Genomic DNA, 144,179 nt, shown 5'->3' with positions numbered 1-144,179 from the left:
AAGAAAAAGTTTAAAACCAAAACAAAAATAAAGGCCAAAGAATTTCTGTATGGATCACAAACACATTTATTAGTTTTTATTTCACTATTGGTTGTTGTATGAGTAACATTACTCAATTTTTACATTAAAGAACCACTTTGTTGGGAAACTAAGAATCAAATACAAGGTTTTGTAAGATGTCGTTTCAGCTTCAAACCGACATTTCTATATTCACATTCTACCCTGTGTTGAACCAAAAGGAGTTTTCAGTGAGAAAGAAAAAGAAGCTGTCCACGGGCACCAAAGAGCTTTTGAGGTGAAAAGGAATTTGACTCATCACCATGAGTGAGGAGGAACAAAATTTCACTTCCCATTTATACAATTCCTTAGCTTTCATACTCTGGACTTGAATCTCCCAAGGAAGATGGTGCTGCTTCCAGCCTCGTTAAAACTTCAGGCATCCCAGCTGTGTTCCTTATTATCTGCATCAAAACCACCATAGACATTTAGATATAACCGCAAATTTGATTTAATTATAGCTAAAAATGGCATTACATACTTTACATTATCCTGCCAGGTAAAGTCAGCTGCATAGATTATATGATGCCAATGGACTCACTCAAAACCAAACATCCAAAGAAATTATTTATCATGAAATCCGATTAAACTAAAAATAACAAAGAAAGGAAATACTGATTTACATCCGTTCCTATTGCTATAATTTAGAAACATCCATCCAAATATAAAATTAAGAAGCATCAACATGAATTATCTATGTTCACAAGTTTAGTAAGTGACAGTACATATATGAAGCAGCAAAAACTAATGCAAATAATATATCATTTGATAATGATATAGGTCCAGTTTAAGAAGATTACTTGAGAACTCATTATAAGATAAGAAAATCATAATAAAAGATAAATATCATTTTTCTCGTAAGTTAGAAACAATTTATCTCCTCAAATTATCAAAAAATTAAATGAGAAAGTTTCTATATATAAAAAAAAAAAAGCATAAGTTGATTTTAACTTATGAAAGAAATTTGATTCATTTTATTGCTTAATTTTTTACTCCTAAAAGTACTTGTTGAGAAGTTTATCCAAATTAGACCATAATCACATATTATTCAGGCAATCAGGCCTTCCCTTCAAGGCTGAACACCCGCTGAGCTGCATTTGAATCTCAGCTTTAATCATCCAAAAAGTTTTAAGTGAGGAAAAGTAACCCTACCAGATTGTGAAGATGATACAATAGATGTCAGAAGCTCCTCAAGTGGCATCGAACAATTTAGTAAGACTATGAGTAAGAACGAATTACTTTCTCCTTTTTTCTGGTGATTTAGGATTATTACTTTTCATGCAAAAGGATACGGCACACTGGAAACCATTGTCATAACCCAGTATGACCATAGGTTTAAAAATATTTCTTATTCTTTACCACATTATAAGAATATATGTCACTACATTCCAATTGGAAAATACAAGTGATACTAAATAGAATAATTAGTTAGAGAGTAAGTTAGCTGGATGTCATCTACAAGTGTACACATGTATCAAACTTATCTAAAATCAACTCATGTGAGTATATTCAAAACTTACAAGTATTTCCTCATCAAGATAAGAAATCATGAAGAGTCTTTGAAAGCTGCCACCTACATTACACAACATAAAGGTTAATGTGGTTTTCACAATGGAATTTACATAAGAGCAGATTGAATATACATTTTTCCACACACATTAATAACTTAATTGCATAATTTCTGGTATATCCTATCTTTCTTGCATATATATTTTGTGACAGTGAACAGATAAGACATTTATCATTACTGCTAAATGTCAAGCAATAGCTGCAGAAAAACGGATTAAGTGGCATAACTCGATGTTTAATATCTGTAATTATAGAAACATACATAAACTTCAGGTATTTCCCAACCTATTGCTTCTACAGATTCCAGGTTCAGTGTATACCACTAGCAGTGCACAGTGAAATGAAACCAAGCTTCAACAGATTGTGTATATCTAGCAGAACACCTATGTCAGAGGACTTGTTCAGTCAGAGGAGTGTATAAAAATTGGGGTTGCTTACTTAGAGGAACTTTCAGCCCACTGGCAACAGGATCACGTATAGGGGCAGGAAGTTGTTGTAAAGCATTATTCGCCTGCCCAAGTGCACCTTTAAGCTGTTCTGGTACTCTCTCTTCAATAATTGTTGGCGACACAAGAACCCCTTCAACATACTCCTCTTTCATTCTAAGTGGCCCCTCCACGGATAACTTGGTTGAGAGAATAACTTTGCTTTCTATCTACATTTGATCACAAAGAAAACAGTCAATTAAACTAATGGAAGGAATTAAGCATGACCATTTCTCCAATTTCCTCATTGTTCTCACTCTTTACTAGTTTCCCACTTCCAATAAACAAACAAATTTATCATCTAAATTTTTATGGACAGACCTTTACTCCATGCCCCCACTCTCTTAAGTATAAAAACTGCAATAAAATGCATCAAATCCAATCATATTTTTTTTTCCAAATCAATTGCTGCTCGGCTCGCATCAGTTATGGATCTCTTGGCAATATGTCATTAGAGAAATGATAGAAAACATCACAAAGAAGCTGTGGTTGAGAGATACATATGCAAATGACCTCTAAACCAGTGATTTTCACTTAAGTGATTGTTTCAGGAATTTTCGAGAGACATCACTGTGGTTTTCAGGGAGGTGTAATGTTTCCTTCACCATCTTACATAAGGTACCATTATTATGTCCCTTTTGCTGCTGAAACATAGTATTTCCTAGCCATATCTATTATAGTCAATGTGGGGCTTTAACATAACCCCCTCACGCATTTAAGCACTGAAAAATTTTGTGGGGCCAGATTTTTTATTTTTTTTTTAGTTTAGGCTTTAAACTTAACTCAACCTCAAAAGTTAGGTTATACGGTGAAAATTGTTTTAGCCTTTATAAGTTTTTATTTAGCTATATCTATAGTCAATGTGAAACTTCAACAATTACCATGCCACTATCACACAGGGGCAGACCTACATTAGCTCCAAATGTGAACCCCCAATTTTTAGATTTTCTTTATTTGACATGCAACCTTTTTATATGTAAGACAAAAAGCTTTATCAAAAGATTCAAAACTTAATTTTACAATCTCATTTGACACATCTTCCACTACATGTAGGCTATTCCTTTTATAGGAAAAAAGCTTACAATACAATAATAAAATAAAGAAACTTATGTCAAGAGAAAAACTTAAGCAAGCATTATAGTACTCAAATTTTTACTTCAAATAGTAATTTTTTAGTTCAAATCACATGAGAATATAATTTTTTTACATATACATGTACTGTAGTATGGTTTGAAGGCTTTTTTTAGTTGCCAAGACTGTAGTGGTCAAATCATGTAGGATAATGCAGCTATTTCCACACCTAACCGCCCCCCCCCTCAAAAAAATCCCTGGCCAAACTCACCCCATTTTTGCCCGACCCACTCTCTTTCTGGCCAAGCTCACCTCCTAATCTGTTTTTCAGTTCAAAAAACAGAGTGGAGACAACAGGATCTTTCTTAATTGCTGCAACTCAGCTACAAAAGATACGAGATAACTTTGTTTTCCTGTGGTCTAGTGTGTTTTTCACACTTCTTAGTTCCTCACGCTCCATTAATTTTTCTATCACACGCCTTTGTTTTTTCCTGTAAATTCCATCATCTTTCTATTTTTCCTTTTACGTAATTCCTATGTTCTCATTTCTCAGATTGTTAATTTATTAGCTTAAATTAGTGATCATACAAGTTAGAATATGAATTTTGATGATTAAATATGATATCTCTGTATGTTTTGATAATTTTTTATTCTTAAGCATTTAGATGTGTAGAGTATAAATTATAAATTATATATCTTGTATCTATAATTTTCTGTAATTTGCCACTATAACAGTTTTGATGATAGCCGCACTGTGCCTCTAAATGATATTAATAGCAGTGGTACATATTAACCGGCTACTGTTTATCCACAAGCATCAGTAGATGAAATGCATGATTGTTATCACCAGGTTGCATAATTAGACAACCACGCTAAGTTATAGAAAAATTTGATTTCACTGCCCAAAATAAAGAAGTAATCTAAATTGGCAAATCTCATGCAAAAAAATATACTTAAACCCATTTAAATGGAATGACAGAAGTAATCCCCATGAAAATCAGCATTAGAGATGTAATAAAATCATCCATGCATCTTCACCAACAATTTAAACCTTTAGGACAGTTGCTTCATAACATAGTATAAGAGCCCCTCTCACCAAGTGGTCTAGAGTTCAATCCTTGCTCTACATTTTTCTAATAAAAGTTAAATTTCAGCATAGGTATATGGGCCTATGTATCGTCCACACTTCATGCCCAATGGTATCTTATGTGAGGGAGCATGTTAGGAATGTAATATAAAACCACTCATGTGTCTACACTCTTCACCTAGCAGCTTAGATAGTTGGTTCTAACAATTCAAAAGGACGAAAGGCTTAAATTAAATACACAAATTACAAAAGAAACTTGCAATGCTTCATGAAAGCTAAATTCAGATTTGTATATGCTTCAGAAAATTGCAGACTCAGAAATATACCGAGTTTAATAATCTCATGTTTGCAGTAATCTTTGCATTCCCATCCTTAATAAAGGCATCCATTTTTGACAAATTAGCCAAACTTGAAGGAAAGATTCTGCATATATATAAAGCACACAAGAATATTGTTACTCACCAATGAGATCAATCCAAATTTAATTGCAGATGTACAAAGACTTTAAGTTCCTAAATTCAAAGTAAAAAATCTGAAGTCCTAAGAGAAAACTCAAGGAATGACGAGATAGAAGCATATCTTCAAAGAGTGAGAACTCACTCAAATATAAACCTAGCAGCAAATAAACCAGGACTTCCAGAACCAAACCACTCAAAGTTCCATCGCCCTTCCAGGAAGGGTGACCTGTAGCATTAAAAGGCATTAACAATTTAACATCACATACAGAAGCATAAAACATGGATGTTCTCAGTCACTTACGTTGTGGGGCGAGGTGATGGATTCAGCCTCTCAAGACCAGTTATCCTTTCATTCACATCAATCTTTTGCCATTCAGTAGTCTTCCCAGAGACCAAGGCCTCAAAACCACCTGCATCTTTAAACTGAAAGGATTTCACCAGAGTAAGAACATTTGAGTCCAAACTAGATAATCTTCAAAAACAATATTAGAAAACCACTCCTTTTGGTATTTAAGGAAATCCTATGATCATTTCATTGCCTGATTTCTTTTTCTTTCAAGGAGGGAAGGGAACAGGTTCATCACTCATCAGCAGATACAGCCCACTGAACCTATTTTTGCTACCTCTTTGGACACGAACATCAAGTATCAAACAGCAAAATAAGAAGGAAAAACAAAAATCCACTAGTCCACATTAGAAAAGCACCAAAACACTCCCCTTTTCTCGCACAAGTAATTGCCAAACAAATATAAACTACAAAAGCAATTTTTTGGGAATCAAAATGAGATGAATGAATATAGTCATCAAACCTAAGCCCAAATCCCAACAAACATTTTAAATTTAGACTTGAGCCTACCTCAACCCAAAAAGCTAGTTCCTAAGGTCAGAATTACATTAACCTTTATAAGCTATACTTTTGCCATATCTATAATCGATTGGAATCTCAACAGACATGAATCACGATGCATTATATATATCTACCCAGTATCCACATACTGGTAATCTTAGCACATGTCTAGTTTAAAGTTGCATACAAGTGATTTCGAACTGTTAGAATGTATTTGAGATATACACCAAAATTAATCTGAACCTATTTTCACTAAAACATTTATTTTTCATTAAAAAGTATGAGAATTTATTTTATAAGAAGGTCTTAAACCCTCACCCATCCCTTCTAGTGACTGAAGGTTTTTATACAGAGGAAGCATACCCATTAGCTAAAATCACAGCAAGTTTGCTTCTTTATGAACAAAAGGAGAAAAGGAAAAGGGTAAGAAGCATACGGCGAGAAGAAGCGATTCTTTGGCAGAAAGGCGTTCCATTTCCTTGGCGTACGCAGCAGGAGCACCCTGAACGGTTTGTTGAACCATGGCTTTGCACACGCGGAGACATCTTGATTTTCGGGTGAGTGGTGAATATGAAGATGAAAGAGAAGAGGGTTTGGAAGAAGAAGAAGGGATGCAAGTGGCAATTGCAGAGATAGAGGCATGAGAAGCAGAAGCAGAAGCAGCCATTGCCATTGCCATTGTATGAATGAGTGAATGAATGGAAGGAAGTGGTTCAATTTTGTCATGACTCGTTGAAAAATTAAGAAACCAGAGCAGTGAGCTGGGGAGATTGTTATTTTTTATTTTTATTTTTACTTTTCACTTTTAATTTCACCTTCTTTTGTCCTAATCCTCACCTGACTTAGAAGCCAGTGTCGTTTTTATGTTCTCATAAGTTCAGTCATATGGATTAATATGTTTAGTTGAACTTAATTATATTTTTAATTTCCTTGAATTCTTAATCCATTTACTTTAAAGTATGTGTAGTTTTAATTTTTATATTTTTAAAATAAAAATTATTTTATTTAAAAATAAAATAAATTTAGAGTGTGTTTGATAACGCAAAATTTACAACTTATTATAAATTTATACAATTTTTTTTTATCAATAAGTTAGCAAATAAGTATTTAAAAAACAAAAAAAAATTATAACTTGTAAAAGTTAGTTTATTAAAACATATTCTAAATAATATTTAATTTATTAGAAACTAGCTTCTAAAAAGTTGCTTTTATCTCTAACTCTTTAAACAATTTATGCTTATACAAAATAGCATCAACATTACTTTTCAAAAAACAATAATAACATTAACATTTATTTTTAGTTATTTAACTTGTTTCATCTAGTTATACAGCTAATTATACTCAATGATTTTAATTTAATCAATAAGTTTTAAGTTAGTCTTACCAAATATAATATTTATATTTTTATTATTTTTTTACTTAAACCCTTGATTTAATATTTTTTATCTAAATATTTAGAAAATTATAATGAAATTAAATATAAAGAAATAAAAATTAGTAAATTTTGAATATTTCATAAAATGTGAAATTGAGATTTCAAGAAAAAGTTAATTATTTAATTTCAGGAAAAATATATGTAGGGTAAACTAATTAATAATTATAAAATGGTATATAAGAATATATTTAATTATTAGACTACAACTTTATATTTCGTAATTGTACATTCTTAAATTATTATAAATATATTTTAATTATATTTTTCCCCTAATATAATTTGTGTGATTTTAAATTTTTTTATTTTAAATTATGTAATTTTAGGCCTATATTTTTATAAATGTAACAATTTATTCCACCTGTTACATCTTCATCTAAAATTTAATAGAATATAAAATATCAATAACAGTGTATGCATTATTTAAGTTTAATTGCATTATAATTGTGTAGAGAGGTTGCATGTGTTACACGATATTCTATCTCCTTTTGTTTACTTCGATTGGAGTTTCAATTAGGTGCTCAATTACTTGTTGGCTCGTATTAAGCCCATTTGACAAAGTGTTAAATTATGGATCACAATATAAAGAATAAAACAGTTACATTTAAAATTAAAAATAGGGAACACACTTACACAATAACACAATTGAAAGTAAGGGGACTAAAACAGTGCAAATCACATATTTTAAAGACTTAAAATTCTTTTAAGGCATATAATTTTTCAGATTTTATTTTATTTAAAATTATTGATTTTCTTAAAAATTAGGATAATATTTTAAATTTTTTATTCTATATAAAAATTGTTATGAAACAAAATAAGATTATATAAATGAGTTTATATGATTATTTGAACAGTTTTATATTATAAAAAAAGGAAATTGGATAAATTCTTAAAATAATTTTTTAAGAATGAACTATTATTTTTCGAAGCAAAGGATGTTACAATATTCATTTATTGTTATTTATGAATTATCTTAAAAAATATGTTAAAATGTAATTAAGACTTATAATATTTTTAAATAATATTTCTATAAAAAATAAATTATTTTTTTATATTTAAAATATTTTAGATCTATAAAGAAAGGATTGCGGAAAAAATATTAGAAAAAAAATCCCATTATTTAGAAGCTAAAAAATATAAACACGCACTACTTAAAATGGATCAGGATCTTCTCAATTGTAAAGAAAAAAAAAATTAAGAGAGAGTACAATTTGGCCATTGATTATTTTAATCGAATAGCATTTAAAATGGATAATTTAGTAATTTCAGTTGTTAAAAAGGTTGATTTAATGTAAGGCTGAGGCAATGGGTGGGATTGGGTTTCAAAATTCCAAAATCAAAGAAATTGGAGATGCGGGGTATCGAACCCCGTACCTCTCGCATGCAAAGCGAGCGCTCTACCGTTTGAGCTACATCCCCTTGACATAAAGGGCTTCCTTAACACCCTATATCTTGTTTTAAAATATTTGATTTTTAAATGATAAATGATTATCAGTAATAAATTATAATTAAGAATCAGGGATAAAAAAAGACCATGGGCTTCTACGGCTTCTTAATTAGCATGCTGCAATATTTACTAAAAAACAAGTCAATTTTTACTTCTTTATTACAATTATGTGTTAAGTTTTTAGTAAATGATTTAGGATTATAAGTTCACTCCTTTTGAGTTGTGTGACTTACATTGTTTGATACTTTCATAATTTTAATGTTAGTCATTGCACGTTAAATTAAAGTCATTATTAATTTTTTATATAATATTTAATATTTTTACTTTTTTTTAATACAATTGGCTGTTTTTCAATTTTTTTAGATTTTAAGAGAAATTTTATTTTCAGAGTCATCTTTTCAATGAATTATTTTATTTTATTTTTTGAAAAAATTATAATATAAGATAATATTTATAGTATATAATTAGTAATTTATTTAATAAAAAGTTTAATGATATTTTAAGTTTGTATGAAAAAACTTCTTTTGACAAATTTTTTGGCGAGTGAGTGTATACTTTGCAAAAACAATTCTGTTGTATTTAAATAGATTGAAGACAATTGATATTTGAAATTGATATATACAAAGAGTGTTATCAAAGAGTTTTGTCCAATTTAAAGTATGTTATCTCTCAAATTTTAGCTTTCTTGTCTCACAATCACCACTGTTAAAATAGGTTTCTAAGACATTTTTGCTTTTTTTTTTTTTATTGTCTCAATCTCTGAAAACTTCTTTGCCACCAAGAGAAAAGCCTAAAAATTTAAAGGCATGTCTTTTTTATTTGATTTATGGAAAGTTTTGATGTTGTGAAAATGATACACAATGGCTCCAACCAACATGCAAGAATGAGAGAACAAAATACTATATAAATTACATGTTTAGCTTACATTTTTTTTTTACCTTCTTTATTGGTGGTTGGGTTTGCCTATTTAATGTGTGATATATTTATCTTTTATTTGAAGTATAAGATGCAAGTGTGTTGTTAATAATTGTAGTTACAGTGACAATACATTTGACTGAATTTAAGAGGTTCTACCAATCTCAAATTTTAGATAAAATGAAGATTGAGACGAAAAAATAATTAGTTGTGTGAAAAAAAATTATTAAAAAAACTTAAGAGATTGAAATTTATTTTGATGGAAGAAGGAGGGAAAGATAGATAAAAATACAACAGTGACTAATCATTTTCATTTTGAGATGTATCTTTTTTTTTTTTTTCTTGCCTTGATGATTTTTATTCATTGCATTCACAGTAGTAGTACTACTACTGTGACAGTACAAACAATAAAACAATTTAAAATATATGCTACAATGTGGGAGGAAGCTAAAAAGATTTTATTTTTATTCATTTTATTTATATTTAAAAAATGTTAAACTTAATTAATAATAAACAACTAATAAAAGTAATATTTTAGTAAAAAAAATAAGTATTTGCTGTACTTTAATACAATAAATATATATTTTTTTATAATTTTTGTTATTATTAATGTTTAAACTTATTCATTACTCATTAAGAGTGGAATTAACAAAATCATTTATATTTATACAATATTGTGATTTGTTTATTTATAGAACTTTTTAACCTGTTCATCTCTCTTAATGTGATATATTATATACGTCATTAAAAATTGCATGTTTAAGCGTAAGAGAATCAACATTGAAGCATGAGAAAGTGAGTTAAAGGCAAGATAAAAACAAAAATAAGAAAAAATTTAAGGTAGTTATTCTCTTACTTAGCTATATTAATTGGAAACAAAGTTTGCATTTCTAAATCCTAAAATACATTTGTGAAATTACGTTTGTTTAATGGATCACATGTTGTTCATAAAATTATTCTTGAGTTGAATGAGAAGATATATTATATACCTATTAATGTTTTTCTTGTGGGTTTTACTAATTTCAAAACATTGCTTCCGGAAATGTTGAAGAACTAACCAGGTATGTCCTTTGCTTTCTTACTCTAGCTTTGTTGTATAGCAACATTCTCTCCTTCCTTCAATGCATACTAAAGGGTCCAAGAAGACAATTAATTTGTATTTTGATATAAAATCAAATATAATTATTATTATTCCCATATTTTTCATGTGTTTAAAGGATATTTTTCTATTATTTTTAAATAATAATAATAATATGTACTTTTTTACATGTAGTTAATTTTCAGTTTTTATTTTTATCATGGTAAAAGAAAGTTTAGACTATCTTTTATGAAATTGAATTATAATCTCAATCAAAGAGACAAATACTTAAACTTGATATCAGTAAAAAATACATTTTTTATAAAACTATATTAGTATATAAATTATAAAGATAAATAATTATATTATGGAATTAAATTTTGGGACGTTTGTAAAATGTAATAAACTATAACATAATTTAATTGGTATGATTTGATTTGCTTTAGTTCAATTTTAATAGGAAGAATAAAAAATTAAGAAATTAATGAATATTAATATTTAAGTTACATAAATAAAAATTATGTATGACAAGTACATAATTTTAATATTAACGTAATTTTTATTTAAAATTTTTTTAGTTCAACTATTATGTCTTTTTTAATATTTCTAATTAAAAAATTTATCTTCAATTTACTAACTGATATTTTAAGTACTTGTCATACTTTTTATTTAAAATTTTAATTTATTCATAATAACTTTTTGCAGTGTATTGATCACAAATTTTTAAAAACTTATTATTTTAGTCAAAGATCTCTAAAAATTTAGTTTAGCATTTACAAATTTGTAAATTACTATATTATTTTTTTAAGGCTAATTTAGTTCTTAAAAAAGGCTTTTAAAAAATTTATATTATAATATCATAATTATATATGTCATTTTAACTAATTAGTAACTTATGAAATTAATTTTATTAAGTTAAGTATGAGTTTTTTAATAGAGAGACTAATTTGTCTCAGAAAATAAAATTAAAAACTATTTGAATTTTTGAAGACTTTTATTATTTTCAAAGACTGATTTAATTCTAATAAAATTTTTTAAAGACTAAATTTAGTTTAGAATTTTACTCTTTTATTATGGCAACATGCATTTTTATGATCAATTTGTTTGAGATTCAAATGCTACACAGTGCACCTTTACTATTTTAAAAATTATCATAAGTGAGTTTTTATTTTTTTAATATTTTTAAAAAAATTGTTATTTGCAATTTTTTAAACTTTACTATTTTTTATTTTAGAATTTTTGTACCTATATCAAAAATCATCATTGACAATTTTAAAACTCAATATTCTTGTAATTTTTCAAAAAATAGCATATTTTAATATATATTATTTCTAAATACCATATATAAAAAAATAAACCTTCACATAACTCATATTAATAATAAAAAATATATAAAAAAGAATACATGTATATTGATAACATTTTTCTTTTGTCTTAGATTATAGGCTATGGACAGAATTGTTTTGCTCTTCTTGGGATCAATTTATTTTCTAGAATTGTTACAATTGAAAAATCATTCGGTTTATGGGAAACCAGCTATTTGAATATTTTATACAAAAAATATTTAAGTGGGACATGTAAACAAAACAAATGGTTGAAATGTCTAAATCCGAAGAAGATTGAGGTGTAGTGAGAAGGGCCTAACGAAACGTGGCACTTGTTTTAATGAATAAAAGAAGAAAAGTGCAAATCTCTGAAATCAATAAACCAATACCTTTGCATAATTTTGTTGATGTCCCTCTCACGTCTCAGCAACTTTGCATAACTCGTCTTTTTCATTGCTTCTTGCAGACATGGCGCAGAACTGTAGAAGGAGCTTTCATCGAGAGGCATTATCATCGTCATAAGCGTTTCATCAATCATATTGTTTACAATCTTTCAAAGGTTAACAAAACCTCTCTAAGAATATGCCAATTTCTCTATCAGATGCCCCAAAATGCCTCGCCCCAATTTATATTGATTGCCCTATCAAAGTCACATCAATTCGTGCTGTTATTTCTTCTTCAATCCACAATTTTTAATTCATTTAAATATAAATACTATATTTCAAAATATAAATATTTAAAAGATTAAATATTTTAAATTAATGTATGTTTGCCCGTGTTTGTGCATCACTTTAATTAAAATATAAATATTAAATTATAAAATTATTTAACAGTTGAAATACTATCAACATATTTTTAATTATTAATTAAAATTTATAAGAGTATAAAAAATATTAATTTAAATGTGAAAAAAACAGAATCACATAATTTTTGTAGTTTTTAATAACTTTTAATAAATAATTAAAAATGTATTAAAAATATTATTAGGTATATAGATGTGTCAGCGCATGCTTAAAAATTCAAATATTAAAGTCAGTCGATAAATTAATAAAAAAATTATTTAAAATTTATATAAAAATACATGAATTTATTAATAAAAATAATTAAATCAAACACATTTTTATATTTTTTATTTTTTAAAAAAAGAAATTTTTTAAAGGATGTGATTAAAGTCTTTGGAAATTTAACTATATTAAAAAATTGAAGTAAAAATTTTATTGCTCAATAATTCTACCTAGTGTAAGTTGAATTAGTCAGATGTTTAATATATTTGAATATAAATAATTAAGCCTAAAAATTAATATATTAAATAGAAATATTTCACATGATAGTGTCACACAACCCTAAAATAAATATAAAAGTAAAAAATTGTTAATTTTTTAAGTTGTTATTAAATTTTTTTTTGAAAAAAATGATATATTGGTTTCTAAAAATAAAATTGAGTTTGAGAGTTAATTATATATAAAGAAGGGTGAAGACTGATTGCGTATGTTATAATAATTTGAATATGTAGTCTATTGAAAAAATATTTACAACTTCTCACAAGTGAAAAAGAATATTTTGTTAAGGTTTTCATTTTTTAGAGGTTTTGTTAGATTTTTACCTTAAAAACACCTTCTAACATTTAGCCTTCTTTTGTACTCCATGGATCTTGACAACTGAAGTTTTAACAGAGAAAGAAGATACAGTGGCAGGGAGTAAAAAACAATTTAAAAGAGACAAAGCTTGTGAAAAACACAAAAATGAATTGAGACTTTGTGTGCTTGTCCAATATGCAAACTTACGAAGGAGATTAATCAGTAATAAAAACACAAGTGCATAATTATTGTAAAGTAATATAAAAAAGTTTAAATATGTTTTAACTACCTCTAAATAGGGCTTATTTCAAATTATTATCTATTAATTTTTTTCATCTTAATACTTAACTATTTTTTTTTAATTTTGTACCTGACATTAACCTCTGTTAGTTAAATGGTGATATAGCTCACAGTTTGCGACATCACTCTCAATCTCTCTCTTCTACCTCATCTTAAATTTCTACGTCAAGAATCCATATCAAAAAATGAAACATAACTTATATGTTGTGTTTTGGGGAATGAGGGAAAAAGAGCCAAATCAAGAACCTTATTCCAAGAAAAAGAACGCTAAGGAGAAAAACACGCTGAAAATGAACACGAAGGGAGGAAGAAGAATCATAAAAGGAAGAATGTTAGGGTTCTTTTTTCGTTAGTTGTCGTTGTCTATCTCAGTCTCTATTTTTGTTCTTCGTCGTCACGAAACGAGTAGTGTGGATGGTTCCTTATGCTCATCTTCTGCATGAGCTGTTGTAACTTGTAAATGTAAGAAGCCCGCTATAATGTTCACCTCACAGAGCAAAGAAAATCCTAGTAGAATGTTTTGGAGATACTCTGGTTGGAATGTAAGTTTAACTAGTTGTATTTGAAAATAAATTTGTATTTTTGTGTTTACAAATTTGTTTCTATTTGGTTTGTAGGAACCTAATTCTTATAATTATTTTTGTTGGGTTAAAGAGCCTGTAGATGGCAATAATAAGTTTGTTATCTCGAGACAAATCCGCACAATTCAAGAGTTGGAGGCAAAGATCAGTGATTTAATGGAGGTTGAAAAGCAACTGAGAAAAAAATGACAAAAAATAAAGAAGATATGGTGAGACTTTAACTTCAAGAAGAATGTCATGTTCTTCATCAACAACTTGCATTATTGAAGCTTAAAATATCCCGCCAGAAGAAGAAGAAGATTTTTGTTGAGAGGAATAGGGTAAAGATTTAGAATGTTTAGTGATTGTGCTTTGATTTTTCATTACCATTGTGAGCATTGTAGTAGTAATGAATGTTGTTGGTAGGAAAGTTTTAAAGGCTAATAGTTTGTAATTCAATGTAATGAATGTTGTTTTAAATATGGTTGAATGAATTCCATGACATAAGAACTGATGGTCATGATTATGTTCACTCTGTCATGATCTCCATCAATAACTTGCATTATTCACTTTGTTGAATTTAGTTGTATTCACTGTAAAAGCTAATTCTGATTTGACATAACAATTGATAATTGAATGTACATGTTTGATTAGTTATTAACTACCTCCATAATTTTAGTATTTCAGAATAGAACCTGTATTTTTAAATCATTTAAGGTTTACGACATCCATAAATAAACGTTTTCATATTACTACCTTCAATATATAACTAAACGTAAATTAATGCTTAATATTTTATATTCTTTTAGTATCTCTAAAATAAATATTTTATATTTTACTACCTGCATTATATAAATTTACTAATTCACTGCCCATTTTTGTTATGTGTAATAGATTAGAAATATGTGAAAATAAGACTCAAACATACAAAATAGTGGTCCCAAAAGGTGCACATGCATGGTGCATATTGTTTATATTTAATTGTCATCAAAAGGTACACCTTGTGATCCATAAAAGATTCTCATTCACATGCTTCACAATTAAAATAAAGACATTGTTGCTACACATTGTTTAAAATATTAAGCAACGACATTACTCCCAATATAAAATAATTCTAAACATTATTCTCCTTCAGATATAGTTCCTAAAAAATATTGTCCTCCTTCAATTCACATCATTTGTCCCTCTCCCTTGTCTGCCCCTGCTGCTGCACTTGCCTCCAAACTTGGTTGAGTTGATAAAGGTGATGGAGTTGGCCCTTCATTAGTTGCTCCTTCTGCTATAGAAATGTCTTCATTCAAATCTGTAACAGTTGAACTTCCTTCTAGTTGAGCACTTGGTTGACTTGTTTGCTTCCGTCTTGTGGTTGGTCCCTTCGATGGTCTTCTTGGCACCATTTTTGCTTGTAAAGGTAAATCATTAGCAATTTTACTAAAGTCATGAAAGGATGAGGTTAATATATATACCTTTTTTTAGACTGGTAAAGAATGTTGTACATCTACTGCTCTAAGTGGACCAGATACTAAGCTTTCAAAATTTGCCTCAAGCTGACCTTCAACTGTTTTAGTAGTTGTTGGTTGTGGTGGTGCTAGTTGTGGACAGGTTCTTGTGTTATGACCCTGTACACTATATCTTTTATACTTATACTTACCAATATCTCTTGTCAATCTTGTCAGATTTGAGTTTATCTCATTAGGTTCCCTTCTTCTCAATTTTTTAGGTCTCCTATAACTCTTTATTTTTTTAGGGGTAGGATCTCATCAAATTCAGTTTTAAGCCACATGTCACACCTATTTTTGGTTGAAATCTTGTGTGTATAACATATCACATATGTATCTCGAGAATAATAATTATTAACATAGTTCATGAAGTCCAATTTTTTGAAGCATGCTTGCATGGAATGCCCACTAAATCCTAGAAATTACAACTACAGTAGTTCCTATAGATGTCTAATATAAATTTCTCACCAAAATGTAAATGACTCACTTCCAAGTCTTCATTCCTTCCCCAACTTGCTACTCAATTCCTTGACTTTTCAACCTCCCAATCTAGTTGTTTTAAAGGCTTAGGCATAATATGTCCTCTGTAGCCTTTAACTTTGTCCCTAAGGTTAGAAAACCTATTCATCAAATACATTCTTATCCACTCAAACATTGTGATAATTAATTTATCCCTAACAATCCGAATTGTGCTATTAAATGCTTCATTAAAATTATTCATTAATAAATCACATTTGGGTAACACGAAAATTTATGCTTTCACTATGCTTTCTTGTTTAGATTAAATAGCCACCAGTATGCAGCCTCATTCAAATCTATAATCTGCTGCACATAAGCCCTCCAAAGCTGTTTATATGTTGCTTTGGTAGCACCCATCATGAGGTCTCTTAGTTGGACTCTTCCTCTAAACTTCGTCTTAAAATTGTTGTACAAGTGCTTCAAACAGAATCTATATTCAACATGTACACAAAATTCTTCAAAAACTTGTATCAAGCCCTCTCGAAAATTTGAATTAAGTCAGCACAAAATTCTAAGGTAGTAATTTGAAAATGAGTTAAATTAGAGGTAGTAAAAACAAACACATTTACCTTTTGTTGGTCACTCATAAAGACCCACTTGTTGGCCTTAATAGAACCAATATCTTCTAAGGACAAATTCAAAAACCATCTCTAAGTCTCTTTTGACTCAATCTCCACAACAGCAAAAGCCAATAGAAGATATTGATCATTTAAGTCTCTTAACAACAATCAATAATTGACTTCCAAATTTGTTTTTTTAAGTGACATACATCCACCCTTATCAATGGGTGACAAGACTTCTTAAAAGCTAATTTTGGACATTCAAGGCACATGTAGAAATTCCCAAACCTTGGCAAAATCTCCAAAGATGGCCTAAATATCCTAATCACATAAGTATTGGTTGCACTTCTTTATTTAAGTTCAGCTGCATATCTCCAAAGTAGTCCATATTGTTTATCAAAGTCACAATCAATCACACTTTTAGCAATCTGTTTAGCACTAAATGCTCTTAACAGTATTATCCTAGTGGAATAGTTAGATTGAATTTCTCCAACAATATCCTTTAATGCAATGTCAATATTTATGGCTTTCATCTTGTTAATAAAGACAACCCAATATGACTTTGCACTCTTATTGTGGAACACCCTTCCACATGTGTGTTTATCAATTAGAGTGTTCAACTTGTAAGTCTTTGAATTGCTGACCTTACTAACACACACAGTATTCAATACAATACTTATATCTTGCCGTTGCCCTCCTTTTGTTATTCAAATCAAATCTGATTTCTTTTCCATTTAGCACATTATACTTTTGAATTGCGTCCTTAAACTCTTTAATGGAACCAAACTCCAAACCCAACTTCTCTTTGAAATCCTTTTTCAAATAATCACCATTAAATATTGAATATTTCCTTCTCAGACCATCTTTCTCAAAGTCACCACTGATCAACTCTTCACTTGCATACCCATAATCAATATCATTTGCTTCTACTCTTTGTGCCTTGTAAAAATGATCTACATTGGCAAAACCTTTACTAGTCTGACAAAAAACACCAACATTTACTCTTTTTGTTTGTCTTTTCCTAACACCTTTATTTTTCTTTCTTTTTTTCCCACTTGCAAGTTTCTCAACAGCAGGAACAACATTCCCACTCCCAACTTCAGCCATACCAGCAACATTAGCACCAACAACAATCCTTCTTCTAGCCTGAGCATCACTATGAAGTGCCCTTGGTAAGTCATCTTCAGGGGTGGACATTTCAACAAATTCTTCTTCCCCAAAAATCCAAACAACCTCTACACGAATAGGTACTTTCTCAGGCTCATGAACATTGTGAGCAACATGTTCCTCCTCAGCCTCAACATCTTCATTCACTTTCTTTGCAATTGACTTTTTTCTACTACATTTTACTCGCCCACATTCTGGAACGTGTCTAATCAAATCTATCATCCATGTCACCAACCCTATCCTCCTCACTATCATCTAAATGTACTTCCTTTAGAGATTCCTCATGACTACTGGCAAAATTGTTCCCAACAACACCCTCGTTGCCTACTTTACAAACAACATACATTTCAACCTCCACACTGTTAGACATGACAAAGTTAGCTATGTCTAGGGCTACACTATCACAGTTGATTTTCTTGAAGTCACAAGGACCAAATTTTCACCATATCCTCACAAGGTTTTACAATCTCAAGTGTTTCAAAGTACAACCACCTGTCTATATCAATATTCTTCACAAGAACTACCTCTTTGCCCCCAATATAGTGAATCATGGGGTCCACTCAAAATGACCCCCGCGATTAATAATAGCATTGAAAGTCATCTACATACAAAAAGGAACAAATATTCGTAAACCTTAACCCTCAATAATCAAATCGAATAACACTTAACTTCAAGAATATTCAGAACGGTGCTTCGTAATACTATTTGCTCAATACTGGGTGCTTTCTAAAACAGAAAAGGGTCTCGCCTATTTATTGCAACAAAATGTCACCTCTAGTAACACTTCTCCTTCATGAACAACCAATCACCAACAACAATGCCTGGGAAACAAGCAACAAACAACAATGCGAATGTTTATTTTCAAAACAAAAAACAATGAAGATGAAGATGAAGATGAGAAAAAAAATTGAATTTCAGATAAGAGATTCAACGATTTTTGCTTTGTATTCTGAAAATTTTTTCTTAAAAATGAAGATTGAAAAAACGTCCATTTACAACTTTAGTGTTCCTTCCTTCAACACTACGATCTTAAATTTTTTATGTTTTTTATTTTTTTTTAAAAAGTAAAATACTAATATGGATTCGTAACGTGAAAATTTAAGTGTGAGGTAGAGGAAAGAGATTGAGGGTGACGTGACAAATTGTGAGTTACATGACCATTTAACTGACAAAGGTTAACGTCAGGTACAAAATTGAAAAAAAAATAATTAAGTATTAAAATAAAAAAATTTAATAGGTAGTGATTTGAAATAACCCTATTTAGAGGTAGTTAAAATATATTTAAGCTATATAAAAATTATCATATTAAGTACTAAATAATTATGATTTATATATTTAATAGTAACCAATCAACTAATGAATTAAAGAAAAATAAAAATGCAATATAATTAAAATTAGATTAATTTAAATCCTATCAAACTTAAGGAGTTGATTTTTATCATAAATTAGAATTTACGAACTTATACTAAAACATATTCGACATTAATTATTTATTTTTTAAAAGTTAATTATCCTAAATTGATTATTATTATTTTTTATAATATAACATATTTAACTAGACTAAGTCTTACTTTTATGATAATTATATCTAATTAAACTCTTTAAGTTTTGCGATGATTTATAATTCTTTAAGAAACATAGCTGACTTTCATGGTTTACGATCTTAATTTCAATCGTGGAGTTTCCAATAACAAAGTTCACCTTTCATTCATTTCCTTTAACATAAAAAAAATCATGTAAATAAGAAGTCTAACAAGTTTACAAGCATTAATACTATCAAGAATTAAATCTAGAAATTAATATTAACAAAAAAACAAAAAAAAATCATCACATTGTCATTAATTCTAATTGGGACTACTCTTAAACCTTAGAATAAGAAAGTCATCATTGACATGAACATTATAAATCAAGAAAAATAAATATATAATGAGAAGAACAAAAATAATAAAAGATAAGAAATATCTTAATTTTTGTCCTTAAAAATATATTAGTCTTATAGATTCTAAAGATTTTTTTTTAAAATCCTACACTCAATGAGTTTTATTAACGTTTTGATCTTATCAAGTTTTAATGGTGGCTTCTTTCTTGGAGTTTAATTACTATCTTAGAGTACTCTTTATTGGAATATCCAAGCTTTAAAAGACTCAATGTTTGAACTTTTAAGAGTTTCCAAAAGTTTAAACTCCCTTCAAAATATTCCATTTTTCTTCTTTATATAGAGTTTTTATAGATAAGCTTTTATTGTTTTTTCATTTAAGTATGTAGAGAGAAAATCCAATTTATTTTAATCAGTGTTGTTTGTACTGTGAACATGTGTGTTTGTTAACACAAGCAAGTAGTTCATTTTTTTGTTCAAAGCTTATTTTTTTAATTTTAAATTCTAAATCTTCTAGGTTTCATTCTTTATATTATAGACTTTGAATTATCTATGTTTTAGCTTCTAAATCCACTCTTCTATGTAATGCATGAATTGCATGCATCAATGAATTCGTAGAGAATGTGATTCCCAATTCAATGAAAAATGATGATAAAATTATGAGAGAAAAAAAACTATAAAGACCGCTAAAGAAAGTGTAATGATTGTAGAAAACTCTACAATCATTATCCTTCTCTTATTCCTCTCTTTGATGAAGATGTTTATAGAATAAAAATTTCTATAAAAGTTTTTTTAATGTTTATTTTTTAGGCTTTTAAGCCTTGTTAAATATATATATATATATTCTTTTTGCACACACAAAGTTAATTTTAATGTAAGACAAAATTTGGTAGACAAAGCCCATAGCAAGTTCAACATTCAAAACACATATTATGAAATTTAAAAAGATTTTTTTTTTATGATATGAAGAGATAAAAGAAAATTTTAAGCTCTAAAATAAAAACTCTCTTAATATCTTCAAGGGAGGAGTCCTCCAAGTATGTAGCTTTTCCAATTGAAAAGCTCCTATCTCAGTAAAATCATCAACACAAGTTTGTCTTGATAAAAAATGTGCTCCATTTTGATGATTCAATCTCTACTCAAAAGTTGACAAATGTTAGGGTGACAAATCATATTTACGAAAGAAAATTTGTCTTACATTACCAAGTCTCATCACATTCAAACAATTAGTAACACACTTTTAAAACTCTTCTAACTAGACAAGAGTAGGACCATTGAAAATTTTAAACAATTGCAACAATATTATCTAATTCTCCAATGTTGCCATAAAATCCAAGCATATATTGGCCAACTCAGTTATGTAATGAACCTCCAAAACTCATTGGATCTAAATTATCAAAGGACCCACCATTAACACAAATGAAGTTTACTGTGAGAAGGGATTAGTGCACCCACCTATAATTTTTAGGAAAGGCAGACTGAGATAGAAATGACAAATTAATGTTAAATTCTAGCTGAAATAAAGATTGTAAGCTATCAATAATAGGTATAACAAAACCTGCAATAGAGTGAGAGTTAGTAATATCGCCCAAATTTGTCAAGCCCTAACAAGAAAACAAAGTCTAAATTTGAAAGTTTTGGCCCTAATCCAGTGATGGTTTGAATGGCTGAAAAATTCTACTTCATTTGAAAGACCAAAAGCATCCCTAAATTGTCTAAATAAAAGACAATTTCTAAAAAGTATCAATATGTGAACAAATTTGTGTGCCAAAATGAGCTCATGTGATTTCCAATTCTAAACGTAAAAGCATATTTTAAAGTTCTGAAAGCATGCTTGATAAAATTTCAAATATGAAAATCAAGAATGGTTTATGCATCAAAATAGTCATAAACTTTATACTTAAAATGAGTAATTACACCAATAGTTTATCTTTATTGTGCATGATATTTTAGACCATCTCCCTAAGTAGTACAATATTCATGAGTCTCGCTTGACAAAGTCCAAGACCTCAATATTTTTTTGCCTTGAGAAATCGAGGATGATCTCATAAGATAAACAATTCGCCCCTCGTTATTGGACCACAAATTTGCAAGATATAATATGAGATTTTAATTTGTAAATATGTAAACTGTGACAAAAACATGCTTAGAAATTTGAAATAACTAACAACAACTTTTTATACACTCACTTTGATCTATCATCTTTTAGATCATGGATCTTTGAAATAGTTTTCAACTATCAATCGTATTTGTAAATATTCTCTTAAAAATAAATTAGCATAATTTAAGATGTTACTAAACAAACATAAAATTTAATATAAAAAGAAGCTTATTAATATCTTAAAATACTCATTTGAAGGAATGGATCATTCCTTATGTGCAAGAAGATTTGTGGATCTTCTATTGTTACTATTTTTTTTTTTTTTTCCTTCTCATCCTTATTATTCCATTTATGATTTAATTGTTCACAAATTTTCATAGAAATCCAATAACCTTTATTAATTTGGTGTTGTACTTTATTTTACATTTAATAGTCTTTTAAAAGGTTTTATGTTCAAATGTCTTTTTGATTTATCTATTATGCTCAAGAGTCTCTCTACATTCACAAGTATAACTAAGTTTATTGAAAAAAGAAATTATTATGATAAAATTATAATTTACAAAAAATAAGCTAATAATATTCAAACATTTGTATTTTCTTTCGCATATTTGAACTCTCTATATGTTTGTAATCTTCATAACTTTGTGTGTGAGTTCAACAAGTTGTTCAAAATTGTATAAGTAAGTTCAAATAAATTGTAACTTAAATATATAATTAATTTCTCAATCTAAAAAAATAGTCATAGATATTTATTATATATTAAAAAATTAAGATAAATTCAAACACATTTGATCTTTACTTCAAATTAGGTTTACACATTTAGGAATATCAATTTTTACTTTCAATTTCTACTGATTATTCGATTCACAAATCTCTTAAAATTTTAATTTTTTTAATGATTGTTTCTTGATTGAGAACAATAATATAAAAAATATTAATATTATATAATTATTAAATAATAATAGAATAATAATACAAGAATTAAATTTTTATCTCATTATTTATATCACAAATATTGTTTGAACAATCTTACTGCTTATTTATTTTAAAAAATATTTGATAATTTATCATTTTATTTTCAACATTAGTTTTCTCCATTTTAATTTTCTTTTAAGTATTTTATGTTTAGTAGTACTTTTTATAAAATAATTCATAAATTAGGTTTAAAGGAGCTTGTACCTTATATTATTTTTTAGGAAGCTCTCTCGTATTTAATTTCTCTTTTAGGCCTTGATGTTATTGGTAGTTAGATTAAGATTCTTCTGATCTTTTGTTTGTTATCAATGTTTAGCCCCTTGATTATAAAAGAAAAAATTGATGTTTAAAATGTATAATTAATCTCAATAGATAAGAAATCATAGTCCAATGAAAATTCCAAAGATAATACAAATGTAAAAACATTGTACATTTAATTTATCCACGTCAAAGTCTCTTTGTGCTCATAAATTTTTCGCAATGCGGTGGCGTATTGAGATCTCAGCACTGCTCTTGTTTTTTGCAGATTTGACTTGATGCACTGTGATTTAATCACATAGCTCTCTTCATCTTCAAGGTGAAATTCCTTCATGGTAGTAATAATACAATTGCTTGCACATAGACATTCATGATATCTTTCTATATTACTGACATTTGTACCAAACAAACTCCAACCTTGAAAACCTGTATCATTGAACACAACTTCCAACATATCTATTGAAGGATTTATATTCTGTTTATTTAAACACATCAACATTATACGATTATCACCCGAGAGTCACAATTTACAAACTTGATTATTCGTAGAAGAAGGAAGTTCAAAATGATTGAATGAACTATTATTCACATTAAATTGAACAATAGTTTTGTTGGCAGTGTTATCAACATCCAAAAAGAAGAGAAATCCTCTTGAATACCAACTTTGAATAATATGTTCATGTACATTAAAGGGTAGATCAGCAGGTGCACTCCAAGAATCATTCGTAGAAGAAAAAACTTTGAACCAAGGCTTAGCACCATCCTCCAATTTTTTGAACACACTAACAATTTTATAATCTTCATTGCCTTCATCATAACATAAACCATCCAAAAGAACACGAGTACCAATCTCAGGCTTGCTATTTGGTACAAATTTATGAACTTTCATGGTAGGATTCCACATAACCAGTTTAGAACTCTCACCATTCGTTCCAAAACGAAAACAAATAATACCATTCAAAGTGTTAATTATATTAAACCATCCGAACCTTGCAACACGAACAGGTAAAGTAACATACCTTTTTGGTATTTCTTTATCAGAAATAGAGATAAGCACCAGTAATCTAGATGGATCCACGTTCCTATTATGTATGCTAATTTCAACAAAGAGTGGTGACTCCTTCGATTTGATATACGCAGTGTGTTTTTCCTTGAAAATTTTTGAAGAAGACTCTTCATTCCAATATTTACTCAAAAGTCTACACTGTGCAGCCTTTTGGGTAGGTAATTTGCAAAAAAATTCAAATAAAATTGAATTAGATAATTCGGAACCCATATCTTTAAAATGTATATTAAAATACACAAAGAAGATATAGAGCGAGTAGCTGATGAAGATGATAAGAACGCGAGAGAAACGAAAGGGTAGTTTTAAAGAATATTTTCCAAGATTCGGTGTTAGTTTATAAGAAAATATTAACATCAAAGAATAAATTTAAGCAATTAAAACTGAATTTTGTGTTAAAAAAGAAAATATTTATCATATAAAAATATAATAAATACCACCTTTTTAAATAAAATTTATCATTTCTACATAATTAAAATAAGTTATAAAGATTAGATTAACAAAATCGAATCTTATATACCAAAATTACCATTCAAACACAAACGGCACTAAAATTTCTAAGAGTTATGAAATTAGTTTAATAAATTAAAAAATAAAAAGATAAATATTTTGGATTTGATATTAAATACTTGAACTTCTAGTTAATTTTTCCGATATTTTTTTTCTGAACTTATGTCTTATGACGTGGGTGCAAAAAGTGAAAATTACTATTTATTATATCTTAATTATTTTAAAAAATAAATAGTAAATATTTTAAAATATTAAATGGTAAAAAAAATTCAATAATTTATATTTTAATTTCTTAAAACATACTTTACAAACCCTTTTTCAAAATCTAAAGACCAAACAAATGTAATGAGTTTTTAGCACTAATGCTTTATATCGGTAGACTAACATTCAGGATACCATACTACGCATTCATTGCTTTATGTTAATTTATTAGTATGCACAAAGTTTCGAGGGAGGCAATTTTTCTTAACATTCAGGGTACCTTATACCATTTTTTCAGAGGTATGTCTAAAGACACACCATAAAAAATTAATAAATAATACATTTATGCTATTAATAATTCTATTTTATAATATCTTATAATTTTTAACAAAAATTTGTTATATATAAATGTTTGTTATGTGTCCATAAAAATCCATTAAAAAAAGTTGTATCCTATATCTATAAAGACTTTCTTGTATAGACCCTTGATTTCGATTTTGGTAACAAAAAATGGGAATGGAAAATTTTAACTTGAAGCTAGGGCTGAGCTAAAAAACTGATCCCGACCAATATCGCTGAACACAAAAATTTATTAGATAAATTGGTTGGATGAAAAATCAGTCAGAATTTTTCAGTAAAAATAAAAATATTTACTTGGGTGCTGATGGTCGGGTTCGGTGTAAATATTAATCTCAATCTATCTTTACGACATAGATTTAATTTTTTTTCATCTATTAATCTCAACATAAAAAATCCTAAACATACCATTATTTTTTTTGTTACTCTTCTGCTCACCTCTCTATTAAGAGTTTTGTTGATTTTCTATTAGAAGGGTTAGTAATTGCATTGGTGAATAAAATAATTGATAAAATACATTGCTCTTTTAGGTTTTTATTTTTAGATTATTTTTATTGATCTTTCTAATATTTAGTTTAAGGTTTTCTCTTCTTTTATCTGAACTTTTTTTAATTTTACATGTTTTAGTTGTGTTAAATTGTTGATGATGAAGATTAAGGTTCAAGATGGAGTGAACAGAGAAAGGTAAAAGTTTTTTTTTTTTTTCACTTTCTTAATTATTCTTTTATGGTCTTTGTAATTTGTAATTTAGGGTTCACTCTTATTTTATGCTTTGACAGTCTTAATTATGTTTTAGATTTTAGTATATTAATAAATTTATCATTTAATAATAAATTATCGTAATATGGTGTTTATTTTTCCTTTGATTGAAGCAATTGAACAAATCTCAGACTCTAAGCCACTATGGATTATGCTGGAGGAGATTGAGGTTGAAGGTGAAAGGGGAAAATTATAACAAGGACAAACCGAGAAGGAAGAGGTGGCAGCTGGATTGGGACTTGGGTTGCATCATCATTGAGGTTTTTAGATATTTTAAATATTTTGAGTTTTTTTTTCTTTCTTTTGGGTATTGTGATTTCTTGAATCTAAGATTTTTAATTTTGTGTGAATCATGACTTAACTTACAACTTGTTCTATTTTACTCATTTTATTGTATTATGATAAATTGAGAATTTGACAAAGTTGTGGTTAATTTTTTTAATTCAATGATGTCTAATTAAAGTCAAATGTGCCTACAATTGTAATTTCTATTTCAGATACAACTCTTATATGTGCTCTGCTTTTTTAAACTCAATGATGGTGGTATGAGATTTTTTATGTTCTATTAATACAGTTCAATGATGCTTGATGACTGAGAAAGATTTTAATTTCTATTTTAAATGTTAATCTTATAACGTTCTTTGTTTCTGAAAACTCAATGATGTTGATATGAAATTTTTTATGTTCTATTAGTTTGGTTTAATGATGTTTAATGGCTGAGAAAAGTTTTAATTCTTATTTCAAGTGCTATTTTTATAATGTTATCTGCTTTTAAAAACTCAATTATGCTTATTTGACACTTTTTATGTTTTATTAGTGTGATTGAATGATGTTTGATGACTAAGAAATGTTTTAATTCTTATTTTATATGTTATTCTTATAAAATTTTTTATTTTTTAAAACTCAATATGCTGGTCTGAAACTTTTTATGTTCTATTAATGTGGTTTAATAATGCTTGATAGCTGAGAAAGGTTTTAATTTCTATTTCAAATGCTACTCTTCTAATGTTCTCTATTTTAAACTCAGTGATGTTGTTCTAAATTTTTTTTATGTTCTATTAATATGCTTCAATGATGCTTGATAGCTGAGACATATTTGAATATCGTATTTCAAATACTCCTTTTTGAATGTCCTTCTCTATTTTTTAGAATTCAATGATGGTGAACTAAGATATTTGCTTTCATTTTCATTTTTTTATTCAATGATGTTGAACTGAAATATAATAGATATGTTTTTGTAATTAAATAATGATAGATTGAGATATTTTTATTTTTTTACTCAATGATGTTGGACAGACTAAGATATTATTTTTATTTCTTAAGTTGGAAGAGAAAATTTTTCCTATTTTTTCTCTCTTTTTTTATTTAATGATGGCTGACTGAAAATCTAAGAAATATTTTCTATATCTCTTCCTTAGTATTCCTTTCTTGTCATTGGCACATTTAGCTTTTCATGTTAGAATTATGAATTGAAGACAAGTTGTAAATTAATTTGAATAATTTAGAAAATCCTATAAGACTTAGAAGTTGTAAAATGTTAGGAATAATTTTTTAAAAAGATTTAAACACTTAATATGGTATGTAGAATTGAAGCAACAATGGAACAATCTAGCCTCAATATGCCTCCTACTTTAGATGAACAAGAGACAACCTTAAATGAAAATGAAGGGGTTTTCAATCATACAAATTCTACTCCAGTAGAAACAAGTGGTAGAGAAACAAATACTTGTGTGCTGCCTGCAGCTATAACTAAAGTTGTAGAGGGTGACCTGTCACAGAATTCGAAGAAGAGAAAATCCAATGCTAGTAGTCATCAGAAAACATCAATGACATGGAACTATTTTACTAAATTATCTGAAAATGAATCAAAAGAACCTAGGACAGCTTGTAAATATTGCAAAAAAGTATATTATTGTGATACTAAGGTACATGGCACGTCTAATTTACTTGCTCACCTTAAAACTTGCTCCAAATATATATATGCTTTAACCAATGACCCTACCCTAACAATCCTTACTTCGAGAAGTGGAGAGATCAATGTAGTTGTTGTTAGTTAAAGGTTTAATGTTGAAGCTTGTAAGAAGGCAGTAGCAATGTTTGTGACCATAGATGAATAACCTTTTAGGATAGTAGAGGGTGAGGGATTCAAGTTTTTATGTAGACAACTACAACCACAATTTGCAGTGCCTTCAGGGCATATTATGGCTAAAGACTGTTTTTGATTATATGCAAAAGAAAAAATGAGGTTGATAGGTTTTTAAAAATCAGATTATTCTAGGGTTGCATTAACCACTAGTTGTTGGACATCAATTAAAAATATAAATTTTTTGACCCTAACTGCACACTTTATAGACAAAGAATGAAATTATTATAAGAAAATCATTAGCTTCTCAACAGTTTATAATCATAAAAGAGAAACCATAAGAAGACATGTGGAGGAGATTTTAAGAGAATGAGAACTTAGGAATGTGTCAACTATCACTGTTGATAATACAAGCAGTAATGATAAGGCTATTACTTACCTAAAAAAGAGAATAAAAAACATGAATGGTTTGGTGTTAGAAGAAAAATTCTTTCATATGAGATCTTGTGTACACATTTTAAATTTAGTGGTGAATGACAAGTTAAAGGATATGCATTCTTCTATTTCAAGATTTCATAATGCTGCTAGATTTGTGAGGTCTTCACCTTAAAGACTATCTAAGTTTAAAGAATGCATAAAGTTTGCTAGGATTCCATGTAAAAAATCACTTTATCTTAATGTTCCAACAAGATGGAACTCAACTTATATGATATTGGATGCTGCTGAAAAATTTCAAGTTGTTTTTAAGAAATTTGAGTTTGAGAATTCAAACTATTTGGATTATTTTGGATTGTTGGTGCATCTCAAGTGTTGATTGGGAGAATGCTAGAGTTTTTGTTAAATTTTTAAATTTTTTTTATGAAGCTGCTCAAGTCTTTTTACCATTTTCACATGTAACATTACATTCTGCATTTCACCAACTTGTCTCTGTCCATTGTGAACTTATGCAATCTGCTATAAACCCAAATTTTGTTTGAGCTCTATGAGATGGGAAATGAAGAAGAAATATGACAAATATTGGGGAAATATTTTAAATATAAATGAACTTGTGTATTTTGGCATTATTTTTTATCCTCGATATAAATTGAGATATGTTGAGTGGTCATTTAAAGATATGTATAGAGATGATCCAATATTTTGTACTGAGCTATCTACAAGTTTAAAGAATAATTTGTCTAGAATGTATAATTGGTATTCTTCTACCCATGAAAAACAATCTAGTCCCATTCCAATGGAAGAGATTTTTTGTGTGCAAAAATATGGTCCTACTGAACTTCCACCATATTTAATAAGGAAAGATGCCTTTAAACAACATTTAAGGGAAAAAATTTCATTGATAACAAAAACGAGTTGAGTAAGTACCTAGCTAAAAAGTGTGTAGATGAAGATGATAAATTTCAAATACTTGTGTAGTGGAAACAAAATTTCTCACGATTTTCTATACTTTCAGCTATGGTAAGGGATATTTTAGCCACTCCTGTTTCAACTGTGACTTCAGAAAGTATATTTTCAACTGAGGGTAGAATTTTAAATACATTTCGAAGCTCCCTAAGTCCACAAATGACATAGGCATTGCCAAAATTGGATGGGACATTCTCTCTCTCTCACACACACACAATTAAATGAAGTTAACTTTAGTAAGGATTTTGAGGTTTCTAAAAGAATTGTAACAGGTATATGTTATGTTTTTATAATTATTTTTAAATTTTTCCAAATAAAAATTTAGCTTTTGATTTTATTTTTCTATTTGTTTAGAATTTGGAAGTGGGTCAGCAACACATTATATAGTGGAAACTATAGGACTTAGAGGTGGGCCTTTAATTGCAACTAGTTCATCATCCTATTCACAACATTAAGAGTTGGTTTGAATTTAGATTTATGATCACTGATTTTTCACTACACCTTACTAAATTACTAATTTATCTTTCAACTTTGTTATACTATTATTACTTTTTGCTTTTTGGAAGTGATTTATCATCAACTCAATCACTCAAAATTTACTCAATTGAACTACAAGCCTTAAAAAAACTTTTTGTGGTTAGTTATTTCAAATTTTTAATACCTATTTTTTTATTGAATAAGTTTCATATATTCACTAATATTTGTCTTATATTTTCTTTGCAAATTGCAAGTTTGTAGGTACCTAACTGCCCATCATTAGATTTTGTTATTATAAGTTATTCTCACTTGGTTATAAGTTTAGATTTTTTCTTTGATACTAAAACTTTAAATGGATAATATGATCAATTCTAATTTGTATATATGCAGAAAAAAAGCTTGTTATTTTTAAGTATACACGACATTTGCATGTATGCAAAGGAATTGTCTAATTGATTGAAGGTAAATTCCAACTCTATTTTGCATTGAATTTGCATTTTTATTGACTTACTAGGTGGGAAATTCATGATTATGCTTAATTACCTCTTATTACTTATTAAAGACATATTTTGATTCTTAAATAGGAGTGTTGCCATATTTAATTAAGTGTTAGGCTGTATCAAACATTCCCAATTCTTACACCATCACGATAGAAAGAAAAGAGACGAAATTATCAGTTGGTGGCTCCTATAAGGGATGGAAGACAATTTGAAAGAACGTAGCACTAAGAAAGTCAAGACAAGGGATGATAAAGAAAGTGAAGAGGGAGCCATGGAGGAAGATACACCCCCTAAAGGTGTATCATATAAAGATTCGTTGCTAAAGCCGACTGGTATCGTTGATGAAACAGAGATGCTCTCTGATAATGATGATGACTTGCTTGAGAATAGATGGTATTAAGAAGATCAAGAACAGGCCAATAACTATGACTTTAATCCTTGCCCAGAGATTAAGGTTACTAAAAAAGAGTATGATGAATGGTGCAAGCCTTGGAGACAATCCTTGATAGTAAATCTTTTTGGGAAGAGAGTCAATCCTCGATTCATTGAGAACAAAATCAAAAGGGATTGGGTTCGACATGGTTCTGTCCAGATTATTTATATACCACATGATTATTTCTTTGTTTCATTTTATGCGGAAGAGGACTATAATCATGCGTTGTTTGAGTGCCCTTGGAAAGTGGCAGATCATTATTTGATCGTCCAGCGATGGAGGCCAATGTTCATGCCAGTGACTCATAGTGTTAGGAAGATTGCGGTGTGGGTGCACATCCCAAATTTGCCTCAAGAACTCTATACTACCAAGTTCTTGGGATGGATTGGAAATAAGATAGGCACCATGCTTAAAGTGTATCATCTAACTTCTATCCATTCTAAAGGTCGGTTTGCAAGAATATGTGTAGAAATAGACCTTTAACAAAAGTTGGTTCCCAAAGTTAAGGTTTTAGGGCTTGAGTTCCACTTGGAGTATGAGGGACTACATTAGATTTGTTTTCAATGTGGTAAATATGGTCACCGAAAGGATTCGTGCAATGAACTTGTTAATGGTTCTATCAATGAACAAAAACAATCATCCATGAAACTCGTGACAGCAATGACAGTAGATAAAGTCATAGTGGAACAGGGAGTCGTTGACGGAGGTAGAGCTGACGTCAGCTTCCAATGGCACAATCTAAAAATGGTAAAAAGAGAGAATCTCGCGAGAAATCAGGAACCAGAGGATTATACAGATTGCAGGATACCAAGGGAGATTTCAGTCCCTAGATGTTGGTTAAAAAATCCGTTAGAAAAAAAAGAAGAGAAATTGGTAAGTAATGAAGAGACTTCAATCCTTGTGAGTAAAATCCACAACACCCAATTTACTATGGCTCAACGGTTTAGAGCCTTAATTAATGAAGAGGAAGAGCAGATTTTCGTATGTGAAGTGCATCAAATGGAGGACCATGTGGATGTGGGTGATGTTAATGAAGGGCCTCAGTGTAATGAAGGCCCAATTAAGGAGAAGAAGAAGTTCACCTTGTTAGAGGCTAAGGTCCATATAAATTCTGAAGGCAAAAATCCTCAGACCAAAGTTGAGAAAGCCCAACAACCTGTAATTTCTTTAAAGAACCCGAAGAATAAGTCCATACAGCATAATTTAATTGTGCAGAAAGATAATCTTTCTTCTGAACGTCAAAGTGACCTTACTGCTTTGGACCAGGAAAAAATCATGATGAAAGCAAAAGAGGCAGGAACGTTATGTGATATGAAAAAGATGGCCTATTATGGGAATAGTTTTATAGATAATTTCACTGCTCATAATTGTTATCCGAACAAAGAGGAAGTGGATTTTGCTATAAACACTAGGATAAAAAATGATGTTGCATCTGCTATTCTTAAACCTCCAGAGTTAATTAGAAGCAATTGTAACGGTAGTGAACAGGATATGGTCATCGATGAATCAAGAAGGCCTAAGGATCTGGATGCTCCCATGGTTGATACCACGCTCGGTATGATGAATGATTGTGACAACCATCTTTCCAACAGTCTAAATGAATATTTTATCTTAGAATTGTAAGAGGACTGGTCACAAAGAATTCCCTAGGCTATTATAGGACTTGCGTAGATCGCATAATGTAAATTTGATGATCCTTATGGAGACACATACAGGTAGAGACAGAGCAAAAAAAACCATTCAAAAGATAGGCTTTGATGAGTTTTTTGTGGTAGATGCGTCTGGTCATGCAGGGGGTATTTGGTGTTTATGGGATCCTGATAGCTGGAAGGTTGATGTGATTATCTCTGGTGTCCAATTTATTCACATGAAGGTACAATGGCATAATGATGATCCTTGGTTCTTAACTGCGGTGTATAGCAGCCCCCAAGCCTTATCAAGACATGACCTTTGGTATAACTTAAAGAAAATTGTCCAATCAGTATCTTCTCAACCTTGGTGCTTGGTTGGTGACTTCAATGCTACTTTGAATAGTTGGGATCGTAAAGGTAGATCGAGGGATACTCAGAATCTTGCTTACCCTTTATTTCAAGCCTTTATGAGAGATTGTAACCTTGTGGATGCTGGATTTGTTAGCTCCGCCTTTACCTGGAAACGTGGTACGTTGTATGAACGTCTTGATAGAATTATTCTTAACTTGAATTGGAGACTTAGATTTGAGCAGATGTCTGTCTGCCATCTTTCTTCCTTCAAATCTGATCATAACCCGCTGCTTATGGATTTTCATAAATCTGATGGTCCGAATAGAAGTAAATGTCTCTTTTGTTTTGTGGCTACTTGGCTAACTCATAAGGACCTCCTAAATGTTGTTCATAATTTATGGAATGAGGCATCTCCATGGAATACTAAGTTGACTACCCTGCGGGATGGATTGAGAGATTAGAACAAAAATGTCTTTGGTAATATCTTCAAGCAAAAAAAAGAAATTTTGAAGCGGCTTGATGGTATATCTAGGAGTCTCTCTCAAGGCCTTAATGTATATCTAGAAGGCCTTCAACAAAGGCTTTGGAAGGACTATGAGAAAATCCTATTGCGTGAGGAGCTTCTATGGTTCCAAAAGTCTAGGTGTAAGTGGTTACAGTTTGGGAATAAGAATAGTAAATATTTTCATGGGACTACTATAGTGAGACGTAAAAAGAATACAATTGAAAGTTTGCAAGCTGATGATGGGAGCTGGATTACTGATGGTTATGCGTTGGAACATCATGCCCTTAACTACTTCCGCTCTCTATACAAGGACGAAGATCCAGCAATTGAGTTTTGCCTCCAAGGATGCTTTTCAAGTATGCTTGCTGATCAGTTTGATAGTTTAAATATTGATATTTCTGTTGAAGAGATTAAAAAAGCTATATTTTCCATGAAGGGTCTCAAAGTTCCTAGAAAGGATGGTTTCCAAGCAATATTCTACCAGAGTCAATGGGAAACTGTAAGTCATTCTCTATGCTCTTTTATTAAAGGTCTTTATCATAGTCCTAGTGGTATTAGAAATATTAACGAGACTCTCATTACATTGATTCCTAAGCTAGATATAGTGACTTCTATTAAGCAGTTTCGGCCTATTAGTATGTGTAATGTGTCTTATAAAGCTATCACCAAGTTGTTGGCTAGCTGTTTGAGAAGTATTATGAATCATGTGGTTGAACCAAGTCAATGTAGCTTTGTTCCAGGGAGGCATGGCAATGATAATATTGTTATTACTCAAGAAGCTATTCATTTTATGAGGAAGATGAAAGGTAAGAAAGGGTTCATGGCAATCAAAATTGATTTTGAGAAAGCTTATGACAGGCTAAAATGGAGTTTCATAGCAGATACTTTGATTGATGTTGACATCCTCGAAAAAATGCTTTAGATTATCATGCATTGCATTAGCTCTCCCTCTATGAACTTGCTTTGGAATGGGGAGATGTTGGATCAATTTATTCCTGAACGTGGTATCCGTCAAGGTGATCCTATCTCCCCCTATATTTTTATCCTTTGCTTGGAGAGACTTGCCCATCTTATTAGTGTGGCGGTTGATAATGGATTGTGGAAGCCTATACAGTTGTCCAGAGGTGGTCCTAAAATTACTCATCTTGCCTTTGAGGATGACTTGGTCCTCTTTGCTGAAGTAGGTCTTGATCAGGTTCATTCTATCTCTTCCTGTGTTGATATTTTTTGTCAAAGTTCAGGACAACGCATTAATAAAGATAAAACTATAATTTTTTGCTCTAGGAATGTAAATCATAATATTAGAAATGAAATTAGTTCTTCTTTTGGTTTCCTGAGAACTAATGATTTGGGTAAATACCTAGGTGTTCCTTTATTTCATAAAAGAGTTTCTAGGTATACTTTTAAATTTATTATTGATAAAGCTAACCAAAGGTTGAGTTCCTGGAAGGCAAAGACCCTCTCTTTTGCAGGTAGGTTGACGCTTACTAAATCTGTGCTTGGAGCTCTCCCTGCCTATGCGATGCAAACGTGCTGGATTCCCAAACAAGCATGTGATGATCTTGATAGAATTAATTAATTCACCAGTTCACCTAGTGAATTGGTCCACTATTTGTAAGCCAAAGTTCCAAAGAGGCCTAGGATTGCGCCAATCTAGACCTCTAAACGTTGCTTTTATGATGAAGATTGGTTAGGGCTTGATCAATCATCCAGAAGATTTATGGGTGAAGGTCCTTCGTAGTAAGTACAAATGTGGCTCAGATCTTATACCCTCCATGACTTGAAGGAATGCAGACTCAAATCTTTGGCAGGGCGTTTGTGCTAGCTGGAATGATCTCCAAAGCAACATTACTTAGAAGATAGGAAATGGGAGAAGAATCAAGTTTTGGAATGACTCTTGGGTGACCCATGCTGGACCTCTTCTACCCACTGCCACTAATATGCCTGCTAGTAGTGATCTTCAGAAAACTGTTAGTGACTTTATAGACCGAAATGGGCAATGGAATATGGGTCTTCTCAAGCAAGTTATGAACCCTAAGTGGTGCAACAAAATAGCTACCATGATGCCATCCTTTGATGGAATTGATGACGATTCTATTGCTTGGAAGAATACTAATGATGGTTGGTTTACCATTAAGAGTGCTTATGAGTTTGTTGCCGGGATTGATACAAGTATAAGACAGAATAAATTTCGTTTCATTTGGGATTGGAAAGGGCCTCAAAGGATTCGTTGTCTCTCCTGTGGAAGATTACACATAATGCTATTTTGACTAACTTAGCTCGTTTCCAAAGGAATATGGCCTCCTTAGGATTGTGCCCACTATGCTCTAACATTGATGAATCAATCTTGCATGCCCTACGAGATTGCGATGAGGTAAAACCAGTTTGGCTTCGATTAATTCCAATTACTAATAGATCTTTTTTTCTTGCAAGTGACTTGGATACTTGGCTTTGTGATAACCTGACACTGGAGGAATGGAGTATTGTTTTCGGGATGACTGTCTATGAACTTTGGCAAAGGAGAAATGGTTTTGTTTTTGAAGATAAGAAGCATTCTATAGAGAAAACTATATTTGTAATTAGGAATAAAGCTAAGGAAGTTTCTAGTTACTGTGCAATGAAGACTTTGACAAGGACAACATTTATAGATGGTAGCCACAATGGAATTAGATGGCGATACCCACAAGAGGGATGGATCAAGCTGAATTGTGATGAGTCTCTCTATCCTCAGACAAATCTTGCCACATGTGGAGGTGTTCTCAGAGATCAATTGGGGGTCTTCTGCTTCACGTATGCCTTTAAACTGGGTTCCTGCTCAATTCTTCATGCTGAGCTGTGGGGTATCCTACATGGATTAGATATTGCCATAAGACGGGGTTATAATCATATTGTGATTGAAACTGACTCTCTTCTTGCTGTTAAGATTCTCAATAAAGGATGTCGTCTTTGTCACCCATTTGCACCCATGGTTGCAAGGATTAGACAAAAAACACATGTTATCACCTGTGTTTGGACTCATATGTACCGTGAAGCTAACTTCGTCGCAGATGCCTTAGCTAAACATGCCCATAGCATGAGTTTTGATTCTAAGATTTTTCATGTTTCCCAGATTTCCTTTATATTCCTTTGTTAGCTGATTCTTCATCAACCCTTTTTTATATAGGGATTAGTTGTTTTCCTTGTTTTGGACTTTAGCCCCTTCTTTTCATAAAAAAAATTAAAAATAGGAGTGTTGCCTGCACTACATGAAGTAGCCTAGTAAGCATTTCTTTTTTTAGAAGGTAACTTAATTTGATTATTTTAATATCTAAATTTATCATAGATTTGAATGTTTAAACCATTAAGTTTATATTCTTATTCTGTTTTACAAATTTTATCAAGTGAATGAATGTTTCTGAAATTATGACTCTTTAGTTTCAACATAATTTATTCAAAAGACCATTCTGTTATTATGTTAAGTTTTAATACATGTTAATTTTTGTATATTTATGATATAATCATGTATTAATAGGATTGAATTATGTGTAATATATTAATAGTTCAACATGATTAGGTTAAGGCCTATTTCATTTTTCTTATTATAAATGCACAATTTTAAGTGTTGTTTATGCTCATTTAGATTTCAATTTATAAAAATAACTAAACTTTGAAAATACGTTGTTCATTGGACAAGTGTACCTATCGAGAAGTAATAAAGAATTCTACAAAAAGTTTCCAAAAAATCGTCTCACAAGGATTGATTTTCAATTACTAAGAATTTCTTAATTTAATTATTTGAGCCTAAAAGATGTGAAATTTAATAAAAACTATAATTTAATTATAAAATTAATTATGAATAAAAGCAAATAAAACAATGTATGTCTTGGTTGAATTTATAGGAGAGAAACTTAGGGGGTATGTGTTTTTTCATTCAATCCTTTATTTTATTTTTTTATTTACTATAAATTTGATTTCTTTGTGATTACCAATTATTCACATAAATACTATTAATACCCAATGATCATACAATATTAATATTCTTTTCTCTAAATTAATATCTCTAATGATCATGCAAGATATCAATTAAAGAAAGCATAAAACATCTATGAACTTGTTAATTTAATAATGATTAGAAGAGAAAGATTGATTTGATTCACCTAATCCTTTGTCTCATTTTACCTTATAAATTCATTAACTAATCAAGGTATGATCGCCTAGTGATATAATTAATTAAGATTATAATAATGTGCAATAGGATAAAAGCTAATCACAAACGGAAACCAAATATAGATTCAAACTTCAAAATCTCATAAATTCATGAACAATAGTTCTCATAGCTCTAGTTATGGACTTAATTATTCATGTTAAAGGAAAGAACTAAAATAATCATAAACAAAGCCATAATAAAAAGAAATAGCAAACAAGAGTGTGAGATGAGTTCTCAGTCTTCAAGTACAATCGCTTGAAGCTTCAAATTCTGCCAAGAGTATGCCAAAGATCTCATCTCATACAGTAGAAACGAGATGAGAAATGTATCAGAGAATAAAAGACAAGATGTAAATGGTGTGTCCAATAAGATGTTTGAAGTATCTCTTTTATAAGGTTTTAAAACCCTAAAAACTCTTTATAATTAGGCTTTCTGCAGATGAGCACGGTCGTGCAAGGCCTTGTTGAAAGGGTTTGGACACGCTGACTGTTGTGAAATTTTAATCTTTTATTAAGTTGTGCTCAAAATGCACCCAAAATTCACTTGTGACTTCTTCATACTCAATTACATATTTAACATATAAATTAGTGTAAAATTCAATAAAAATAAAAGCTAAACATAAATATATGGACTGTAGAAAATAAGATAATTATGGTCCAAAAAATTGATCTTAATCCAAAAAGTTAATTACCATATATACCCACTCATATATATATATATATATATATATAAATCATTAACTCGAAAACCGTTTCACCCAAAATATTAATTGGATAAAAATGAATGATATAAAATAGGCATGAGTTTAATTGAATTGAAGAAAAACAACTTTAAACCAATCAAAACCGACCGCAAATCACCCCTACTTAAAACGCATTCATGCTCTAAGATTATACTTTCTACAATATAATCCCTCAAGTTTTTAGAATCCAGGTCTCATGTTAAATTTATGTTAAAAGTTAAATATTATTTTGACATAATTAATTTATCAATTTTCATTTTATTTTTCTATATTCTTAAGCTGTAAAATTATTCATATTCTAACATTTTTGCATCATTAACTAATATAAATGAATTAGCAAAGTTATATCTCAGATAGGAGTAAAAACTAACATAGTCAAATACACAAAGTTTAGGCTTAAATGGTGAAATAAAAGTGGATTGTAAAGTTGAACACTTTTTAGGATGACCCATATTTAAAGTTTGTGTTTGTTTTATTAAAAAAAAATCCAAAGTTTAAACTTAAAGTCATTAGTTTATATATTATTCGTTTATTTTTTTTCTATTGAATTTTTTATTAAATTTTATTTATTAATTTAATATTAAAAAAATTTCATACTAAAAAATAAGGTAAATTGGAAATTAGTATTAATTAATTAGATAATTAATTTTATTTAATTGTTACATATTTTATAATATGATAATCAATAATATAAAATTTTATTTTCCTTTTAAAAATTTCCAAATTATTTCTTATTTAAAATTACAATTTTTAATTTTAAAAGTTAATGTAATTTTAAACATTTTAATATTTTAACGTTAGGCTTAATATTAATTAATGAATCTCTCTTTTAAGATACAGATTACAAGGAAAGAAAGTTCTATATTAATTGTTCAATATTATATCTGTATTTCGTGTTTTTAGAAATTAAAACAATTTTTCTCATTAATTAAAAAATGGAGATGTTTATCTTACCAAATTAATAAGTCATGCGACATTTCTTTATTTTTTTCTAAAAACATTTTTTAAAAAAATTAATATGTTAGTTACTTATATGCATAAAATATTTATATTAAAAATCAATTTATTAATGTTATGGAAAATTTTCTATTTCATACTGTTTAAAATAGAAGATTAAGTTGAATAAAAAACAGTCGTATAATAAATGCTTGAAAAAGGTTTGGCCTCAGTCAAATAGGAGGTATTATTATGAAAAGTATAAAAATATATATTATAACTATGGTTCCTAGGTACATTTAAAAGCATTCACATACTGTTATCCAATAAGATATATTGCTCATTGTTTTCATGATTTAAATATTACTTATTTTTTAATATTTATATTTTAATTATGTAACATATGTATTGCTTTTATTTTATTTATAATATAATAATAATACACGCTAATTTTAAAATACAAATATATTTTATTAAAAATCAGGTATATTCTTCAATAGCAATTATTTATTTATATTTTAAAAAGTATATTGTACAATTAAGTAAAATTTTATAAAATATCAATTAATTTTTAAATCATATATAATTTTATAAATTTAATTTACTTAATGATAATGATTCATTAACGATTGAATAAATAAATTTATATTAAAAATAATTAAGTAAAATAAGTTAATTATGACTTATTATTAGAACTAGTGAGTTACTTCTTATATATAAATTTATATAGTTTTATTTCTAAAGTCAGAGATCATGAAATGTTTTTAAATTCAAAATATTTAAAATTAATTCATATTCGCAAATCATTCAGATTATGACTACTAATCCGAAGGAATTTTGCGCCTACATCCATGTATAAAAATGAATAATTAAAATTATAAATTAAATAATGGTTAAAAAGTTTTATATATATATATATATATATATATAATTGAGTACTATTTTGTGGTAAGTTTGATGAGGTATCAACATCTCATGAAAAGTTTTTCGAACATTCTTCTTTATTTCTTTCTATTCTTAGAAACTTTATTTTACTTTAGATTTCAAATTTTAAATTATAAAAAAGTAGTAATTACATTCTGACAATGTTATTTATTATTTGTCATTTTCTATACTAGCATATTATCTTGACATGATGTATTATAATCCATTCTAATAACTTACAGAGGAAAGAAAACTCAATGAATATCCAAAAAAATAAATAAAACGTACCACCATATAATCTATCGAAAATTAATAATAATAATAATAATAATAATAATAATAACTGACAGCAAGCCCTCTCAACTTATTATTATTATTATTAATTTTGTGTACTTTGCAACTCCACTATTCTATATCCTTGATGATAAATCTTGCATTTGAATATAATGAAACTTAAGAAAGTAAACTCAGGTATCATCTCTATTTTTTTTCTTACACCTTCATGTATGGTTCATACTTCTTCTTTCTCTTTTATTTTTTATTACTTCTTTTTTCTTTTTTACGATTTATAGAGCATTATTGCTTTTTTATATTTTGATTGCTTACACACCGTTGTTATGTATTTTCATTTTTTCCATTATGTATATTTTTATTTATTTTTATTTTTTCCATTGTTATGCTTTTTTTATATTTTGATTGCTTACACAAATTTATTATGTATTTTTCTATTGTTTGGCAGAATAAACCTTAATAAAGGTTAACTAATAAAACTCAAGTATGACATTTATTATACATTGTTTTCACTTATTTTCATTTTTTCATTGTTATGCTTTTTTATATTTTGATTGGTTACACATATTTGTTATACATTTTTCTATTGTTTGGCAGGAACATAAAGGTTAATTAATGAAATTCAGGTATGATCTTTTTGTGCATGTTTTCAATTTTTTTTATTATTATGCTTTTTTTATATTTTGATTGCTTACACACTTTTAATATGGTTTTTTTTTTATGTTCTTCACTTTCTGTCTACAATAGTATGTTATAAACACAGTCATTTTATTGTTGAATAGTGTAAATTTAAATTCAAAGTTGACCATTATTTCTTTCCATCTTTATTTTTTCTGAAATAATTTTATAATGGATATTCTATTTAACTCATTCTTACTATTGTATTTTGTAAAGGATCCTTCAAATACATTCAAACTATTAAATAAAATTATAATATTTTGTGTATTTAACGAGTTTTACAAGGTAATATTGAAAATGAAATTAATCATCTCTTTGCTATAATATATATTTTATATACTAATATTTGAAGTGATTACTATACATGTTTCTGAAATATTAATTAAAAAATTTATTTTATATACTAATATTTAAATAGATATCAGTATACAACTGATGAAGTTAAAATATAAGCTCAAAGTTTTGATTCTTAGAGTTTTTCCATTCAATTGCATTAACTCATTATCATATTACTAGAAGTCAATTGGTATTTTCAGATTGTTCAACATCTATGTTTTTGTTTAAATATGTGATTATATTTTTTTTTATGTTGTAGAATATATCAAAGGAGATAATTACAAAATTTGTAAAGGGTGAAAATGGAGCTTGGAAGTTATACAGTCCGAATCAAATAGCAGTTGTCTATAATATTCTAATTTACTGTAAATCTAATATCAAATTTGGAAGTAGATAAAAATAATTTTGCATGTTGAAAAAATTTACAAAAGAAGATAAATATATTTTTATATTTAATGATTCAAACACGTAATTTTAGATGTTTCTTTTCAAAATCAAATTTACATCTTATGTAAATATTAGAATGATTGTAATTTGTTTGTTTGATATCGTTCTTAAATGAATTCTATATTCATTTAGTTTGTTTCAACATAAAGTACAATAGAATTTTCTATATATTATTTAATAAATATTATTATTAATAATAATTTTTTTTATATAAAATAAGATGTTAATAAATTTATTATAAAAATTTACATTATTAGAACAAACAAATACACACATATATATAATAAACATATTTTAATAAAATTGATTATGAAAATTGTTAATTTCTTTCTTTTAATTAAAGTTTATTTGTTATTTTTTATGTTGTTGAATTAAGGCAATAAAAATATTAAATATATTAATTTAATTATAAATTATAACTTACTATATGTAAGATTTAATTTAGTTTAATTTAATTTTTAATAAAAAATAAAAATCTAACTAAATCACATAAAAATTATGATTAACAACAAATTAGTATATTAAAATAATTTAGATTAATTTTTTAATACTACTAATTAAATAAACTTAATTATATAAAAAAACTAACACACTCATTTATTAAGTTCTCTTATTTTTTTTTAATGGACATATTTCTTTAAAATTTGAATAATATTATTATATATTTTACTTTGTAGATTTTTATTTATAATAATCTCTTTTATATAAAATAAGAAGTTAAAATATTTATATTTTTCGAACAAATAAATTTACATATGAACGGATATATATATATATATATAATGAGAAGGAAATATTTACATTAATATAAATATTTATTTAAGAAAATTAGCATAATATACAATATGTATATTTTAATAAATTTGATGACAAAAATTATAAATTTTTTATTATAATCAAAGTAATTTTTATAATTTATTATGTGTAAGATTTAATTTAATTTAATTTAAATTTAAATAAAAAAAGAAAAACCTAACTAAATCACGTAGAAATTATTATTAATATCAGGTTAGTATATTAACATAATATACATCAGATTATTAATACTACTAATTAAATAAACTTAATTTTGGGAAAAAGTTGATATACTCATTTATTAACTTCTATTATTTTACTTTTTCAATAGACATATATTTTTAAAATTTGAATAATGTTATTATATATTTTAATTTGTAAGTCTTTATATATAATAATCTCTTTTAATGTAAAATAAGAAGTTAAAAATTTTATTATAAAAATATACATTAGTTGAATAAATGAATACACATATAAGTATATATATATATATATATATATATATCACAAAAAAGAAATATTTATATTAATATAAATATTTATTTAATAAAATTAGCATGATATACATAATATATATATTTTATAAAGTTGATAACAAAAATTATTAAATTTTTTATTATAATGAAAGTATTTTTTTTATTATCTTCTATTTTGTTGAATTAAGCTTATTAAAAATAATAAATATATTAAATTAAAATAAAATTTTTAACTTACAATGTATAAAATTTTATTTGATTTATTTTAATTTTTAATACAAGAACAAAAATCTAACTAAGTCACATAAAAAATATTATTAACATCGTATTAGTATATTAAAATAATTTAGATTAATTTTATTATTTTACTAATTAAATAAACTTAATTTTATAAAAAAACTGATACACTCATTTATTAAGTTCTATCTGAAGAATATTATTATATGTTTTAATTTATAAATTTTTATTTATAATAATCTCTTTTATATAAAATAAAAATTTAAAAAATTTATTATAAAAATTTATATTATTCAAACAAACAAATGTACATATGAGAATATATATATATATATATATATATATATATATCATATGAAAAAAAAAACTTACCTTAATATAAATATTTATTTAAAAAAATTAACATAAATTTATTTTATTATATATTAATTAAATAAAGTTAAAGACGAAAATTGTTAATTATTTTATTATAATTAAAATATTATTTATTATCATATTTTTTTTGAATTAAGCTAATAAAAATAAATAAATATATTAAATTTAAATATAAATTATAACTTATAATGTGTAAGATTTAATTTAATTTAATTTAATTTTAAATATAAGAACAAAAATTTAACTAAATCACGTAAAAAATATGATTAACAACGGGTTAATATATTAAAACAATTTAGACCAATTTTTTTAATATTACTAATTAAATAAATTTAGTTTTATGAAAAACCTTTCACACTCATTTATTAAATTCTCTTATTTTACTTTTTCATTGGACAAATTTTTTAAAATTTAAATAATATTATTATATATTTTAATTTGTAAATTTTTATTTATAATAATCTATGTTATATAGAAGATGTGAATAAATTTATTTTAAAAATTTATATTATTTAAACAAACAAATGCACATACAAAATATATATATATATATATATATATATATATATATATATCTCACGGAGAAGGAAATATTTATGTTAATAAAAATTACTTATTTCAAAAAATTAGTATAATATATATAATATGTATATTTTAATAATTTTGATGTTAAAAATTATTAACTTTTTATTACAATCAAAGTATTTTTTTTATTATCTTCTATTTTATTGAATTAAACTAATAGAAAAATGATAAATATATTAAATTTAATTATAAATTATAACTTATAATGTGTAAGATTTAATTTAATTTAATTTTAAATACAAGAATAAAAATCTAACTAAATCACGTAAAAGATATAATTAACAATATGTAAATATCTTAAAATAATTTAGATCAATTTTTTGTTATTACTAATTAAATAAACTTAATTTTATAGAAAAAACTGACACACTAAATTTGTAAGTTCTATTATTTTACTTTTTTAATGAATAGATTTTTTAAAAAGTGAAAAAATTTATTATAAAAATTTATATCATCGAACAAATAAATATATATATATATATGAAGATATATATATCACAGGAAGTAAATATTTACATTAATTTAAATATTTATTTGATAAATTTAGTATAATATATAGAATATGTATAAAGTTTATAATAAAAATAGAATAATTTATGTGACAAATATATGCAAATTTAATTATTGAATGATTTAAATTTATTTTATAATTTTTTTAGTGTAATTAAAATTTTAAAATTTAATATTATAAATTATTCTGTGCATTGTATGGGGCTAAGCATATATATATATATTAAATTTTAATTATTTAAATAAAATATAACAGTTTTTTACTTGAATAATTCTCTCTATGTATTCCTTTTCAATAATTTTATTAGTAATATAAGACTAAATTAAGAAAATCTTAACTCTCAACTAACTCTTGCATTTTAACTAATTACACGGTTTAGTAATATACGAGAAGCTTTCCTAATGTCCAAACTCATTAATTAACGAATTTTTCTACCTATATATCTTTTGAAATTCATTCTATTATTTTTATAAAGTAAAAAATTAAATAAAAAATATATATTTATTATCTTTAAATATAAACGATAAAGAGAAGGAGGATTAAAATTATTCTTAATCAATGAACGCTTCTAAGGCTAAAGCAGCCTTTAGATAAATGGCTTTCTAAACATCTACCGGCACATAATAAAATCAAATAATAAAGTGCCCTTTTATTAAAAATTATAAAATTGAATATAATTTGATAAGCAAGTGTAGTGAGACCCAATTTTGTGGTGAACAAATGAAAAATGAAGTGATGAGAAGGAAATGAAAGGGATATTGAATGGGCATAGAAGCATGTGAAATGAAAAAGAAAGAGAGATAATAATTAAGGGGATGAAATGGTCCCTGCCTCCTAAGTAGCAACCACAAACCTTTAATGCAACTGTATCTGTGAGGGAGTGGATTGAGAAAAGGGCACTTCACATGGCACATGTGTGTAAGTGACTTCCCCTTTTCCTTTGGAAAACAACTTCCCCTCTGCCCCTTTGATCCATCCAAACATGTTGCACAATTTATAAGCCACACCTACTCAATTACAGGTGTCCCTTCATCTTACCCTTTTCATTGCACTCGCCAAATACCATAACTTGTGGCCAATCTTCACCCATCTTCTTATCAAATCAAATTATTTATGTCAAATAAACAATCATTGGACTCCAAAATTTAATGACCCAAAACTTATGCCTCCTACCCCTTCTCTTGTGCATAAATAAATTACCTAAAATACAACCAACAAACAAAATTCACAAAATCTTTCTGTCTTTACAATCCTACTTCCACATTTTGGATTCATCCTATCATCTATGTTCATTCTTTAATTGATGTATCACAATACCAAAAGCTTTCTTAACTTTACCAGAGATTCAGATATACGTCCCATGCTGATAACTGATGTAAACAAATCAATCTTAATCACCCACAAACCCTGTTTAGGAAACCAAAGGGACAATGAATCTGGTTGAACTTGAAATTGTTGTTCTTGATAACACTAGAGAAATCTCAAAAGTACACAGCTATGTTGGACGTTGGTGGCCGTCCTTGGTGAGCAATTTGTAGCTGGGCCCACCCAAATTCAACCAAATGAAATTAATTGCGATTAGTTAAATGCAGTCATCTTGTCAACTTGAGAGGAAAATAATAATACTAATGATCATTGGAAATAAAAAATTAAAATAAGGAGAATTTGAATGAAGGGTAAACGAATAATTTAGTTTGACGACTTTTTTGTCTATAGTTTAATTTTTAAATATAAGTGTGTGGATGTGTTATTTTTTAAATTTAAAAACTGTGCAATCCTTTTTTTTCTTCTTAAAAATGGTAATCAAATACATCCCAAATAAAAACATGTATTAAATGTTTTAATATAGTAAACAATCTCCAATTTTATTTTTTTTATTTGTCATTTTAAAATAATATATTCTTATCTCAGTATCTAAAACATTTATTACTTTTACTATCTTCCTTTCTTATTCACTCAATTAGGGGCATAATTAAAAAAAAAAAACATTTTTTCATAACAAATTCAGGAAAAGGAAAGCTGATACGCTATTCTTCATTTTCTTTCTCATCTTCACCTCAAAGTCAACTAAGGCCTAATTAAACTTTCCTCTTCTTTCCATTTTCCCACCCCACCATTCTCTTCAATCTTCATTCAACCCAGGGTACCTTCTTTTCTCCCTTAGTGGCAATTAAAAAAAAAAAAAGGGAAAAAAATTAACCCCTTAACTTCACTCCCTTGCCCCACCAATTTTCTCCATCTGCATCCTCTTTTTTACACATACAAAACAAAACAAAACACAATTATGTACAACCCGCCAACATGTATTTAACCATTCTCTTTCAACACCTCTGACAAAAACAATCACTCACTCTTCTTCCTCCTTCTTCTCCTTCTACCCTTCAGTCCCCTGTATTAGATCCCCGTTATTTTATTTTTTTTTAAATTCCAATACCCTTCTCATCTCTCTCTCATACTCTCTGCTTCCTCCTCTATCCTTACATCCAACAATTTAAAAAGATTCTTATTCTCTCTTCTCTCTTCTTTCTTCTCTCTTTACATCACAACCAAATACCAATCCACACTCTTTCTCCACTTCCCTTCCTACCCACCAACTTCCCTTCACAAAGTTTCAATCTTTTCCTCTCCCACTAACCAAAAACCGCGTCTTTCATCAACAAATCCAACTTTTCCGCATCTGGGTATTTTCCATTTTTTATTTTGTTTTCAATTTATTCTCTGTCACTAGTTGTCACTTGAGGCTCTGCCACGTGTTGCGGTTTTGAGGGAAATGTGGGATGTTTTCGTGGCTGGCAAGGATAGTGTCGGCGTGCTTGAGACCGGTGAGGCGCTATGCACGTATGAACAAGGATGATTTCGATGATGCATCCACAATTGGAGATGCTCTCATATGGTGTAAGGACCTTGAGAAGCACTCGTGTGGGGAATTTTCCTTCGCCGTGGTTCAGGCCAATGAAGTTATTGAGGATCATAGCCAGGTTGAGACCGGTTCTGATGCTGTATTCGTTGGTGTTTATGATGGACATGGTGGTCCTGAAGCTTCTCGCTTCATCAATGATAACCTCTTCCATAATCTCATGAGTGAGTCCTTTTTTGGAGGATTCTTAATTTGTTTGTTTTTTGTTTTAATGATTATAATTTGATGGAGGGTTTATCAATGTTGATATTTTGGACCCTTTTTGTTGCTTATGAGATTTTGGGTCTTGTTATTTGGAAGGGTCTTTAGTTTGGCTTATATGCTTCTGGCTGTTTTTTTTTTTTTTTTTTTTTTTTTTTTTTTTTAATTTCAGTGGTGTTTTTTTAAGGGAAACAATTATTGAATTTGCATGTATATATCCAAGAGGAGATAGGGAAAGTATTTTATTAGAAGTTAGAAACATCACAATTTTGATTTAGTTCATCCTCAATTTATCTTACTTTTGCTTTTGAGTTTTCCTCTTTTGTACCAAGCAATTATCATATGTCTCTCTCTCTCTCTCTCTTTTTCATTTTTTGTAATTTTAGAGCATATGTTTGAATTTTAAATTCTGATTGCTCGAACCCACGTCTTAGATAGAAAGCGGGTGTTTATGCATTTTTTTTCTTGATGTTTGGAAATGCATTTAGATTGGTTTTGGACAGGAATTTCATCCAAAATCAATTCTGACTTGAAGCAACGCTTGGGTAGCTTTTGTGTTAGGTTAAAAGTTTTATACTAAGTTTCACTACAAACTTGTTTTTAATATAAAAGTTTTCCGACATGCATGCTTAACTTCAAACTTACTTTTAACCAAAATTAATTTGACAAAACAAGAATTATCTGAAATCAAGTTGCCAAGCAGACACTGAAGTACAGTTTTATATTTTGGGTTTGCTTGGGTTGGAAAGTTGAGAAGACAGCAAAATTGGAATGAAGATCACTTAACACATGTTTGGATCATAACATAAGTTGAGAACTTCCACTCTCCTCAATTTTGACCTCGCCTCATACAACCAGGGCATCTACTAGACGAAGTATACCTAAGTGTGTCAGTTGAAATTAGTTTTTTTTTTTTTCTCTTTTAAATCTGTAATTTGGATTTGAATTGCTAGATGTACAGAAAATATGATGTTTCCCTTTTAAGGTATTTGGAAAATGGCGCACATAATATGGTGAGACCAAGGACACATGTGAATAGATCTACCTGCCAATTCTGGATTGATATGGTTTATGAAATACCATATTCTAGTTTCCATTTTCTCTTATTTCTGGTTCTTTTTCATATCTAAATTGGTAGGTATATACCTGTATTAGTTAACTTACATATACTTTTACTGCCTGAATGATGATGTGTGTATTTTTATTAACTTAGCTCCTTTTATCCCTATTGTTATTGTTTTTTGTGCATATCCTGATTGGTTTAGGAAGTTATTGTTATTGAAGTTTTGTGTCAAATCTCATTGTAGGGGTTGCTCAAGAAAATGGTTCTATCTCTGAAGATATTATCAGAAATGCTGTTTCTGCTACTGAAGATGGGTTTCTGACTCTTGTTCGAAGAAGTTATGGAATAAAGCCATTGATAGCAGCAATGGGTTCTTGTTGTCTGGTTGGTGTTGTTTGGAGAGGGACATTGTATATTGCGAATCTTGGAGACTCTCGTGCTGTAATTGGTTCTATAGGTAGATCTAACAAGATCGTTGCGGAACAGTTGACTAAAGAGCACAACGCTAGCAAAGAGGAGGTTAGACGAGAACTCAGATCTTTGCATCCAGAAGATTCGCAAATTGTAGTTATGAAACAAGGAACGTGGCGCATTAAAGGAATCATCCAGGTTTTCTTTTTCTTTTCTCTTTAGAGATAAAACTCTGTTAATGGTTTACGTTATTGCCTATTTTGTTTTGTTTTTGCTTCTGTTTCTATGTAATATTCTTCCATTCTGTGTATACACTGTCGAGGCTTTATGGGAATTAGTTTGCTTAGCATGGCATCCCATAACATATGTTATACGCTCATATTTTTGTTTTCACGCTTTATTATTTCTGCATAAATCATATTTTATAACTGCAGTCAATTTCTGTTCACATCCTTGCTAATAATTGTATTTGCTTATGTAATCAATTTCGCAATTATTAATGAGATGCCTGCTGTGTTGGTTGGGGTTGCTCATTGTAACATAAGTTTTCTTGTCCACCCCACAACTGAGATTAGGTATCCAGATCTATAGGAGATGCATATTTGAAGCGGCCAGAGTTTTCTTTTGATCCTTCATTCCCACGGTTCCACCTTCCTGAACCTATCCGCCGGCCCGTGCTGACAGCCGAACCATCTGTATGTTCAAGAGTTTTACAACCTAATGATAAGTTCATTATCTTTGCATCTGATGGGCTTTGGGAACACATGACAAATCAGGAAGCTGCTGAGATTGTTTATAACAATCCACGATCGGTATGCTTTTTCTACTAGACTTTACTTCTTTTTCCTTCCATCATCTTTGCCTTGGATATCAGAAGCTCTTAAGTTATTCTTTCATAAACCGTTTAATGAACAACCAAAAGCTGTCCCCCTTTGATTTTGGAGAGTATTTTGAGATGCGTATGTATGAAAAAGATTAAAAACAAATAAGAGAGAGAGATGATTGTATTCAATTTCACATACGGTATTAATTTTCAGATGTTTAAGTAACAACTGTTTTCTTATTGTGTGTTGTCCTTTATGAAATCCAGGGTATTGCAAGACGGCTTCTTAAGGCAGCTTTAAGCGAGGCAGCAAGGAAAAGGGAAATGAGATATAAAGACCTTCAGAAGATTGGAAAGGGGATCAGGCGTTTTTTCCATGATGATATCACTGTGATTGTTGTCTTCATTGACCATGAGCTGCACAGTAAGAAGGTTACGGTTCCTGAATTGTCCATCAAAGGGTTTATTGACACAGTTGGATCATCAAATTTTAGAAATTTCCGCGCATTGGATTGAGTACAAGGTTCTTTTCTAGAACTATAGCCAACAAACTTGACTGGCTTATGCTTCATTGTCCAAAAGGAAGCTAAGAAAATTCAATACTTCATTAGACATTTTTGCAGCATCTAATTGTTGTTTACTTTGAACATTTCTTCTCACTTTTAAAGGTTCTTCCTTGCTTAACTCTCAAACTATACCTTGTCTATTGGAAACACGTTTGCTGGTGATAAATGAGGAAATCCTTGTTTTTCTCTTTATTAATGATGATAAAATTTGCTGTGTGATTCTTTATATACCCTTAGTTTATTTTGATAATGTTGATAACCTGAAGCATGATTTAACTCTTGCTACAAAAAATATACTTTTACACGAGACTTTGGAGCCCCATTTGATCGATTTTTGAAGGAAATTTTTATGTGAAGCTTTGCTTTTTGCACTTTGGGAATGAAGCATCATCAAGCATGGTGCAGTCTCCATTTTAAACCAAGTTTGATAGTTTGGTTAAAAATAAGTTTCAAATTGCAAATTATTGGCTTTTGCGTTAAATTTTGACAAATTGATTATCTCTTATTTCCTGCGTAAACATGAAGCATTTAGCAAAGCCACCCTTTTCTATCAACACTTTCTTGTAGTGCAAATATCAAACATGTCATTATGTGTCTTTTTTCTTCTACCAAAGTCTTTCTTGCAATAAGAAGTGACGTATGAAAATTTGAAGTTTTTTTTTACATGAAAGTTGTCTATATTTGAATTTTGAAAAGGTGAAATGATTTGTCAGAAATCTGAAAATTGAAATCAACCTAAAAATAATCAAGATAGAATATGGTGGAAGTTACTTTACAAGTTCAAAATGCATTTATCTTCATTTGTTCGGTTTTCTCAATTTAATTTTGAAATAAAAGCAAAGAACTGATGGGTACCGTTGTCTTGGCACAACCGCCATTACCATTTTGAGGATATTATTCCCACGTTGTTATTTTCACAAGTTGTTGCAAGTTTAAAGTTAATTTTATCAAAGTTATTTATATCTAACTTCAAATCGAACAAACCCATAAATATTTTAATGATTTGTCAAAAACGTATACCCAAAGATATAATTCCGTATATCAACTTTATCGTTTTAATCCTAATTCTAGTGGAATTCCAACTCACTTTCTTTCATGGATCAATTAAACAAACGATACCTTTTCAGTGCAAGTGGTAAGTTTTCATCATCATACAATGGTGTGAATATAAGGATTCTTTGAAGACCGCACACTTTACTTTGCTTACTCGTCAATTTTCTTGTGTGTTAGCTGTCATAAAATCTAAAATCTATGTGATTCTCGAATCTGAGAGATGCTAAATGGTGATGGCAACAGTAGTTTGTCACATTTCCCCAGCAAAAGTTTCCATTTTTTCTAATTTTTGTTTTCAAGTTTCCAATTAATACCAACCACACATAGTGATAATAATGGATGATTAAACTCAACTTAGCATTCTTTTGATAATGTTAGTTAAGTAATTCTTCACTGATAAGGTTCGTTGTCTGCTTGCACTATTTCTAGCAAGTTACTTCAGGCTAATTTTTACCTTGTTCTTAAGTTATTGAGCGGTTCTGAATTATTACACGTGTATTTATGATTATAGACAATTATCATATAATACTTGACCATATTTTTAATTAATAAATAAAATTAAAAATTTTACGATATATTATATGATATTTACTTGAGACTATAAACATATGGTAGTTTCAACTATCCAACAATTACTTCCTTATAACGTATTCTTTACTTCCTAAACTGTGTATACACTGAGTCTTCAATTGCACGAATTCATCTTTTTTGAGACCAATTTTCTTTTATACGTTGTTACCTCTTACAGCTAAATTTTGAGTTCCAATGGTTGGTGCTCTCATTCTCTTATCCTGTGTGGTTTGGTGATCTTGTTCTCTAGTCCTCTCATACGTGGCAAGTTGTTATTCTTCTATATATGGCATTTTTGTGACCAAGAAGGTGAAAACTCATGCTATTCATATGACCCATTTTAACTTCCCCTCACTTCAGGGGAAAATGAACACTGTTGATAATGCGATAAGATCACATGATTGGGAATGTCTATTTCTACGTCTTTATTTTTATTGTCATTCTGATTTAATTCTTTTACATAAAACCTCTTTATTATTGTTATAGTTATAAGAAGAAAAAGCATTTTAGACAAAAATTACTTAAAAGGTTAGAAGGGAGTGATATATAATAGACAAATAGATGTAGCAATAGAAGGGTGTTATTTATAATATACCTAATTCATTAAGATTAATAAAGAAGTTATATGCTATAAATTTAATTCTAGAAAAATTTATAGTATTTGATGGTCCAATTGATGTCTTTTATATATATATATTGATTTTCATGGATGAAAAGTGAGTGTCTTGCTAACATATATATTATAGTAAATAAAGGTATAAAAAGAACTTAATAAAAAAATTTGAAAAAAAATATGTTTCTTATATTTGAACAAAAAAAAAAGCATTAGAAAGTATTTCTTATAAATAGAACTACAGGCAGTAAAATAACAAATTTAATAATTTATTTATTAAAACTAAGTTTTATTAATATCACTGTTAATTTATATCATAACATAATGAAAATATAAAATATTTTAGACATATAATTCAATAGTAGTTATTTAAATTATATCAACTTTTATATGAAAATAATTACCGGAAATATATTTTCTACAGTAATATTCTTATTACATTAAATATCATCCATTCAAATTATAATATATTTTAATAATAAAATTTAAACACAGCAAAAATAAAATAAAATAAAATCACACTCTTCTGCGGTGAATATTACACTTTAAGAGAACTTCAATTCAACTACGTTGTCATTTTATAAAATAAAAGTCACATGTTGATAGGTGAATTTCACATACTTCAGCGTTTTCTTTTTCTCACATGTTAGCTCTTGTCACCCACAATTAATTACTCGATATTCTAAAATTTTAATTTCTTTTTGTTTCAAATTTAAAATTATCGAATCCTCGAATTCTAGATGCCCGGTGTATCTTGAAAATATCAAATTTTTTATTAGAAATGAAAATTGGATGAATTAAACTAGACTTTAATTAAATAGGATTGACTTATTTAAAAATTTTAAAACTTAAATTTGATCTATTATATATTATAAATTTTTTATTAAATTTAAGTCTATCTTTGTATAAGTTTTTTTATTCTGTTAATATTTAATGATTTATTTTGTATTGAAACATTTAAATAAATAAAAAAAGAAAATAATAATAAAAAAATTACATATAATATAAATAGGTATATAAAAAAATAATAAATAAGATGAATTAACCATAGATGTAATTGAGACAACAAATTAATATTATATGTATGTGTATAATATAAATTAAATAATAATAACATGAAAGACTTTAGCAAACAAGTTTTTTTTTAAGAGTATACAGTAAGCACATTCTTTAACTTAAACAAAAAAATTAAAATTTTTAATTTAAAATTCTATTTATTTTAAGATTTATTTTATTTAATATAATATTATATTATAATTTTTATATAAAATTATTTAATATATTATTATAAATTTTAAATAGATTATTTTAATAAACTAATAAACTTTTTCTTAATTTAAGTCTAATCTATTTAATTAATTAAATTTTTTAAAAATTTTAAACTAAGTCTATTATTTAAATAGGATAAATCGGATTAAACTTAAAGGTTAAGCAGTAAATTTTGTCAAATAATTTAGCCTATTTCTATTCCTATTTGTCATGCTTCACAAAATTTTGTATTTGAATTATTAGTAAATTATTGATATTTGTTATCGAAAAAGTGAATTGATTAGTAAGGGTTACTTCAACTTAACCCCTAATTAGTGAGATAAAGCTAATATTGACATAAATAGGAAAGATTAGCTCCCAAATTATTTTTTCCTTAGCTCCAAACTTATTGAAGTTACTTTTTTCTTTAAATTAAGAATTTAAAATATACTTATGTTTGCATAACATTTAAATTTTAAAAGACATGTTTAATTTTAATATATTCATAAGATTCAAATTTTAAAATACAGATTTAGTTATAGTTATAACTTATACGCCTAATATTTTTAAAAATTTGGTTGACTGCACAGAACTAATTACATGATAAAATAAGGTGAGACAATGAAGAATTAATCGTTAAAATTTGTGTTAAATTTTGTAAACTTGATTTTTTTTCATATAAAAAAGTTCAATTAAACTTTACAGTTGGTATTAAAATTTTATTATTAATTAAATAAAATATAGAAAATGTATAACTTTTAAATTAATTTGTAAATGTTCATGATTTTACTGATATGATAATTTATGATTAGATGATAGTGCACAAAAATATTTATATTATCAATGCATTTCAATTAAATTATTTGTTATAGTATTTAATTAAACAATTAGAGTAATAAGATTCACATTTAATAAAAAGATATTAAAAGTATCATTTTACTAAGGTTGGCATTTAATATAATGAGAATACACTGCAATAATTTTTGGCTAAATTATAATTTCCATATTATAACTTAATTTAAGTTTCAATTAAAGATTTTAATTTTTTTTATTCTTAAGTTTTTTTTTTTGTCAAAAATTTTCTGACACTATCTTTCAATTCACTAACTCAAATTATGTTTGTGTTTAATATAGATACGTGTTCGTAATAAAAATAATTAATAATAGAAATGGCAGGAATGAAATTTGGTCAATGATAGCTTTATGATAGTTTGTTCAGTATATAAAAAACAAAAACAAGTGCTAAGTGAATAACAACAGCATGAGGAAAATTTAAGTTTGTATGAATAATTTGAAATTTTTGAATGATGATTTAATAGTAAAATATAGAAAAATATAAATTAAATAAAACTAATTCAAAATATTGTATTTAAAAAATTTCTATTAAACGGAGTTATAGAAATTCAATTTGAGTCAACCTCTAGAAAATTTTTTGTCAAAAAAATTTAGATAAAAATAATCAAAATGTCTCTCATAAATTAAAAAAAAAACTTTTTTTAAAATTTAAATAAATTAAATGAGAACAATATTTATAATTTAAAAAAAAAAGAGAATTATAAATAGTTTTTAACTTATAAAAAAAATTATTATTTTTTATACTCATTTTTTTCCTTGAAAAGACTTCTCTAAAATTTACTTAAATATGACGAGAGTTAACATCTAAGAATAACTTGAATAACTAAATTGACACGTTAAACTTCAAAATTAAATTTTAAAGAATCAAAACTTAAATTAAATTTAAGATTAAATTTATAATTTTGCGATAATTCTTTAATCAACTTGCATGTGGAGCAATATCACATGCAAAGTTGGCATAATATCAATTATATATTTTGGGCCGTGATCAACAATGACTCCTTCGTTGAAAAGAATAATAATAAGTCAAATACATACCACTATGCTAATCAAAATACTTGATAGAATTTGATTCAACCAAACCAAATCAATAACAATACACAGCTTTTCTACAACAAAATGGTAATGAAAAAAGAAAAAAAAGAAAAGAATCTTATATATCATGCTTTGCTTCCATGCCCTTATCCCAACATATCAATAAAGGAAAACACATGAACATGATAAAAATAAATGGTAAAGAATGGAAAATGGAAGTTCCTCAACCAGTTTATGGTATTAGTACGTGTATATTAAAATTTCCTCTGCATCATTAGAAGCATTTCCTGTGAACAATTGAAGGGCCTGATTCATCATATTCTGCCTTTGCAATCCACATCTGCATTCAGGAAAGAAAAAATTATCAAAAATGGATCAGATCAGTCTAAGTAGCATTTTTAGCACATTTTTTTGTGTTCTCTTATCTTTAAAAGGTGAACCTTGAACCAAACACAATTAAAAGAGACTCTATAATACAAAAGTAATTTTTTTAATGGAAAAATACAAAAGGAGCTTTCCCAAAAAGCTAATAAGAGGAGCTTCTAATTTTAAAGAGAAAGGAAGCTAAAAGAGTCATGCCAAATGCTACCTAAGTATCTTGCAAACCAAGTTTGTTTTGCATCAATTTTAGATTAGTTTTCTTCCCTTGAACTGAGTATTATGTTGGATATTCTCTCCTGCTTTGGTTTTCCTTTAAGTTTTTAGTCTCTACATATTCTTTCAAATAGAATTCCCTGATTAATTTCCCACCCAAGTAATGTGAATAACACATTCTTTTTAACACACTTAATGTGACTAGTTTATGTTAAAAAAAAATCAAAGAAACATTTAAAAAGTGTTCAATTTATATGACTAAGTATTTTGACCTTTCAAAAATTGAACCAATCACAAGGAATGTGTTGAAAAATATGTTTAGAAGAGTGAGTTGCTAGAATTTCTTACCAAACTTCTGAGTCATTCAACACATGTAATTTAACCAAAGTGCTGTACCTGTTGGAAGGTGCTGAGGGATGCCAAAATGGAGCCTCCAATCCAAACACTATACTTCCTCTCTGGTGGTGCCACCACCTTAATTTTCATGCTACTTGGTGCCAATGCTGTGATCTCCTTGCTCATCCTATCAGCAATACCAGGGAACATAGTGGAACCACCACTCAACACAATGTTTCCATACAGATCCTTCCTAATATCAACATCACACTTCATGATGGAGTTGTATGTGGTTTCATGTATGCCAGGAGCTTCCATACCAATCATGGATGGCTGGAATAGTACTTCCGGGCAACGGAACCTTTCGGCACCGATTGTGATGACTTGGCCATCAGGTAGCTCATAGCTCTTCTCAACAGCTGAACTTGTTTTTGCTGTTTCTAACTCTTGTTCATAATCAAGAGCAATGTAGGCCAATTTTTCCTTCACATCTCTCACAATTTCTCTCTCTGCTGTAGTGGTGAAAGAGTATCCACGCTCGGTTAAGATCTTCATGAGGGCATCAGTGAGGTCACGCCCTGCAAGGTCCAAACGCAGGATTGCATGCGGGAGGGCATACCCTTCATAGATTGGAACTGTGTGGCTCACACCATCTCCAGAGTCCAAAACAATACCTATGAAACAGCATAAAATGTTACAAAACCATGTTTCCAAAACCCATTTTGTGCTCATTTGGTTTCAAGTTGAGTAGAATTGATTTTTGTGAAATTGATTGTTAGCCATTAGATATAGTTGAGATACATTTATAAATTTATCTAAATCACATATTTTTATTCAAACGTGTGTTTCTTATTGAAAAGTATAAGAACGATTTCAATGTCAAGATGTTCAATGAAAAAATTTATGATGCAAGTCCTTTTAGTTCTCAAATTCTCATAGTGAAAACAGAAAGTATATGACATTGTTATTACTGCGAAGTGTTTAGAAATAAACAACTACAACTCGATTGATTAGTATACAATTCATGCGGACATTTAGACTATATGATAAATTTGAAAATCATCTTGAAATTATAATGAAATACAAGGCATGACATCAATAAATACCATGCACCATGCCCCAAAATACATTCCAAATGTCAAGCTGTTCAATGATAAAATATACGTATGGCAAGTCCCTTGGATCTCAGATTCTCACTTAACATTCATGGGAAAACTGCACACATAATATAATGAACAGAATGTCTGACATTATTAATTCCAGCAAAATGTTTTAAAATCAAACAAATTATATACAATTTCGTTTTGACATTTAAACTATGAAAAAGGACAGCTCAAAGCAGGAGACTCCCTCCTAGTGTGGTCCTAGAAACGTTTTCAGAACAATTTTGGAGGAAAACTTTTAGCTGTCACATTTGATTTTTGAGTTAATGTGTACACATAAAAAAGTAAAAGTAAGTGAGAAAATAATTGTTAAGATTACCTACAATGTCAATCTTTAATTGTTCAAATAACATTAATGGGTCTACAATACCCATTTAAACTACATTCATTTTCACTATACAAGTCATCTTGAAATTATATTCATTTGAGCTATAAACATTTGAAAAAAGTCATCCTGAAATTCTAATGAAATACAAGTGGCATGACAACAATAAGCATACAAGTACCATGCACCATGCCCTAAATTACAAAATTTAAAAAAACCAAGAGAAGGAAAAAAAGTCATTGAGGAATCTTTACCAGTTGTACGGCCACTAGCATAAAGGGAAAGCACAGCTTGGATGGCAACATACATAGCAGGAGTATTGAAAGTCTCAAACATAATCTGTGTCATTTTCTCACGATTGGCCTTGGGATTAAGTGGTGCTTCAGTGAGAAGAACGGGGTGCTCTTCTGGAGCCACACGTAGCTCATTATAGAAAGTGTGATGCCAGATCTTCTCCATGTCATCCCAGTTGTTAACTATTCCATGCTCAATTGGGTATTTCAATGTCAAAATACCCCTCTTAGATTGAGCTTCATCACCAACATATGCATCCTTTTGTCCCATACCAACCATCACACCAGTGTGGCGTGGACGACCCACAATGCTAGGAAACACAGCCCTTGGAGCATCATCTCCAGCAAATCCAGCCTTCAAATTTTAACACAAATCAACCCCATCTACTTAATTCCAACGTATAGATCATGAAAAATAACAAGCTTTAAGATCACATAAATGGATCCATATATACATACCTTCACCATTCCAGTTCCATTATCACAAACAAGAGGTTGAATATCCTCAGCTTCTGCCATTTTTTACTGATTGCTGAATAAGAACACCAAATTAAACTTACGTTAAAAATAATACCAAAGCTACAATATATGATCTGGGGTTATTTACGTGTAAATTAAATGTGTCACGTTATTTTTTGTAAGAACATAGGAAGAGATTAATCAAATTATCATGATAATCATTACAAAAACAAAAATGCCGCACTTTTAATATGATCCGAGTCTCACGTAAAAAAGATTAAGCTAAGGAGTGAAGATTGTTACGAATGACGATAAAAAAAATGGTAAAGAAAAAGAAGATGGGTGTGATGAATGTTGAAAAATGTCACCTGCAAAGATTTGATGATGGAATGTGTGAAAGAAAGTGTGAGAATGTGTTTGTGATGAGTACCTTAGAATTTCCGAAATGAAGGAAGCTACGTGTACGTGACTTATGTGTTGTGTTTTCTATTTTTAACGAAAGTGGCTTTGTGTGGCTGAGGTACCCGCGCTGCTGTTTAAAAGAGGAAAGTAGTGGCAAATGAAATTCGCCTCAAATGAACCGCAAATTCAATTTGGGAAGATCGTGAACGTCCGTTTCGAAAATCTCATCCTCGCGGGTCACGTTTATTGTTGGAAATAGCTGGCACCTTTTCCTTCTTTCTCCTCTTCCCTTTATTTTTCATTTTCGGCATTGAAGAAAATTTATATGAAATTTTTTTTGAATAAATACATAAATTTTTTTAAAATTTCCAGAATAGAACTGATCGACACAAACCCAGTATATTTACTAAAAAGTATGTCATTTTATTATAAATATTTTTAAAAAATTAAAGGTTTTCTCTATTTTCAATCAATTACCAAAATTAAAGACATTTTTCCCTAATAGAAAGACATTCTCTAACAGAATTAAAAAAATAAAATCTGTTAGCTTAAAATTGCAAAGTGATTCTACTCAAATTATTTTCTCCCATGTTGTGGGAGCAATTTCCTTTCTATTCTTTTTTTCCTTCCATTCCCATATAGGTGAATTTTTCAATTCTGTATTTTTTTAAGAAAAAAACATAAAACTTTCTTCGGAATTAGTAAGTATCACACTTATTATAGATCATTTTTTTAATTCAAATGTAAAATATAAATGATATCGATTAAATAAAAACATATTTTAAAAAATAAAAAATAATTCTAAAATATTAGTAATTAATATATGAACCAAAATAACAAATTTTAAGTTAAAATATTTAAAATAATTAAAATTTTAATTTTAATTTAACTTATTAATTTATTTATGACTTATTTATTTTTCTTCAATAAACTTTAATAAAATGTTATTTATTTATTTATTTAGTAATTAATAAATGTTTTTATACTAAAAATTAAATCAAAATAATAATAAATTATAATTTATTTAGACTTAATGTTATAAATAACATATTTGCTTATGAAAATGATGAATTTCTTTAAAAGAAATTAATTATGGTCATTTAGTTAACATACGAACTCTTGAAAACTCAAATTAAGTAAAGTTATATAGATTTAAGATGAGAATAATAAAAATTATAATTTTTAAGTAAATTTAATAAATAGATAAAATAAAACTTAAGTGAAATATCATAAATAATATTAATTTTATTTTTTAATCATAATTAAAATTTCGCCTTAATATAATCTACATAATAAAAGTCAATATTAAAGATTAACGCTCTAAAGTAAAACTTTAATTTTAATTGAAAAATAATATTAATAGTAAATATGATAGTGTAATTATGTTTTATTTTAAATAAAAAAATAAAATTCTAGTTTTTATATAAGATTTATTTTGTAATTTAATTTTTATAAAAGAATTTTTTTTAATTTTATCTTTACTGATACAATATATTATAATGACATTAACTATCACTCCTATTTATCAAACGATTATTCAAATGTAACATATTTAGTCTTTTGATTTTTATATAAAATTTTTCTTTTTGTAATTTAGTTTTTATAGGTAAAAAAATTTATAGTCCTTATACAAAAATTTATTTTAAATTTCATCTCTACCATTATATTGATATTTATATTAATGTCAAGTCTAGATTCTTTAAATAAGTCTCATAAGTTGCTTCCTATTTTTTCATGTCCACCTTCATGTCTTAATTTATTTTTACATGAGCACCACCTCCAACATTTTCATTTCTAGTGTCATTACTTGTATGCTCCATCATATTCTCATCATAATCCCCATCCAATCTCCTATCATAATCCCCATCTATTCTCCTATTATCTTTATGTTCTCTTGATTTATGCCTAAAGTTAAAAACTTTCTTCTTTTGTATCATTGGTACATTTGAAAGAAAATCAAAATCACTATTTAAATCATCATCATCATCATAGAAAAATTAGAGGTGATGCTTATGTAAAGATGCAATAAAACATAAATTCTTCTTAGGATGGTTCTTACATGAGTTTAAAGTGAAGAAACATTATCTTGTATAATAACACCTCACATCATGAATTGAAATGATATGAAGTGGAATCTGAAGCTTCTTCGAAGAATTTAAAATACTCTCATGAAGATGTTGAGAAAATATCACTAGACATTAATATGAAAATGTTATCATAATGATAGAAATGAAATTAAAAATAAAGAATTTTTGGTATAAAGATTTATATACAATTTTTTATTTATAGAGACTAAATTACAAAAAAAATATTTGTATAGAGATTAAAACACAATTTAAACTTGTCACATTGAATAAATGTTTGTCAATTAGAGGAGAGAACTAACGTTGTTACAAGTATTGTAATATTAGAGATGAAATTAAAAAAAATTATATAAAAATTGATATACAAATTGATTATTGACAGAGACTAAATTACAAAAAAGAGTATTGTATGATAACTAAATGTTTATTTGTCTTTAAATAAAATTATATATATCAGAGCTATTTGGTGGACTATTAATATCTTATCTACCAAATTTGAACTTAACTCATTTAAATAACAAAACTTGCCTATTTTTTTTTTTCAGTTTTCCATCTAGTTTAATACCAAGGTCACGCACATGAATATGATGAGTGAGTCTATTACTGGAGATTTTTTATATAGACAAAAACTTGAATCCAAAACTTTACTTAAGCAATACTAAGTCACTTCCCACTCAGAATAACTTTCGTTAGTAAAACTTGCCTAATTTAACTTAAACTTATTTGTTTAATTAAATAAATAAATTTTAACAAATATTTAATAAATCAAGTTTAAATAATTTACAAATAACTTTATACACTCTTAATCTACACAACATTGGAAGCTAACTCTCCTAATTAAATTTTTACAAAATTTAAACTCTAAACTTTACTTAAAAAAAATTAAATATACATCACTTAAAGTTCTTTTATAATAATTTCTTTTCACACATTTATATAATAAATCTTTTTATACTTTTAAATAACTCTTGCTTAAAATATAAAGAGTGTTTATATATATATATATATATATATATATATAATTTAAATGTTTATTTTAATATTTTTTATATAATGACTTATTTCATAAATTTAACAATAAAATTTATCAGAATAAGTTAAAAATAACTTATTTTAATAAATTATGCTAAAGTTATATTAGTAAAATTAGTTTTGGTTAATAAATTTATAAAACTATTTGACAAATAAAAAGTGAAACAAATTTGAAACCTTTAAATGCTATCTTTTCAAAAGTAATTTAAAGAAATATTTAACTTTAAATAATAATAATAATAATAATAACAATAATTTTTTATTTTATTTTAAAAGATAATTTCTTTTTCGCATAATTAAAATGTTATGTACTTGCGTTAATCTCATTGTATTTGTTCTTTCACCTTCATAGTAATTTTTTTTCTTTTCTCCGTTTTTTTTTTATTTGTTCTCTTATCTCTTTTATCTAACTATAATTTATATTATAAATCATTTTTTATATTAATATTTATTTTCTACTTGTTGATCTTTTACTTAATCAAATTTATTTTCTTTATATAGTAAATTTTTGTTATTTTTGTTCCTTAATAGAATCCTTAAACTTAATTTCTATTCTTTCTATCATTTGAAAACTTTTTGTTGTTTGTCATTAGAACAAAAGTTTCGTCAAATTGCTTTTATTTTTACTTGGCGTAAAGGTCCCCTTGTCATTTAAAAGTATCTATTTATCACTTGGCAGAGTTTATTTTAATTTATTTCTCAGTACACACTAAAAAGTAAATACGAACTAGGATTTGACGGAAATAGAAAGATACGAAAGTTATGCATACCTCACATTTGTCATGCATTATAATTGGTTAAATAATTATTTGATAAAATATTTTATTGATTACTATTCACCAAAAAGATTGACAAAATATATCTTACTCATCGTATGGAGTAATTTCTATCCAAAAGTGACAAAGATAAAGATGTTTTTTGAATTTTAAACGCCAAGTCACACTGTAAGAAAAGAAGAAGAAGACGAAATCAAACTCTCAAAAGACATCACTATCTATATTACAACGTAAACATCGTTCTAAAAGGAGATTTCTAATAAAGACATAGTACTGCGTATACTCTAACTATTATCATTTTTCTGTGAGGAATAATCGATGAACCTCTAATGCCTGTAATCCTCTTCTTCAATATAGATAACTTGAAATTTTTCAGAGGAATAGATCACACATTATTCTTTCATTTCTTTAAGTATCATTGAAGAGTACCGATCAATTCCCTTTCCTTAGCAACTTTTTTTTACAAATTTATAAAATGCTTTAAGCGTGAAATGCTCCAATCAAATCTATGGTAATGTGCTTTTATCATGTGGGAGCAGTCTTTTCATTCATTCATTCAGTGCCAACACTTAAAAAAGTGATACATATTTTTTAGTATTTTTTTTAATAATAAAATTTGTTAATCAAATCATGCAAGCCATGTTTGAGATTTATACAAAAAATCATTTAATAATAAAATTATATATATTTTTCATGTTTTAAAGATAAAGAATATATTGATAGCTGGATAATGGAAATGATAATTTAGTAGGGCCAAGTAGAAAAAAGTTGATTTGTGCTTGTTATTTGGAAAGGGTGTTTTGCTTTTGATGAGTTTCCAATTTAGAGTTGAGTGTAGACATTTTGGTTAGGAGTGGGAGTAATTATGCTATGAACACCAACTCACTATTTAGTTAGCAGCATGTCCAGATGGTGTTTGTTTGGGTGCTTTCGCGTCCATATACACTCATGGTTTTGTCGCTTCGATTGGATCTTTTGTTGACCACTTCAACATTTGACGGTTGATGAGGCTGCATCTCCTCAAAGACGTGCATTGCATTATAGCCAACAACGGGGTCACCTTCACACTATGTCGTGCTCCCTTCTGACTTTGTCATTCTGCTTCTCTATTTTTAAGAAAAATATTAACCTTAATTTTTGCGGTTATATTTTATTTTATTTTTCTCATGATTCTGGCGGTTAAGTTAAACTGCTTAATGATAAGAAAATTTTATATAAAAATGTATTTTTTAAATTTAATATAATTAATATTTCTCTAATAAAAATTTATTTTTAGGTGTTTAAATTTAACCTTAAAAATTGAAGTTAATAACTTTATGATTTATGATTGTCACTGTGCATTTCTCTTCTCACTTCTCACTACTTTTTTATATTTTTATTTTTATTTTTCACGAGCAGTCAGGAGGGTCTTAGGAAATTTTAATGTAGATTTTTATTTTTATTTATGAGAATTATGCTTTTTTTTTTCTAAGAATCATACTTTTAGAAATCAATTTTAAAAGTATTATAAATATATTTAGTATGCTTAAAATATTTTTAAAAATATTTTATTTAGTTTAATTAAATTTTTTTTATTTCTCATTAGGGAGAATTTTGGAGAAGTAGAAAAGAGAGGATAATTTTTTTATTTTAAATAAATATATTTAAGATTAATAATTTTTTAAAATAAAAAATATAAATTAATGTGTTAATCATGCATTTGTTATCATAAATGGTATATAATTATCTTAATTTAAAATTAAAAAAAATATGTTTTTCTATCTTTTTCCTCCCAAAATCATCTCACAAATTTGCCCTCAAAGAAATGTTTTATTAAAAAATTAAAATTATTAATTTTCTTATACTTTTAACATTTTAAACTTAATATTAGTAAAAAAATTTAAATGATTTCTCCAAAAAATATCAGGTTTTGTGCGTATATAGAGAGGCAGAAAAGATCAAATAGCATTAAATATGACTTAATAAAATGAAACATTTAATAAATTTTTATCATAAATAAATTTTATGAACTTAATTATTGAATTATATATATAACAACTTTTAATCTATAAATTTAATAAAACGATGATGAAATAAATTTGTGCTACGAAAGAACATCGCATTAACCAGGACAACGAAAACAATATATAGTTTTGGAGAGACAAATGCACTGCTTAAATAATATTATTTTGTACTATGATATTTCATTTTCTAAAATAATTTTTAATCCAAGCTTCTACATAAACAAAAGATTGTAGGTTATTTTTGGTCAGAAAATATTGTGGATTGGGGGTAAAGTTTTAAGTTAATTCAAGTATACCGGTATATAAAGGTTTGGTTAAAATATCAAAGTTATAGGCTTGTATGGTGTTTTTCTATTCCATCAACAAATAATAATAATAATAATAAAAAAAAAGACAGCAAATTAATGTGTTTGAAACGATGTAAATGAATTTATTGTTGTAGAAATAATGTAATATCTTGTGTGAACACCTTGGATTTGTACGTGCAAGAAGCTTTATCATGAATCACGTCAATGATGGGCAAACATCACCTTGTTGCTTGGAACCAAGCAGGAGAAAAGAAACGAAAAATGTTTTGCAACTAGCCAACTACCCAACTGAGGTATCATATATAAAAGGTGAAAAAGATGTCAAAAGGTGAGGTCCTCAGCACGTGAAAACTTTATCATCCCATCAAACCAACTCAAAAGAAACTTTGCACCCATTATCGTCCTTCTAAGAACTTCGCCATCTGGCACCTTTAAACTCAGTCCCTACAGTACAAGATTTTATATATATTATTGAAAAATATATATTAGATGAAGCATTCATTTAGTCTTGTTATTTATAACCTAATCTTCTATTATCATCAAATCTTTTTTATTTTATGTTAATTTCTTACCTTGTAATTTTGTTGTATGTAATCCCAACATTCTAGGTTTGGCTTCATGAGCTATCCCTGTTTCTCTTCTAACACATGAATAAAAACTTCCATCCTAATCAAATGTTTATATGATTTTAGAAATTATTGAATCTAAATGTTAACTTATTCATAAACGTTAAATCTTGAAAATTTTAGCCTCTAAAAATCTACTCAAGTAATTAGACAATCTTTTTTTCTTTAAGTTAATTCTTAAGAGTGAATTAGCTAATTAATTTCAGTTTAATTTTAATATATTTTGAAATGACCTCATTGTGCATAAACCATTTTTTGCATCATCCAATTAAGATTAATACCATATCTCTACCATCTTTAATTCATCCACACCTATGCCTCAAACTATTTTTTGAGTTTTATACTAATTCAACTCTCAATCAAACCTAATGGTACCAACTACCTCACTTGGCACAAATAATTTACTTTTATACTAGTTAGTCGAAATGTTGAAGGGTATATATATCATAGGTACTACATCTTATCAGGAGTGATCATTGGTCGGTTATGAGTGTGTTCAAGTCTAAAATTAGTTAATTATAATTAATCAAATTACTTAAAAAAAATTTAAATTTATCTTCTTCTTTTTTTCAGATAGTTCGAATTCAAACATATCGAGTAGTATCATTTAGCTAATTCGGTTGGGCCTTAAAAAATTAATAAAAATTGTTGTTGCTAAAATACTATTTCTTTTACTTAAACTCTGTATTGGACTTTATTTAAAACTTAGGAACAGAACATTATTTTGTTGAAAAAATATTTATAACAACTTTTTTAAGATAAAAAAACATAATTAATATTGAGTTGGTTTTAAATTATCATTTCATATGTTTTTTTTTACCTAACTAAAAAAAATGAAACGAGAATAAAAATTGTAGTAGGAAAAATTAAATACATGCTAAAATCTAAATTAAGATAAAAAAAAATAGTTTAAAATATGAATAATTAACATATCTCAATACAGTAAAATTAAACTGTTAATTATTTTTGACAGTAATAGACTAATAGCAAATTGGCAAAAAAATTTAATTAATGAAATATAGAACATTAGTCTTACTTTACTTATCCATTGTATATAATCAAATTATCCAACAATAACATTTACAAAAAAATCTGGTAGCATTCACTCACATGCCAGAAAACTTTAATTTAAAATACACCTATTAATGAAATATAAAACAATAGTCTTATCCACTGTATTGACCAAATTATGCAAAAATAACATCCACAAATTATATTTTGGTAGTATCCACATATGTAACCTATTTTTCTTATCATAACAAAATATAGTTAATTTTAATATAACTAAAGCATAACCATATTGGATAGGAATTATATATATATAAAAAAAACAAAGTGAGTGGATTACAAAAAATCCAAATGACTAATGTGCATATTGTGCAATGCTGGTGCACTACTATTAGGATTCATAATCTGTGACATTAGAACCATGATACATAATTCAAATTAAGATTCATAATCAATATTGTTAAATTTAAATAACAAAGAAATAAATAAAGTAGAAGTCACCTATAATTTACATTTAACACTAGACACGTTGTTGTAATAAACACTACCAATTTAATTTGCAAATTCTAAAACATAAAAAATGAAAAATAATCAAAAAATAAAATAGTAGCAAAGGTAAATTATTTATGTAAATAACTAATTACCAACACAAAATGTTCTTTGCCTATAAAAAAACATAGCATCAATACGTAGTCAGCAAATACTACCAGTTCAATTTACAAATTCTAAAACATAAAAAAAAAAATAATTAATGAATGAAGTGGTAGCAAAGTTAATTTATTTATGTACACAAATAATTACCTATACAAGCCTATAAGGAGTAGCAGCAATGTCTAGTCAGTTTTTCAAAGCCAAAAAAATAATGCACTTATTACATGTCATCAAAGTGTGACATTACCAAAAATTGCATTCCGAACACAAAATATTGCACGGATGACAATAAATACAAAAAATTAATGCCAACAAAAATAGATCCTAAATATGTAGGTACAAGATATTACCTAGGATAGCCTATGGCTATCCAGATGCTGCTGCAACAATAGAATAGATGTTGATCCAGGATGTCTATTTTTGTCCTTCTTTCCCTTTTTCACATCTCAACAACAATCAAATAAATAACAGAAAGGTTAAGCAAGTAACAATATACAATAAACAAGTAACTTTGTATAATTTAAAAAAGAAAGTAAGAATACCTTCCACAATTTTGCTAGTAATCTCAAGCTCCTCATTGACATTCAGCTCTAAAGATGGATTCAACCCTGATTTTAACCAGTTTTGAGTACATAATAGAGCTTTAGCAATCTTTGGATTTAATGAAGCCTTGTAAATGTCTATCACTCTACCTCCAGTGCTAAAAATAAATTCAGATGCAACAATTGACACTGGGGTGGCCATAATATCTCTAACCATTGTGGACAATACTAGGAACCTTGAGGAGTTTGATTTCCACCAAATTAAAAGCTTGAAATTTTGGTTCCCATCTACACATGACTCACCCAAGTGTGTTTCTAGCTCATTTTTAGTTAATAAGGCTTTTTTCCTTAAAAAAATGCTTAAAAGCATTAGCTCTTGCCCTATGAGGGAGCAGTTCTGCCTGACCAGCAGGTAAGATAACAAAATTTGTTGATTGTGAATCATGTTATGACTGAGAAGAACCCTTATTTCTCATAATATACCAATTATACATTCGATTCAAACTTACTTTGACATTCCTCATATTTTCTAATGCAATGAAATGGTTATCATGGTGCATTTGAGTGAAAGACCGCTCCACAAATTGCATCTTGAACATGAGGTCTAAAATCACACCATAATACAACAGATGGTTTATGTGATGTATATTTTCTCAATATTTATCATATTTATTTTTCATATCACTACTCATTTTTGCTCATTTGACAATCAACATTTTGAATAGCATAACAAATTTCATAATGTATTAATGCCAACTGATGGAAGGCATTGTGAAGAGTTAGAGTGTTTGATGTAGAAAATAGTTTGGTCGCATCATAACAAAATTTTAGAAACTTCACAAAAACACAAGCATCGGCCCAATCTATGCATGTTGGGGCACCAATACCCCTAAATGAATCTAAGTATGCTAGGTTAAGAAATTTAAGTCTCTCAAATGCCTATTCAAATTTTTCAGCGGAATCCAACATGGTATATGTTGAATTCCACTTTGTTGACATATCAAGACCACTAACTTTGATGATCGGATCCCAGCTACCTCTATACATTCGTTAAACTTACTAAGTGATGATGTTCTAACATACTTTATGTCATGTCTTATTCTGATAATTGAATTATTAAGTTCTTTCAGTCCATCTTGGACCACTAAATTCAAAATATGAGCACAACATCTCATATGCAAAAGTTCTCCCTCACATACCAAATTGGATATGAAATTTAAACTTTCTTAAGGTATGCAACAACCATAATATTGGCTGATGCGTTGTCAACAATAATTGTGGAAACATAATTAAGACCCTATTCCCTTATCAACAAAATGAGTTGTGACACTCATATAATTTATATTCTGGATTGAAGTCCAACAATCTGTGGTTAGAGCTATCCTACTGGTGTTGGCTTTAAAAAGTTTTTTTAACACTTCTTTTCTATTTAGGTATACTTGAAAACAATCCCTATCTACTGTGTGTCTAAAAGGTACAATAAATTGGGGTTGAAAGACCTTAAATATCCTCAACTACACAAAAAAAAATGCTCATTAATCATGATGTATTTAGCTACTGCTTTCCTACAAGCATCTTTATGAGATGACACATAGACCTTTACATATTAGAATTCTATATCATAGATTTGTTTCTCTCTTTCTTTCACCCTTCATTTATCTGTATATTTTTATTTTATTGCTTTACAACTCATAATCATATTCATTTTTTTTATGCAATATTTGAGTTGCTATAATTATATCACTAATATATCATATCTTCTTCTTTTTTTACTATTTCTTTAAATCTAGATAATCCAAAGCAATGAGTTGATTTCTTTTTAATTAATTCATATTATGAGTTAGTTTCTTTTTTTTTTTTTGTTGAATTTTAAGCATTCTAAAAAAACTAACGAGTCGCACACTAAGCATAACAATCATATCAATATCAAATGATTAATTAAATTTTTTATTTAATTCAATCTTATAAAATTATAAAATTAAGTTAATTATAATATAATTATAAAATCTTTTTCTGAAAATAAAGATTATATAAATCAAATCATATTCTATATATTTCTATATATATAAATATATGTATTTGAATAATATATATGAATAATATAAATTTGGATAAAAAGAAAAATGTTATTAGAAAAAAGAATAAATCTTAGAGGTAGATATTTTTATATTAGATATTCTATTAGTAGAAATATTCTATACATATTACACACACACACACACACACACATATATATATATATATATATATATATATATATATATATATATTAGTTTTCGTATCATATCGGATTGGCAAAAATAAAAAAAATCAATAAAATCCAAATTTTTGCGGGCAAAAATTAACTCTTTTATTACTAAATTCAGATGGAACGTAGGGCATAATTTCTCAATAAAAAATAATGGATTCTTTATTGGTTTGTTCCGTCATCCCATCTTAAATAGGATTTTACATGACTAAGCATGTTGGAAGTGCCATGTTTTTTGGTGTCACAGAAGAACTTTTTATCACAGTACTTATATGCAGCCTCAGGATCTTGTCCTTCAACGATCGATAACTTATCAAAGTGTTGCCATGCAACACTTGTCTTTCTAGTTTCACTAGCATTGGCTTTTCTCTTTCTAATGTTACTCTTAGACTGCTCAGAATTAGTAATTGGTTGATCAAGAATATTAGTGGGCTGAACAACATTACCAACACTTACTGTATTTGCAGTGTGCTAGTGGGAATTGCAGCTGTTTGATCTAAATTTTCAGTATTATGAGAGAGCTGCACAACTGGGTTTAAATTTATGTCTTAGTCAATTTCTTGGACAAATTTAAAATTATAAGAAACAAAATTTAAAAGATTAAACCCTAAAATAATTATTCTTAAAGTTCTGGTATTACTCATATTCTTGACTTTTACTTAAATCTATATTTAGTTGTTCTTAGTTTTTTTATCATACAACGTATTTTTACTTAAATTTTTTATTTCATTATACACAATATTATTCATGACTTTTACTTAAATTTTCAGTATTATGAGAGAGCTGCACAACTGAGTTTAAATTTATGTTTTAGTCAATTTCTTAGACAAATTTAAAATTATAAGAAACAGAATTTAAAAGGTTAAACCCTAAAATAATTATTCTTAAAGTTCCGATATTACTCATATTCTTAGCTTTTACTTAAATCTATATTTAGTTGTTCTTAGTTTTTTTTATCAAACAATGCATTTTTACTTAAATTTTTTTTTATCATACACTTAATATTATTCATGACTTTTACTTAAATATGTATTTAATTATATTATTTTGATAATTAGACATAATCATGCTAGTACATCCAAATTTTTTTTGTGTGTGTATATTTTGGTGCTTGATTAGAGAAATAAAAAGAAAATAAAATAGAATAAAAAAATTGTCATAAAAACATATTTCCTTTCTAATAAATATTTATGGTTCTGGATGATTATTTGAACAAGGCTGTAAATTAATACGTCACATAAATTTATAATTTTTTAGATCAATTAAAACTTTAGATAATATCCTAACTTGTTCATGATAATATGAGTACTAAAACTTTCTTTATAGAATTTTAAATTATTTATCTTATGATTCAAATTAATAATAATAATGGTAGAATACATTCTTAATTACTAATTTATTGATCTACATAATTTATGTTGTAATATATGTGTTTTAACAAAAAAGAAATAGAAACTTTATTATTTTAAAATAAAGTTTAATTAAGATACATTATTATTGAAAGAGTTTTATTATTGTCATTAATTAAAAATAACTTTAAATATAACTTTTAAAAGTAATTACTATTGAAATTAAGAATTATGAACTATAAGACAATTCATAATTAAATGATAATAAAAAATAATTTACATTAATAGTATATTTAATTAAATTTTTTAAACAATAAATAATTAAGTATCTCATGCATCAAAGGGTTTATATATATGAAATAAAAAAATATATATAACAATTACCTTCCTGCTCCTCATTCAAATTTTCTAATGAGGCAATTTCAGTCAAGCCTCTCTCCTTAGGATTAGATTTGACCATATTGATTTCTATCTTCCTAATACTACAAGAAAATTAACTTAGTGATAGTAAAAAAAAACTTGTATAAAAGATGGTTTCTAGACATTCTATACTTTTTTTTTGTTTTTCATGTTCCACATGATATACAAATGACGCCTCATTATACATGAATATTAACTTGTAATTATAAATAGTCAATGTTATAAGTAAAAGAATTGTTTTTAGAAAAAGCATCTATTGTCTCAAAAACCTATGACATGGACATAAATAGTATGAACAATTAAATTTGTCAATAAAAAAATTATCCAAGTTGAATAAGAAATCTTAAGAACAAGAAATAACTATAAAGGGACAAAACTTATACATTAAGGAACAAGTTTGTACATAAAGTAATAATTACACACGAAAACATGTCTAAAAAAACACTTATCAGATTGATATCAAAAAATTAAAAAGAAAATATATATAATCTTACTTAAAAAATAGGAGGTAAACAATCTAACTATTTATATTATATTTGTTAATTCTAAAAAGCATGCATCACATGAAACTATTTTAATTTAATTTTTTTATTTATGTTTATCACAAACTATCAAACAAAAAAAAATTTCAGCAGAGGAGAAGATAAGACAAGTAGTCAAAATAGATGAAGATAGTACAAGCAATCAAAACATATGAAGAAATCCTATGTCAAAAATTTTTCCATAAGTCAAAACAATTCTATAAGGAATTATGTGAACATATAAATATCAAAAACAACAATTGAAGTAAAAGAGAAATACAAAATTGGAAAGAGAACACATTTCACAACCACAACAAAAGTGTTAGTCAATATCAATCACAATGATAATTCAAATTCAATATGATTTAAGGCAAAGTAATATAACAAGATAGTATATGCAACTAGTTAATATCAAGTTTATATTGAACTTTGAAGTTGTTCATGGTCTAAGCACACATGGCAAGGGTTCATTAAAGTGCAACCTTTTAAACTTTCTTTGCAAGTATTTTAAGCACTAAATATTTTAGTTAACTAGAAGTAATATGTCTTAACTACTAAACATTTCTAAAGCATTAGAATCTAATTAATCAATTACCTTTGCAAGGAGAAGCAATGACAATACGAGCGTAAAGAAAGAAAAACCTAAAATAAAGAAGAAGGGCATAATCATATTCATACTGATTAAGGAAAAATAAAACAATAATAGATTAAGAAACAACACTATAACAAAATAACCTAAAATAAAAAAAAGAATGAGTAAACCCCTCACCCGCAACAACATAAACTTAATAGTCTATTAAACCAAATAACAAAAACATAAAACATTTCTAAAGCATCAGAGTGTAACTAATCAATTTACATTTGCAAGGAGAAACAATGACAACACAAGCGGAAAGAAAGAAAAACCTAAAATAAAACCACAGTAAATTAAGAAACAACACTATAACAAAATAAACCTTCACCCGCAACAACATAAATTCAGTAGTCCATTAAACCAAATAACAAAAATACAGAACAATATTAACAAAACCTAAAGAATAAAAACTATAACCTTAACCCTAAAGGAATAAAAAGCCAAAACAATTGCTTACCTTAGTAAAGAAGAAAGTGGAGTTGACTGATTGAGAGTAAGAGTAGTAAAATGAAAGAAAGAAACAATGGTAACAAGAAACAAAGACAGAGAAGGGAAGAAACATATTTTCGGTCAATGGTGGATTTCGACGGTTTCCTAATTTTAAATCCGCAGTACACCATATTTAACCATTTCAATCCAAAAAAATTATTCTACTTAGCCGAAAGTCATTTATATCAGTTTTGTGTGAGTGGGTTCTTCGATTTCGTATAGATCAGAGCGGTTTGGTTGGATCTAACCAACTCTACATCTTATTCTCCATGGATTGTTGATGATGGTGGCAATAATGTTTTCTTAAAACATCTTTTTGACATTCTAACAAAAGTTAGGAAGAAAGAAACAAGACCTAATTAGATAGGGAATGAGACTTGAATCAGTCTTTTATTTATTGGAATAGCCTAAATTTTAAGAAGTTTCAACTAAAAATAAGATCTCGACTAAAGAAAAAATTGTTTCACACTATAAGTCATGTTATCTATGATGATATGATATTTAGTAAGATACATATTTATTTTTTACACATTATTTTATTCATTTTAATATAATGTCTACTATTTATAAAATATGTTTAAATTTTTGTAGGCTAAAGAACTCAGTCAAACTTTGAATTTCAACGAGCTCTTCCTGCCTAACTCACACAAGGAAGTTTGAAGTTAGAATGATGGTTGTTCCATCACTACTTATGTAAGTTACTATTTTATATATTATTTTTTATATAGATTAATAAAATAGTTATATATATCTAATTATAATTTTTTTTATTAAACACGATATTAAAACCAATTTGAGGGAGGTATAGTCTTAAGTTGAGAAGTCTCTCCAAATGGCATATAGTAACAAATGGATGGCCTATACAATAATGCTTAAGATTATCTTATATTTGGTTTGCAAATATTCCAACACTTGGTGACATCCTCTCTATAGTGTAAAGAATAATCAAAATTCTTTAATCACAACATCGAATCAAGAACAAATCAACAAACTACTAGAAAATAATCTAAAAATAAAGTTCCTTCATACTATTTTTGTATTTAAATTATTTCTGTAGGCATTTATTCATGTGTGTGATAGAAAACTAAAAAATATTTGTTATATTCTTCTATATGGTGTCAGAGCTTGGGACTTCAAAAACAAACTTCAAAAAACTAGTCCATGAAATTATCGATTTTACTATAAATAAAATAAAAATATATTTGAAAAAAGAGCAATAGGTGTTGAATGATGAATTACTCACATCATGGCTTATTGGTAATATGAAAGAAGAAACTCTCTGTATAATCTACGAAGGGGATACAATATTTTTAATATAACTTCATGACCAATTGTTTTCCAATATTAAAGATAGTGAGCTTTGACTAAAAATAGCCTTTATGGCCTATCAAAGGAGAACCTGTCATTGGATGAATATAAAAGAAAATTCAAAGAAATTTATATTTATTAGCAAACCAATCTCATATGTTGGCAAAGTTTTTGAAATCTCAAAAAGGCTTGGAAATAAATACAAGGAGTTTTAGTAAATTGAAACCAAGATTTTGAAGTTTGAATAAATTTGGTCATTAACTACTTAAGATTTGACTTCTTTTCGGCTAGGGAAGAAAGATGTGAAGTTTATTGAAATCTCAGAGGTGTATTACTTCTCAGTGGTTATTGATTGTTGTTCTATGGTGAAGTTGAATAATTTCTCTAACCTGGATTATTCATGCCATTATAAGAGTGATAAGGTTGTCTATTCCCAATCACATTAATATGTTTTTCTTGAGTGGCTTGACACTCATGATTAGGATGACCTCGTCCACAAATATCAGATCTCATTAGAAGAGCAGCTGGATGATTGATAGATAAACTATCAATCTTCTTTCCTAAGGCTTTAACTTGCCTTGCCATTGATGTTACTACATCAAGACTATAAATTCCAACATATTTAGCAGGTTTGGATTGAGTGGAGCTCCAATGGTAGCTGTTCATTGCCATTTCTTCAAACAACTCTTGTACAACTCTCAGTGTCTTACCATTTAGAGTTTTCCCAACTGCAGCATCTATCATTTACCTTGTGGCTAGATTCAATCTACTATAAAAAGTTTGTACTTCAAGCCAGTTAGGAATTCCATGATGTGGACACTTCCTTAACAATTCCTTAAACCTCTCTCTCCTATGTATCATATAGCATTTTTGACTCCATCTGACAAAAGGAAGAGATATCATTTTGCATCTTGACAGTTTTTGCTAGAGGAAAATACTTCACCAAGAATTTTTTTGACATAGCCTCCTATGAAGTAATAGATCCTCGTGAAAAAGTGTTTAGCCACTATTTCACTCTACCCCTGAGAGAAAATGATAGTTGCAAACAGAGTGCATCATCAATAGCTCCATTAATTTTGAAAGTATCACAAATTTTCAAGAAATTAGCAATATGAACATTGGGATCTTCATCTTACAACCCATCAAATTGAACAAACTGTTAAATCATTTGAATAACATTAGGTTTGATTTTAAAATTTTCTTACACATCTGGTCGAACAATGCTAGATTTTGTCCCAATTAATGATGGACGAGCATAATCTGATATAGTCCTTTATTGATTCTCATTGTTTGCCATTCCTTTCATATAATTCTTTATGTTCTCCTTTTTTACTCGCAATTGCTTTTCTCTCTGAATTTTACACAGAGTTCTTTCTATTTCGAGGTCAAATTCTAATATTGCACCATAATTAGTTTTGGCCATGCACCAAAAAAATTAGCTTCTGAAAAAAAAATAAAAGAAAAATAAAGTTTAAACTAAGACTACAGAAACAAAGGAAAATTAACAAAGAGAGAATAAAAAAAATCTTAATGAATTAGTTCCCAGTAACGACATCAAAAACTTGATGGCTTAAATCAATGAATGGGCAAATGCACCCATTGTCACAATAGTATCACTAAAAAAGAGTACCAAATATCGCACCTACAGGGATTGTTAATTAAGATTTTCAATCCTTAATTACTTAGTTTTTAAAGAATACAAAAAAGGAATTATGATGATGATTTCGCTAAGACAAAAAGTAGCAAATAGAAAGAAAACATATTTCAAGAATTAAAATCTAGAAAATAGAGTTAAGTAAATTTAGATGAATAAAGCGAGCACTTAGATTGTAAATCCTCTTAAGCATCCAAACAACTAGATTCCTCCCTCAACTACTCAATTTTAATCTTTTAGAGCTGTGGGAATTTCTAAGATAAGACAATACATTTCTCAAGAATAATAGCTCTTAACCCTCAGTTAATTAACCGAAATTTCTTTCTTAATTAATACCTCCTAGGTTGCATTAAATTTGATTTGTGAATTTCATTATTAGGGTTGTCCTTGATATAGAAGACTTATATCATTCTATCTCTAGAGTTGCATTCAAGCCTTTTCAAATGAGTATTGGTCAATTCAAGCTAGGTTTCTACTCAAAACCAAAACCATGAAAATAAAATAAGAGATAAATTGAATCATCAACCAACAAGTAAAGCTACTTAATTGAACTCAAGAAAACAAAACATGAGATAGTGTGAAGGAATTAGAAATTAAACATAAAGAAACTACGATTTAAAAGTAAAAAATAATTAAAGAGTCTTGTTGTCATCCCCAGTTATACTCGTTACTGTTTCTTCATTCAAAAGTGTTTTGCCTAGGTTTTTGCATCATCCACCTTTTATAGTGGTAGTCCCCTGCTCATTTTCTTGTAGAAACTCAAATCTGACACACATTAAAGTACACACTCAGGTACAAGGTCATGTACATGACTGTGTACATCTTTGATTTCTTAAATATTCACCCTTTTAAGCTTCTTTGATCTACATACTCATATACACAGTTACCGTGTATATCTCTACTTTAGATAATTTGCTTAATTTACGTGATTCGAGAAGTACACAAGCATATACATGGGCGTGTACTTTCTCGTGTAGATCTCTAGTTTTGTAAATCTTCAAAAGAAGTTGATATTGCTTCCTTTTTTACCCATTAATCTTCTAAAGCTCTCACTTCTTGTTCATTCTCCTTGAAAACATGAATAACAATCTAATTAATAATAAATTCTTACAATGGTTAACTCAAAATCTCAATCATTATTCATGAATTACATTATAGGATCAAGCATAAAAAGCATTTATAATGACACACTTTTCTTTGTTAAAATTGAGTGATATCTTCTTTTGTGGTTAGACACTTAGAGAGAAAGGAAAATAGAGTATCCTAATTTAATGTTTGGGTAAAAGGTAAGAAATATATAACTCTATTTGGGAGACATTTTTAGTTGCCTATATTCAGTGTTATTACTTTTTTGTTCTTTCGATCTCATGAGTTTACAAGTTTTTTTTGCGATAATATGTTTCAAGTTAATTCTTTATTTTCAAGCAGGACTTGCTTAAGGACAAACAAACTCAAGCATAAGGGAGTTGATAAGCCTATATTTTTCAGTGTTTTATAGATTATTTTTATATGTTTGGCCATTATTTGATGAGAGTTTTACATTGATTTATTTATCATTTGTTGCAGTTTATCATAAAGAGGTTACCAGTGCATTATTGAGAAATTTGTTTTTGGTCAAAATTATATAAAATTTGAGGTAAGAAGCACACCTTTTCTTAACAAACTCATTGGGGGTGCTTTGATGACATGCACGATCGAGCTCATGGGTGTGCACGGTCATGTTTCATATCTAATGACTCAAATTTAAATAATTTTTAGGGTTCTCAGAATCTTATCTAAGGAGCAAGTGGACCTGCAAAAAAGGCAATCTTTGCTAGGCTAACTTTTGACAACTCTTGGAGTTATTTGGGAGTGAAAATCACAGGTGAAGATGAAAGATATCTCTATAAAGTTTGAGCAAGTGATGAAAAGCACATCTTAAGAACAAGAACTCTTCTCACCTCTTCTCCTTGTGATTCTTGTAGTTTGCTTTTCTATTTCAAGTGAAGATAATTTTCTTTACATTTGTTTACTTTGTTCATATCATTATGAGTAGTTAAATCCAAAGTTAGAACTATGGTAAATCTTTTGCATGACTTTAGATGAATTTTAAGGTTAATAACAATTTCAATTTTATTTTTTTGATTGATTTTTTATTCTAGTGAGTTTATGTCTATACGTTTGAAATTGACGACTCTTAACATATCATAATTAATTACATTATAGACAACTGTATCACATGTAATTAATGGATTTATGAAATAAAATAAAACAAAGAACTAGATAGACCAAATTTAGTTTTTCTTTTTTAATCAATTATTAAATTAACAAATTCATAGACTCTTTATGCTTTCTCTACTTTTTTGCCTTGCATGACCATTGATGGTAATAACTTAGCGAAAACATTACTAATATTGCATAACCATTAGGTGATAGTAGTATTAGTATGAGTGATTGATGATCGTAAGAAAATCAGAATTAAAATTAAACTAAAAATGAATATAAAGAAGTGTAAAGGTGAAAACATATGCCTTAGACTCATCTGAAATAGTTTTGTTAAGGGTTGCAATGTTTTCTTTTCAATAACCCTCTTGATTTAAGTCTATTATCATTTTATTTTCTTACGAACTATTTAAATTTAAACAATTGAATCACGATAATCTTAGTATTTAGAACAATATCTGTGGAACAATATTTTTAAAACTTAATTTAAGAATCATTTATTAATATTTGATGAGTACACTTGTCCATGAACAATAGGTTAGACAAGAAGGTTTTAAAGGTCACTTTGACTTGATTCATCTTATTCACCATTATTATTGACCTTATCATAAGTTGTATTAGTTATTCCTCTCCCTCCTTAAAATGAAAATTCTGGAACATTTTCCTCCTACCATTGAACTTAGGCAGAGAGATACTTTTTTTATTCTTATTTATTTGTTCTTTGTATGAAGAAACTAACTCTTGATTCAAGAAAAGTTCTTGATGAAAAATAGTTTCTTGTGAAAGTATTCAAGAATAGCCTCACAATCTTTCATCTTTTCTTTGTAATTACTTTTTGAACTTCTCAAAACTTTTTCTTTCTTTTAATATGAAAGTTAATTGGGATAAGACATGTTTCATCCCCTCAAAGAATGTGACTTGATCTAAAGTCAACAAATTCACTTGTATAATTCATTTTTAGCATACTTACTAGTTGGGCAAGTACTTGGGTTTTCCACTGTTAATAAGCAAGGTAAGGAATAAAAATTTCTTATTTATTATTGATAAGATAAACTTGCGTATTGGAAGGACTAACTCTTAAATATGGCTAAGAGAGTTACTATGGCTAAATCTATTTTGTCATCAATCTAAATCTATTTCACACAAAATTTACGAATATTAAAAGAGTTTATAACATATTGATGCCAGTATTCAACATTCATATGGAAGGAGAATGCAACTTTTACTCAATCTTGAAGTTTGGCTAATTGAAACTTAATAAATAATCCTATCTTAGAGAACTGTGTGTTCATTCTACAAAAGAAACTAACATTTCTCTTCTTAGGAAATGTGTGGAATATGATGTATGGTAAGGATAAGTTATGGACTAAACTTTTAACATATAAGTATCTCCAAAACTCTTATGCTGAATACTACATCCAAATAACACGCTTCTTATGTTTGGAATTTCATCATTAAAGTTGTATCTCATCTCCGACTTTAGTTTTTGGTTAGAGAGGAGTGATATGTCATTGCGGTATGATAGATGGATAGATGATGAACGTACATATAACTTGATTTTTTTCGTGCATATTAATGACATTAATCTTTGGGTACGAGACATTTATAGGGATGGGGATTGATATTTTGATGATGATGAGGTAAATGATGTCTTATTATAGGTAGCATCCAATTCTGTGTTTTATTCAACTAGGAGTTGTTATGAGTAATTCCCTTGCTACCTTCAGTGTGTTAAACACCACTAGTGTTTGGGATTCCAAACTTTTAAAAAATGTCAAACATTTTGTTTGACTCATTCTCCATGAGACTCTTCTCACTAATGTTTTTCGTGTTTATAATTATATTTCTTTTTATTTTTCTTATTAGAGGTGCTTGATTGTTAAGGAGACGATTCTTTGTTGCCTTAGTGGTTGCTTTATGTGGGAGCTACTTTGTTTTCTTAAGTGGATCAAACTTCATATTACTAATCCGTGGGATTCTTTTTTTGCTTTTACTTGTTGAATTGTTTAAAAAGTAAGGAACATGAGGGTGTTTTATTATATTATTTGGCATGAGGGAAAAATTTTGAATTATATAAACAGTCTTTATCAAAGTATTTAGACTTTTGTCGTTTCAATAGTCCAAAAATTGCAACAATTTATTTTTTAGAAGCCACTATAAGAATGAAGTATATCTAAATTAAATATAAATGATAATTCTCTCTGGAAAGAAAATAGCATTTAGTGGCAATTACATTTCTATTTAGTGATAGTTTTAATTATTAGTAAAATATTTTTTGGTAGTTGCAAAATTGCTACTAATTTTGGTGCCAATAAACTAATTTATAATAGTTATAATCGACTGATGAAAAAATTGGTGCAAATTTTGCAATAGGAAAAAAGTTATGATTGCCTTTATTTTTAAAGAACTAGAATTCTACAAACTTGTTAACTTCGGTGAAAATTGTCTGTATTATTTAAAAAATTGAATCCTCCATAAATGTTTCTAGCATATATATCCCTGTAAAAAACGTAGAATTTAACCAAGAAAAAAAAAGGATAATACAGGAACACTTTAAAACAATAGTTGTGTAATGTCACGTACAAAGAAAGGATGTTAATTTTTTTAAATTCTAAAGCTTGAAAAAGTGAAATTATTAGTGCTCAAATTTAATAATAGGATAAAAAGAAACTATAGAACAAAAAAAACCTGTAATAACATTCATTAGAAGCAAGAAAAGTAGAGAAGAAAGTTTCACATACTATACAAAATGCAATAAAAATAAACAATTAGAATTTGAATTATAAATAACAAAAACGGAAGCGAAAGTATCAATTCTCTTTCGTAAAAGACACAAGAGAGCATCAAAACAAATAATTTAGTTGCGTCCTTAAAATCAAGACATACCATTGAATGTAAAAGTCTAAAGGCCAAGTTCGCTTTCACATTGTACCTTGGTAATGTTTTTCTTAACAACTTTAAACTTTCTAACAAACAAAGATAAGTTTTCTAGTCATTAGTTTAAAATTAACGTAAAAATATTAACAATTATTGATGTTTACTAGAATTGACATTAAATTTCGAATCGACGTTAACTATTTTTTTTATTAGTGTCTTGAAAATTTGTATCTTAACGAGTATAGAAGTATAATAATAAAAAAAAATTACGCAACAAATTAACATTTCATATTTTTAAATTTATCTTTGTCAAATTATGTAACTAGGTATTAATTAAGACGTTTTCTAAATTAATATAAATAATTTGGTTGTTTGTTGCACATACTCTAAATACTTTTGAGTTAAAATACTTTCATCTAATAACACTAATTAAATAAAAATATGAAATTCATACCTTAGAAATTCTAAATATTATTTAATAATAATTAATTTTTTTCTGATATATAATTTTGCGTATCACACTTTATGCCTTCTTTTAAAAACTCTATTTTTTTGTCATTTCCCATAATTTGCTGCCTATCATACATTGTAGAGGAGCTCGCCGGGGGAGGTGGTGGCGAGAGAAATGGTTGAGATTGTCTGTGAAGAATCGGGGTTTTCATTTTCTCTTTCGTATATTCCCGGTCATGGCAAGGATCGTTGTGTTGTATCTTAATTTGAAGGTCTTCAAAAAATGAACTGTGCCACCAAAGCCACCTTCATCAGACTCTTCCACTCCACACATCTCTTGCAACGCAAATCCCACACTTTCTGGGAATCTGTGAGTCTCTCTCTCTCTCTCTCTCTCTCTCTCTCTCTCTCTCTCTCTCTCTCTCTCTCTCTTCAATTGCTCATCGTTTGATTCAACTCCGTCCATGTATTTTTATCATAACTGTTTAAATTTGATTGCAGGGATGCAACCATTACTCGAGAAGCTTCAGAAGGACGCGTGCTAAACAAACATTACTCCGCAATGTCAATGCTTACGCAGAATTCATGTTTCAGGTTCGCGACGCTCTTATAGAGCTGATGCTATGATTTCCTATTGGTGGTTTTTCAAGTTTTCAACAAAACACTACAATGATAATGTAAATGCTCGTTTTAGTTACTTAAATTATTTGGTTCGATAACTTTATTTTCTTCATAAAAATCTTACCTTAGTCTTTAATTTTTGTTTTTAAAATACTCGTTTTAATTGTTTTGTACTTCATTTTTTATTATCTTTTTATATATATAAAGAAAAAGCTAAAATGAACGACATTTTTTTAAGTGAAATTTTTATAAAATCAAATATTAAAATGATGGACGCCTGCAATTCAAGGGACTGAAATATGTATTTACTCTAATAAGAGTCAAGCAAGGAGAAGAACAAAAGAAAAAAAAAAAAAGAAGGAACTTTTCTCTTTTATAGGTCATTGATACTATTGTATAGCCTAACAGATATATGAGATTCAGCTTAACTTATCATGCATCTCAATCATATTTCATGTTTCAAAATTAACTTTACTTAGCTTCAAAGTAAACGAACACTAAGATTGTTGAGAAATTTTACTCATAAGCCTTCAGTTCATAGAGTAATGCTATTTCTATGTATGTTTCTCATAATAATACTTACATCCCGGGAGAGGAGAGAGAAGTGTGGCACAAAATGGATGATGTGATCGAGAGAACTAGAGAGGAAAAAGAGTGTTGTGAGAAATTGTTGTGGGAGGGAACAGTATCAATTGTCATAATATTATCTGTTTGGTAGCAGAGGAAAAGTGGGTGTTTTTGGGGCTGGAGAAGTCAATCAAGGGTCTTAAACAATGACTGAGGATTTTGAACTTGTAATATTCTGCCAATTTTTCATTTGGTTATCTAAAATTTGTTTCGAGCTTTTTATTTCTTTAGTTTGCAATTTTCTGTTGATATTTTATTGTTCTTATGTGAAAATACTATTAGCCTTTGTAAAACTTGGATTATCACCACACTCTAGCAAATAAGAATGAATACCTTTTCACTTCCTCAAGTTTTTATCCATGCTTTTTTTGTTTGATGTTATACTTCTGCAATGACTTTTTTTCCATAGTGAACAGAATTTCTGGGAGACTAGATTCTGCCAGTGTAACAGCTTTTGCATTATTAGAATCTGGACTGTGACCTTTTGTATTCTTTTACTGGGGAAAGTTCTTAATGCTCAGTTTGATCTTTGTTCACTATGTTTGTTGTGGAACCCTTACGGCCTTACTAGTGTTGGTATTGGTAATTAACATAAAAATTTTCATTGTTGTGCTTCTCCCGAGTAAAGACTGATGTGATATTGAGGACTCCTCAGTATCATTGATTATTTTTTTTCATGTTATGAACTCTTTTGGTCGTGGTTCTAGATGATTCTGTTGCGTGCTTTTTTTCTTCCCTGATTTTGTTTCCCTTGAGACGTTGCATCTAAAATGCTTATGCTTTCCTTTTTCTTTACATGGCTTAGAGCTTGAAAGAAGGTATTAATGAGAATGATCCATCTTCAAGTCGAGGCACCCAATGATATACAAAACAATATTCTCCGAAGGGCTTTGAAAGGTACAGGAATGGCAATCAAAGATCAAAGCATCGGTCAAGAAGTAAGTGCAGTACTGGCTCCCTTGATTAGACTTTGTTTGATGGTATTTCTGGGAAATCCTCTAACTGCATCTTGTCTGGAAAACTTTCATGTCCGCTTGAGGATTGTTGGATTTAACAACTAGTCTCCTTTTGATGCTTTTTATAAGGTACTTTTAACTAACTTATACAAACCAATAAAGGTAGTTAAAATTAGTTGATTCTCGAGTTTTTAAAATTATTATAGCATGACAATTTTATCTTCATTTAATATCATTATATCTAAATCCACTGTTAAAATGCTTCATAGAAATTATAAAGTGTCTAATAAAAAGGACTACTAAAACCTTCTAGAAGGTGACTTATAAAAGGATCAGGGGAAGGAGAAATCGTGTACCAGTTTTGGTTTTAACTTGCATCATAAGCTTTCTTAAATAAGTTACATTGTGTTTATTACTTTTAGTGCAGAGAATATTTCAGATCTATCTATCTATCTATCTATATGTATATGGCTTGTTCTAGTTTTCTATATTTCAAGAAAACATGTTATCTTTCAGGCGATCATGAGTTTTGCAATGATGATTCTGATGTTGAAACCATTTTCCGCTTGGCCTTTGGTGGCAATCGGTATTTCTATTGGTCCTTTATAAATGAGGAAAATCCTCAGTGGAGGAGGTCAGGAGGCTTTTCTAGTTATGGGAAATCTTGGAGTTGGAGACGTCAGAGTGAAAATGATTATGGCAAGTCAACTGAGTCTGAGTCTGGTAGTTCATACTCAGATTTAGTTTCAGATAGATTAGCCCTTGGATTGACTGCTTCTGGTCCTCTGAAGCTTGAAGATGTGAAAAATGCGTGAGTTCTTTTGCACTTCCTCTTTACCAAAATACTAGGAACTTTGAAAGCTAGTGTTGCTGGTCTCTCTTCAATATGATTTTATGCAATTTTATAAAATCAGGTATCGGACATGTGCCTTAAAGTGGCATCCAGATCGTCATCAAGGCTCTTCCAAGGTAAAGCCAACCTCTACACACTGATTAGTTCTCTCTCTCCTTTATTGTTCTTTTCCTTACTGAGGATTCTTTATCATACATATAAAGCTTACTAATAATAATTTTAATTGTTATGCATATTGATAGGTAATAGCAGAGGAAAAGTTCAAGCACCTCAGTGCAGCTTATCAGTCATTGTGTGATAAGCTGGCCATGGATTAGGGAGTATGGACTTTTTTAGGGATGGTGTTTCGAATGTGTTCAATAGTATAAAATGAAAACATATATATATATATATATATATATATATATATAAGTTTTTATTAAAAATCATAAGATCTAATGCATTAATAACATTAAATGTTACTATTTATTGTTTTCTTATGATGTACACTTGTGTACACACTGAAGAAACGGTTTTACTAATACCTTTTATACAAGTCTCTGCCTCTTAGCAATTATTTACCCCAGCTAATTTATTCATCGCTTTCATTATATTTTCATTAGTAGTAATTTTATCATACACTTGTGGAAATAATATGTATGGATATGGTGCTTCACATTACAAGAGTATCATTACATCATATTACCATCCTTAACTTATTTACGTGCTTACTGAAGGAGTTAAGTGATATCTTTTCCTCCCATCCTATCTATGAACACCATATTTGGTCTGTTTATTTTAAAAATTGTTGTCAACAATTTATCTGTTTTTTTGAGATGCAAAATTGTTATTTAAAGCTGTTGTTCTCTTTCTTCTTCCTCTATAATGGAGTAGGTAGGAACCATAATCCTCGAAAAAATTGCTTTCATTAGATGTCCTTAATAACTCGTGTACCAATTGACCCGAGCTATAATGTTTATTCAAAAGTAAATTCATTTTACAGGGGTGCTATTTTGTATGAAAATATTGTCACGGTACAAAGCACAAAAAGTAAAAATATATAACTCGTGGCGGGGTTCATGTAAAATGATGTTTTGCTGTAACTGATACTGCACCTTCATGTTTTTAACCAATCATTCTTTTGTACAATTTTCATAAATTGGTTTTGGTGTAAAAGAACATTTTCCTTCAATTTAATGTTACTTTCTCTGTTTCATATCAGTTATCGTTTAACACTAGTGTACATATTTAAAAAATAATAATTAGTTTGACCAATTATTATGGTAAAAAAAAATTCACTGAAATATCCTTATTAGGTGATGACCAATCGTAAGTTATTTTAGTTTTTAGTTGGTAAAACCTGTCTTTAATAATATTTTTATATTTTAAAATGATAAATAATTTGACAAAAAAATAAAAAGTGCTCAAGTGACAATTAATATAACATAGAAAGATAATAGATTATAATTTTTAAGTTAAAATATGATTTTGTATAATTATTAAGAGTTTTTTAATTATTATGCAAAATATATACGTTTTAGTTGGTCAATAGTTTTCTAGTTGATTTGATGTGCAGCTTTGTCCTTTCCTCCTTTGGCATTCCCCCCAGCACTCAAAGGCAAATTATTTATTGTTGAGAGAAACCCACCTCATCTAAGAAGTTAACAGGTTGAAGAGAAAGTCAATTGTGGCTTATAACAAGCCAACACACGGTTGAATTATTTAGAAATTAATTGTTTTACCTTTTATTTCTATAATTTTTAATTATTAAATAAAAAATATAATATATTTAATATTTTTAATGCAATAAATATCTAAATTTTGTAGAAATTCAACTTATGTTAAACTTATTTTACTTAATAACTTTCTTATAGACATTAAATTTATTATTTCGATTATTAATTTAAGAGTTCTTAATAATTAAATTAAGCTTTACAAATTTCATTTAATATTTTATCAAATAATTTTATTTTAAGATATAATATACTTTTATAATATAAACAAATGTTGATAATAAGATTACATTCTTCTGAATACTTAAATTTATCTAAAGTTTGATGTACATTATAATAAAAATAATATTATATAATTTAATAATTGAATTAATTAAATTTGATCACTATAAAGAGTTAATAAGCAAAATAAGTTAGTTAAGCTTATTCCCAGAATAAATATATTCATTTTCATATAACTTTTTAAAATTTCATGTTTATTTTTAAAAACTAAAAAATATTAAAATATAATAAAGCTCTTTAAGAATATCAATGTTCTTTCTCATAAAATGCAGTTATGTTTATGAATCTTATGGCAAAACAAGTTAAAATAATTTTTCATAATTATAACTAGAATGTTAAAAATAATGTTATTAGTTGCCAATATTTGTGTTATACAAAATTCATATAATTTTCTTAATTCATATCCCTCTTATTAAACACAAGGGAATATAATAAGCTTTTGTTTTTGTTCGAGCTCTTTTTTTATTTTAAAAATTTAAATATTTTTATGAGAAATAATTTTATTTGAATAAGAAACAATTATAATATAATAAGATTCTTGTGTATATACAAAATTTAAACTTAATTTCATTAAAAAAAAACTAAATATATACTGCTTGAATAAATTTTTGTGTATATGCTGTTTGTTGCATTGCACCGTAGAAAAAGAATTAACTATTTTGTTAATAAGCAGAGTTTAAGTATATAAACAATTTTTTCTATTAAAAACATAATATTTATTGCACTTTTTATTTTTAAAGAATGGATTTTTTTAATAAAAAGCATCTCTTTTTATTACTTATTCTCAATTTAAAAAACTGAGATTAACATTTTGAAGAAATTATTTATTTATTTTTTAAATATAAGAATAAACACATATTTAAACTTAAAGTTAATAATTATTGAAAGGGCATTGACTATAAGGAAATTTTACCAATTACTTTCTTAAAATTAAAAAAAAAAAAATTGAAGATGTCGCTGCTATCATTACTGTTGCTCAAATGTCATTTTCTGTTACCTCTCAGCAATCAATGTGGTCCTAATTATTTACAAAACGAAAATTAAGAATGCTGAAAGGTGTTGAGAACCTGCGTTGTTCATCTGCGTTTGTTCCTCAGCTTCGGAAAGCTCGTACCCACAAAGGCTTCTTCTCCTCAGGTACTCACCATGGATTCTTCTTCCCACTCTCCCGCATCATCACTTCATTCTTATGTAAGTTTTTCCTTTCTCCTTTTCTTATTCGAATATATTAGAATTATGTTAGGAGGGTATATGAGAAACAAGAACAACTAGTCTTCACTATATAATCATATAAGAATTGAATTTGACGGTGGGTGCTTTTGAATAAATAGTTTAATTAAATGCTTATTCAATGAGTTCGTATCACTAGAGAGCTTATGTTATAAATTTGACAATGAAACTAGTTAAATAAGTTTAAAATAGTTTATTTTAATAAATTAGAGTAAGAAACTCGTTAAAATAAGTCAGAGTTTGCAAGAGTTATAAGCTACTTTTATAAACTCAAATATGATAAGCTCTTCCACATGTTCCATTTCAAAGCGCAACTTTTAGGCAAGAGAAAGGAGTCAAAGGACAAAATAAAAGGCTTGTGATCTCGCATTTATTATTATAGAAACCAAAAGTTAATGTAAGTTGTCAACAAAGTGTGTTTTTGAAAATACATTGAAAAATCTGTCAGTTAAAATCCATTGCAAAAGTTACAACTAATAGCGTTAAAATAAATGTGGATCTATGATCATTTAAATGTGAAACCAAACACAATCAAAATCCAACACAATTAATAGTGTTTGATTCCTGGCGTATACATGTAAACTACTATACTGGGAGAGATAAAATTCTACCACTTAATTGATCTCTATGCCTCAAAAGAGATTAGCTATCAGCTCAAAATACCCTTTCTACACACCAAAACCAGACCCATTTAAGTTACTTTAACTGTTACATTTCTTTTTTCTTTTTTCTTTTTTTAAGATAGACTCTTAAATTAATTGAGTTATTGAATTACAACAATGGATATCCCTGTCGATTGTTTTAGTCATAACAAGTCCTGGGTTTCAAACTATAAAAAATCTATCCTCATATGTTTTTGTGTGTTCAACCTTCAATACTCTAGAATCGTCTGCTTCTAATTTTTCACTTACATGTACAATTAGGTTTGATGACTATGTAGGATTTGAGATCTTTTTGATTGTGATTGGTGTTTAGTTGTTACCAGTTAGGGTGGATAGATAAGTAACTCTACTTTATAGCTATTGGTTATGTTGTTGAGTTCCATTACACTGTAGGGATATGTTCAAAACATTATGTTCTGTCAGTGGTGTGGTGGTCCAACGAAGCCTGAAATACCTGAAGGAGAAGAAAGGTTGAGAGCTGTATGTACAAGTTGTGGGAAGATTTCCTATCAGAATCCAAAAATGGTAAATTCCCAAAAAATCAAGGCAGCTTCTACTTAATTCAACTTAATGCTTAATTAGAAATGAGAATTATTTTTTTATGCTTATTGGCAATATTCTTGAATGTGTGAATAATTTACAAAATATTGTCACTGAGTGAAATGTAAGATCTGTGTGCGATGAGCATGATGGCAGCTGTGCAAGAAGCCTATTACACAGTTTTAAATTAGCATAAGAATGCCAGCCCCATTTTATCCGAAAATCAGTACCAAGATTACTTTTGAGTTTTAAACTAGGATGTGCATTAGAAATCCTTTTTATTTCCTCACATCAATTTCTCTTATTTTATAAGAGTAATTATTAGTGTTGAAAGTTTTCAAAAGAAGGGTTTGAATGCTATTGTTTTAGTTGTAATGTAAGCGATGGTTTAGTACAACTTTATGAACACTGAAGATCTATTTAGTATGATCCGTTAGATTGAAGTGTTTTGACAGTTAGTAACATATACTTGGGTCATGGGTCTATCATTTGTTATTTTAAATATAATGGCTTTTGCTGGAACTTTAAGGCGTATTTCACGAAGACATTGAGAAAAAGAAGGTGGTTTGACCTTGACTTTGCTCATATTCATTGATCTGAGGAAAGAGATTAGTAAATTAACAGCTTTAGGATTTTATTTATTATGTAATGCAGGGATTTGATTTTGAAGCTGATATGGATAAAAATTAATGGGTTATCCATATGTTAATTGTTTTAAAGTGATATGCTATAAATCAATCTCACTCTCTGAAGTAATTATATTTTTGCAAAACTAAGTGCAAATGCAAAATCAGTTCAGGATTTTGATGATTATATTTTTATGAGAACAATGCTGTGACTTTATTTTGTAAATTTAATGTAAGAGTTGTATACTATTTGTCATAGCACCTGCTACTTTCTACTGAACATGACATGAGTTTGAATGGCAAAGTAGGTAGTTGGTTGCCTCATTGAGCATGATAGCAAGGTCCTCCTTTGCAAGCGGAAGATTGAACCGTCTTATGGCCTATGGTATGATTAATCTTCTTATTGCACTGCATGTTTTCATTGATTTGGGGTGCATTCTGTTTGGAAACCTATTGTGAGGGTGTATGTGAGGAGAAATTATAGGGAATTAAAATAGAGCCCCGAGTGCGCAAGGGAATTGGCATGACTGGGGGTAACTAACTGCTAGCGAGGCCATTGGTGAAATTGGAGGAAAATTCTATTGTATAAGGAAATAGTGACTGAGGAGTGGTTAGCACAGATCAGGGCCTCTTAAATTCCGTGTGTTAGTGTTTCTTTTTCCTCCAGTTGAGTCTTGTAAGTTGTAACTGTAAATCCATCTATATCACCACTTAAATCACACTGATATCTGTGGTTATTGTGAAATACTACAGTACATACACATTTTGTGTGTGGTCTGATCCAATTCATATCACATTCATTTCTCTGAAATCTTCGATATAAAACTGAAGTGCCAATAAATTTTGCGTTGTGATGAAGATTGCTTCTCTTATCATCGGTGAGCTTTGTTATTTTCATATTTTGTTGTCAACAAGGACACTTCCTGCTGGTTATTTGGAAATTGGAGAGTCTGCTATGGAAGGTGCTATCAGGGAAACAAGGGAGGAAGCCAATGCTGATGTGGAAGTGATTTCACCCTTTGCTCAATTGGATATTCCTTTGATTGGCCAAGTAAGCAACAATCATTTATTTATTTTTCTTTTTTTTTTTTCCTCTTTTTTGATGATCTTTTATCTAGCTAGAGATTTTTGGTCATGGTTATGAAATGTTTGAGGCAGACTTATATAATCTTCTTGGCAAGGCTGAAGAAGCCCCATTTTTCACCTGGTCCAGAATCATCAGAATGCCAGCTTTTTTCACTCAATGAAATACCCTTCAGTTCTCTATCTTTCTCGTCGATGGTGGTTACTTTAAGTTTGGTATGGTTCAGATATAAGAACATTTTCTATGCTTTTGGGTCTTTTATTTTTGCCTACTCATAATGTATCAGGTGGTGTTTTCTCATGGCTACAGTATGTTGAGGATGTGAAGGCAGGAGGAAAGCCCAAATTCCATTACGGTACCATCAACAAAAGGTATTACTATCTTTATAATATTTCCCAAAAGTCCATGCTTTTAAGTTGGTGGCTCATGACTCAATTTCATTTTGTTCTGAGATAAATGTTATAAATTAATTGTGACAGAAAACATTAGCTAATCCTTGTATGCTTTTTTGGTCGCTTGTGTTTGTGCTTAAATATTTCTACTAAGTAGCTACCTTGATCTATTATTGCTTAAATGTTTGATTTTAAGGTGATGGTTGTTGTTAGGCCTGGTACTAGTCCTTCTGATATTCATGCCTTTACACTGGATCATCATATGCAATCATGAGCCATGACAAGTTGGTGAGTCCACTCCTGCATGTATCATTAAACGGAAGAAATAACAATGATCTACCTTCTGCATTTTGGGCATTTCAATGAGTATAAACATATTATTAATTGTCTTTTTGTCATTACCCCTGAAGGCATAACCAAATTTCCATTATTTTTCCTTATCAACTTTCCTTTACCATCACTGATAACTACATCCATAATCTTTATTTTTTGAAACATTTTGCTGGTTACAGTAAACTGGATATCGGGAGATTGTAAGTGCATCTGCGTCATTTAGTCTAGAGAGGCCCTAGACCCTGCAAGAACTTCCCACTACAGGTCTTTGGCATTGGATTCTGAAATCCAGCCAATTGATTTTAAAATCAGAAGCACTGGCACAACACCAAAGATCCAAACATTACCTGATTGAATTCACCGATGTTGCAATTCCTGATTACCAGCAGCCTCTCTTATCTGAACCAGATTGAAAAAGAATTATTGGTTGTAAATTGTCATGAAAAATGAAATTCTTTTTGGAAGAGTGATTAAGAGTTTATATAAATATTTTAGGCTGTATACAATTTAAAAGTTAAAAAAGTCATTTTCCTCTGTTACCAATTTGCTCCATCAACCTCTTGATGCAATGACGATGATGAGAAGAACACTGCCATTTACAATCTGAAGATTAACTAAAAAGCCGTGTATTTTATTATTACCTTTTACAAAAATGGAACTTGAATTAAAATTCCTATGAATGGTTAGTTGATTAAATTTCTGAATAAATTTTAAAACATTTTTTATTTTTAAAATACTTTTAGTAATTACATTTTTACTCAATGAATAGTTGATACTTAATAAAATTATGGGTTTTTTATGCTATAGATAGAGAGCCAAGAAAACAATTTAGGGAATTAGTTAATTATGGATTACATAGGCAGTGGACTAGGTAAGCCAAATTACAAAATTTCCCATTGATTGTATACACAATCCAACTAATGGCATTGTAAAGTTTTTTTAGATGTTAAGTTTTCAAGAAAAAATAATTTAAGTACATTTTCAAAATTCCAATCCAACTAATGGCACTGTTAAGCTTTTTTTTTTAAATAATAATAATAATAAGAGGTTAAACGGTCGTAAAATTAATAAAAGAAATAATTGCTAGAAATTTGAAAATACGCAGACCCGATTTTGCAATAAAAGAAATCATAAAAAAATCCATCACCAAAAGGAAGTGGAGATATCGATTCATTTTAGCAACGAACAAAGAAGAAATAGAAATGAAAACCATCAGAAACAGAGGATCATTGCATCAAGTGGATCTCAGACGACCGTCGTGAGAAATTGTAAATCCAAATTCATCATGTGGTTTTCAACCTGAATAAGAACATTTGAAATTGAATGAAAACAAACACGATGCTAAAAGGACCGAGCAGAAACCGAAACCGAACAACAATGTTTTTGATACTTCGAATGATGGAGATGACGGGGGATCACTGAAACCATTTAAAGGGAAGGGATTAGGGTTGGGAGGGAAAAGGAACGCGTGCTCTTGAAATTCTCAATATTACCCCTTTTTTTTCATTTTTAGGCCCAAAAGCCCCAACTATATTTTGGGCCTCTTGGTTGGTCCTTAACCGTTGCCCGGCGAGAATAAACGGGATCTGGATCGTTTTTGTCTCGGAAAATAATAATAATAAAAAAGAGCACCTTTAATAACACATTTTGTTTTCGTTGACAATAAATAAATAAATAAATAATAATACATTTTTTCTTCTTCACCTGAAAAAAACTAACACATTTTTAACACATAATTTGTGATTGGTTATTTAAAAAATAAATATACTAACTTTTAAAAAGTGATATTCGCGAGATAAATATTTTTACCTTTTAAAATATTAACAAGTCAAAAGATGCTGAAAAAAAAATTGTTAGTAGTATTTAATATGTTTGATAACACAACCTTATAACTTTTTAAGAGTTTGTAGCTTTTCTTTTTTGTTAATAAGTTAGTAAAACTCTTTTATGAACTAAAAAAAAATAAAATAAAATAAGCATATAATTTCAAAGTTATATAAAATTACTTCAAGTTATATTAAGTTTATTAGAAATTAGTTATTGATAATTTTTGTTTTTCCTTTGTACCTACAGTCTTTGAAACTAACTACACTTACACAAAATAATTTTAACTCATTGGATCCCTCACATTGGGTTGTCATCCCTATCTATACTACTCCTTATTTCACATTTCAAGATCAATTGATCTTGCTGTTCCTGGTTGCGATATTCTTCCCTGATTGTTTCTGGTCAACCATCCTCTTCGGTGTGATACTTTCTTCTGATATGTATTTTTGAAGCTTGTAGCACTTTAATCATTCCTATTTCTTGTTGTTCCCAAGTAAGGAAATTGAAAGTGATGGGCTGTGATACCATAAAGTATCTGAGCAGTGGTTTGAAAGCAATAAAGAGAACATAAATGTTGGAGAGAGAAACAAAAGACTTCTGATTTTATTTTCTTGACCTGAGAATGATATATTATGTGCTATATATACAAGAAATACATGAAGTACAAGCTGGTTAAAAGCCGAAAATAGAAATACATCAACTATAGTTAATGAGTCTAAACTGAAACTTAACTAGCCTTCAATCATACATAAAATTATCCTAAAACGTGTTTCAAATACATGCTAGCAATCGTTTATGCAGCAACATAACCTATACATACACAAATTGAATGCAACAAAATTTGCGCAAGGTTGTGTACAACAAATCTATGTGAACCAACGACAGAAACATACACACATATGCAAATGATTTCATCATCTGCCGGTGAGATCAGTAAATGGAGTGAGTGATCCCTGAATTAAGGAGCAATCTTCATTTTCTTTGAATGATGGGGGCAAAGCTGGCCACACAAAAGCAGGTCTTTCCGTAGGCACCTCAGGTGGTGGTGTTTCTCCATTGAGAACTTGAAGAACACTTCTCATAGATGGCCTTTTGTGTGGATTTGGATGGCAACAAGCCAATCCAAGCATAAGCACAACCTCCAGTTCTTCCTCTTTAATCACTTCGTTCGTTAACCTTTTATCCACAGCACCAACTATTTTATCCTTCCCATAAAGCTCCCAAACCCAGTACACAATGCTGTTTTTATAGTCATCTTGTGCATGCAGATTCCCTGGCCTCCTTCCACACACAACCTCCAACACAAGAACCCCAAACGCATACACATCAGTCTCCACTGTTGCTCTCCCAGTGAGAAAGGTTTCTGGAGCCATGTACCCTGGTGTGCCTGCAATCTCTTTTGTGGAATGGTGAGTTTCATTCCTCTTCTGAATGGTACGAGCCAAACCAAAATCTCCCAACTTTGCATTGTATTCTGAGTCCAACATTATGTTGCTTGCCTTGATGTCTCTGTGAAGCACCCTCTTTTCACAACCATTGTGAAGATAGTCCAATGCTTGAGCCACTCCATGAATCACACCGTGCCTAGTTTCCCAATTCAGTGTTGAAGGATACCCCCTTTCAAGGTTATTAATATTAAAATCACCAAAATTTTCATCACCAAATAGGTACTTGTCTAGGCTTCCATGTGGCATGAATTCATATACAAGGACAAGCTCTTTATTCTCATAGCACCAACCAGTGAGTTTCACCAAATTTCTGTGGTGAAGGCTTCCAATTGTTGTTACTTCTGCTACAAATTCTTGCTTCCCTTGACGTGAGTTTTTTGAAACTCTCTTCACAGCTACCTCCTTGTTTTCCAATAGCCCTTTATACACAGTTCCAAACCCACCTTGTCCAAGCTTGTTTTGAGGGTTGAATCCACCTGTTGCTTTTCTTATTTCCCTTAGCCTAAATTTCTTTGGAGCCATAGAGGAATATTGAATCTGATCCTCTATTCTTGGATATGCATCTTCTGGCTTCTCCATATTGCGTTTCCTTTGCCAAAGCAAGAACAAACTCACCATCCCACCTATGATGATAAGAATCACAATTGAAACAGTGACATAAACCCACAATAGATTGTTATCACCATTTGCAATAACATCACCATTGAATTCCCATGCTCTTACACAGTTCAGCTCCGTGTAGTTACTCGTGGAGGCTGAGAAACCAAGGTAAACCTCTTCTTGAAGATAGGAAGAGAGGTTAAGAGGTGGAGATACCAAAAGGGTTTTCATAGACTCTTCTGAAGTTGCGCTCATGAAACCAAAAACAGATATTATATCATTGGAATACTGAATTTTAATTGTTACATTATCACCTGATGAAATGTTGATCCCAGTGTTTATCAATGGGACTTGTTGGATGGAGTTGATGCTATTTATGTTAATTCCAACATGGTTGTTTGGACCATCTTCTGGGAAACTTTTTCTTGTGTCAAACTCCACTGCAAAGATCCTAGCTTGTGAAGTTCCATTGTTGGTAGCATTCACAATGCCTAGCCACTCTCCTGAAGAGTTTTCTGGGAGAGTGATATCTGAGGTTAAGATAAAGGCCAAGCCTTCTCCACCAGGTGAAGTTTGAGGGTTGATGTTGAGCACAAAAGTGGTGTTGAAGTTTGCAGTTTGGTTCTTCTTCATGCTCCAAAGTTTGTATGGCTTGTTGTAAAAAGCACGTCCAGAATAACTATGAATTGACCCTCGAATATCAGGGGTTACTTGGATAGCATCTAAGTATATTTTTGAATTCTGGCTCAGTATCAAATTAGCTTCGTCTTGTGGTTGGAAAGTAGAGAAATTGAAGTAAAAGCATCTAACTTCGGAAAGGGTGATGATGCTGAAGATAGTTGCTGCCAGTTGATATTTGACTTGCCAAGAGAGGTGCATGTTCTACTATTGTAATCGCCAAGAATGGCCTTAGATGTGGAGAATTTGCAATAATTTTGACAAGGTGAAGGGGTTCACTGACTGGGGATTAATTGAAGGTCAATTCTGCCTTCTGAAATGTTTATGTATGATACGTTATTCCTTTGTTTACATAAACCATATATTATATAGTTTGGTAGGGTCTATTGACCAAGATTATTTTATCTATAATATTGTCTATTTCGCACATATACTTCATGGAAAATTCTTCTGTCCATTTTGAGGAATAAAAAATATCCTTTTGGTGGACCTATATATATTCAAAAAGTAAAAAAAATATCGAAAACTGAACTGGATTGATTTTGATCTTCCAGAACGCCATTGGAGGAAGAAAGCATAATCCAATTTCTTAATGTCTATTCAAAGGTATATGAGGACATGTGATGTGACATTTAATGCGAAGCTTAATGACTTTTCTAAGTTTGTCCTCTAATCCCTTGAAATTGTAGCACCCAGTCAAATTGATCTATGGCATGAGATTGCCTCGTTTTTGTTACTGGGAAAATATTCCTTGAGACACAAACAATTAGTTAAGGAATTATAAAATACAATTAACGATGACTTTATCATATATATGGTTTTGCTTCTTGACTCTTTCAAATATGATTTATACTTTAGTCAACGACTCCATAAACAAGTTGTGCCTTTTTATGTACCTTCTTTTCTTAATTCTTTTCAGTTAATTGGAATACTTTTTTATAGGAATTAAATATATGATATAATAACTAGAATTTGACAAAATCAAAACGTGTATGACAGAATAGAAATTGTCTTTCTGCGACTGTGAGTTTACAAATTTCTGTAAGAAAATTTCTGCCTTTTTCTCCAAGTATAACGCTATTGATGAACAAAAACTAAGAATTTGAAGGTGAGTCAAGTTTTTATATATTTTACTTATTTACTTTGTCAATTTTTTCTAACTTAACTTTTTCAAATTCATATTATTTTGTATTAACAAAACCAAATTGTGTATTTTATATACAATTTTGAGATATACGAAAGCTATCATTTTATTATGCTTTTATTATTGTAGATTTTTTACAAAATTTGACATAAATAGTTAAAATTTGATGATTGGAATATATATATATATATATATAGTAAATTTTAAAAATGTTTTTCTTGATATTTGTGAATATTTTTATATTTTGTAAATTTTCTTGTTAATTTTAAATATATGAATTACATTTTATCTTCTTAATAAACTTTTAGTTAATCTTTTCTAACATTTCTAATACTCGGTTATGAATTTCTTTTGTTAACTGCATTACTATTGTTTATAGTTATATTTTTATTATTATTTTAATATTGTTTAGAATGATTATTTAATCTTATTCAAAATATTTCACTAAAATCATTTTATAATATTTGCATGATGCATAAAGCTAAAATTTATTTATTTACTTTTAGTGGAAAAATGAAAATGAATTTATTATGTACTTTATTGTTTTTCCCTACAAACGCAAGATGACAAAAAGAATAATTTTTTCACTTGGGTTGTTGTGAATGTTTAAAATATTAACACCCTAAACCCTAAACATTTTAGTATATGTTTGAAATACTTATTTTTAAAAGTAATTTTTATAACCTGTATTATATTACTCAAGATAAAAAAAAAATCATAACATTTAATATTATCAATACATTAAATTCAGTAATATTATATAATTTAAAAAAATGTATAAAGATTTTTATTGTAGAACTTTAAATACAGCTTAGAAAAATCTATAAGCAAACCGAACTAGACTTTGCACTTATTCTATACAGTAAGTTCCCACATACAACTCAGAAGAAATCTCTATCGGTAAGTTGCAAAAGAAATTTTGATGGAATTCGTATACAAAAGAGATTACGTGTTAATCACTTTCGCTATCATTGGAATCGTTCACACATTTAGAACAAATTTCTGATGAGGACAATTTGAACGATTTAAAAATGAAGTGTTTTGTATATATGGCCTGCTCATAATTCAAAAGTCAATATTGAACTGAGGAAGAAATGTATGTGTAGATTAGTAAGATAACTGTACTAGCAAGTACATGCTTTGTGATGAACTGAGCACACATTAGAAGAAGAAAATAATAGCAATGTAAAATATAATAATAGGGAATGTTCTCAGAAACTTACAAGATATGGGAGTGGTCAAATCAAAGACAGCTGAATTTTTTAGCACGGGAAGGTTCAAACTTGTGTGTAAACGAAGAAGATTTGTTAGAAGTTGGTGTTCAGTGATGAATTTTTATTGCTATTAATGATTAATAAAATTTTATCAAGTTCTTTTTTAAAATTTATGTTAAGGAGATTAAATTTTACATACTTTTCTTATTCACACAACTTATTTTGTTTTTTATTTTTGAAATTTAATTTCTAGATGTGTGTTAAATTTTTTTTTTAAAGTTAAATTTTTAAAAGTGATCTTTAAATAAACTTTAAAATTTAATTTCTGAGAATCGTTTTATTTCTTTTAAAATTAAATTTTAAAGTCATTTCTCAATTACTTTTGACTATTAGATTTTGAAAATTATTTATAAATGACTTTCAAAATTTAGTTTTCAAAAGTAATTTTATATATTTCAAAAATTATATTTTAAAAGTAATTTATAAATTAATTTATAAATTTTTTTTTGAAAAATATTAAAAACATTTTCAAAAATTAAATTTTGGAATCACAATCAAATAGGTGATGAAAATAATAAAAACGAGTGATACAAATACTAGTTCTCTTTTCTTAATGGTCACTTTATTCAGGAAACATATTTAATGTATATTTAGTGCTATCGCTCTTTCATTCAGCTACTACTACTTTTATGATAATTGTTTTGCAAATTCTTCTTTTTCATCTGTCTGATTTCTTTCCTTTTGGGTACCAAACCATCGGTATATTGCTTATCTTGCTTTGATTTTACAACAAGCTGCACAAATTTTGCAATCCAAATTGAGATAATATATGGTTACAAAACATAATTAAAGCGAAATAATTTATGAATTTTTTTTGTTATTGGAAGAAAGGAATTGGCAATTTAAGGAGAGGATTATGAAAATATTTAAAAATGGAATTCAAATTCTGATCATCATGCATGTGTCCGGTTACCTCAAACTAAATATAAAGTAACTCATGGTTTGACTTAATGCAAAACTCATAATCTAAACATGTTTGCTCTATTTTGGTAATTCCAGGGCCAATATAATGTTTATGGAGACTTAAGGCCAACCTTAATATTAGGTTTTTTTTAAGAACTAAAAATATTTGACTAAAATTATAATTGTATATCAAATCAATCTTTAAATTTTTTTAAAGATGTAAAATCATTTATTAAAATAATATAATCAATTTTTCTTAACATTTTTTAATTGTTAATAAAATCCAATTTGAACGTGTGTAGACGAATTTTTGAAAATTTTATGAAGATAGCTTATGACTCATTTAAGTTTTTTATTTAATTTATTTCAATAAATTTGTTGGTATATTTTATTAAAATAAATCTATTTTAAGTTTATTTTAATTATTTTAATTATTAAAATTTATTCACATGTTGAATAATAGGATTAATTATTTTATAAGTGCTTAATTAAACTTTATAATGTTTACCTAAATTTACTCTTCATTTTTTATTTTTTTTTTGCTAATCAAACGGGGTCAAAGACCCAAAACAAATAAAGAAACTAGAATACAAACCTAAGACATCAAGTGCCACCAACATCCAAGCTTAAGAAAGGGAGAAGGAATGAGGGGACATCATTAAACTTAGAATAAGGGGAAACATCCTCCAACTCAAGTTTGGCTAAATGGTCAACACACTTTTTGCCTCTCTAAACATATGCACAACTCTAATAAAAATAATAGATCTTAGCAAGGTTCTAATTCTACAAATGAGATCCCACAAGGGGTGAGAAAGTTGTTGTATATTCAGGACAAGCCCAACTGCCTCTTTTGAGTCGCTTTCAATCCATATAGTTTGAATTTTGTGCTTCACCACCAGTTGAGCTCCTAAGAGGGGAACAAGGCTTCAAGAAGCTGTAAAATTCAACAACTAACTGGCCTTAATCATTACAAATCAGACCTCCACAAGCAAAAACAATAGGACCAATCTTGAGAACAACTCCATCAGTGTTTAACTTAAATTGTCCAACTGGGAGAGGGTACCATCTAACACTACCTATTTCAGAAAACAAGTAAGGAGTAGACTTAGAATTAGGTTGACAACAAGATAGTGCATAATCAACATCATATAAAGACATATGGACTAAGCTATTAGGCTTATCGGATCTGCTTGAAAAAATAAAATCATTCTTATTCTTTCAAAGATACCAAACAACATATCCAAAAATACCTTGCCAATTTTTAAAAGAGCTTAAGGCAAAATTAGATAAGTTTAAAAATAACTAATCAAAAAGGTCTAAACTAAAAAAAGAAGTCCAATGTTTACAAAAATTAGGTAATCCCAAACATTCCTAGCAAAGGTACAATATCTTAAGACATGCATAATGGTTTCAGGATGAACTCCACACCTAGTAAAATCTCTTAATTTTTTTTAGATATTGTTGATCTTTAATTATGCATTATTATTTTATCTTAAAAAAACTAAATTAATAGTATATAATATAATTTATTAATCATGATTTAGTATATATTTTTATCCAATTAATGGTTTTAATATTAAATATTTTCATTTCATTGAAGATATTAATTTTTTTTCCAGTACTTATTATTTTAAGTATATTATATAATAGATAAGTAAGAATATTACTAATTTTTATGTTGTAAAATAATTACACAACAGAGTTGAACTCTAAATTACTAAAAGTTAACTTTAAATTTTAAAATAACTTACACAGAAGCTAAGATGAAAAAAATTAAATTAATAGTACCTTGTATTGAATGTTGTATTAATTACGATAATATATTTAGAGAAGGAAAGGTTTATTTTAGATAAGTTGATAACTTTAGTTTATCAAGTAGTTGTATGGTTAAAAAGGTGTTCCGATTGTAATATCGTTTACTTATTCACAATATAACATATTCTAGCAATTAGGAATGAATGAATTATGTTATTATCATTCGATATGGTCCTTGAGATGATTTGAAAAATATTTTGAGCTATAATTTGAAACATTGTTTATTAGAATGAGATCAATGAAACCCATACAACATCAAATAAAATCATATCAAAACTTTATTTTACACATTGAATAGTTTACTTGGAATCATAATGATAAAGGCAAATACAACCATTAATTTTAAAAACTCAATAATATACAAGTTAGCTAAATATGGTATATATATTGATCTATAAATTAGGAAATGATAAGTATACAACAATTTTTTCAAATAAGATATACATTGATCCAAAAAATCCAAACTCCTTGTGATTATTTCAAAAAATGACTCAAAGTAACATATACAATACAACAAAGAATGTTGTTAATATTACTCTAATGTCCTTAATCCTAAATCAAAATGCACTAAAAGTAATTTCAATTATTCTTCTTCAGTTTTAGAGTTGGGATAAAAGTCATTGTTCTAACTTACTTGATGTTCAACTTCTATATGAAATTATATGGTGAAATGGTAGATTGTTTTACACATGTAGGTGTTTCAGCTTGCAAAAGAGGCTAGGATTATGATAGATATATTTGTTAATCTATTAATTGTATAAACTTAATTGAATATAACTCTACTTGTTATTTTCTCTTTTTTCCTTCTCCAAATAACAAGTTAAATAAAAGGTAAGCGACCACATGTCCAACTAACTTATTTTTGCTTTTGCCTATTGTAACCATGACATATAAGTCCTAACTTCTTTCATAATAGTGATAGTGAACTTCCTCCTTGCATTGAGATATTTACCATGAAATATCTTACAATTATTAATGCATATATTGTTAACTTTAGGTCAATCACTATAGTGTGCTTTTGTCGAAGCTTCTTTAAGGAACTTGTTAAAGTATTCCCAAACTTCTTTATTCATGATTCACATGTTATTCATGCTAGCATTACACAGTTGTTGATCTAACACATTACCACAACAAGTATTTGACATATTTGTCTTTCCATTACTTCTTGTACCGCAAGCATTATGCCTTATGACAAGAAAAAGAGACAATTAGAAAATTATGCATAGTAGTCTAGTCCTTCATAAATTAAAAATCATACATATTAGTTCCTCACATTTTATATTTAATCAAATAAATTCCTCATGCGGTCATATCTTTTGTATATCTAATATAAAGTTTCGACCTTTTTATTTGTAGTCACCCAAATTTTCATGTAGTAGAGTAAGGAATCATTTCTAGTTGTCCTTATTCTCAATATTAACAATATGTATATTAGGTCATATGTGATTGTTAGCATCTAAACCAACATTTGTCAAGAGTTGTCCCATATAGTAACATTTACAAACAAATAACAGGCTTACAAGTAACTTTAAAACTATTTTTGCATACATCTAAGCAAATATATAACCTATGAAATTGTTATTGACGCAGAAATGAGAAATGATATCATTTTCACAGTAGAACTAGAATTTGTACTTAACAACTCTTTACTCAAGAATCATGATAGAAGTACGTAGCTTAAGATGAAACACACAACAAATGTGAAATTTAGGAAAATATTTTATTAGAACAAAGATTAAATTATTTTTTTGTTCGTTTGTTCAAAACCATGTTATTTTAGTGTTATGTTGGCATCACATGCATCATGTCAGTAAAAGTTAACATTTTAAATAAATGTTCATTAACATTAGAGACCTTAAATACCATATTAGGAACTAATGAGGCAATTTAATAAGAGACTATTGTACCCTGTTGTTACTATTTTATGATAGAAATTATTAAAGTAAAGTTTTGTTTGAGTTAAATATAAGAAAGAATGAAAAATTTTATTTGATGAATCCTTGTTTAAGAATTTTGAAATTTGAAAAAAGGTTTTTATCAACTCTCCAAAACCCTAATAAACTCATAATTTCAAATTTTTTTAAATTAATTTTTTTATTAACACTCATTATCCCTTCCCTCTCTTCTATTCTCTTTTTTTTACCTTCTAAGTCCTTACCCTCTATTTTCTTTTAAACTCCTGAATAAAGCTTAAAGCAAATATATTAAATTTCATAAATATCAAATAATTTACACCATAAAATTTATGTAATTTAAGCGTTTAATTCTCACAATGACACATTTAGTACTTAGTTCTTATAAAATATTTTATTAAAATATAATTTTACTTTTTTATAAATTATTATTTTTATTTTATTTAATTGTTGTGTTTCAACAAAATACACTTGAAAGTATTTTAATAGAAACTACGTTATTTAAAGAGACAAAAAATAAGAATTATAATAATAAAAAATTTATATAAATTAAGTTTAAAATTATGTAACTTTTGTTTAAATGAAATACGTAATTACGTTAATTAATATTACTAAATACAAAAATCATAATTTTTTAACATATATCCTCCAAAAATATATAATATTAAATAGTTTTAAAAATATTTTTTAAGACAATTTGAATCAACTTTAAATGTCTTATAAAAAATAATGCAGATAATAACTCAAAAATAAAAAGGTTTTTAGTATGCTCTTACATGTTTTATAAAAAAGATATGTTAAAAAATTATATTTTTTAAAAAATATATTATCAAATTCATGCTTTAACATATTAATAACACAACAAAATTAGAACTTTTTACAAAAATAATATAAAAATATAAAAAATTACGTGAAAGGATCCAAACCAAATTAATTTATGGAACTAGACCCAATTACTATAGTAGTAAATGAGTAGTCAGAATTCGGTTCCCCAGAAACCAAATTCTGGAAGTTGATTTTTTATTTTTTTCAAATTTGTTTTAATATTTTTAGAAAATAAAATAAATTATATTATTAAAATTATATTTATATATTTATATTTTTTATATGAAAATAAATAAAAATAAAAATAATATTTATTTTACATGTTTATTAAAATTTATTTTACATAATTATGATAATAGATATATTTTTAGAAAATAATAATAATTATATTTTTAAAAACTAATTAAAATATTTAAATAATAGGTATATTATTTTAAATAATAATGTTAATGCTTAAAATTTTTATACTTAAAGAATAATAATTAAATTTTTAAAAATTAAATTAAAATATTAAATATTATTCTATTTCTTTATTTATTTAAATATATAATTTTGACTTAATATTTTTAAATATTAGTATGATAAAATAAAATTTTGAATAAAAATTTGATTTTAATTAAATTAGTTTTTTTTAAATGATATTATTTAATATTATAATTTTTAATACCTTAAACCCTAAAATTTTACTATTATAATTTTTAATAAATTTTATTTGAGAATAAAAAATTTATTTTTAAAAAGTAAATAAAATATTAAATTATAAGTTAATTATTTATACTTGAGACAAATATTTTAAAATTAACGGTTTCATATTACTAAGGTAACATTGATGAAGACAAAGTGCATTAACAAAGATGATAACAAATTTATAACAATATTAATAATTAACTATCTCCGTAATGGTGGTAAGTTCCACAACGAGGCGATGTTTGTGACGTGGTAGGTTTTGTCGTTGTGGCTGTTGCTCTGGGATTTCAGGATGAACTTGTGGAGGATTTGGATCATCATGAAGGTCTAGTTGTTAGAATGCATTTGATGAATTACCAGGTTCATTAGCAAAATCCAGTTAGTAAAGAGATTGCATGTAAGTTTGTACTGAAGATGGAGTTGTAAAATCAACTCCAAATAAGTTTGTAAAACAATCCTCCGATGTTGTTGCAAATGAATATCTTGTGTTAATTATGTTTGCTTCTGGCATAATGTTTGGAGAAATTGATGCAGTCTCGTGGTATGACAGTGTGGAAGTGGTACCGATTTCAAATATGTTGGTAGTCCTTAGTTGTTGGTCGCTTCTCATTGGATCTTGTAGTAGTGGTGGCACAGATAGAATATAGATGAAATTAGCAATGTATCATTCCATGTATTTTTGTATTTGACACAATAGGCCTTGCATTGGATGACCTATTATTGTCAGCTCACGTCTGTTGTTCCATATCTCGATCCATTGAGCATGTCTTGTAACCCAATTTTCATCATGTCTTCCTCTCATGTCAATTTTATGGAGGTCATTCAAATTATTCGGTGGAGAAGGGACTTCTTGGAAGAGATGAAATTATAATTTGACTCTATCTGTTTGGTGTCATTCAACAATTGCAAAACAAAGGATGGCGGTACATGAAGTCCACAGTTGGACATCTCTATATGCTTCCATAGGTATTGACGTTTGCAAGTCTTGATATAGTACCCATTAAAACTACAAATAAACTTAACTTTATTACTTAAGATGATGTGTAAAAGATAAGAAAATAAATATAAAGAGTTACCTAATCTTAAATGTGATCAAACATTGATCTGTACCCTACAACATCATTATGAGGTTTATTTTGAAAGTTTAGTACTTTACCCCCACTCCATCTGCACACAAGAGGATATGTTGGTAAATTACTAAAAATTGGCGCAATATATGGCATACAATACCATGCCCAGTGATGAGCAACCACCCATTGTTTTGCTACCAACTTTCGTGACTCTGCACATTTCCCTGTACAACATAGCTAAACAAGCAAAACTCCAATTATATCGTCTTGTTATTCTAAGATTAGTTAATAAACTAAATACATAAGATGTACTTTGTTGCCTATTTTGTCGGGCATCAAAACACCTCCAATTAAACTTAGTATATAAGCCCTACAATGAGTGTGAACTTCTTCTTCAGATGGTTCTTCTGGTAATGGCAACATGTTGTCTCTCAGCCACTTTAATTTTACCATAGAGCCAATTAGTGACTCTTCCTTGACTGACATAATATCGAGATATGTGTCACACATTTTCTCCCAGTCAAACATTGTTGGACCAATGACTAGTAAACCATAAACTCTTAGCCTGAGTTGAAGTACAACATCCTCCAGGGTTATGGTGCACTCCCCTGTTGGAAAATGGAATGTGTGAGTTTCAGGTCTCCATCTCTCGACTAAAGTTGTTATCTATGCGTGATCCACTTTAAGATGCCTTAGTTTTGCTACCCCAGCAAAACCAAGTTGTTCAAGTATAGGAATAATTAGAGGACTGGGTTCTGACATTGAATGACAGAAAGATGAAATCATGTTTTCAATTTCCTGCAGTTATTAATAAATTAGTATCATTATATGTAGAATATTGATTTACATAATGGTAATATATAAAACTTACTATTCTTCTAATAAAGGCGGACCAATATTCATTTTGCTTCCCGAACAACATTTTTAGTAATGGAAGCAAAGATAAAGAGAAACAAAGAACAAAGATAGATGCAAGTTTGACTGAAAACATGTGGCCTTGGATGAATATATTTATAGATAAACTTTGGTATGAGAGAGTAGCCTTGGAATCTTGAGAGGTCATAATCACTCGTAAAACGTGGTGAAGCATTGAATGACTGAGAATCCAATGTTATTATTATCAATAGTCATATTCGTGTGCATTATATTCATTCAACCTTCTAAGCTTGTTCCTTGTTCTTGTGAATCTTTTCCTTCTAAAAATGTCTTCAATCTATGTCATTGTTCACTTTAATAGTGTCATTAACCAATGTTCTTATGAAGGAGTCACATTCACCTCATCATCAGCCAAATTGGTACATCTAAAGAGAAGAGTGATTTTACAAAGGCTCAAGAAAGTCATCCACACAAAACTCAACCGAGACGAAAATGAAGGGTGATAACCATACATTTTCACTATCCAATTAGACTTGGTCCGAGAGTTAGCAACTACACATGTGTTGAGTTGAACGATGATGTAGACGTCGAGGCACTCTTCAACATCCACGATTCAAATCAACTTCAATCAGGTATAGAATTATATGTTACATTTGCTACAAACGTAACCCAGTCACCACAACTTTCACCTTCATCTTCACCTTACCAAACTTACGAAACCATAAATCCATCTTTTCCAACAAATAATATGAATTTTGACCTTCAGTCCTCACACAATTTTTAACTGGTCCATACATGGACCTCAATGAAATACCCTCCCAACCATTTGAGCAAACCCTACTCTCTCAGCCTCTTGAAGAAACCCTCATTGAAGAACATGTTGTTATGGGTCTCCCAATCGAAGTATTTGATCCTTTTAGCGAAGACAAAGATGAAATTTTATCTCAATAGTAGGATGATGAAGAAGACTCCCTCCCACTTCCAAATACTCCATCATCACAACCATTACCATTATACAACCCACCTCCACAGTTTCTAGACTTTCCTAGTCAAATACAAGAACATGACTATGAGTTTGGCCATGTCCTTGATCGTGAAATGGTAGTGTACTCGCCTGGATACTATTTGTTGGCCAGCCCTTCCTAACAAAAGAACAAGTGCAAGACGCCATAAAGAGATTTCACATTGTCAATCATTGTACTTACAAGGTGAAGATGTCAAGCACAACTAGGCTTGTCGTGGAATGCGTTCACAACGACTGTGCTTGAAAATGTCGCGCAATATTGTGCACGAAAGAGCAACACTGAGAAATAATGAAGCTTGACGGATGCCACACATGTGCTTCCCCACTCATTTCAAAGAATCATAACAAGTTGGGATCACAAATGATTTCTCATGGGATTCGTGAAATGATACAGACTAATCCATCCACACCCATCGCAACTATCTTAGCCCACATAAAGTCTATAATTGGTTACACAATCAGCTATAGAAAGGGATGGTTGGAGAAACAACATGCCATTGAAAATATCGTCAGAAATTGGGAGGAGTCATACTATAAGTTACCTAGATAGTTGCTTGCAATGCAATTTTATGTTACGGGCTTCATCTGGAAATTGAGTACACAACCGGCATACAAGGGTGGCTTGCTTGACGAGGGGAATGTGTTCTTCAAGAGGTTATTTTGGACCTTCAAGCCATGCATTGATGGTTTTGTCTTTTGCAAACCAATTGTTCAAGTGGATGAAACATTTTTGTATGACAAATACAAAGAGACTTTATTAGTGGCAGTTGCACAAGACGGCCGCAACAACATAATTCACATTGTCTTTGCTGTGGTAGAAGGTGAAACTAGCGATGCATGGTTCTTTTTTCTGAAAAATTTAAGGAGGTACGTTCAACTGCTGTGCCTCAACGCATTTCGGGGAGAACCAACTAGCTCTAGTTTCGAGTGGCATGTCACCCCTAAACACAACTCATCCGTTGATTCTTCAACATCAGTTGGTTTGGACCTCCCGCAAGAGGGGTTGTGCCTCATTTTAGATCGTCACGAGGCAATAAGAAGTGCATACTTCAGAAATGGAAGTGGTTGGACAGAAAACAATTATACCCATGTCTATTGCATTAGACACATTGCACAAAACTTCATGAGACGATTCAAAAACATTGCACTGAAGAAAGATATCGTCAATATGAGTAATTTTAATTTTTTACGTACTTTATATTATCATTAATATTTTATGCAATTGCTTAACTAGTTATATTAATTTTATTTGTAATCTTGTTTCCAGCATATGGGATGACTGAACCGAGATTCTTTTACTATTACAACATAATAAAAGATAATAATACTGAAGCTGCACAATGGTTGGACAACATCCTAAGGAAAAAAATGGACATTGGCATGGGACAATGGATGATGCTGGGGACACATGCAACAAACCTAGCAGAGTCAATCAATTCGGTCTTGAAGAAATCTAAAAACCTACCAATTTGCTCCATGGTCATGGCAACATACACCTATTGCAATAATTTTTCATTGACAGAGGCAGGAAAGTAGATACAATGATTAATGTTGGACATATGTACTCGAAGGTTGCAACTAAAGTAATTCAAGATACACAGTCAAAGGCGAACACTCATAGAGTCCTCACCTTTGATAGAACAAGCACTAGATTTTTAGTCGAAAAAACGCAATATTCGACAGAAATTTGACCTGTAGCAAGATTTACAGTACGATTTGATGAAATGTGGTGTGATTGTGGCAAGTTTCAAAATGTTCACATCTCATGCTCGCATGTACTTGCTTCATACTTATACACACACCACAACTATGACATCTACATATCTCTCGTATATACCTTATAACAAGTTTCTAAGGTATATGAATGTCAGTTTGGAGAACTCAGACATGAAGACTATTGGCCAACTTATACGAGCCCAACTTTGTGTCTAAATCCAGAACTGAAAAGAACTTTAAAGAGTCGACCCAAGTCTAGTAGGATAATGACAAAGATGGACATTAGAGAACAACAAAGTCGGCCAAAAAATTGTTCTTATTGTCACACCCCTGGTCACACAAAAAAGACATGTCCAAACACTGCTCAGATTTTTACTTCCCACCATTGATTTATGTTGTTGTTATTACTTTAAAAAAAATTTCATGTAATTTTTAGTTTTATAAATGTCATTACAACTTATAAATTTTTAGTATTAGTAATTTATATTAAATATATATATATATATGTATATATCTACATAATATTATTTAATAATATTTATTAACATTAATAACATATTTTTTAAATAAATAATTATGTATAAATTTTAATAAAGATTAATATCTCAAATTAAATAAGTAAACTTATTATCATTTAATACTTGTATTTATTTTATAAAAGTATAAAATTAAATAAATTATTATTGTAATTTTTATCAAATATAAATTTAAAATTAATTCAATTATTATTGTAATTTTTCTTTTTTAAAAAATTTAATATTAAATAACTAAAAATATAATTTGAAAATATAATATTAATATTATTTTACAAAAATCATAATTATATTAAATAATATAATAACAAAAATAAAAATATTATTTATTATCATAATTATGTAAAATAAATTTTAATAAACATATAAAATAAATATTATTTTTACTTATTTTTATATAACAAAATATAAATATGTAAATATAATTTAAATAATAAAATTTATTTTATTATATAAAAATATTAAAAAAATTTGAAAAAATAAAAATTAACGTTCAGGATTCAGTTTCTAGAGAACCGATTTCTGACTATCCAATTACTACTACAGTAATTAAGTCTAGTTCCATAAATTAATTTGATTAGAGTCCTTTTACGTAATTTTTTATTTTTTTATATTATTTCTGTAAAAAGTTCACAAAATTATAGCATATAAATATAATTCTTTCAAAAATTCGTATTTAAGAACCCGTATAAATAGTTACAAACTTAAACTAAAGCATATATGCAGCTTTGAAGAAAGAAAATTTACTTTTATTTCATTTTATTTATTTATTTATTATTTTATAAATTAATAAATAGTTATTTTTTATAAATTTTTTAATAATTAATCTGTTTAATAGAAGATAATATACTAGTAAAATAATAAGTAATATAATAGACTAAAATTATAATTAAAAATTAAAAGTAATATTTTATGAAATTTAAAATACGAACTGTTATATTATTATTTTTTAACGGAATTTTAAACGCTGAAGTAAAAGCAAAAAGAATAGAAATAAGCCGTTACTTGGAATAAAAAGTTTCACGTAGCTAAAGATGAAGGGGCAGAAAGATAAAAACCACGATCACCATCGTCGATTTTAAATTAAGGAATTATTTTGGGTCTTCAATTGCATGAACAAATCACTGATGCAATTGATGAACTCATAAGAATATCCATCCTTGTAGACTGGAAATGCAGAAAATACTTCTTTCCGAAGCAAAGAAAAACACAAACTTCGAAACTCACCAACTGAAAAGCTAGATCAAAGAAAGAACGCATGAATTTGATTTAGGTCATGGAAGCTTCTCAAATCCAAGGAATGAGTGAGTAATCTTAACAAAGCTTTGGGCAACACTACTCCAGGTGAGAGCGACACGTATAGTACGTCTACATAATCAAGCAATTAGTAGAAAATTTGTGGTAGCAATAATGGTTACTAATTGTTTGAGCCATAAACTTTCAATACGTGTCTCACTCACCTGGAGAAGAGGTGACCAGAGAAAACTCAAAGTCTGAAACAAAAAAAGGGTTCTTCGTTGTCTTCAACTTTCTCTTCTTCCTATGTTTGCATCTCTGCTTCGCGTTTATTAGTTTTTGCCAATGTCCAATCCACCAGTCATTTCACGGCTCTCGATGCTTATCCAGAGATCCATTTTAAATATATCAAAATTATATATTTTTTTTAAAAATATTATTTACTAATAAATAAAAAAGATAAATATTAAGATAATATTTATTAATGATATATTCTTTATTTATTAAAATATTAAAAGTCTATATTAATAATAGATGTTAATATTAAATTAGTATTAAACGATAAATAATAAAAAATTATGAAAAATTATAAATTTAATATAATAAATATTTATGTTTTCAATGATATCTTTCTCCATATTTTTAAGATATTTACAGCTTAAGGCAAAGGAATGATAATTTGGCATGGACATTATTGGGCCGTTAGCTCAGCAACATGACATGAGCACTACGTGTCTTCGCTCCAATAACCATTTGCCACGTACCCTTTTTTTTTTTCCTTATTTTTTATATCTTTCTAGGCCATATCGTTTAGTTCAAAGATTTGCAGGTTACCACTTTATATTTCCATTTGTGTTGTGCCTGCTTGATCAACACAAATTTTTTTTTTGTTATTTTTTTTTTTTACTAAAATTTAGGTGAATTATTATAATTTTTTTGTTATTTTTAGTTAAAATTAAAATTTTATTAATGTTTTTCAACTTTTAAAATCGACTATTATTGCATAAATTATTGAGATAAAATTTTATTTTATTTAAAGAATAACACAAAAATATTTACAATATTGGACTTAAATTATTTTCGTATTTCTTTTGTCTTCTTTTTTCCATTTATATGTGGATCGTGTAGTGAATGTTTGCAATCATATATCACGTAATTGGGCATCTGTTAAACAAGATTTGATGGTATTTGGACCTAGGCCCAAGCCCAACCACAATAGTAAAAGGGTGAAAAATGCCTTCAAAGTCAGAAAAAATAGCTTGCTGTAATGGTGGCGTAGTTGATCATGTTGGTTAGATTGCTGGCCATAATGATGAGATGGCTAGACAAACCAATGGACCTGATTTGATATTGTTACTTTCTGGTTAGTTTTCCACCTCTATTTTTCTTTTTTATATCATAATAATATTTTAAAATATCTCTAACAAAAATCTAAATTGTTAAGTAACTTTTAAATTTTCTATTATTATTTCAAATTTTGACCTAACTTTTTTTTAAGTCATAATTAATTAAATTAGACTTTTAAATTAAAATGGTCTATTTTTTTATTTTTATTTTTACTTTCAATCATTTGAATCTAACTCGAATTGTGTATTTAAATGTAGTGAGTAAATTTATCACTAGAGATTTTTTTACATATACAAAAATTTAAACTTAAAACCTTACTTAAGCGATATTAAACCGCTTATCACTCAAATCAATAACTGTCAATAGTTTTAAGTCTATTTTTGTTTTTTTTTTTTTTGTAACTTTATTTTTTTATTTAAATCTTATTTATTTTCTCAATGCAACAGATCATATTTTTATTATTTTTTTAACAATTAATTTTAGAAAAAGTTATCTATAAATTCTTAAATCACTTCTAAAATTTAATTTTTAAAATAGAGTTTAATACAAATAGGAATTCAATTTTAAAAAAGTGATTTAAGATTCACCATGAAAATTTTATTTGTGAAGGAGTTTTGAAATTAAATTTTTGGATAAAACATAAAAGATGAAAAAACCCCTTATTAAACGGGAAAAATTCCTACCAAAGAGGACAAAGTCTCTCGACTCCCCCCTCCCAAGCATATGAATTTTTTTAGCTTAAGATCTTATTTAGATAGATAATTTAATTAAATTCTTATTTTAAAAAATATTTATCACGTAAAATTTTATGTTTATAAGTGTTTAAATTCAATAAAATATTTATGTTTGCATACATACTTTAAAAAGTAGTGATACAAATTAAGGCATTTAGATGCACATAGTGAAAAGCACTTATAAAAATTTAAATAATAATAAACTAAAATTAAAAAATAATTTAAATTTAATATAGTTCATATAAAATTTTTAAAAAATAAGATAACATAAAATTAAAAAATATATTAAAGAATTAAAATTAACATTAAAACATAAAAATGAATTAAGGAATATAAAATTATCATAAATAAGGGTGTATGATTAAACTACAATATGATAACAAAAACATAAAACTAATGTTAATTAATTTTATGAATTTATTTTTTATAGTTTCTTTGACTCACTTCATGAAATAAAAATTATAAGCTTAGAATTTAACTAAAAAAATAATAATAAGATAACATAAATTAAAATATAAGATAAAAAAGTAAAATTAATATTTAAAATTATAAAAAAATTTAAAATCAGCATTGTTTATTATGATTAATATTAAAAAATAAACAAGTGTCTAAAATTAAAATTTAACTACCATATGTTAATGTTCGACAAATACAAAGAAGTGCTTAATGGTTAGCACAACTCTTTGTATAATAGTAAAATATAAAAGTAAAGTTAGACAATTTTTGACATTTGATTTTTATAGTGTTTCTTATTTGCTCCATTTGTTAAATACTTTCTTGATTTGATTGTTTTTATGTAAATTCTTCAATAATTGTTTCACAGGTGATAATATTGTACTCTAATTCAACATTTTCATTGAATAAAATAAATTCTTCATTATTTCCTATGAAATTGTGTAAAGTTATATATAAAAAAATTGAGTTATATATTTTTAATGAGAAAATGGTATATTAATTAATATATTCTATTTAGTTTTACAAAACTCAAATGATTGTTATTTGAAAAATAAAATGTAAATAATTAAACACTTCATTTTCCCCCATTTTTGGGTCCTAATATAAAATAAATAAAGAAAATGATATAAAGTAATCTTGTAAGGTCATGAGTAGCTCATAAAGCTATGATGCTCAACCTCAACAAGATAATATTTACATGTGAATAAAATAATGATAACTAATATCAATAATGTAATATATATATTTGTGATACAATTTTTTTTAAAAAAAAGTCAAAATTCATTGAAAAATAATTCCTAACCTATAGAAAAATGTGAAAAATACAATTTAGGTATGTGTAAAGCATTGATAAAGGTCCTAATATCATGTATAAAGCCCTCTTATCTAGCTAATATAAAACTAAAATACATTAAAATCACATGTGTAGATATTTAATGTTTAATATGGACTATAAGTTTCATGTAAGTATCATCTATAACACCAATACAATCCTTAAAATAGAAATAATATCGTTCATAACTCCTAATCTAATAAGGAACATCCTGAAAGGTAGAATCAAGTGACTTTATAATATCTTTAGAAAAGGCAAGCATTATCTTTAAGAGTTTATGGAATTGTTTTAAAATAGTCTCTCCAAAGTGTTGAAATCTCTCGTTTGTAATATGAACAAAACTTAGTTATTTCCTTGTGTTGGTTTCAAATTATAATGACATTGTAAAATGTTACTCTACTATAAAAACACATTTTTTTTCATCCTAAATTATTGATATAAATGAATATCATGTCTATTGATAATCTCTTAAACCCATTCATAACATGTAAATGCAGAAAGTCCTATACGTATTCTTACCACATTATTTAAGAAATAATTTGCAGTGACATGCATTGCCACTAACAATAATACCTTTTTTTTTTATTTGGTGAAAATTAACTATTGTTACATGAATTGTCATTATCTAATATAAAAGAAATGTTATTTGTACTAGTTATAGATTTTTTGTGAAATTTTCAAAAATGAAACATGTCACAACCTCTTTTGGTAAAGGACACATGACATGCTAATGTAATTTTTTTTTCCATGTATAGAAAAATCCGTACTTTATGAAGATTCAAAACTTATTTCACGATCATCGGCCAAACAAAGAAAAAAAACTCATTACTTCAATAATAAAATAGGACTTCAAGGCATCATCACAACATCCAAGTATATAAATACATAATTATTCTGTAATATTATTTACATAAGGGCTTCTCAAAATACAAATTTCGTGTCTCAAAAATTCTAGCTAAGTAGCCTAAATTACAACTCTTCAAAAAGGCATGTTAAACTCCATATATCCCTTAGCTAGACTATCCAACATATGGAGTAGATGCATCATCTATTACTTCTGCTCACATACCATCGTACGGTCATTGCAACACACATACAAACACAACAAAAATGTAATGGTGAGTTTATATAATTAACAATCATAATTGTAAGGTATGAAAATATTAAAATTGTTTATACAACTCATATAATTCATAGCTATCAGCACAACAGTCTCAATCAATTGATGCAACATGTTCAACCATTTCTCGGCCCATCTAATGCAGTTATAGCGATTCAGTTTTAGCTGGTTTCACAGGCTAGGTAATCTAGAGGAACTACTTCTAGTCTTAGAGCGACCCATCCCAGTATCTGAATCCAGACATAGCACAACTCAGCATTTCTATCATTACATGTCTAACTACTAAATATGTAACTCGACTTTAGAACAATTAAAAATTAATATATCGCAGACATCTATACATATTCTTAACCTCAGCAACATAGGTATATTTATTTTCACAATGAAACTTAACAACTCACAACACTTATCAAATATTTCAGCATGTCATTTTCTACCACAACATTTCAAACATTTATCAATTAACAGGGACATATACTCAGTCATACATCCTTTGGTTTTTAACCTATGATTTGCTCATACAATAATTATTCTTAGCTAAAACAAAGTTATCTATGTAAATATCTTAGCATCTATTGAGTGAACAAAGCTGACTCAGGTATGCTTCCCTTGCCTAAAATAGGTTCCCTTAGTTTTGAATCTTTGTGAGTTCCAACTAGAAAAATAGGGTTCAAGGGTCTCAGATCTCCTAGGTCTATACTCACTGGATGTTCCCACTTGGATCGGGAGGAAGTTCGGCTTCAGGAATATTTTCTCTAAGGGAAGAAGGTAAATAATAGAAAAAAAAAATGAGAGGGGAAGATTGTCTGGTGTGAAATAAATGCTTCTCTACACTGAGGTTCCTTAAATAAGGTTATTATATACCTAATACACTCAATGATATTAAACACAACAATCACTTCACACTGCAATTATTTAGCTTTTAAATCAACAATTGTACAACTTTTGTATTCATATTTCAACATATGAAAACCTATACATTTCAAGCATATACAACACCATTCAAAGGAAATAATACATATATGAAAATACACCGATCTGACAAAACAAAAATATGGTTGAATGCATGCGTCATTTATCATGTTCAAAATATATACATATTAAGGTGAATGAAAAGTTCATTTCTAAGTGCTTTAAATGTGTGATAGACGATGCCGAGTTGTTATCAAAACAATTAAGTTTTCTAAAGATTTTGTAATATAGAGTCAAACCTAAGTTGATTCACGAAGACACATTCTCAGGCAAATTCAATTTTATGTTTTCTTTTAAAAAAATATAAATAAGGTTTTTAAGATTTTAAAAATTACAAATTAATCAAATTAAATTATGGACAGAATTAAAGTGAGTAAAAATGAATTAAGAAATATCAATCAACAAAATATCAATTGCGTGTAACTTCGGCTATCACAGTATCTAAAGATTTAAATATGCGTTTGAACAATCATCTAATTCAATTATTAATTCAATCAAATAACTTAATTAAATAGAGTTATGGATTAAATCAAATAATCATTTAAGCTAATTCACATTAATTATCAAATCAGAATATCAATCAAGTCCTAATTTAAATTCTAACAACAGAAAAGTCAATTAAGATCGCAATACATAATTCTAATATTAGAGAAAAAAGAGAACAAACTTGGAGCAATTTAACGCAGAACTCAAGTCGAAATGACATCATTTGGATTCCACAGATTGAACGAGAGGTTTAGTCTTCTATCGAAACGCTTAACCCATGCAAGAATGAGAGAATTCGAGAGAAAGTAAAAATAAGAATTCTTATTTCGGCAAAGTCTCAAAATCTCAAAGTGTCTAATTGCTTTATACCCTAATTCAAAACCTTATTAGTCTATTTATAGATTCTGATTAGGGTAAATTAAGTGGCCAAAATTTGGGCCTCAATAATATATAAAAGCCCAAATATAATTATTAAATAACAATGGTCCAAATGCAATCCTGCAAAAATATTCAACAAATCTATCTCAACTTAAAAAAATCATAAAAAATCGAAAACAACTCCAAATCCAACGATCCATATATGCATTTTGATGCCCCGAAAGTGTAGAATCCAATGCAACTAGAATAAGCCAAAAACGATATCTATAGAAAAAAAGTTATGGTCGAAATAATAGTCAGAGATCATAATAACTGAAAATATAAAATTAAAGCATTTATTTGTAATAGACCTAATTTATTCAATAAGTAGAAAATGGTAAAAATTATAATAATAAAGTATATGAAAAGTTTTTATTAATCAAAATAAAACTATAAATGTAAATCTAAAATATGTTATGTCAATGTAAAACTAGTAAGTATGACAACCAAATAATTGATAGACATTTAAATATTAATGTAGTAATGCAAAGTAAAATTAATGACGGACAGTTTATAAGTATCATCATTTAAATTTCACTTGTTCAAATTCTTGGATATTCATCCAATATGCCTAATAAGTTCTTACAAAAATGGTTAATGTGAACGAGATCTACATTGATATTGTTTTCTAAAATTCCTATCATTAACAAGTGTGTTAATCAAACACCAATCTATTATGTAGTGGGTCATAGTCAAATGTGACATCTATTGGTTTATTTTAAGTTCTAGTTCGTTTAGTATGTTTTGATAATTATTTTTATTTTATTATTTTCCTTGATTTGAAAGTGAGACTACGAGTTAGTAAAAGCATTCATCAAGGTTTTCATAAGAGTTTAAAAAAATAGCATTAACAAAATATTATTTTTGAACATGAAACCAAGAAAAGCAAGGAAATACATACGAAATTAACAAAAAAATAAAATAAAAAGCACAAACAAGCAACTACTTTAGAAAGAAAAAAAGGTGAAAAAATTATTGTAAAAAGATAAGTAATCCTAATAATGATAAAATCTATCGGGCATAGAAATGAGAAGACCAAAACAATAGAGATAATATACATGAATGATTTTGTTGAAAAAAGAGAATAAAAAAAAAGGAAACAAATAAAAAACATAAGTAAATTTCAAGAGATAAGATTTCAATAAAACAAAAGCATGTGAATTTTTTCTTTTATCATTAGGTAAGATTACAAGAATAACTCTTGTACAACTTTCAAATAAGCTAATATGTATAAGTTAATTTGAGTAGCTTATGAAAATAAGTTAAAAATAACTTATGAAAAAAGCATAAGTTAATTCAAACACAAGTATAAGTATTTACATCATATATTATGTTAAAAATGAGCTTTTGAAACGCTAACTTGGATGGACAATAGTCAGTAAAAATCGCTCTATAATAATACACTTAAAGAGGATTTAGCGTTGAACCGTTTTCTAATGTATACTTTTGAGAGTAGTTCATAGATAATTGTTCTCTAATCTATACTTACAAGTATAGTTCTTTGTTAACGGCTTTCTAAAGTCACACTTTAGAGAGTGATTATATTATTAATCATTCTCTAAAGTTATTCTTAAATAACAGTTAATAAAGAATTTTTCTTCAAAGAACGGTTAATAGAGAATTGCTTTCTAAAGTCTTTTTTTCTCATAAATTAAAATTTTAAAATGCATAGCAATTTCTATTTTATAAATGAAGCACACTCAACTCATATCTTATGAATCTCTTTGTCTTCTTTACTCTAATAAAGTTAGTCTCTTTCACATCTATAAGTTATCTTTGTCTTCTTCGTCTTCTCTGTACTAACAAAGTTGGTCTCTTTTATATATATAAGTATCTTTCTCACAATTCTCTTTATTTTCTCTTTCTTTATTCTTCTCTTTATTATCAGTGAACTATCCACTAATTTGTTCTTTTTTTCTTTGCTTACTAGTGTTTGGTTCATGCAAATTGGACTGTTTGATTAACACTATATACAAACTCAAGTTTTAACTCATTGGCAAACAATCAATTTTAATTTGTAATAAAAATGAAAAAATTTTGAATGTCAAACATAAATTCAAATTTAAATAAAATAATAAATTAATTTTGGTTTATAATAGAAAACTCATAAAGAAAAAAAATTTAAATTTCAAATTCGCAGTTTGTATTCATATTTTAGAAAGTGGTTATATGAACTGCTCTTTAAATGACATTCATTTTGAATAGCGGTGCTTATTAGAGCGGTTTGGACCACTCTCTAAAACGATGCAAAATCATTCTCTAATGACTTTTCTATTGTTATATAAAATAAGTTGTTTATTAGTTCTTCCAAACACTCCCTAAATATGATCTAATGAATTCTAAACCCTAGATCTTAACTTGTTTAGCCAATAAAAAGTAGGCTTGACATTAAAAAAAAAACTAATAAAAAGCAAGTAAAAGTTTGATAAAAGAGACTAGGTTAAAAATATCATCAATTATATATTTCTTTATGCATCACAACTTTACTATTTCTTTACTTAAGTGTTGACTTAGTAATGAACAACTTTGAACAAAAATTAGAAAATTTAGTATTCTTGTACAAGCACAATTAATCATGAAAGTACATCATAATTGCTCATTTGAATAAGTAATCTTTTATTAAGAAGAGTCATGACAAAATAAAGCTATTGTAGAGCAAGTGATTATATAAATAGTAAATTTAACATTATCGTTATATGTATGTAATAAAACTTGTAATATAATGTTCATGAATTAACACATTGCATTCAAAAAGGTTTTTTATTCTTTTAGCGACTAGCATTACACAAAAACTTCACTCTATTAATTATACTACGTACCCTGTTGTGAATAACATATATAATTATTGCTATGATCATATAAATAAATTAAAAAAAATTAGCATGTTTAAAGAATTAAAAACGAGAGAAAATTGATACATAATATTTTTATAATAGTTCTTCCTAATAAGTACAAATATTATTTTTTATAGACATCTTTAGGCATAAAATTCAGTATTATTTCTATAAGTCTCTATAAGTTTTTTACACAAGTTTTATTCTTAAAAAATCTTTTATTACTAAAAATATGCTTATTACATAAGAATTTTATAGACAAATTTTTTTCATCTATATTACAAATAGATTTACAAACGATTAATATAGACAACAACTCAAAAAAATATTTTTTTTTTAAGAAATCTGAATGTAATACAAACTAAAAAAAAATTGTTTGTAATAATTCTATCAGTTGGCACATAATATCACAAACATAAATTTTGGATGAAAATTTTTGTTTGTAATTTGATACTGAATCGAAATTTTTTTAACATAAATTACAAAAAAAAATATGTTTGTAATTTGAAATTTTTTTTTTTGGACTTTTCATATAGCTTGTTACAAATAGTTTTCTCACTTTGTAATTGCATTTAGTTAATTTTCAGGCGGATAAATCTAAACTTGTAATATGCTAATTAAACTAATTACAGATGAAAAAAATTTATCTATAATGTGTGAAACATATCAAAATCGCGCATTCTCCTTCTTCTTTCTCAGTTTTCATAATTTATTGTCTTTTTTCCTCTCTCTAACATCTTTAGTTCTTTGATTAGTGTGAGTAGTTGGAGCATCTATTTGGAAAACAATTTATATCATTGTGTTATTTTATTTGATTTTTTTTAAATTTTTGATATATATTAAAGACTTATGATTTTTAAGATAAAATTGTAAAACTGGAGATTGTATGACTGAAAGATAAGCATAGAAGTCATTCTTCAAACCTGATTATTGTTTGTTGTGAGATTGTCTGTGCTTGTGAATATTATAGAATATGCATATTGTAGAGTTACAAAAGATGTACTCTACAACAGTTTAAGATTGTGATGTATATTTTATGATTTATTTATTAATACATTTTTATATAATATATAGATTATGTGCATTAGAAATGTATATTTTTCTATTAATTGTTAATATACGTGTAAAGAAATGTTCATAAATTAAAGGAGATTCAGTTGAAATTTACAATAAAATTTTGTTTAATATAAAATAAAAGATTAATACAGTATTATATTCTTGGATATTTTTATATAGTTATTTATCAAAATATTTCTTAGAAACCATTCGTATTATATACTTGTATTATGCCTAAAAGCCCTTTCAATTGGTCCGAAATCTAACTTTTTAATTAAATAAGCTTTCTCAACATTTTAGCTTGACTTATTTAGACTAGGCCATGTATAGGCATAAATGGAGTGTCATATAAATTATTTTATTTCTACTTTTTATTAACACTAAACATTATTTTCTAGCTGTGTATATTAGTAATTATGTAATTTGAAATCTACTTATTTTTAGATTATGTTTTGGACACTTTACGTGATAATTTTTTAAAATAATTCTTTATAATCCCAATCATTGAGTAATGTGATATTATTTTAATGATTATTCGACACATTTTTAAAAAATTATATAGTCATAGATATATAATATTATAGTTGATATGTTTGTAAAGTATGTATTAAAATAAATTTCACTTATGAAGTATTATATATATAATTTATGAGATTTTATAAGTATGTTTTGCTTATTGAAAACTCTTAAATCAATAGTTAAATTAATAAAATTTAATATTAATAAAAATTAAATTAAATAAGTTTTTATTAGTTATTTTTGGAGTATATAAATCCCTTCTCATATTATACAAATATGGCTCCCTAAAATCTTTTTTAATATAATAAAATTTTATGTTTTATTTTATTATTCATACACACATAATTTTAAATAATATAAAACAAAACCAACTAAAATCAGGTTTATTTTTAATTATGATATATCTGATCATGTTTTAAATAGATTTTATTTTACACTTGTGAGTAAAAAGAAATTTTAATTTGTCCAATTAAAACCATATATAATTCATTGACAATTAAGAAAATATATACAAATTAAGATATATGCTTTAAATTTATCTTTTTTTTTAAAAAAATAAAAATGATTTATTTAACTTATATGTACCCTTCTAAGACATGTTTTAGCTTACAAGAAGATATATAGTAATTGTACGAAAATACTATTAATATAAAGACATGACAGAAAATAAGAAAAAAATTGATATTGATGTTTCAAAAGTCAATTTTAAATTTTCTAAATATCATAAAATATTATGAGTGATCCTATCATGTTTAATATAATGTAAAAATATAAATCTTAAACTAAAGCACAAAATTGATATTGGATGCATAAAATCTTTGGTAAAAAAGTAATTTATCATTTAAAAAGTAACTAAAAGCATAAAAGAATTCTACCAAGCATCCCACATAATACATAGATATAAGAGTAGTAATTTTGAATTATCAATTCATTCCTATATCATGGAAAAGAGCAGGACTATAGAGAACATATGGGTCCTTGTTAAGGAGAGTCACGATTGTGGGGTCCACCGTCCCCCTTCTTAAAAGTATCAACGATGGAATAGAACCACCCACTCCTCCTTCTCCTCTCTCTCTCTCGTATTCTCTTATCAATTTTCGTTTTTTCATTTTCTTTTTTTTTTTTACTCTAATTTTCTATTTGCCAATTCTCTCTTATCCACCCTGGCATCTTCGTCCGTACTCTGTCCCTTTCCTCTTTCACCGGCTACCGACCCAACCGGTCACCCTCCCGCACGTGTCTAACTCCATCACACGTGCCGCCCCCACCCATACAACACCCTCCTTTCCGTGGTGCAACAAACAAATAAAAAGCGAGACAGGAACCCAACCCAGAGGAGCAAAAAGCATATATGGAGAGAGAGAGTGTGTGCGTGGGTGTGTTTGCTAGAGAGATAAGAGAGTTTGATAAACTCACAAAAAATTATGATTTTTTTTCCTTAGTCTTTAGGGGCATGAAGTAGATGGGTATATAGTGTTCACCCCCTTTTTTTTTTTCTTTTTTCTCTCTCTTTTTAAGTATTATTATCATTATTATTATTATTTTCTATCCTTATTTTCCCCGAAATCTGAACTACGATCGTTTCTGGGGTGTGAGAGTTTCGAAGTGTTTTGTGAGGGTATCTAGTGAGTTAGAACAAGTTGCATCTTGCACCTATGAGGATCCGAAATAGGCAAGTGCCTTTCCCTCTCTTGCCGGTGATTCACTCAGATCCCAACCTGATCAACCGGTCACCGGTGATGGTGCAACTCAACGAGGCTACCACCAGCTCACCTAAACCTTCTTGCACTCATGGGTTGGCTATTGCACCGTTGCCCCTCTTGGATCGTCCTCAGCCATCTGATCAGCCACTCCCACCGATCGGGAAAGCAACCAACGGCTGTGATGATTCCACCGGAGAAGGTGGGACTCACAGGAGGCACCACAGGAAGCAAGAACCTTTGGTTAGTGAAACTATTTCACACGAATCATTTTATTTTTCTTTCGGTTGATTTATTTCTCGAGATTTCAAGGTGTGAGTTTGTAGATTAGTGCACCTTTGTCCAGGCTTTGACATGGGGTTGGTGTAAATTAAAATTATTATTATCATTATTATTATCATTATTATTTTTATTTTTATTTTACACTCACAAAGGGGCACATTAGGGGTTACCAACCATGTATTAGTGAATCCTATGTATGTATTTTTTTTGTATGTGTCTTATTTGCAGGTGGAAGATGGGAGATGGGAAGAGGGAGGGGGACAGAAGGGTAATGATACCAGGTAAGAATGAAACCAAGCTAAACATGAATTTTAGAAAAAAGAAAGACATGAAATTATTTGTTTTCTTATTCGTTCATGAAATCTTGTAGTAAAAAAAGGTGAAAACATGGAGACCCATAACTTGATTTTAACCGGCATGGAAAAAGAAATCAATTTTCTTAGAAAATTATTTATTGTTTAATAAAAATATAAAAAGAAAAAGAAAATACTGTTAGTGGAAATACTGTTGAAAGTGTTTTAAATAAGCGCCTTGTGTAGCCACCATACCCTCTTGTGAAAGGCGATCGTTTTTTTCTCCAAATTGGCTAACTACCGTTTGCCCTTGAGGTGCACAAGCTGGTAGAACCAAATGCTGGTCCCCAACTACATCACATCCATCTAACTCTTTCAAAAATATTACATTCCTTCGTTTTTTCATCCTTTCCCTTTTGGCTGTAAATTTTCTGTGTGTGTGTGTGTGTGTGTGGTTTGCATATATATGCGGTTGTTAATTGGTCTTCACAGGTCTTCTTTTGTTTGTAGGAAAGGAAACATCTCTTGTTCAGAAACGCCAGCTGAGGCATTTTCACCGTCAAGCCCTTCTAAACAAGGTAAAGAAAATGCATTTTCTATTGGAACAATGCATAAATTTACAATTACTATTACATATACTCGATCAGTTTCAACACCTATTTAATACCTTCCATCCTTTTCTATTTATCGTTTCATATTGCATTATATCAGTTATCATATCTCTCTCTTCTCTCTCTTTTGTGTGCATGAGTGTCTGTAAATCATTTCCCATTACCCCATCACTCCCCAGTGTTGACTAACATGAATTTTTCACACTCAATTTTTACACCCAAGTTACACCCTTCTTCGTTTATCTCTTTCTTTTTCACAACATTTATCATTTTATCTCTTTTGTTTTCTTAATTTTCTCTTCTGTAAAGGTTATAAACGCCCTTGATATATAAAATATCATTTCATAGTATACATGTACGCACGCAGATGGTCGATGGTGTGAGGGAGAGAAAGCTTTTCCACTCAAGAAACGAAGAGGGAGCTTGGAAAATGCCACAGAGGACAATAACAACGACGACAATAACAACAATAATAGGAAGAAGATGAAGATGAAGAACAAGATGAAGACGAAGATGAACAAGAAATGTTTGGTGCAAGATGATAGCAATGAAGCGGAAGAAGAAGAGGAGGAGGAGGAAGAAGTGAAGGAAGAAGAGGTAATGAGAGAAACAAAACCTGAAGTGAACGTTGGTAAGAAGAGGGTAAGGGGTAGTGCACTAATGGAAGGTTCAAGGTGCAGTCGTGTTAATGGGAGAGGATGGAGGTGTTGTCAACAAACCTTAGTGGGTTACTCTCTTTGTGAACATCACTTAGGAAAGGGAAGGTTGAGAAGCATGACAAGTGTGAGAAACAAGTCTATTGGAACAACCAGTGGTGCACCAAAGAACATGGCACTAGTATCCGAGCCTTCATCTCAAAAACAAACAACAAAGTGTAGTAGTGTCAACTATGATCCCATGGACAATGATGGTGAAGACAAAGATGAGAAGAAGCCACTAATGGTCACAAAGAAGAGGATGAAGCTTGGAATGGTGAAAGCACGATCCATTAGCAGCTTGCTGGGACAAACCAACGATGAAATTGTTGCCATAGCTGAGGATATTAACAAGTAAGGCAAAAAAAACTATATGCACAATTTGCTGTTATTTCATGTATAACTTTTTGAAAAAAATTTAATAATGGACCTTGTGTTTAACGTACTTGGGTGCAACTTCTTCCGATCAAACTAGCAATGGTGGTTCTTTGATTTCTTATTTCCATGTGTTTTCTATGTTAACGTTTTCTTGTTCATGTTTTTTGTGGAGAGTGTTCTTATATATTTATATTTTTTTTCCTTCTATCTTCCCCTGCGACAGTTATGAGATTATTATTTAAGTATATTGAACTGGGCACGATCTGATTTTGCAGTCAAATGAAATATTTATACACAACTTGATTAGATTATCTAGTAGAGTTTATATACTTTGGTGGACTCGATCATGGTCACCGCGTCTTCTTTGACTAACGAAACATCTTGAACTCCACCACGTGATGAAGTGTTATTACCCAAGATGAGATGCAAATAAATAACTCATTATGATTTGGGTGATTAATTGTGTGGTTTGATCGTCAAGCCGGCCATGCACACATGGACATGGTGTTCGCAATTTCGATCACTTTCGTTCACATAATGAAGAATTTACATGTACTAGTGATGAGTTTCTTGAATACTCCTTGAGTATAATTTCTTGAAGATTTTAAAAAAACATGTTATTATTTTACAATAAAATTACAAAATAATTTTCTTATTATCAATAAAATATATTATATTAAATATGACTAAATTAAAAAATACTTTTTAAATTAACTAAAGTATAAAAATTAAAATTAATTTTAAAATTAAATGTTATAAATGATAAAAAAATTCTTTTAAAATATATTAGTTTTTTTTAAAAAAATTATTAAATGTTAATATTTAAAATTGAGAACTCGGATTTAATATCTAAAAGTAAATTTGTAGATTATGAGTTGAAGAAAATTGTTGTCTTTAATGATTATCTCATCAAGGTTATAAAAAAATTTTAAAAGCAAATTATGTATATAGGTTGTCTTTAATGCCACAATGGTATTATCCCATGCATTTAGACTGTATTTATTGTTGCATATTAGTAGTCTACAATGAGGATGATATGTGATTGACATCATCGAAGTCGAAAATGTATTCACTATATAATTATTAATAAATAATTTATAAACTAATAATAGCATGACCTTATTCATTGAGGGTTTCGTGAGGATTTTTTTTCATGGCATTTCTATGTTCGGATAATAATAGAAATTCCAAAAATTTATATGAAGCAATTGAAAACAAACTCCAAATTAATCTTTATGAGAAGGATTTCGTCCGTAATCAATATGTATTTAAAATCTATAAATGCGTACTCAATGCTAAAGTTATAACTAGTAACATTAAAATAAATATAAATTTATATACATATGAGAGGTATTTTAAGTGAGAGGTGAGAAATATTAATAATGATAATTAACAAAAGAGAGAAGAAAGTAAATAGTGAGGTAGCAACAATTAAATTTAAGCTTTTTATTTTAATCCAATAGTCATTATTAATATCTCTTACTTCTCATAATAATAAATTCCTCTCACTTAAAATATCTCTTATATATATTTGAATATAAAATTAAATACGAAATGAAAATTTAAAAAAAATTAAGTGAAAAAGAAATAAAAAACCATCAAGACGTAAGAAAATAATGTTATTTATATATTTTTCCCATGGGGCTTTTATTATTCTGTATCATATAGTTTATCATAAGCTAATTCAAAATATGGTGTGTGATTTGTCAAAGAATTAACAATTAATTTTTATTTGATTTTTTTTTTAATTAGCAATACATAAGTTGATATATATAAAAGTGGAAACGAATGGACAACATACAGCTGCGGATCCAATCAGGAAGGTATAATTCTTCCTTGGCTTATGCTTTTAATGTAAAGCATGCTGTTGACCCAATGATACGTAAAGATGATGTTAATCCATTAATTAATTAAACAAATCACATAGGTTTAACACTATACGTGCTTTAATTTCGCTGTAATTTCTAAGGATAAAAAGGTTGAGGACTTGATCACTTAAAATGTGTCAATTTCAGCATCATTAATGCAGACCCTACAAGGAGCACTTTAGCAGTGCCTGGTAGTACAGTAGCAATTTCTCTGTCGTCATCACGCAGACTGCAGAATTTTCAGCAAATCTAGCTAGATCAATAAAGCTTTTGTTTGGTCAATGTTTAGATGGCACAATAATATGGAGCATATAATTTAATAGGAAAACATTGATTAATTTTTTAAGATATTAATTAAAGAATTAATAATGATATTTTACAAAAAAGTGTAATAATATATTTACTCTGTAATTTTTACTGCATTCATAAAGCTATTTTAAACAAAACATATTATTTACAATTTTGAATTAGTGTCTTAAAAATACTGATTAACAAAACTTAATTCAATATAATACTCATGTTTTATTCATAATAATGTTTTTATTGACAATTGAGTTAGGAGAATACTTAGACACGTACATAATAGATATAAAATCAGCTATTTGATGATGACATGATAAAAAGAAATGTTCAATCTTTTATTCCTTGGATTTCTCTGCTGGCCGTCCTATTAAGTTTCATAACCTCAACAACTAGAGAAATCTCTAAATCTATGTTTTTCCGCTTATAAAAGTGCATGCATTCGCATGATGCCCATGGAAAACTTTGGTGGTTCCATCTCTTTCAAATAGTTGCCTTGGAATCAATGGAACCTTTTAAGGCTATTGAAGGCGATGGAGTTGATGGGCTACATTTTTTTTATGACAGCTAATGAGGATTTCATTATTTATTTTTTTCAGTGGTTCATTAGTGTGTATTTATGTATACTCGTGTACTATTCCATTGTCCTAGAGCCAGCAAAACAAAATCCAAGTTAAGCTAGCTCTTCGACTATGGATTAAACGAAACATATGTGCACTTTATCTAGCTAGCTTGCATTGTTTTAATTTACATAAGCTTCATAATCATAATTATGTTGCTCCATGGAGCTTCTTATCCTATATATGGATTTTTGTTGTTTTATTTGTGTTTTGAGGTGCAAGAGAAGGTGTAACGGTGTACTGCGCGAATTGCATGAAGCTCACTTCGAGTTAAGGGGGTGTTCAAAATATATATATGGTGGTGCAATATTAAAAGGCAAGGAAGACACTTTGACCAGTAGTGTGTCTACTGTCACTCACAAAAATAAAAAATTTATGTAAAAGATTTTTATTATTAATATTATTATAAGAAAAAGAAGATATTTTGAATATAATTATTTGAATAAGAGCAGAAATAAACAGTTAAAATATCAGATACCCCATGTTGATGCTTAAAACACAGGATTGTAGTTCAGCTTTTTACATTTTTCCTCTTAGTTTTGGAGCCTTTTGCCTAAGAGTATAGAAAGAAAAGTAAATGAGTGACAAAAAATAGGACATAGCTCAAATTGGCTCTATCCGCATATTAAAAATAAATAAGAATATATTCTTTGATGAAAACGAAAATTCAGTTTTGCAAAGGTACCATTCAATTTAATATATTTTCTGTAGGGAGAAAAGTATCATAATGGTTTTCATTTCTGAGGTTGAGCCATTATATGTGAGAGAGATTCTTCACGATGGAGACGGTTTGGATGGAGACCCTATCCCAGCACCACTCCTCAGGAGTCATGCGCTCCACCCAATTGCTTGGGAAGTCACAACTCACAACCTACAATGGTGAAATAACAAATATATATATATATATAATAATATTAAGTTTTATAGTTTTTAATAGAAAAATTATTTCTATTTTATTTCTTGCTGTATATTCTTAAACAAACTTTTAAAAATCGATATACAAAATCGTAAGGAGAACTTGAGAGAAAACATTTATTATATATCTTTATAGCTTGGTTCCTCATGCCCCAGTTCCAATACTTTCTTTTCTTGGACTTTCTTCAAAGTTCCAATACTTACTAGCTACCCTTCATGTCTTATAAAGAACTTAAATAAATTAATAATCTTGAAGTTGTTTTCCCATACAGAGGTTTAGTCTGTGTTTCGGGTAGGATTATTTTTGTGAATTATGTGAAAATATATTTTTTTAAAAATACTATTATTTTTATTTAAAAAATTTAAATTTTTACAAAAGAAATAACTTATTTAAGATATGCAAATTTTTAGAGTTTATAATTAAAAGCTACCAATTTTTTTTAATTAAGTTTTATTTTTTACTTTTGTTTTTGTTTAGATTTCATGTATTGTCTATTGGAGGATTCCTCTTCGAGTCAAATAGGACTATTATGGTAGCAAAATTCTTCCTCCAAGTATTTAATTCAGTTGCAAAGACTCGAATTTAATATCACAGGTTAAGGTAGCAAAATTCCTACTAGTTGATTTATGTGTTTGATGATTTTATTTTATTTTTATTTTATCTTTGACAATAGATTATTTTGATAATTTTATTAATCTCAATCTTTAAGATTTTTTTAAATAAATAAAATAAAATTATTATTTAAAATAATAATTTTTTATATATATTCAATGTAATAAATATTTTTTATTAAAAAGTTTTCACTTTTATTTACTTAACATTAGTCTTAATGATAATTTTTCTTTATTGTAAATACAAAACTAACTATTTCATATCCCTTTTTTAATCTTATGCTAAAAACATAAATTTTTTATTACAATCCAAATATAATAAACTATTTTTAAATCAATTTTCACTTAACACTTTTAAATATAAAATTTATTTTATATAACAAATCATTACAATAGTAAAATTATAAATATAATCAAATTTTAAAATGACAGTTTTTCCTACTAGTCCTAATGCACACTTAACCACATGAAGCACAAAACATCGATATTAAATAATAAATAAAAAAAAGCCTTATGCTGTCACGTGATGACTCAACTCAAGAGCAGGTCCTAAGTACCGCGAAAAGCTGCTTTATATAGTTTCAATATGTTCAAATATGTGTTACTTACAAGTCTTGTCGATAAATATAACATTGTTTAAGAAATAAATAAATAAAATTATTAAAAATTACAGTGAGTATTTTTCACTCTTCAACTAATATTTTTAAAATATTTATTAACATTTTTTTGGGGGGTGTTCGACATATATCTTCTATAAAATGCAATCTGGTCGAACATTAAATGTGGACGTCTTTTAAGTATTTTGTTGCAACTAGTTTCTTCTGCGAAACTAACTCCCTATTAACAAATATATACTCACTATATATTACTTCCATCATAATTTTAAATTTATGTGCACTAATGTAATTTTAAACTTTCGAATCCTCAGCAATTATGTTAAAATTTTAACTCTATACGACAAAATCGGCTGCATTTGTTCTCAAAATTCTCCAAATTTACAAGCCACTGTGTCAATAAAACCGTAATTTCAATTGAAAACAATTTCTCCGACATTAAGGGATCATCGTAATTCAGACGCAGTTATATGTTGGTTATATGCCATTGGTGAAAATGGTTAATTAGAGAGGTCTTTTCGTTGGTTTTGCGAGGCCACTTGTCAGCAGAGAAAGTGCAAATATGCCTAAAAGTTTGAGAGGGACCCAAACAGCAAAGCAAGTATTGGCAATCGCATCCTTTCCCTTACCCCAGTGAGATAAGATATTCAATGGCATGTGGCCAAGAGGCCCACCAATGAGACACCAATCTATTTTATCTATGTTACTTCACAGTTTATAGCAGAAAGGTTAATGTAGGATTGGATTTATAGTGCTCAAGGGTATTTTACACCAACCCATCTTTCTAATTCCTCATTGGTCTACATATTTATGTAAACAAAAGTAAAACAAAGTTTTGTGGGGTTGTCTAAGTTTATCTTAAATAGACTAATAAGATTTTATGTATAAAATACTATATAGAAAGTTAATACTAATTCTAATATAATATCTTAACTTCGTTAATCTAACAGCGATGGAGAGTAACTTGGACAAAACCCAAATTGTGTTATTCCATTAAAGGCAAAAGCAACCGGCCAGCACAAGTAGTTACAAACAAATAGTAGAAAATGTACATGAGTGCTCACAGCCAGGCTGGTGCGTATAGCACAAAGTCACAATTAAAACATTTAGTGTAAGAATAGGATTGAATTCTAGCTCTTCAATCATGGAAATCACAAATCATTTGATAATTGATTCAGCTTCTGCCACTAGTGGACCCTTATGCTCACGCTGACCCTCAAAAAGGTTGTACTATATACAAACAGAATTAATTGATGTATCCCTTTATGGTTTCCAAGTTTATTTATACAGTGCGATCTGGTTGTCTATGCACTCAGTGCCTCATATGGGAAAATAGGATAAAATTGAGAAATTATGGGACTTGCTGGCTCTTAGCTAAGGTCTATCATGGTATCCATCTCCCATTTTGCAATAACATATTAACAATTCTTATGATCTCTTCATAATTCATATCATGTAGCCATGAAAGTGCCTCATAATTGCTGATAATTTTCTAGTTTCTGATGTACTGCAGAAAGAATATTGATTGTGATGAATGGTGACAATAATAAGAAGGAAGTAAGAATGTGATGTTTTGTATAATCATTAATATCTGCTCTGAATACAAGTTATTGGAAGGTTATATACACATGAATGAGGAGAGGGGACCATAATATAGCTAGCTGGACCTTGATGGAGATGCATGTAACTAAATTAATGACTGTCTTGGATTGTTATTGAGATATAGCTCAATTTACAGCATCCTTTAACATGCTTGGTAGTTTGACTAAGCACCCATTTTCATTTAATCATGCATGTTGACATCACAATTTTGTCAAACTTGTGTGTCCTCATATGTAGTGGACATGGTAATCAGAAATGGCCGACAAATAAGAATGATGCTACATTCTTAATATCATTCTGATTAGTGATTAGTGTACTGTGAATAAACCTGTTTACATTATTACTCAATCTCATCTTGGCATATCATTAATAGAATTACAATTAACTAAGATGTCAAACTATTTTACTGCATGCCGATATATTGTTGAATAACGAATAAATACTTAATCCTTTAAATCATATATTTTAATTACTTTAATTCTTGATTTTACAAAATTATTATTTTAATTACTGATTTTATTAAAAAAATATTTTAGCCATTTTTTGTCTAGACTATAAGTATCTTTTACCGATATAATTCTATTAGACTATAAGTATCTTTCACTGTATAATTTTATTTGAACTAAGTAAGATTATTATGAGTGACAAAATAATTTTATCCTTCTGAATATTTAACATAATTGTATTTGCTAAATTATGAACTCAAAATCACATATTAAACTCAAACAACCTTCTACTAATTTATCAACTTACTCAGTGATATTTTAGCCATTTTTAATACAAAATGAGAATAAAAAATAAAATAAAATAAAAACCAAAATAAGTATTTTAAAAAAAATTGAGGATTAAAGTAAAATTTTTATAAAATTAAAAATTAATTTAATTGATGCTTATAATTTAAGAGTCTAAAATAAATAAAGGAGTGTAACACATGACTTTTATAAATTATGAGTAAAGAAAACTGAGGCGCACAAAATTTTTCTAATTTTTAATAAAATTAAATCAATAATTAAGATTGTGATAGAGAGTATATTGAAAGAATTTTTCAACTAAATATTTTATCTGATTAACAAAGCAGAGAGTATTATAACGCGTGGATGAAAATGAAATGTGGATTATATTACATACAAAAGGTTAGTTCAGAAGAGAGTCTAGGTGTAGGGTCACCTCTACAAATGTGCAAGGCACTGTGGTTATGGTTGTGTTGCGATTACTAAAATTACATGCAAATACAACCGCAATTGTGGTTATGAAAAAATTTGCAATTGCAAATTATAACTGATATTCCGACCGTAATAATGCTAATATAAAACTATGACAGAGCAATTCGAGACCCACAACTGCAGGAACTTGGGTTTATTAGCTTTTGAAGATAAAATAATCTATCTCAATATCCTGCAGTGGTGTCCTGCGTTAATCCTAGACGTTAATCTTCCAACTTAGTGCTGGGGGTTGCCACAACCAAACGCAATTGAACATCTTACTAAAGAATAAAAGTCAAGTACCCAGTTATTAATTGGGCTGAATGAAATGCAGTGCGATGCTTTGTTAATTTAATCAAACTAATTTTAAGATTAGACAATTACATTTTTTTATGCATAGATAGAATTTCCTGTTAGTGTTGGTTGATATGTTCCAACAAAGTGTGGTCTTTTGTAACTGGACAATGCAAACGCCAATAGCATGGTGGTTCTGGTTGCTACTGTCATGTAGCAATTTGTTTTTGCCACACTAAAGACTTGAAAGTGTTGGTTTTTTACTCAGATAAAGGATTTAACATAAGTATACAATTGGCTGAAAAAATTATTTTCAAATCTTCATTAATAACAGTAAATTCACAATAGTTAATAACTACATCTTAAACCCACAAAAATATATATAATGATCGAATCAATGACTATAAGCAACAACTTAGACTCTGACTACCCAATAACAAAACAATTGCTGGAGGGAATAATAAGCAATCATGCATCTCTTTGTTCTTGTGAAATTTACAGACCAATATATCCTCATTTTTCGTTTTTTTTTTATGAATAGTAAAATGCTAATTACTTGCCACAAGTATAGAAAATCATGTGCTATCATGCAGAAATTTACAAGGAACGCGGTTTGCATGGTGTTTTTCACTCTTGATTACTCGTGAATGATTCGTCTAAGTTCCCTCATGGAGTAAATCATCTCATCTTAAGTGCACTAATAAGTTAAATAAAGATATAATAGCAGGTATTTGGGCTAACTTATAGATTTAAAATAAAATATTCCTATTTGCACAGGTTTGAGAATGTCCAGAATGATTTTCATTCTTTCATTTTCTTATAAAATGTGGGGAAATAAAACCAAATGAATTGATTCCTAGCTCTATCAAGGGAATTTATATTCGCAGGAACCTATAACTTTTTGACTTTATTCGCTGTTGTACCCTCCTTTCAAAGTAAGTGCATTATTCACCTCAATCTGTTATTGTAACCTGGCCAATTTCACTGAATCAAATGATTCTTTGGTTTCTCAAGAAAACATAATAGCCCAGAATTTCTCTGCCGTCAAAATATTGCCTTTGCCACTTGTTCCTTTATAAACTATAGTATCCTTTCTGGTTATGCCATCTTTTCCTGGCTGAGTCGGGTGATCACTGAGTGGATAATTGAAAAACAATAATATTCTAAACTGGAAACTTGGTGTACTCATATCAGAATAAGAACGCGGAAACTATCTATCTTTAAGAGATGTTTTTTTTCTCTAAATCAGCTACACTATCAACAGAACTTGGGTTCTGTTTCCCGTATAATATGCTTGAGTTTTGCTTTTTCCTTGGACTGTATGATCCACTATCCAATCAAGTTATAATGAGTGTTTTAAATTGCAGTTGCTATTGTGTCATATAAACCTTGATATTGTGGCAATAATTGTAATCATAGACACCAATTCAAACATGCCCCTCCAATTTGCTGTGCCACCAAACCCATGTTCTCAAACCTCATATGATCCACTTGGGTAATATAATTTGGCTTAAAAGATCGTTTGATTAGGCGTAGAAGGCAGTGCCAGAGAGGAAATGTGGCAATAGATGCTACATTCAGCACATTGGTAGCAAGAACCTGTGACATTCTCTTCCCACAGGCCATGCAACTTAAGGTGAATATTAACATTATATTAATAAGGACTACATAATGCGTCCTGAATGTGCAGGGTGAATGTGCAGGGTGATATGTGATCATGGGCATTATCATCATGTAGCACTCATAGAGAGTCATAATGAATAGAAAGTTGCATGTTTTAGTTTTACACAAGAAAAATCCTCACAAGGGGTAACACACTAACACTTAGCTTGAACCCAAAGCAGTTAAAAGTATTTTAACCTTATCTGTTCATGTGTGTACAAATGTTGGTGCTCCTTTTCCTAAGTTTGTTTTCAACATTCCTGGGTGACTGCCATATTATATTTGAATGTTTAACTGATTTTTTATAATCAGTTTATTAAAACCAAATCTATCATCCGTATGATAGAGATACAAAAATTTACAGTTCCAGTTCAGAAGTTTAACTATTTAGTGAAATTGAAAATAGTTAAATGTATATTAATATTATATAATATGTTAAATAATAATATATAACAAAAATAAATCGCATTTTAATTTGTAAAAACAAATCCAAGCACAAAACAAAATATTATGGAATAAAAGTTTTCTTTCATCTAAAATTAGAGATTTAAAAAATAGTTAAAAATAATATACCAAGAATTAGAAAAACCAAAGGAAGGAAAAAATTAAATAAAAAAAATGAAAATTAAGTTCATGTTTGGGTAATTTGCAATAAAATAAAATAAAATAATTCCAATAGTGAATTATGGTGATAATTGATTATAAGAAATAATTTCTATATTAAATATATTAAGTGAAAAAAAAAATTTAAAACAGTCTATTATATTTAGATTGTATAAAATAATTATTTTTGTGTGAAATTATAAAAGAGAATGAGTCATATATAGTGATAATATTTATATTTAAATCAATTAATTATTTGGGATAAAATGAGAAAGCATAAGTTGACTAAAAATAAACTAATAAATTTTAGTTATAAACTTCATAATTTTATTTATCTTAAATAAGTTAATTTTAAAAAAAAAAAACTATACGATTCAAACAAAATATATAATATTTTTTTAATTCATTTCTCATAATTAACAAAAATAATCTCAGCTAGAAACACTAAATTTAAAACCCAAAATAGTAGGCCTTAGCTTTCCTACATTCCAATATTGCACCCCATCTATATATCCAATGAAACATTGTCAAATTATTTGAATTGCACAAACCAATAACTAAAGCTATCGACATGGTCTCAGGATCACAACCCACTTCACATTTTTTACTATACAATTTTCATTTTTTTTTAAGTCTCACACGTAGTTGAGTAACTTTGACCTTAAGTTCTGATATATAAAAAAAATAGGTCAAAGGTTAGGGTTAGAGATAGACTGATCCACCTTTTTAAAAAATAATTAATAAATAATATATCATTTTAGTGTAAAAGAAACATTTATTTATTTATTATTTTTATTAAATTATTTTATTTAAAATTAATTAAAAAATAAGTTTTAAATATAAAAATATATTTTAAATATAAAAAATTATATTAAATTAAGATGAATTAAAATTAAAATTTGCAAATATTCTTTAATTTTTTCTAGGTTCAAAAGTTACTTTTTTACATCTATGAATTTTCCATTATCAAATATCATATATCAATAACTTTTATGTCGATGGTATCACGTTTTTTTTAACACATTAAATTTTTTATATAAATAATTTTGAGCTTTTTTTTTGTTTTTCATCTAGTTTAATCTGGATCCGATCTGGGTCGAACACCTAGATGTAGTGGGTAAATCTATCACTAGAGATTTTTTACATATACAAGGGCTTGAATTCGAGACCTTACTTAATAATTTTAAGCTTTTTGATAACAAATGACTTAACAAATTTAATGAATGTTATTTTTTGTTGTGAGTTTTATGTATCTATTATGACTTTAAAAATATTTATTAAACATGTAATGTTTCTAAAATAATTTTCTAAAAATAAATAAATAAACACTTTTTTAGAGAGTTATTAATAAATATTATACTATTTTTTTAGTAAAAAACACATATATTTGTTTATCATTTTTATTAAATTTTTTATTTAAAAATTATATTTTAAGTCTAAAAAAATTTAAAAATAAAAAATTATATCAATTCTATCTAATCAAGTTATTTCACTTTAAAAATAAATTTTATTAAATCAAAATGAATCAAAATTTAAATTTGCATTCATTAATTTTTATTAAGTTTACAATCATTAATTTTTATTAAGTTTACAAGTTACTTTTTTACATCCATGAATTTTGTAATATTAAGTATTACATGTCTATGTTTTTTTACGACGACAGTATTATTTATTTTTAAACACATTAATTTTATTTATATGAATCACTTAGATCATTTTAATAATAGATGTCTTAAAAAATTTTAAAAATGTTGCTTTTCATTATCAATCTTGTGTCTCTATTATGACTTTAAAAATATTTATTGATGATATAATGTTCTTAAAATAATTTTATACATAAATAAATTAAAATAAAAATATAAAATTATTAAAACATGAAAAAAATTATGGTTAATATTTAAATAAGTTTATAAAATAATGTGTTAAGAAATTATTTATAAAATCATATGATTGAAAAATATTATTATAATTTAATAATTATCAATACTATAAACAAAAATTAGATAAAGATGTAATTTAATTTGATAATAAGTTATGATATTTTATTTAATATTATTTAATAACAATAATTCATTCTAAGTATTTAAAATTATATAAATTTAATTTTATTTAATCTATTTTTAAATAATTTTATTTATTTATAAGTTTATAGTAAAAAATATGTTATATAAAATTAATATTTTTAATGAATTATAATAATCTTTTTAAAAAGCAATTAGTCTTAACTCACTTAATTTCTATAAGCTTTTCACATGGTAGGTCTTTTGGTCCCATGGACTTTTTGACTTTAAATCACATGGATTAGAGGTGACCCATTTAACATCACCAATATCCCTTCTCCCTCGAGCAAAAAGTTTAGAAAAAATTTAAAAAGCTCATTCATTTTAATAATAGACTTAAAATATTGCTTAGGATATGAGTAAACCTTTGCCATGAATTAACTTTCAGCAATGAATTACAGAATTAGGCCTACTTTTAAAACAGGATTTTAACAAAAAAAATAATTTAAAAACAACTATTAAATTAGTATTTTTATTAAAGTTTTTCTAAATAATTACAATACATTTTTCTCCTACCACTATGGCATGACTTATTGCATAATCTAAGAATGATGATTCTTTCAAATATTGGAGTGTTAAACTACAAGTAAAGGTGAGTTGAATAAAGCCACTGGACTAAACACATAATAGTTATCACACTTTTACTTCATTCCTTTATCACCTATGTTGTTGCTAGGATGAGCAAAGGCATTCCAAAACTTAAACGCTTTTCATTTTCAAAAAGATAGTTGAAAAAGCGCACAGAAATGATGAAGAACAAGAGAAGAATGCGAAAAAATAGAAGATAAAAAATTATGGGTTGACAAAGCGCCGAAAAAAGGAACAGTGCACTGTCGCATGAGCTATTAGTTTTAAGAATTAATTTGAATGGTTAAATTTAATCTAGTGGATGTCATTAAATTATTTTTTATTTCTCATAATAATTAATTATTCTTTTAACGTCTATATATATATATATATGAGGCAGGATCTTCTTATATCGATATAAGTTTAAAAATTCTTACATCCAATCTAAACCTTTCATTTAACTTAAATCTAATGAGTTATAATTTATTACTTTACTAGCTGATAGATTTAAGCTAAATGTAAGATTCAAATTGGATATAACAGTTTTTAGACTTATACTGATGGAAGAAGATACTTCCCCTATATATATATATATATATATATATATATATATATATATATATAGAAAAGCAAGTCTTGCTTCATACATAATCAACATTGCATCACCTAACACAAGGTGAAAGAATATCATCCAAACTAAACATGATACACAATAAAAGGATAGGATTGAGTCACATATTAACCTTTGAAAAGTATCACTCATTATAGAGAGAATAGTCGTATCACTCACAACTGAAATTATAATAGTGTATGACTCGTAGCAGAGGCAAATTTATTTTTGTTGTTAACATATGGCACAATACACTATTCTATCCTTTAGATAAAAAATAAAATAAAATTTGAGTTCACTCTTTTATCTAATATAAAAGTGTATATAAGGGGTGCATTTGAATAAATTTTCATAGCTTACTTGACCATTTATCCAATTTGAAGAAGTCTCATCAAGTTAATAATTTTTTTTTATTTTTTAGTAATAATTTAATTAGTTTACTTGTTATTAAAGTTTTTATATTATTTTAATAATTTTATTCACTAAAAACAATATTAGTTTTAATTATAATTTAAGTTATTTAAAATTTGTATATTATAAATATTTTATTTTAATTATTATTTTACCAAAATTAATATTTAAAGCAACTTCAGGTTTGTAAATTTTTTAATTTAATTTTATTAATTATTTAATTTATTTTAAATATTATTTATTAATTGTTTTGTTGAATTTAGTTACAGATTGCATATTTGAATAAATTAAAAATAACGTTATTTATAATAATAATTATAGTAATCAGTAATGCTTCCAATTTAATAATTTATATTCATATATTAGGTGTCAAATGAATATGATATGAAATAAAATTAATTTATTTAAAAAAATTTCAATACATGATGAATGAAATTGTGATTGTAGTATATTGAAATGATTTTTATGAAGAAATGAGTGTGTTTTTTAAAGAAAAAAATGATTTAAATTAATCATGTAATAACTTTTGACACATTATAAAGAATGATTCAAACAAAACTTAAATTGTTTACTAATCACATTTTTTTAGATTGATTTTATAATTTTTTGTCAATTCAAGTGGTAAATAAAATATTATTATGGATATATGTTTTGATAAAGATATTAATTACATGATAAATGTGTGTCAAAAACATCAAGAAAAATGCAATTAAGTTATATGCAAATGTTGCTTTTGGTGAGAGTTCTTCTTTTCAATCACAATTAATTGACTTAAATTTATCACTTGCTTATAGTCATGTTAGTAACAATGATTAGTGTGCACTAGGAGTAGGTATACTTATGGTTTTCTTTATTCATATTCTTACACAATTATATGTTTACATCAAGAAAAATACATACTAATGTAAGAAGTGATTGCAATGAAGGATTTGAAAATGAAGAAGATGAAAATGATTATGAAAATGAAGGAAAAATCTCATTAGGCATTTCTTTTTATACTAATTTGGAGGTAATTATGATTCAATTTTGAGTATACTCAATAATCAACAAAAAGCTAGTATATTTGTATCATTTTAATAAGTTAAAATTTATATTCATTCACAAATAACAAATAATACCAATTATACCCGCATGGTTGTAATGCAAGTGTGGTTAAAAACTCCATTTTTTAATGTAAGTTCATATTGTAGTTATATTAATTAGGAACACCTAGATTAAGAAATGAAAAATTTATATTTGCACGACCCTAAATCATAGAGAGAGAGAAAAATGCATTATATGTTGGTCAATTGTTTAAATCTAAAGAAAATGTTAAAATAGCTATGAAATATTTCACAATGAGAAGACATCAGAGTTATTTTATGGGCAAGTCAAAACCAACTAAGTTTGATATGAAGTGTCCAAATCATAATAATGAATGTTCTTGGAAAGTCAAAGTAACATTCCCAAAAAAATTAGACAAGTGAAAAATTACAACATGGTATGGTACACATACATGTGCAAATCCAATGATTTCTTAAGACCACCAAAAGTTAGATTCAAACTTCAATTGCTTATGCTTTCTTGATATGTCATATTTAAATTCTAGCAACTAGTTTTTAAAGTAGTGGACTATGAGCAATGAGTAAACATTTGACAAATTATATTACATGTAGGTATAATTAAACAAGAACCATCAATGCCAATTTTATTAATCAAAGAAAGAATTATCGGTCAATATGATCAATGATGTAAAGGGTCAAGTTTATGATAATGGTTCCAATATGAAAGGGAAGCATCAAAGTGTACAAAAACAATTTCTTGAAATAAACTCGAGAACATTATACATGCTTGCATTAGAGCTATTTCATTTTTTTGTAATTGTTTAGCATATATATTCATTATTTTCAAGTTCTACAAAAAGATAGAAAATTTTGCTTGACAATATTCCTAAATTAACTGTGAAATGTTTATCTAACACTTGTTGAGAGAGTCGAATTAAAAGTGTTAAAGCTATTAGATTTCAAACTCTCCAATTAAGATTGGTTTTGTCAAAATTATAGGAATCTTATGAAGATGCAAAGTCAAAGAGTGAAGCAGAAAGTTTGTATAATGTACTTGGAAGTTTTGAGTTTTTGCTTGGTATGGTTATTTGGCATGAAATTTTATTTACTATAAATAAGTTGAGCAAGAAATTACAATCTAAATCTATTTACATTGACACCACTATAAAATAATTAGAAGACATATTGTTATATTTTGAAAAGTATAGAAATCATGGCTTTACTTCTAGTATGAATTTTGCTAAAAGTATTGCACTTGGTATGAATATACAACCAACCCTTCCAACAAAAACTTTTGAAAGTATTTTTAGATTTTTGTTTGTTTTAAACAAGTTAAAGTCATTGGATGAAAAAGTATTGAGAGAATGTTGTGCTACTTTTCACTATACTTTTTTCTCATAGTGATTCATCAAATGATTTAAATGATCTTTACTCAAAATTGAAAGTATTGCAATTTACTTTACTAAATGAATTAATGTCAGCCATTGAAATTCTTGAGTTTATCAAATCCGCAAATTGTTATCCAAATGTTTCAGTTGCTTATAAAATTTTTTACGATCCTAATGACTGTGACATCAACTGAAAGAAGTTTTTTAAAGATAAAGTTATTCAAAACCTACATGAAGTCATCAATGTCATAAAAACGATTAAATGGTCTTACAATTTTATCAATTGAAAAGAAATTTTCACAAAATATTGATATTATTATGTCATAATTTCTTACGATGGAAAGGTGAGCTATTACAACGAATAGCAGGAACAAAGAAAACACATTAATGCAATAAAAAGGGAAATGACAAGATTTAGAGAATATCCAAAGAGAAAAGAAAATGAATCATACTTTCCATGCTTTCTCTCTTCATAACCGAATGCTATATACTATACCCTTAAGCCTTCATATAGTTATTTTGGGCCT

At 28.0% G+C, this 144,179-nt stretch overlaps 7 protein-coding genes, 3 non-coding genes and 1 pseudogene across 12 annotated transcripts; 5 read left to right on the top strand and 6 right to left on the bottom strand.

Annotated features, from left to right (window-relative positions):
- Nucleotides 1-52: 52 nt before the first annotated feature.
- LOC113872462 (probable plastid-lipid-associated protein 13, chloroplastic) lies at nucleotides 53-6,308 on the bottom strand. Its single transcript, XM_027510034.1, has 7 exons — nucleotides 6,011-6,308; nucleotides 5,029-5,150; nucleotides 4,870-4,953; nucleotides 4,596-4,692; nucleotides 2,065-2,281; nucleotides 1,578-1,630; nucleotides 53-461 (listed from the first exon to the last, which is right to left on the bottom strand). Exons 1-7 carry the CDS (start codon nucleotides 6,251-6,253, stop codon nucleotides 366-368), a joined length of 912 nt encoding a protein of 303 aa, XP_027365835.1. The 5' UTR covers nucleotides 6,254-6,308; the 3' UTR covers nucleotides 53-365.
- Nucleotides 6,309-8,352: 2,044 nt separating this feature from the next.
- TRNAA-UGC lies at nucleotides 8,353-8,425 on the bottom strand. The gene has a single exon. It is a non-coding gene; the product is annotated as a tRNA-Ala (tRNA).
- Nucleotides 8,426-23,338: 14,913 nt separating this feature from the next.
- On the bottom strand, nucleotides 23,339-24,439 carry LOC113871399 (F-box/kelch-repeat protein At3g23880-like). Its single transcript, XM_027508494.1, has 2 exons — nucleotides 23,695-24,439; nucleotides 23,339-23,589 (listed from the first exon to the last, which is right to left on the bottom strand). Exons 1-2 carry the CDS (start codon nucleotides 24,437-24,439, stop codon nucleotides 23,339-23,341), a joined length of 996 nt encoding a protein of 331 aa, XP_027364295.1.
- A 22,964-nt stretch (nucleotides 24,440-47,403) lies between these two features.
- Nucleotides 47,404-51,056, top strand: LOC113872248 (probable protein phosphatase 2C 68). The gene is made up of 4 exons (XM_027509656.1): nucleotides 47,404-48,034; nucleotides 49,379-49,743; nucleotides 50,121-50,357; nucleotides 50,636-51,056. Exons 1-4 carry the CDS (start codon nucleotides 47,731-47,733, stop codon nucleotides 50,882-50,884), a joined length of 1,155 nt encoding a protein of 384 aa, XP_027365457.1. The 5' UTR covers nucleotides 47,404-47,730; the 3' UTR covers nucleotides 50,885-51,056.
- A 5,197-nt stretch (nucleotides 51,057-56,253) lies between these two features.
- LOC113872899 (actin-like) lies at nucleotides 56,254-59,971 on the bottom strand. 2 transcript variants are annotated; one of them, XM_027510779.1, is made up of 5 exons: nucleotides 59,909-59,971; nucleotides 59,479-59,551; nucleotides 58,981-59,374; nucleotides 57,299-57,912; nucleotides 56,254-56,648 (listed from the first exon to the last, which is right to left on the bottom strand). In XM_027510779.1, exons 2-5 carry the CDS (start codon nucleotides 59,536-59,538, stop codon nucleotides 56,583-56,585), a joined length of 1,134 nt encoding a protein of 377 aa, XP_027366580.1. In that variant the 5' UTR covers nucleotides 59,539-59,551; nucleotides 59,909-59,971; the 3' UTR covers nucleotides 56,254-56,582. The 2 variants fall into 2 exon arrangements, with proteins under 2 accessions (XP_027366580.1, XP_027366579.1); XM_027510778.1 differs by having other exon boundaries at nucleotides 59,847-59,909.
- Nucleotides 59,972-76,681: 16,710 nt separating this feature from the next.
- LOC113873956 lies at nucleotides 76,682-76,791 on the top strand. The gene has a single exon (XR_003506021.1). It is a non-coding gene; the product is annotated as a small nucleolar RNA R71 (small nucleolar RNA).
- Nucleotides 76,792-83,315: 6,524 nt separating this feature from the next.
- Nucleotides 83,316-86,497, top strand: LOC113873517 (annotated as a pseudogene).
- Nucleotides 86,498-89,180: 2,683 nt separating this feature from the next.
- LOC113872759 (nudix hydrolase 23, chloroplastic-like) lies at nucleotides 89,181-93,520 on the top strand. Its single transcript, XM_027510561.1, has 8 exons — nucleotides 89,181-89,304; nucleotides 90,399-90,530; nucleotides 91,480-91,556; nucleotides 92,087-92,222; nucleotides 92,330-92,470; nucleotides 92,565-92,626; nucleotides 92,861-92,935; nucleotides 93,160-93,520. The coding sequence occupies exons 1-7, from the start codon at nucleotides 89,260-89,262 to the stop codon at nucleotides 92,919-92,921; spliced, it is 654 nt and encodes a 217-aa protein (XP_027366362.1). The 5' UTR covers nucleotides 89,181-89,259; the 3' UTR covers nucleotides 92,922-92,935; nucleotides 93,160-93,520.
- A 667-nt stretch (nucleotides 93,521-94,187) lies between these two features.
- LOC113873962 lies at nucleotides 94,188-94,274 on the bottom strand. Its single transcript, XR_003506027.1, has one exon. It is a non-coding gene; the product is annotated as a small nucleolar RNA Z161/Z228 (small nucleolar RNA).
- Nucleotides 94,275-95,392: 1,118 nt separating this feature from the next.
- Nucleotides 95,393-97,861, bottom strand: LOC113873475 (probable L-type lectin-domain containing receptor kinase S.5). Its single transcript, XM_027511606.1, has one exon. It carries the CDS (start codon nucleotides 97,732-97,734, stop codon nucleotides 95,722-95,724), a length of 2,013 nt encoding a protein of 670 aa, XP_027367407.1. The 5' UTR covers nucleotides 97,735-97,861; the 3' UTR covers nucleotides 95,393-95,721.
- A 26,785-nt stretch (nucleotides 97,862-124,646) lies between these two features.
- LOC113872643 (putative uncharacterized protein DDB_G0274405) lies at nucleotides 124,647-127,639 on the top strand. 2 transcript variants are annotated; one of them, XM_027510348.1, is made up of 5 exons: nucleotides 124,647-125,265; nucleotides 125,533-125,585; nucleotides 126,090-126,175; nucleotides 126,576-127,257; nucleotides 127,557-127,639. In XM_027510348.1, the coding sequence occupies exons 1-5, from the start codon at nucleotides 124,978-124,980 to the stop codon at nucleotides 127,582-127,584; spliced, it is 1,137 nt and encodes a 378-aa protein (XP_027366149.1). In that variant the 5' UTR covers nucleotides 124,647-124,977; the 3' UTR covers nucleotides 127,585-127,639. The 2 variants fall into 2 exon arrangements, with proteins under 2 accessions (XP_027366149.1, XP_027366150.1); XM_027510349.1 differs by having other exon boundaries at nucleotides 126,108-126,175; nucleotides 127,557-127,636.
- The last annotated feature ends 16,540 nt before the right edge of the window (nucleotides 127,640-144,179 follow it).

This window comes from Abrus precatorius, unplaced genomic scaffold, assembly GCF_003935025.1.
Source record: "Abrus precatorius isolate BTA unplaced genomic scaffold, Abrus_2018 Scaffold7, whole genome shotgun sequence".
NCBI classification, from domain to species: Eukaryota; Viridiplantae; Streptophyta; class Magnoliopsida; order Fabales; family Fabaceae; genus Abrus; species Abrus precatorius.
This window is presented reverse-complemented; position numbering and strand designations above follow the sequence as displayed.

What these genes read in the sequence shown, in the direction of transcription:
- LOC113872462 (XM_027510034.1), bottom strand. Translation starts at nt 6,253, where the DNA reads ATGGCAATGGCAATGGCTGCTTCTGCTTCTGCTTCTCATGCCTCTATC. An exon ending in AAGAATCGCTTCTTCTCGCC is followed by an intron (nt 5,151 to 6,010) that starts GTATGCTTCTTA and finishes AAATCCTTTCAG; the next exon opens with TTTAAAGATGCAGGTGGTTT. An exon ending in ACATGAGATTATTAAACTCG is followed by an intron (nt 2,282 to 4,595) that starts GTATATTTCTGA and finishes GATCAAATGTAG; the next exon opens with ATAGAAAGCAAAGTTATTCT.
- LOC113871399 (XM_027508494.1), bottom strand. Translation starts at nt 24,439, where the DNA reads ATGGGTTCCGAATTATCTAATTCAATTTTATTTGAATTTTTTTGCAAA. An exon ending in TTCTACGAATAATCAAGTTT is followed by an intron (nt 23,590 to 23,694) that starts GTAAATTGTGAC and finishes TCAATGATACAG; the next exon opens with GTTTTCAAGGTTGGAGTTTG.
- LOC113872248 (XM_027509656.1), top strand. Translation starts at nt 47,731, where the DNA reads ATGTTTTCGTGGCTGGCAAGGATAGTGTCGGCGTGCTTGAGACCGGTG. An exon ending in GCATTAAAGGAATCATCCAG is followed by an intron (nt 49,744 to 50,120) that starts GTTTTCTTTTTC and finishes AACTGAGATTAG; the next exon opens with GTATCCAGATCTATAGGAGA. An exon ending in TTTATAACAATCCACGATCG is followed by an intron (nt 50,358 to 50,635) that starts GTATGCTTTTTC and finishes TATGAAATCCAG; the next exon opens with GGTATTGCAAGACGGCTTCT.
- LOC113872899 (XM_027510779.1), bottom strand. Translation starts at nt 59,538, where the DNA reads ATGGCAGAAGCTGAGGATATTCAACCTCTTGTTTGTGATAATGGAACT. An exon ending in ATGGAACTGGAATGGTGAAG is followed by an intron (nt 59,375 to 59,478) that starts GTATGTATATAT and finishes TAAAATTTGAAG; the next exon opens with GCTGGATTTGCTGGAGATGA. An exon ending in CCCTCAGCACCTTCCAACAG is followed by an intron (nt 56,649 to 57,298) that starts GTACAGCACTTT and finishes TCCTGAATGCAG; the next exon opens with ATGTGGATTGCAAAGGCAGA.
- LOC113872759 (XM_027510561.1), top strand. Translation starts at nt 89,260, where the DNA reads ATGGATTCTTCTTCCCACTCTCCCGCATCATCACTTCATTCTTAT. An exon ending in ATATTCCTTTGATTGGCCAA is followed by an intron (nt 92,223 to 92,329) that starts GTAAGCAACAAT and finishes TGTTTGAGGCAG; the next exon opens with ACTTATATAATCTTCTTGGC. An exon ending in TACGGTACCATCAACAAAAG is followed by an intron (nt 92,627 to 92,860) that starts GTATTACTATCT and finishes GGTTGTTGTTAG; the next exon opens with GCCTGGTACTAGTCCTTCTG.
- LOC113873475 (XM_027511606.1), bottom strand. Translation starts at nt 97,734, where the DNA reads ATGCACCTCTCTTGGCAAGTCAAATATCAACTGGCAGCAACTATCTTC.
- LOC113872643 (XM_027510348.1), top strand. Translation starts at nt 124,978, where the DNA reads ATGAGGATCCGAAATAGGCAAGTGCCTTTCCCTCTCTTGCCGGTGATT. An exon ending in ACAGGAAGCAAGAACCTTTG is followed by an intron (nt 125,266 to 125,532) that starts GTTAGTGAAACT and finishes TCTTATTTGCAG; the next exon opens with GTGGAAGATGGGAGATGGGA. An exon ending in CAGAAGGGTAATGATACCAG is followed by an intron (nt 125,586 to 126,089) that starts GTAAGAATGAAA and finishes TGGTCTTCACAG; the next exon opens with GTCTTCTTTTGTTTGTAGGA.